Genomic DNA, 144,179 nt, shown 5'->3' with positions numbered 1-144,179 from the left:
AACTCACCCGAGATTCCCAGGAGTCTCCCAGGTTTCAGGTCCCTTTTACCCAGCTACCGGCTCACTACTATTCGTGACAATGTGATGTCACTCATTGCAGTGAATATTAATGAGGAGGTTGGTGGGAAATCCTCTATTGATGTAAAGTATAATCAGAATATGTAACCAGAGTATGTAAGGTATGTTACGCTACTGACTGAAACACAATCTCAATTAGTTTCAATCGTTTCTTTTCTTATGCCAACCTGTAATAGTATTATAGTGCCCTACATAATGAATTGGTATAAGGAGAACATCTTTTAAGGGAAGGGGATGATGAGATGCAAAAAGCTTGCACATGTCCCAGTGCAAGGTGTACTGTGTGTGTTCTCATTTATAAACTATTAAACAGTAAAATGTATATGTGTATATTTTAGAGTCAGACCACAAGATGGCAATGTAAACCATGAAACAGCGCGGGTGTGTCTCAGCCTTATGCTGATTCAATATATCCTAAACCCTCTTTTCTTATTTTTTAGTCAATTGTATAAACCCCACTTGTGTGTGCAAACCAAGCATGTGATGAAATAATGTCCTAATCCCTATTTGTTGTGTATATAATAGCATTAAGTATAGTGGTGTGTCTGCGTTATTGGTTTACTTTGATCATTTATGGTTTTATGGTTTACAGTTTTATCCCCTGAAAGTTTAAACAACATTAAAAGCCAAAATAAATACAAAGTATTCAACGTGATGGGAAGACAAATGAAGAAATACTTACTACTTACTGTCTGCTATCCCACACCGTCTGAATGGACTGTTATGTTACAGTGTGTTTTGTACATTGTCTTGGTGATGCAATCTCTGAAGGGGTGGAGTTGTTACACAACCATGTTTAAAGTGTCACATTTCATTCTCCATATCAAGGCTTTGTGTACAGTTAGGAGACACTCCCTTTGTCCTAACTTTAGCTAGGTTTTAGTGTATTGGGAAGAGGATTGTTGATAGTGGGCTTTTTCTATAGTGTTTTTCATTGAGTGTTTTTTGCTGTTCACTTATTAATCTTTAGAGAAAAAGCGTGTGATTTTGCAGCTAAATTTGACATGTTGCCTTTTTGAAGAACTCCGCTTTTCCGAAGCTGTATTTTTATGCAATGTATGGATAAAATTTGCTTCTGCTGTGTTTCCTAAGCAGACAGAACTATTAATTATGATGATAACCTATTTTCCCAGCAGATCTTTAGTTCCAACAGCAGCACAATAGTGGGGTATTTCTGCCCCTGTGTGCTGGTACAGCAGAATGGACTTTTTCTACAAATAGTTAAATTAAAGAATCTCCCCCTCACTAATATAAGGAATGATGTATCCCCCAACTGTGTGATTATAAAGACAAATACATAAGACAAATATATATATTTGTCTTATGTATTTGTATAGTTGTGCTGCTACTGGGACTAAAGGAAAACATATTAACATCATAATCAATGCTTCCCTTATGTCCCTCCAGCACAATGGAGCATATTACTGTGTGAAGAGTCCACTATGGGGTATCATACTGTGTAAAGCGTCCACTATGGGGCATAATACTGTGTACAGGGGCCACTATGGGACATAATATTGTGTGCAGGGGCCACTATGGGGCATAATACTGTGTGTGCAGGGGCAACTATGGAGCATAATACTGTGTGCAGGGGCCACAATGGGGGATAATACTGTGTGCAGGGTACACTATGGGGCATAATAGTCTGTACAGGGGCTACTATGGGGAATAATATTGTATGTGCAGGGGCCACTATGGGGCATAATACTGTGTTTGCAGTGGCCACTATAAGGCATAATAGTGTGTACAGGGGCCACTATGGGGCATAATACTGTGTGCAGGGGCCACTATGGGGCAAAATAGTGTATGTGCAGTGGACATAATACTGTGTGTGCAGGGGCCACTATAGGGCATAATAATGTGTGTGCGCAGGGGCCACTGAGGGACATAATACTATGTGTGTTCAGGGGCCACTATGGGGCATAATACTGTGTGCGCAGGGGCAACTATGGAGCACAATACTGTACGCAGGGGCCACAGTGGGACATTATACTCTATGTGGAGGGACCACGGTGGGACATTATACTGCGTTTTAGGGGCCACAGTGGGACATTATACTGTGTGGACAGGCCACTATGAGACATTATACTGTTTGAAGGGGCCGCTATGGAACATTATACTGTCTGGAGGCCACTTTGGGACATTATACTGTGTGGGGTCCAGGAAGGGGGGGGGCCTCAAGTCAAAAGTTTGCTGTGGGGCCCAGTCTTTGCTAGTTATGCCATTGCTCTGAACCCCGAGTATTTAATCTATAATGATTTACAAAAGTTAAATGTGAAGAGGCAAAGGCACATATTTGTTCCAAACAAATAGAATTACTTTCCGCCCAAGATGTTGACACAGATCTGGTTTAATATGCTCTAACAAATTCAGGAGGTTGCAAGTCCTGAACTGTAAAAGCTAATATGATGGTCTATTTATCAAGACAGGGAAGACTTAGACATCTAAGCCCCTTGCAGATGACCGTGTGCAAGGTCAATGTGCTATCTGGGTTATACTCAGATAGCACACTGACCCATTAAATTCTGTGGGCCTGTGCACATGACTGTGATTTTCATGGTCCTGTGCACGGGTTGACAGTCCAGGCCACAATATATGTCCGATTTATGCCACAATATATGTCACAATATATGTCCGATTTTGCGGCCATTCTTCTGCGGCTCATATTCATTGAATGAATGAGGCCGCTGAAGCATGGCTGGCGCACGGTCAGCACACAGATGACATCCGTGCAGCATCCGTGAACTGGCAGAGACATTCAATAATGGGTCGTCATGTGCAACCTGACTTAACCTTTAGTTTTTCCCTGAGATTTTCTGCTTGTCTAAAGGGTAGAGATCTCTCAAGATAAACCCTTAGGGTAAGTTCACACGGTGTTTTTTTGGTCAGGGTTTTGGCAGAAATCTGCCTCCAAACCCTGAACTAAAAAACGCCTCACCATTCAAAGAGTACAAAATGCTTCTGAGTCTTTTATGCTAGCGTTTTTTTCCACTAGCGGCAAAAAAAAAGCGAGATGTTCATTCTTTTTTGAAGCCTGAGTGTTTTTCGGCTCACGGCTTCAATGCAAGTCAATGTTTTTCCTGCTCTCGGTTTTTTGGCCAGAAACCTGATGCGGAACCTGAAGCGTAATCAGGAAAAACCTGATCAGGAAACATTACAGCCTGATGCTATGCAACATTGCAGGTATTATTTAAATAGCTCGCATTGCCTCTGATGAACCGGCTTTTGTCTGGTGAAACGGACCGTCAGGCCGAGCTTTTAATCTACCAATGTGCTGACAATTGAGCGTGTGTGAGGTGGAGGGTTCTAAATAGGAGGGAGTGATAACTCCATGCCCTGCTAGTGTGTATTAGGTCCTAATATCGGCTCAGCCCGATTATATGCATGCCTGTCCTCTAGCATGTGGGGGTTGTGGGTGATTCATGGAACCAAATAACAAAAAAACAGTTAGACCAGTAACCCAGCCTAAGGCTAGTGAGTCTATGTCAGGTGGATTTTATAGGTCGAACATTAAGGCCTTTTCCTGAGAGACTTACATATTTAGGACGTTATTACCACTCCATTCCACCTTGTAATATCTCCTACTATTGGTGGTAGTCAAACGGTACCACTTTTTGGGGGGCTTTTAAAATTACTAATAAAGGTCAAGTTTTAGTGCATTTCATTTCTGGTTTGTTAGTTTTCTAATTAGCGCAAATATTTTTTGCATTCATATTTACTTGTTGGTCAACTTCTGGATAGCCCTATTTCTGTGTGAACGCCCAAAAGACTCTTGACGGAGAAACCATTTCACTGGAATGGTGAGTCTTTGACTCAATTGATCCGCTATCACATTCAGCAATCGCTTGATATACATGGCAGATAGAAGAGTTATATTCTTTTCTGCCCAACTCAAGATCTTTCCCACTTCGCTGAGAAGAGGTTGAGATAGAATTTCTCTCTGTTTGTGCAAATACATAACTTTCATGTTGTCTGACGACATTCTTACTACTTTTCCTTTTAGCTGATCAGAGAAGTGCAGGATTGCCAACCGTACAGCTCAGAGCTCTCTCCAGTTTGATGACATCTTATAGGTATCCTAAAACTCCAGGACAGGAATCTCATCTAGGTGGGCTCCCCAACCTGAGAGTGATGCGTCCATTGTCAACAGGGACCATAAGAGTTTGACCATGAACTTTCCGTCTTTTAGTTTAATCCACCATTTGAGGGCTAGACTGGCTTCTTGAGGGAGAATCTTTTGTCTGGACCATGGGGATTGAGATTCCAGGCCATAAGTACCTCCCTCTGGAGGGGCGAAGATGCCATAGTACCCTTGGAACGACATTTACAGCTGTGGGCATTAGCCCCAAAGCGTTGATACCTGTCCTGATGGTGACTGGATGGGGGATCGACAAAAACTTTGTGGTTGCTGTAATCCTCTCCCTTCTGGTGGGTGGAAATCGAGATTTTATTTTTAATCTTAATCGAGATTAGACTGGAATCGATTATGAACACAAGAAACTGTTTCTGGTTTGCTGGAGTTGTATGGGACTTTTCCAAATTTACTATCCAACCTTGATGATGGAAGAAGTTGATGGTAGTATTTAAATGCTGCTATAGGCTTTGTCTGTAGGCTTTTACCAGCTAATCGTCAAAATAAGGCACAATGGAGATCCCCTGGACTCTGACAGCTAAGGCTTCTGAGAATAGCACCTTAGTGAAGACAAAGGGAGCTAACAATACGATGAAGAGGTGTTAAGTCTTGTCAAAATGTCTTTGCCTATTCTGTTGGCATAAGCACTCTTAAGTTCTTCATCAAATCCTGCACATAATCTTTAACCCATATTGCTACATCCTATTAATATTATAAATGTGAAAGTTTGTGAGTTTGGATGTTTGTGGGTTTGTGTGTTCGGATGTTTGTTAGTCAATCACGCAAAACCCGCTTGACCGATTTGGCTGAAATTTTCCACAAACATAGTTAATACACCCCATTGCGCAATAGGCTACTTTTCGTCACAATAGCGCACATACGTTTTTCCCAGGACCCCCACAAACCCCAAACTCACACCATCATCTCTGCAATCTCACACACTTTGGACCATAGCAAGCCACAAAATTCATATTGCCCTCTGCAGCCTCGCCCCTAACCCCACACAATCTCATATACATATACTTTACCACTTTACCCCTCAACTTACCGATACTCCAGGAGGCTCTCTTTAACGCTCCGGAGCAGCCATGTTTGCCGACCCCCATCGCTCTGACAATCCACGACACCGCCCACCCATGTCAATACCCCTAGGCGGTCTAATAAATGCAAAAAAAAAGTTTAAAAAAAGTAAAAAAAAACATTAAAAACAAAAAAAAGGATTAAAAATTCAAATCACCCCCCTTTCCCTAGAACACATATAAAAGTAGTTAAAAACTGTGAAACACATACATGTTAGGTATCCGCGCGTCCTAAATCGCCCGCTCTACAAAGCTATACAAATATTTTTCCTTTTCGGTAAACGCCGTAGCGGGAAAAATGGTCAAAAGTGCCAAACCGCCGTTTTTTCACTGTTTTGATTCTGATAAAAATTTGAATAAAAAGTGATCAAAGCAATAACATTTCCTGAAAATGGTAGAACTACAAAGTACACCCGACCCCGCAAAAAAAGACGCCCTATACATCCCCGTACATGCACGTATAAAAAAGTTACGGCTGTCGGAATATGGCGACTTTTCAAAAAAAAATTTTTTAACAGTTTTGGATTTGTTTTTAAGGGGTCAAAATGTAAATAAAACCATATAAATTTGGTATCCCCGGAATCGTAACGAAACACAGAATACAGGGGACATTTCATTTTGGTTGCACAGTGAACGCCGTAAAACCAAAGCCCGTAAGAAAGTCGCAGAAATGCATTTTTTCTTGAAATCCACCCCATTTTGAATTTTTTCCCTGCTTCCCAGTACATTATATAGAATAAATAATGGCGGCATCAGGAAGAAAAATCTGTCCCAGGAAAAATTAAGACCTCATATGGCTCTGGGAGCGGAGAAATAAAAAAGTTATGGGGTTTAGAAGGAGGGGAGTCAAAAACGAAAATCAAAAAATGCCATCGGTGGGAAAGGGTTAACTTCAAATACCTCTGTCCCAAAGTCACTATGTAAAGTTTCTCACAACACCGTATATATAGCAGCTCTAATACAAAGTAACTGCAACACAAAAGTCTCACGTATTCTCTGAATTACAGCAACAACAAGATACAAAGTTACATTTCATATCCCTTACCTTATACACAGTACGAAAACCCTACCCACGCCTGTATACACCCACTGCTACAATCACCGCAGACGAAGTCGCGGGTAACAGCTAGTCTCTTATAATAGGCTCACCAGAAGGTTCCTTAGGGTGACAATGATGGCAAGGGAGTGTCACAATTCCTGCAGAAAAGATACTTGCACTTAAATGGAGATTTACATCTAAACGAATCGCTATCTAGACATCTAGTAAAAAATAATAAAATTTAAACCAGATTCATAAACAACGAGGCAGGAAATAAAAGAGTTAAATATTTACCAGAGTAAAAGAACCCTAAGGGCTCGTTCACACGTGAACAAAGGGGAGGATTTTGACAGCGGATTTCGCTTCAAAATCCGCCCCTTTACAATGGTGGTCTATGCAGACCACCGGGCTTCTTTTTTCCGCTAGCGGCAGGCTGCTGCTAGCGGAGAAAAGAAGCGACATGTCCTATCTTCAGGCAGAAACCGCGGCGTGCTGGACTGCGGCTTCCGCCTAGCGGCAGCACCCTCCTATGTCGGCTCATTCATTTGAGCCGACATAGGAGGGGAAAGCCACAACCACGATGGTCATGGCAGGTGGGTTTTGACCAGAGAGAGACGCGGCTCGCCACGGCTCTCTCTGTGTCAAAACCCGCGCGGGACTGCCAACGTGTGAACTAACCCTAAAAAGAATAAAATATTTACCTTGGATGAAGACATGAAAAATAGCGTCTGAACAACTTAAGGAAACAACAAAACTTTCCGCAAAGTTGGATGCTTTAAGCAATAAGGCAAAGTAACAATAGAGTCAAGGTAACCAACTGGCTCTCTGAAGACAAAGAGGCAGAGCAACAGGATACTTTAAAAAAAAAATATTTAGAAGTATTTCATTAAAATTCACCTATACCAAGGTAATTTTAGTCTTCACTGTATTCAGAATAGATTGTGACAGATCTGGAAAGGACCCTATCATGTATCAAACAAAACTAGAGCAGAGAAAAAGGTCCCTATAGAATAGATGAATCCCTATGTGGGAAAAATAAAACTTAAAATTTCTTATAAATAACTATTAAAAAATGCCCCAGACGTATGTGATGCTTAGTTAGAAACCTAGTGGTTCTCGTGTGAAAAAACAATAAGAATAGTCAATGGACTATATAACAGAGAGGACCCACATAAATGCTGTGGGATAAAGACACCCTTGAGGAAGCCTGATACATATAAAGTTTCTTAGAGGCTCCTCACAATGGTGGAATCAGTACAAAAAAAAATCAACTGCATGTGAGATATCCACCAACAAAGAGATTAGGTTGCTATTGTAAAACAACCCCCTTATGAGAGGGAACTAAGCAAGTAAATGTAGATAAATCAGCAGTACCCAATAGAGGGTCTACCCCTGACATAAGGTGAACACTCAAACAAATAAGAGTGTCACCAAAACCTAATTCAAAGTAGAAAAGGAGTGACCCTATGGGGAGATTACTAATGGCGCCCTGTTTAATAAAAGTGCAAAAACGGCCCAACGCATTTCCCCCACTTAAAGGTTCATCAGGGGAAAGTGAGGCAGAGTGTACTGCTCTGATGGAGGTTTAGAACAGCACTGACCATCAGTTTTGTTAGCACTTTTATTAGACAGGGCGCCATTAGTAATTTTCCTTATGGTCTCCCCTTTTCTACTTTGAATTGACTATTCTTATAGTTTTTTTCACACGAGCACCACTTTTCTCATAGTTCTGGGGCTTTTTTTTAATAGTTATTTATTATAAATGTTAAGCTTTATTTCTCTTACATAGGGATTCATCTATAGAAGGGGTGCACACACTTTTTCAGCATGTGAGCTACTTTATAACATGCCCAAGTCCAAAGATCTACTACCCACTTCTTGTGGGCGGGGCCGGGGTGGGCCTGTGGGTGGGGCGTGTCTGTGGGCAGGTGTGGGCGGGGCCGGCGCAGAGCGTGAGAGCAGGAGACAGCGGCATTCTGTGGCCTCCCAGGGATCCCAGCTGTCTGCTTGTTCCAGCGCAGGCTGAGAGCTATCTCTGGACACTGGCAGGCTGGGGCTGCAGCAGCCCCGCCTGCCAGTGTCTGGAGATGACTCTCAGCCAGCGCTGTGAACAAGCAGCACCCCGGCTCCCTCCATCCCTAAGAGCGAGGAGCGCGTCATCCCCCGGAGCTGCTGCTGCCCGGTCTGCAAGTGTCCGGAGTGCTTGTTCACAACGCAGGCTGAGAGTCGACTCTCAGCCTGCACTGTGAACAAGCAGACATCGGGGATCCCTGGCTGCATGCCCCGATCGACCCATACGTCCATTGCAATCGACCGGTAGATCGCGATCGACATATTGGGCACCCCTGATCTATAGGAACCTTTTTCTCTGTTCTAGTTTAATTTTAGGCTCCAGGACCAAAATATTCCTCAGACTGAGGGAGAAAAAACTTCACTGATACTGAGTGGAGAAGAGTCTCACGTGGCTGATTGATCCGCTCCACTTCTCCCCTTCCTTTAGGAGCTACAGAGGGGAACCTGCTTTATGTCAGGAGCCCTAGCAACCAGAGACAACATAGGTTTAATAAATGAAGAATATCAGTGGAGAAAAATTCATCAAAAATGTAAAAAAAAAAAAACCCACTGAGGAAAAAGCACTGCTTTTTCTGCAGCTTTTTTAGCTGTGTTTTGAATCCATTGTTTCTAGATCTGCATGTGAAGTTGTTTGTGTGACATGTATTTTTGAATGTCAATGGATGTCATGACGTTCATGCATGTCAATTTTATCAAATGTTTTCCCTAAAGATATAATAGTAATTAAAAAAAAAAAAGAGAAAAAACTGGCAAAAAAGCAATGAAAAACACTGCACAAAAACATTTGCATTTTTGCAGTTTTTTTAAACTGCGGTTCTCTCCTTGGGCCTTAGCGCAGTGAAAATTGAAAATATTTACTGCCGTATGATGGCATCACATGGCGAGCATTAAGACACCAGTAGGTACATTAATAAGCCCAGAAAGATCCTCATGTAACTCCACATTATTCATCTGCCTGTAGGGTATATTTTTTACTTTTTGTAGAAGTCCAAACTAATTTTATGTACTGTTTGAGTTTATTAGATAAATATCATAATAAAATATCATTGTAATCATCTACAAAACATACAATTTCACTTATTTTTTTGTCACTATTAGAGATGAGCGAACAGTGTTCTATCGAACTCATGTTCGATCGGATATTAGACTGTTCGGCATGTTCAAATCGAATCGAACACCGCGTGGTAAAGTGCGCCATTACTCAATTCCCCTCCCACCTTCCCTGGCGCCTTTTTTGCTCCAATAACAGCGCAGGGTAGGTGGGACAGGAACTACGACACCGGTGACGTTGAAAAAAGTAGGCAAAACCCATTGGCTGCCGAAAACATGTGACCTCTAATTTAAAAGAACAGCGACGCCCAGCTTCGCGTCATTCTGAGCTTGCAATTCACCGGGGACGGAGGTTTCCGTCCAGTTAGCTAGGGGTTAGATTCTGGGTAGGCAGGGACAGGCTAGGATAGGAAGGAGAAGACAACCAACAGCTCTTGTAAGAGCTAAATTCCAGGGAGAAGCTTGTCAGTGTAACGTGGCACTGACGGGCTCAATCGCCGCAACCCAGCTTTCCCAGGATCCTGAATGGAATACACTGTCAGTGTATTCCCGTATACCCGATATATACCCCCGATACCCGTTCCAATGGTGTGCCCCCCCACCTTCACCCCAGAAATACCCTGCAAGTCCCCTAGCAATAGAATTGGGGCTATATACACCCACTATTTTTGCTACTGCCATATAGTGCCATTGTCTCACTGGGAATTCAAAGAATATATTGGGGTTACATATCACTTCAATTCCAGGGAGAAGCTTGTCAGTGTAACGTGGCACTGACGGGCTCAATCGCCGCAACCCAGCTTTCCCAGGATCCTGAATGGAACACACTGACAGTGTATTCCCGTATACCCCATATATACACCCCAAATCCCCGTTCCAACGGTGTGCCCCCCCACCTTCACCTCAGAAATACCCTGCAAGTCCCCTAGCAATAGAATTGGGGCTATATACACCCACAATTTTTGCTACTGGTATATAGTGCCATTGTCTGACTGGGAATTCAAAGAATATATGGGGGTTACGTGCACCCACAATTTTTGCTACTGGTATATAGTGCCATTGTCTCACTGGGAATTCAAAGAATATATTGGGGTTACGTGCACCCACAATTTTTGCTACTGGTATATAGTGCCATTGTCTCACTGGGAATTCAAAGAATATATTGGGGTTATGTGTACCCACAATTTTTGCTACTGGTATATAGTGCCAATGTCTGACTGGTAATTCAAAGAATATATTGGGGTTACGTGCACCCACAATTTTTGCTACTGCTATATAGTGCCAGTTTCTGACTGGTAATTCAAAGAATATATTGGGGTTACGTGCACCCACAATTTTTGCTACTGGTATATAGTGCCATTGTCTCACTGGGAATTCAAAGAATATATGGGGGTTACGTGCACCCACAATTTTTGCTACTGGTATATAGTGCCATTGTCTCACTGGGAATTCAAAGAATATTTTGGGGTTATGTGCACCCACAATTTTTGCTACTGCTATATAGTGCCAGTTTCTGACTGGTAATTCAAAGAATATATTGGGGTTACGTGCACCCACAATTTTTGCTACTGGTATATAGTGCCATTGTCTCACTGGGAATTCAAAGAATATATGGGGGTTACGTGCACCTACAATTTTTGCTACTGGTATATAGTGCCATTGTCTGACTGGGAATTCAAAGAATATATGGGGGTTATGTGCACCCACAATTTTTGCTACTGGTATATAGTGCCATTGTCTCACTGGGAATTCAAAGAATATATTGGGGTTATGTGCACCCACAATTTTTGCTACTGCTATATAGTGCCAGTTTCTGACTGGTAATTCAAAGAATATATTGGGGTTACGTGCACCCACAATTTTTGCTACTGGTATAAAGTGCCATTGTCTCACTGGGAATTCAAAGAATATATTGGGGTTATGTGCACCCACAATTTTTGCTACTGGTATATAGTGCCATTGTCTGACTGGGAATTCAAAGAATATATTGGGGTTATGTGCACCCACAATTTTTGCTACTGGTATATAGTGCCATTGTCTGACTGGGAATTCAAAGAATATATTGGGGTTATGTGCACCCACAATTTTTGCTACTGCTATATAGTGCCAGTTTCTGACTGGTAATTCAAAGAATATATTGGGGTTACGTGCACCCACAATTTTTGCTACTGGTATATAGTGCCATTGTCTCACTGGGAATTCAAAGAATATATTGGGGTTATGTGTACCCACAATTTTTGCTACTGGTATATAGTGCCATTGTCTCACTGGGAATTCAAAGAATATATTGGGGTTATGTGTACCCACAATTTTTGCTACTGGTATATAGTGCCATTGTCTGACTGGTAATTCAAAGAATATATTGGGGTTACGTGCACCCACAATTTTTGCTACTGCTATATAGTGCCAGTTTCTGACTGGTAATTCAAAGAATATATTGGGGTTACGTGCACCCACAATTTTTGCTACTGCTATATAGTGCCAGTTTCTGACTGGTAATTCAAAGAATATATTGGGGTTACGTGCACCCACAATTTTTGCTACTGGTATATAGTGCCATTGTCTGACTGGGAATTCAAAGAATATATGGGGGTTACGTGCACCCACAATTTTTGCTACTGGTATATAGTGCCATTGTCTGACTGGGAATTCAAAGAATATATTGGGGTTATGTGCACCCACAATTTTTGCTACTGCTATATAGTGCCATTGTCTCACTGGGAATTCAAAGAATATATTGGGGTTACGTGCACTCACAATTTTTGCTACTGGTATATAGTGCCATTGTCTCACTGGGAATTCAAAGAATATATTGGGGTTATGTGTACCCACAATTTTTGCTACTGGTATATAGTGCCATTGTCTCACTGGGAATTCAAAGAATATATTGGGGTTATGTGTACCCACAATTTTTGCTACTGGTATATAGTGCCATTGTCTGACTGGTAATTCAAAGAATATATTGGGGTTACGTGCACCCACAATTTTTGCTACTGCTATATAGTGCCAGTTTCTGACTGGTAATTCAAAGAATATATTGGGGTTACGTGCACCCACAATTTTTGCTACTGGTATATAGTGCCATTGTCTGACTGGGAATTCAAAGAATATATGGGGGTTACGTGCACCCACAATTTTTGCTACTGGTATATAGTGCCATTGTCTGACTGGGAATTCAAAGAATATATTGGGGTTATGTGCACCCACAATTTTTGCTACTGCTATATAGTGCCAGTTTCTGACTGGTAATTCAAAGAATATATTGGGGTTACGTGCACCCACAATTTTTGCTACTGGTATATAGTGCCATTGTCTCACTGGGAATTCAAAGAATATATGGGGGTTACGTGCACCTACAATTTTTGCTACTGGTATATAGTGCCATTGTCTGACTGGGAATTCAAAGAATATATGGGGGTTACGTGCACCCACAATTTTTGCTACTGGTATATAGTGCCATTGTCTCACTGGGAATTCAAAGAATATATTGGGGTTATGTGCACCCACAATTTTTGCTACTGCTATATAGTGCCAGTTTCTGACTGGTAATTCAAAGAATATATTGGGGTTACGTGCACCCACAATTTTTGCTACTGGTATAAAGTGCCATTGTCTCACTGGGAATTCAAAGAATATATTGGGGTTATGTGCACCCACAATTTTTGCTACTGGTATATAGTGCCATTGTCTGACTGGGAATTCAAAGAATATATTGGGGTTATGTGCACCCACAATTTTTGCTACTGGTATATAGTGCCATTGTCTGACTGGGAATTCAAAGAATATATTGGGGTTATGTGCACCCACAATTTTTGCTACTGCTATATAGTGCCAGTTTCTGACTGGTAATTCAAAGAATATATTGGGGTTACGTGCACCCACAATTTTTGCTACTGGTATATAGTGCCATTGTCTCACTGGGAATTCAAAGAATATATTGGGGTTATGTGTACCCACAATTTTTGCTACTGGTATATAGTGCCATTGTCTCACTGGGAATTCAAAGAATATATTGGGGTTATGTGTACCCACAATTTTTGCTACTGGTATATAGTGCCATTGTCTGACTGGTAATTCAAAGAATATATTGGGGTTACGTGCACCCACAATTTTTGCTACTGCTATATAGTGCCAGTTTCTGACTGGTAATTCAAAGAATATATTGGGGTTACGTGCACCCACAATTTTTGCTACTGCTATATAGTGCCAGTTTCTGACTGGTAATTCAAAGAATATATTGGGGTTACGTGCACCCACAATTTTTGCTACTGGTATATAGTGCCATTGTCTGACTGGGAATTCAAAGAATATATGGGGGTTACGTGCACCCACAATTTTTGCTACTGGTATATAGTGCCATTGTCTGACTGGGAATTCAAAGAATATATTGGGGTTATGTGCACCCACAATTTTTGCTACTGCTATATAGTGCCATTGTCTCACTGGGAATTCAAAGAATATATTGGGGTTACGTGCACTCACAATTTTTGCTACTGGTATATAGTGCCATTGTCTCACTGGGAATTCAAAGAATATATTGGGGTTATGTGTACCCACAATTTTTGCTACTGGTATATAGTGCCATTGTCTCACTGGGAATTCAAAGAATATATTGGGGTTATGTGTACCCACAATTTTTGCTACTGGTATATAGTGCCATTGTCTGACTGGTAATTCAAAGAATATATTGGGGTTACGTGCACCCACAATTTTTGCTACTGCTATATAGTGCCAGTTTCTGACTGGTAATTCAAAGAATATATTGGGGTTACGTGCACCCACAATTTTTGCTACTGGTATATAGTGCCATTGTCTGACTGGGAATTCAAAGAATATATGGGGGTTACGTGCACCCACAATTTTTGCTACTGGTATATAGTGCCATTGTCTGACTGGGAATTCAAAGAATATATTGGGGTTATGTGCACCCACAATTTTTGCTACTGCTATATAGTGCCAGTTTCTGACTGGTAATTCAAAGAATATATTGGGGTTACGTGCACCCACAATTTTTGCTACTGGTATATAGTGCCATTGTCTCACTGGGAATTCAAAGAATATATGGGGGTTACGTGCACCTACAATTTTTGCTACTGGTATATAGTGCCATTGTCTGACTGGGAATTCAAAGAATATATGGGGGTTACGTGCACCCACAATTTTTGCTACTGGTATATAGTGCCATTGTCTCACTGGGAATTCAAAGAATATATTGGGGTTATGTGCACCCACAATTTTTGCTACTGCTATATAGTGCCAGTTTCTGACTGGTAATTCAAAGAATATATTGGGGTTACGTGCACCCACAATTTTTGCTACTGGTATATAGTGCCATTGTCTCACTGGGAATTCAAAGAATATATTGGGGTTATGTGCACACACAATTTTTGCTACTGGTATATAGTGCCATTGTCTGACTGGGAATTCAAAGAATATATTGGGGTTACGTGCACCCACAATTTTGGCTACTGGTATATAGTGCCATTGTCTCACTGGGAATTCAAAGAATATATGGGGGTTACGTGCACCTACAATTTTTGCTACTGGTATATAGTGCCATTGTCTCACTGGGAAATCAAAGAATATATTGGGGTTATGTGCACCCACAATTATTGCTACTGCTATATAGTGCCAGTTTCTGACTGGTAATTCAAAGAATATATTGGGGTTACGTGCACCCACAATTTTTGCTACTGGTATATAGTGCCATTGTCTCACTGGGAATTCAAAGAATATATTGGGGTTATGTGCACCCACAATTTTTGCTACTGGTATATAGTGCCATTGTCTGACTGGGAATTCAAAGAATATATTGGGGTTATGTGCACCCACAATTTTTGCTACTGGTATATAGTGCCATTGTCTGACTGGGAATTCAAAGAATATATTGGGGTTATGTGCACCCACAATTTTTGCTACTGCTATATAGTGCCAGTTTCTGACTGGTAATTCAAAGAATATTTTGGGGTTACGTGCACCCACAATTTTTGCTACTGGTATATAGTGCCATTGTCTCACTGGGAATTCAAAGAATATATTGGGGTTACGTGCACTCACAATTTTTGCTACTGGTATATAGTGCCATTGTCTCACTGGGAATTCAAAGAATATATTGGGGTTATGTGTACCCACAATTTTTGCTACTGGTATATAGTGCCATTGTCTCACTGGGAATTCAAAGAATATATTGGGGTTATGTGTACCCACAATTTTTGCTACTGGTATATAGTGCCATTGTCTGACTGGTAATTCAAAGAATATATTGGGGTTACGTGCACCCACAATTTTTGCTACTGCTATATAGTGCCAGTTTCTGACTGGTAATTCAAAGAATATATTGGGGTTACGTGCACCCACAATTTTTGCTACTGGTATATAGTGCCATTGTCTCACTGGGAATTCAAAGAATATATGGGGGTTACGTGCACCCACAATTTTTGCTACTGGTATATAGTGCCATTGTCTGACTGGGAATTCAAAGAATATATTGGGGTTATGTGCACCCACAATTTTTGCTACTGCTATATAGTGCCAGTTTCTGACTGGTAATTCAAAGAATATATTGGGGTTACGTGCACCCACAATTTTTGCTACTGGTATATAGTGCCATTGTCTCACTGGGAATTCAAAGAATATATGGGGGTTACGTGCACCTACAATTTTTGCTACTGGTATATAGTGCCATTGTCTGACTGGGAATTCAAAGAATATATGGGGGTTACGTGCACCCACAATTTTTGCTACTGGTATATAGTGCCATTGTCTCACTGGGAATTCAAAGAATATATTGGGGTTATGTGCACCCACAATTTTTGCTACTGCTATATAGTGCCAGTTTCTGACTGGTAATTCAAAGAATATATTGGGGTTACGTGCACCCACAATTTTTGCTACTGGTATATAGTGCCATTGTCTCACTGGGAATTCAAAGAATATATTGGGGTTATGTGCACCCACAATTTTTGCTACTGGTATATAGTGCCATTGTCTGACTGGGAATTCAAAGAATATATTGGGGTTATGTGCACCCACAATTTTTGCTACTGCTATATAGTGCCAGTTTCTGACTGGTAATTCAAAGAATATATTGGGGTTACGTGCACCCACAATTTTTGCTACTGGTATATAGTGCCATTGTCTCACTGGGAATTCAAAGAATATATGGGGGTTACGTGCACCCACAATTTTTGCTACTGGTATATAGTGCCATTGTCTGACTGGGAATTCAAAGAATATATTGGGGTTATGTGCACCCACAATTATTGCTACTGCTATATAGTGCCAGTTTCTGACTGGTAATTCAAACAATATATTGGGGTTACGTGCACCCACAATTTTTGCTCCTGGTATATAGTGCCATTGTCTCACTGGGAATTCAAAGAATATATGGGGGTTACGTGCACCTACAATTTTTGCTACTGGTATATAGTGCCATTGTCTGACTGGGAATTCAAAGAATATATGGGGGTTACGTGCACCCACAATTTTTGCTACTGGTATATAGTGCCATTGTCTCACTGGGAATTCAAAGAATATATTGGGGTTATGTGCACCCACAATTTTTGCTACTGCTATATAGTGCCAGTTTCTGACTGGTAATTCAAAGAATATATTGGGGTTACGTGCACCCACAATTTTTGCTACTGGTATATAGTGCCATTGTCTCACTGGGAATTCAAAGAATATATTGGGGTTATGTGCACCCACAATTTTTGCTACTGGTATATAGTGCCATTGTCTGACTGGGAATTCAAAGAATATATTGGGGTTATGTGCACCCACAATTTTTGCTACTGCTATATAGTGCCATTGTCTCACTGGGAATTCAAAGAATATATTGGGGTTACGTGCACTCACAATTTTTGCTACTGGTATATAGTGCCATTGTCTGACTGGGAATTCAAAGAATATATGGGGGTTACGTGCACCCACAATTTTTGCTACTGGTATATAGTGCCATTGTCTGACTGGGAATTCAAAGAATATATTGGGGTTATGTGCACCCACAATTTTTGCTACTGGTATATAGTGCCATTGTCTGACTGGGAATTCAAAGAATATATTGGGGTTATGTGCACCCACAATTTTTGCTACTGCTATATAGTGCCATTGTCTCACTGGGAATTCAAAGAATATATTGGGGTTACGTGCACTCACAATTTTTGCTACTGGTATATAGTGCCATTGTCTCACTGGGAACTCAAAGAATATATTGCAGTTATGTGTACCCACAATTTTTGCTACTGGTATATAGTGCCATTGTCTCACTGGGAATTCAAAGAATATATTGGGGTTATGTGTACCCACAATTTTTGCTACTGGTATATAGTGCCATTGTCTGACTGGTAATTCAAAGAATATATTGGGGTTACGTGCACCCACAATTTTTGCTACTGCTATATAGTGCCAGTTTCTGACTGGTAATTCAAAGAATATATTGGGGTTACGTGCACCCACAATTTTTGCTACTGGTATATAGTGCCATTGTCTCACTGGGAATTCAAAGAATATATGGGGGTTACGTGCACCCACAATTTTTGCTACTGGTATATAGTACCATTGTCTGACTGGGAATTCAAAGAATATATTGGGGTTACGTGCACCCACAATTTTTGCTACTGCTATATAGTGCCAGTTTCTGACTGGTAATTCAAAGAATATATTGGGGTTACGTGCACCCACAATTTTTGCTACTGGTATATAGTGCCATTGTCTCACTGGGAATTCAAAGAATATATGGGGGTTACGTGCACCTACAATTATTGCTACTGGTATATAGTGCCATTCTCTGACTGGGAATTCAAAGAATATATGGGGGTTACGTGCACCCACAATTTTTGCTACTGGTATATAGTGCCATTGTCTCACTGGGAATTCAAAGAATATATTGGGGTTATGTGCACCCACAATTTTTGCTACTGGTATATTGTGCCATTGTCTGACTGGGAATTCAAAGAATATATGGGGGTTACGTGCACCCACAATTTTTGCTACTGGTATATAGTGCCATTGTCTGACTGGGAATTCAAAGAAAATATTGGGGTTATGTGCACCCACAATTTTTGCTACTGGTATATAGTGCCATTGTCTGACTGGGAATTCAAAGAATATATTGGGGTTATGTGCACCCACAATTTTTGCTACTGCTATATAGTGCCAGTTTCTGACTGGTAATTCAAAGAATATATTGGGGTTACGTGCACCCACAATTTTTGCTACTGGTATATAGTGCCATTGTCTCACTGGGAATTCAAAGAATATATTGGGGTTACGTGCACTCACAATTTTTGCTACTGGTATATAGTGCCATTGTCTCACTGGGAATTCAAAGAATATATTGGGGTTATGTGTACCCACAATTTTTGCTACTGGTATATAGTGCCATTGTCTCACTGGGAATTCAAAGAATATATTGGGGTTATGTGTACCCACAATTTTTGCTACTGGTATATAGTGCCATTGTCTGACTGGTAATTCAAAGAATATATTGGGGTTACGTGCATCCACAATTTTTGCTACTGCTATATAGTGCCAGTTTCTGACTGGTAATTCAAAGAATATATTGGGGTTACGTGCACCCACAATTTTTGCTTCTGGTATATAGTGCCATTGTCTCACTGGGAATTCAAAGAATATATGGGGGTTACGTGCACCCACAATTTTTGCTACTGGTATATAGTGCCATTGTCTGACTGGGAATTCAAAGAATATATTGGGGTTATGTGCACCCACAATTTTTGCTACTGCTATATAGTGCCAGTTTCTGACTGGTAATTCAAAGAATATATTGGGGTTACGTGCACCCACAATTTTTGCTACTGGTATATAGTGCCATTGTCTCACTGGGAATTCAAAGAATATATGGGGGTTACGTGCACTCACAATTTTTGCTACTGGTATATAGTGCCATTGTCTCACTGGTAATTCAAAGAATATATGGGGGTTACGTGCACCCACAATTTTTGCTACTGGTATATAGTGCCATTGTCTCACTGGGAATTCAAAGAATATATTGGGGTTATGTGCACCCACAATTTTTGCTACTGCTATATAGTGCCAGTTTCTGACTGGTAATTCAAAGAATATATTGGGGTTACGTGCACCCACAATTTTTGCTACTGGTATATAGTGCCATTGTCTCACTGGGAATTCAAAGAATATATTGGGGCTATGTGCACCCACAATTTTTGCTACTGGTATATAGTGCCATTGTCTGACTGGGAATTCAAAGAATATATTGGGGTTACGTGCACCCACAATTTTTGCTACTGCTATATAGTGCCAGTTTCTGACTGGTAATTCAAAGAATATATTGGGGTTACGTGCACCCACAATTTTTGCTACTAATATATAGTGCCATTGTCTCACTGGGAATTCAAAGAATATATGGGGGTTACGTGCACCCACAATTTTTGCTACTGGTATATAGTGCCATTGTCTGACTGGGAATTCAAAAAATATATTGGGGTTATGTGCACCCACAATTTTTGCTACTGCTATATAGTTCCAGTTTCTGACTGGTAATTCAAAGAATGTATTGGGGTTACGTGCACCCACAATTTTTGCTACTGGTATATAGTGCCATTGTCTCACTGGGAATTCAAAGAATATATGGGGGTTACGTGCACCTACAATTTTTGCTACTGGTATATAGTGCCATTTTCTGACTGGGAATTCAAAGAATATATGGGGGTTACGTGCACCCACAATTTTTGCTACTGGTATATAGTGCCATTGTCTCACTGGGAATTCAAAGAATATATTGGGGTTATGTGCACCCACAATTTTTGCTACTGCTATATAGTGCCAGTTTCTGACTGGTAATTCAAAGAATATATTGGGGTTACGTGCACCCACAATTTTTGCTACTGGTATATAGTGCCATTGTCTCACTGGGAATTCAAAGAATATATTGGGGTTATGTGCACCCACAATTTTTGCTACTGGTATATAGTGCCATTGTCTGACTGGGAATTCAAAGAATATATTGGGGTTACATGCACCCACAATTTTTGCTACTGGTATATAGTGCCATTGTCTGACTGGGAATTCAAAGAATATATTGGGGTTATGTGCACCCACAATTTTTGCTACTGGTATATAATGCCATTGTCTGACTGGGAATTCAAAGAATATATTGGGGTTATGTGCACCCACAATTCTTGCTACTGCTATATAGTGCCAGTTTCTGACTGGTAATTCAAAGAATATATTGGGGTTATGTGCACCCACAATTCTTGCTACTGCTATATAGTGCCAGTTTCTGACTGGTAATTCAAAGAATATATTGGGGTTATGTGCACCCACAATTTTTGCTACTGGTATATAGTGCCATTGTCTCACTGGGAATTCAAAGAATATATTGGGGTTACGTGCACTCACAATTTTTGCTACTGGTATATAGTGCCATTGTCTCACTGGGAATTCAAAGAATATATTGGGGTTATGTGTACCCACAATTTTTGCTACTGGTATATAGTGCCATTGTCTCACTGGGAATTCAAAGAATATATTGGGGTTATGTGTACCCACAATTTTTGCTACTGGTATATAGTGCCATTGTCTCACTGGGAATTCAAAGAATATATTGGGGTTACGTGCACCCACAATTTTTGCTTCTGGTATATAGTGCCATTGTCTCACTGGGAATTCAAAGAATATATGGGGGTTACGTGCACCCACAATTTTTGCTACTGGTATATAGTGCCATTGTCTGACTGGGAATTGAAAGAATATATTGGGGTTATGTGCACCCACAATTTTTGCTACTGCTATATAGTGCCAGTTTCTGACTGGTAATTCAAAGAATATATTGGGGTTACGTGCACCCACAATTTTTGCTACTGGTATATAGTGCCATTGTCTCACTGGGAATTCAAAGAATATATGGGGGTTACGTGCACCTACAATTTTTGCTACTGGTATATAGTGCCATTGACTGACTGGGAATTCAAAGAATATATGGGGGTTACGTGCACCCACAATTTTTGCTACTGGTATATAGTGCCATTGTCTCACTGGGAATTCAAAGAATATATTGGGGTTATGTGCACCCACAATTTTTGCTACTGCTATATAGTTCCAGTTTCTGACTGGTAATTCAAAGAATATATTGGGGTTACGTGCACCCACAATTTTTGCTACTGGTATATAGTGCCATTGTCTCACTGGGAATTCAAAGAATATATTGGGGTTATGTGCACCCACAATTTTTGCTACTGGTATATATTGCCATTGTCTGACTGGGAATTTAAAGAATATATTGGGGTTATGTGCACCCACAATTTTTGCTACTGCTATATAGTGCCAGTTTCTGACTGGTAATTCAAAGAATATATTGGGGTTACGTGCACCCACAATTTTTGCTACTGGTATATAGTGCCATTGTCTCACTGGGAATTCAAAGAATATATGGGGGTTACTTGCACCTACAATTTTTGCTACTAGTATATAGTGCCATTGTCTGACTGGGAATTCAAAGAATATATGGGGGTTACGTGCACCCACAATTTTTGCTACTGGTATATAGTGCCATTGTCTCACTGGGAATTCAAAGAATATATTGGGGTTATGTGCACCCACAATTTTTGCTACTGCTATATAGTGCCAGTTTCTGACTGGTAATTCAAAGAATATATTGGGGTTACGTGCACCCACAATTTTTGCTACTGGTATATAGTGCCATTGTCTCACTGGGAATTCAAAGAATATATTGGGGTTATGTGCACCCACAATTTTTGCTACTGGTATATAGTGCCATTGTCTGACTGGGAATTCAAAGAATATATGGGGGTTACGTGCACCCACAATTTTTGCTACTGGTATATAGTGCCATTGTCTGACTGGGAATTCAAAGAATATATTGGGGTTATGTGCACCCACAATTTTTGCTACTGGTATATAGTGCCATTGTCTGACTGGGAATTCAAAGAATATATTGGGGTTATGTGCACCCACAATTTTTGCTACTGCTATATAGTGCCATTGTCTCACTGGGAATTCAAAGAATATATTGGGGTTACGTGCACTCACAATTTTTGCTACTGGTATATAGTGCCATTGTCTCACTGGGAATTCAAAGAATATATTGGGGTTATGTGTACCCACAATTTTTGCTACTGGTATATAGTGCCATTGTCTCACTGGGAATTCAAAGAATATATTGGGGTTATGTGTACCCACAATTTTTGCTACTGGTATATAGTGCCATTGTCTGACTGGTAATTCAAAGAATATATTGGGGTTACGTGCACCCACAATTTTTGCTACTGCTATATAGTGCCAGTTTCTGACTGGTAATTCAAAGAATATATTGGGGTTACGTGCACCCACAATTTTTGCTACTGGTATATAGTGCCATTGTCTCACTGGGAATTCAAAGAATATATGGGGGTTACGTGCACCCACAATTTTTGCTACTGGTATATAGTGCCATTGTCTGACTGGGAATTCAAAGAATATATTGGGGTTATGTGCACCCACAATTTTTGCTACTGCTATATAGTGCCAGTTTCTGACTGGTAATTCAAAGAATATATTGGGGTTACGTGCACCCACAATTTTTGCTACTGGTATATAGTGCCATTGTCTCACTGGGAATTCAAAGAATATATGGGGGTTACGTGCACCTACAATTTTTGCTACTGGTATATAGTGCCATTGTCTGACTGGGAATTCAAAGAATATATGGGGGTTACGTGCACCCACAATTTTTGCTACTGATATATAGTGCCATTGTCTCACTGGGAATTCAAAGAATATATTGGGGTTATGTGCACCCACAATTTTTGCTACTGCTATATAGTGCCAGTTTCTGACTGGTAATTCAAAGAATATATTGGGGTTATGTGTACCCACAATTTTTGCTACTGGTATATAGTGCCATTGTCTGACTGGTAATTCAAAGAATATATTGGGGTTACGTGCACCCACAATTTTTGCTACTGCTATATAGTGCCAGTTTCTGACTGGTAATTCAAAGAATATATTGGGGTTACGTGCACCCACAATTTTTGCTACTGGTATATAGTTCCATTGTCTCACTGGGAATTCAAAGAATATATGGGGGTTACGTGCACCCACAATTTTTGCTACTGGTATATAGTGCCATTGTCTGACTGGGAATTCAAAGAATATATTGGGGTTATGTGCACCCACAATTTTTGCTACTGGTATATAGTGCCATTGTCTGACTGGGAATTCAAAGAATATATTGGGGTTATGTGCACCCACAATTTTTGCTACTGCTATATAGTGCCATTGTCTCACTGGGAATTCAAAGAATATATTGGGGTTACATGCACTCACAATTTTTGCTACTGGTATATAGTGCCGTTGTCTCACTGGGAATTCAAAGAATATATTGGGGTTATGTGTACCCACAATTTTTGCTACTGGTATATAGTGCCATTGTCTCACTGGGAATTCAAAGAATATATTGGGGTTATGTGTACCCACAATTTTTGCTACTGGTATATAGTGCCATTGTCTGACTGGTAATTCAAAGAATATATTGGGGTTACGTGCACCCACAATTTTTGCTACTGCTATATAGTGCCAGTTTCTGACTGGTAATTCAAAGAATATATTGGGGTTACGTGCACCCACAATTTTTGCTACTGGTATATAGTGCCATTGTTTCACTGGGAATTCAAAGAATATATGGGGGTTACGTGCACCCACAATTTTTGCTACTGGTATATAGTGCCATTGTCTGACTGGGAATTCAAAGAATATATTGGGGTTATGTGCACCCACAATTTTTGCTACTGGTATATAGTGCCATTGTCTCACTGGGAATTCAAAGAATATATGGGGGTTACGTGCACCTACAATTTTTGCTACTGCTATATAGTGCCAGTTTCTGACTGGTAATTCAAAGAATATATTGGGGTTACGTGCACCCACAATTTTTGCTTCTGGTATATAGTGCCATTGTCTCACTGGGAATTCAAAGAATATATGGGGGTTACATGCACCCACAATTTTTGCTACTGGTATATAGTGCCATTGTCTGACTGGGAATTCAAAGAATATATTGGGGTTATGTGCACCCACAATTTTTGCTACTGCTATATAGTGCCAGTTTCTGACTGGTAATTCAAAGAATATATTGGGGTTACGTGCACCCACAATTTTTGCTACTGGTATATAGTGCCATTGTCTCACTGGGAATTCAAAGAATATATGGGGGTTACGTGCACTCACAATTCTTGCTACTGGTATATAGTGCCATTGTCTCACTGGGAATTCAAAGCATATATGGGGGTTACGTGCACCCACAATTTTTGCTACTGGTATATAGTGCCATTGTCTCACTGGGAATTCAAAGAATATATTGGGGTTATGTGCACCCACAATTTTTGCTACTGCTATATAGTGCCAGTTTCTGACTGGTAATTCAAAGAATATATTGGGGTTATGTGCACCCACAATTTTTGCTACTGCTATATAGTGCCATTGTCTCACTGGGAATTCAAAGAATATATTGGGGTTACGTGCACTCACAATTTTTGCTACTGGTATATAGTGCCATTGTCTCACTGGGAATTCAAAGAATATATTGGGGTTATGTGTACCCACAATTTTTGCTACTGGTATATAGTGCCATTGTCTCACTGGGAATTCAAAGAATATATTGGGGTTATGTGTACCCACAATTTTTGCTACTGGTATATAGTGCCATTGTCTGACTGGTAATTCAAAGAATATATTGGGGTTACGTGCACCCACAATTTTTGCTACTGCTATATAGTGCCAGTTTCTGACTGGTAATTCAAAGAATATATTGGGGTTACGTGCACCCACAATTTTTGCTACTGGTATATAGTGCCATTGTCTCACTGGGAATTCAAAGAATATATGGGGGTTACGTGCACCCACAATTTTTACTACTGGTATATAGTGCCATTGTCTGACTGGGAATTCAAAGAATATATTGGGGTTATGTGCACCCACAATTTTTGCTACTGCTATATAGTGCCAGTTTCTGACTGGTAATTCAAAGAATATATTGGGGTTACGTGCACCCACAATTTTTGCTACTGGTATATAGTGCCATTGTCTCACTGGGAATTCAAAGAATATATGGGGGTTACGTGCACCTACAATTTTTGCTACTGGTATATAGTGCCATTGTCTGACTGGGAATTCAAAGAATATATGGGGGTTACGTGCACCCACAATTTTTGCTACTGATATATAGTGCCATTGTCTCACTGGGAATTCAAAGAATATATTGGGGTTATGTGCACCCACAATTTTTGCTACTGCTATATAGTGCCAGTTTCTGACTGGTAATTCAAAGAATATATTGGGGTTATGTGTACCCACAATTTTTGCTACTGGTATATAGTGCCATTGTCTGACTGGTAATTCAAAGAATATATTGGGGTTACGTGCACCCACAATTTTTGCTACTGCTATATAGTGCCAGTTTCTGACTGGTAATTCAAAGAATATATTGGGGTTACGTGCACCCACAATTTTTGCTACTGGTATATAGTGCCATTGTCTCACTGGGAATTCAAAGAATATATTGGGGCTATGTGCACCCACAATTTTTGCTACTGGTATATAGTGCCATTGTCTGACTGGGAATTCAAAGAATATATTGGGGTTACGTGCACCCACAATTTTTGCTACTGCTATATAGTGCCAGTTTCTGACTGGTAATTCAAAGAATATATTGGGGTTACGTGCACCCACAATTTTTGCTACTGGTATATAGTGCCATTGTCTCACTGGGAATTCAAAGAATATATGGGGGTTACGTGCACCCACAATTTTTGCTACTGGTATATAGTGCCATTGTCTGACTGGGAATTCAAAGAATATATTGGGGTTATGTGCACCCACAATTTTTGCTACTGCTATATAGTGCCAGTTTCTGACTGGTAATTTAAAGAATATATTGGGGTTACGTGCACCCACAATTTTTGCTACTGGTATATAGTGCCATTGTCTCACTGGGAATTCAAAGAATATATGGGGGTTACGTGCACCTACAATTTTTGCTACTGGTATATAGTGCCATTGTCTGACTGGGAATTCAAAGAATATATGGGGGTTACGTGCACCCACAATTTTTGCTACTGGTATATAGTGCCATTGTCTCACTGGGAATTCAAAGAATATATTGGGGTTATGTGCACCCACAATTTTTGCTACTGCTATATAGTGCCAGTTTCTGACTGGTAATTCAAAGAATATATTGGGGTTACGTGCACCCACAATTTTTGCTACTGGTATATAGTGCCATTGTCTCACTGGGAATTCAAAGAATATATTGGGGTTATGTGCACCCACAATTTTTGCTACTGGTATATAGTGCCATTGTCTCACTGGGAATTCAAAGAATATATGGGGGTTACGTGTACCTACAATTTTTGCTACTGGTATATAGTGCCATTGTCTGACTGGGAATTCAAAGAATATATGGGGGTTACGTGCACCCACAATTTTTGCTACTGGTATATAGTGCCATTGTCTCACTGGGAATTCAAAGAATATATTGGGGTTATGTGCACCCACAATTTTTGCTACTGCTATATAGTGCCAGTTTCTGACTGGTAATTCAAAGAATATATTGGGGTTACGTGCACCCACAATTTTTGCTACTGGTATATAGTGCCATTGTCTCACTGGGAATTCAAAGAATATATTGGGGTTATGTGCACCCACAATTTTTGCTACTGGTATATAGTGCCATTGTCTGACTGGGAATTCAAAGAATATATTGGGGTTACGTGCACCCACAATTTTTGCTACTGGTATATAGTGCCATTGTCTGACTGGGAATTCAAAGAATATATTGGGGTTATGTGCACCCACAATTTTTGCTACTGGTATATAGTGCCATTGTCTGACTGGGAATTCAAAGAATATATTGGGGTTATGTGCACCCACAATTTTTGCTACTGCTATATAGTGCCAGTTTCTGACTGGTAATTCAAAGAATATATTGGGGTTACGTGCACCCACAATTTTTGCTACTGGTATATAGTGCCATTGTCTCACTGGGAATTCAAAGAATATATTGGGGTTACGTGCACTCACAATTTTTGCTACTGGTATATAGTGCCTTTGTCTCACTGGGAATTCAAAGAATATATTGGGGTTATGTGTACCCACAATTTTTGCTACTGGTATATAGTGCCATTGTCTCACTGGGAATTCAAAGAATATATTGGGGTTATGTGTACCCACAATTTTTGCTACTGGTATATAGTGCCATTGTCTGACTGGTAATTCAAAGAATATATTGGGGTTACATGCACCCACAATTTTTGCTACTGCTATATAGTGCCAGTTTCTGACTGGTAATTCAAAGAATATATTGGGGTTACGTGCACCCACAATTTTTGCTTCTGGTATATAGTGCCATTGTCTCACTGGGAATTCAAAGAATATATGGGGGTTACGTGCACCCACAATTTTTGCTACTGGTATATAGTGCCATTGTCTGACTGGGAATTCAAAGAATATATTGGGGTTATGTGCACCCACAATTTTTGCTACTGCTATATAGTGCCAGTTTCTGACTGGTAATTCAAAGAACATATTGGGGTTACGTGCACCCACAATTTTTGCTACTGGTATATAGTGCCATTGTCTCACTGGGAATTCAAAGAATATATGGGGGTTACGTGCACCTACAATTTTTGCTACTGGTATATAGTGCCATTGTCTGACTGGGAATTCAAAGAATATATGGGGGTTACGTGCACCCACAATTTTTGCTACTGGTATATAGTGCCATTGTCTCACTGGGAATTCAAAGAATATATTGGGGTTATGTGCACCCACAATTTTTGCTACTGCTATATAGTGCCAGTTTCTGACTGGTAATTCAAAGAATATATTGGGGTTACGTGCACCCACAATTTTTGCTACTGGTATATAGTGCCATTGTCTCACTGGGAATTCAAAGAATATATTGGGGTTATGTGCACCCACAATTTTTGCTACTGGTATATATTGCCATTGTCTGACTGGGAATTTAAAGAATATATTGGGGTTATGTGCACCCACAATTTTTGCTACTGCTATATAGTGCCAGTTTCTGACTGGTAATTCAAAGAATATATTGGGGTTACGTGCACCCACAATTTTTGCTACTGGTATATAGTGCCATTGTCTCACTGGGAATTCAAAGAATATATGGGGGTTACTTGCACCTACAATTTTTGCTACTAGTATATAGTGCCATTGTCTGACTGGGAATTCAAAGAATATATGGGGGTTACGTGCACCCACAATTTTTGCTACTGGTATATAGTGCCATTGTCTCACTGGGAATTCAAAGAATCTATTGGGGTTATGTGCACCCACAATTTTTGCTACTGCTATATAGTGCCATTGTCTCACTGGGAATTCAAAGAATATATTGGGGTTACGTGCACTCACAATTTTTGCTACTGGTATATAGTGCCATTGTCTCACTGGGAATTCAAAGAATATATTGGGGTTATGTGTACCCACAATTTTTGCTACTGGTATATAGTGCCATTGTCTCACTGGGAATTCAAAGAATATATTGGGGTTATGTGTACCCACAATTTTTGCTACTGGTATATAGTGCCATTGTCTGACTGGTAATTCAAAGAATATATTGGGGTTACGTGCACCCACAATTTTTGCTACTGCTATATAGTGCCAGTTTCTGACTGGTAATTCAAAGAATATATTGGGGTTACGTGCACCCACAATTTTTGCTACTGGTATATAGTGCCATTGTCTCACTGGGAATTCAAAGAATATATGGGGGTTACGTGCACCCACAATTTTTGCTACTGGTATATAGTGCCATTGTCTGACTGGGAATTCAAAGAATATATTGGGGTTATGTGCACCCACAATTTTTGCTACTGCTATATAGTGCCAGTTTCTGACTGGTAATTCAAAGAATATATTGGGGTTACGTGCACCCACAATTTTTGCTACTGGTATATAGTGCCATTGTCTCACTGGGAATTCAAAGAATATATGGGGGTTACGTGCACCTACAATTTTTGCTACTGGTATATAGTGCCATTGTCTGACTGGGAATTCAAAGAATATATGGGGGTTACGTGCACCCACAATTTTTGCTACTGATATATAGTGCCATTGTCTCACTGGGAATTCAAAGAATATATTGGGGTTATGTGCACCCACAATTTTTGCTACTGCTATATAGTGCCAGTTTCTGACTGGTAATTCAAAGAATATATTGGGGTTATGTGTACCCACAATTTTTGCTACTGGTATATAGTGCCATTGTCTGACTGGTAATTCAAAGAATATATTGGGGTTACGTGCACCCACAATTTTTGCTACTGCTATATAGTGCCAGTTTCTGACTGGTAATTCAAAGAATATATTGGGGTTACGTGCACCCACAATTTTTGCTACTGGTATATAGTGCCATTGTCTCACTGGGAATTCAAAGAATATATGGGGGTTACGTGCACCCACAATTTTTGCTACTGGTATATAGTGCCATTGTCTGACTGGGAATTCAAAGAATATATTGGGGTTATGTGCACCCACAATTTTTGCTACTGGTATATAGTGCCATTGTCTGACTGGGAATTCAAAGAATATATTGGGGTTATGTGCACCCACAATTTTTGCTACTGCTATATAGTGCCATTGTCTCACTGGGAATTCAAAGAATATATTGGGGTTACGTGCACTCACAATTTTTGCTACTGGTATATAGTGCCATTGTCTCACTGGGAATTCAAAGAATATATTGGGGTTATGTGTACCCACAATTTTTGCTACTGGTATATAGTGCCATTGTCTCACTGGGAATTCAAAGAATATATTGGGGTTATGTGTACCCACAATTTTTGCTACTGGTATATAGTGCCATTGTCTGACTGGTAATTCAAAGAATATATTGGGGTTACGTGCACCCACAATTTTTGCTACTGCTATATAGTGCCAGTTTCTGACTGGTAATTCAAAGAATATATTGGGGTTACGTGCACCCACAATTTTTGCTACTGGTATATAGTGCCATTGTCTCACTGGGAATTCAAAGAATATATGGGGGTTACGTGCACCCACAATTTTTGCTACTGGTATATAGTGCCATTGTCTGACTGGGAATTCAAAGAATATATTGGGGTTATGTGCACCCACAATTTTTGCTACTGGTATATAGTGCCATTGTCTCACTGGGAATTCAAAGAATATATGGGGGTTACGTGCACCTACAATTTTTGCTACTGGTATATAGTGCCATTGTCTGACTGGGAATTCAAAGAATATATGGGGGTTACGTGCACCCACAATTTTTGCTACTGGTATATAGTGCCATTGTCTGACTGGGAATTCAAAGAATATATTGGGGTTACGTGCACCCACAATTTTTGCTACTGGTATATAGTGCCATTGTCTCACTGGGAATTCAAAGAATATATGGGGGTTACGTGCACCTACAATTTTTGCTACTGGTATATAGTGCCATTGTCTGACTGGGAATTCAAAGAATATATGGGGGTTACGTGCACCCACAATTTTTGCTACTGGGATATAGTGCCATTGTCTCACTGGGAATTCAAAGAATATATTGGGGTTATGTGCACCCACAATTTTTGCTACTGCTATATAGTGCCAGTTTCTGACTGGTAATTCAAAGAATATATTGGGGTTATGTGTACCCACAATTTTTGCTACTGGTATATAGTGCCATTGTCTGACTGGTAATTCAAAGAATATATTGGGGTTACGTGCACCCACAATTTTTGCTACTGCTATATAGTGCCAGTTTCTGACTGGTAATTCAAAGAATATATTGGGGTTACGTGCACCCACAATTTTTACTACTGGTATATAGTGCCATTGTCTCACTGGGAATTCAAAGAATATATGGGGGTTACGTGCACCCACAATTTTTGCTACTGGTATATAGTGCCATTGTCTGACTGGGAATTCAAAGAATATATTGGGGTTATGTGCACCCACAATTTTTGCTACTGCTATATAGTGCCAGTTTCTGACTGGTAATTCAAAGAATATATTGGGGTTACGTGCACCCACAATTTTTGCTACTGGTATATAGTGCCATTGTCTCACTGGTAATTCAAAGAATATATGGGGGTTACGTGCACCTACAATTTTTGCTACTGGTATATAGTGCCATTGTCTGACTGGGAATTCAAAGAATATATGGGGGTTACGTGCACCCACAATTTTTGCTACTGGTATATAGTGCCATTGTCTCACTGGGAATTCAAAGAATATATTGGGGTTATGTGCACCCACAATTTTTGCTACTGCTATATAGTGCCAGTTTCTGACTGGTAATTCAAAGAATATATTGGGGTTACGTGCACCCACAATTTTTGCTACTGGTATATAGTGCCATTGTCTCACTGGGAATTCAAAGAATATATTGGGGTTATGAGCACCCACAATTTTTGCTACTGGTATATAGTGCCATTGTATGACTGGGAATTCAAAGAATATATTGGGGTTATGTGCACCCACAATTTTTGCTACTGCTATATAGTGCCATTGTCTCACTGGGAATTCAAAGAATATATTGGGGTTACGTGCACTCACAATTTTTGCTACTGGTATATAGTGCCATTGTCTGACTGGGAATTCAAAGAATATATGGGGGTTACGTGCACCTACAATTTTTGCTACTGGTATATAGTGCCATTGTCTGACTGGGAATTCAAAGAATATATTGGGGTTACGTGCACCCACAATTTTTGCTACTGGTATATAGTGCCATTGTCTGACTGGGAATTCAAAGAATATATTGGGGTTATGTGCACCCACAATTTTTGCTACTGCTATATAGTGCCATTGTCTCACTGGGAATTCAAAGAATATATTGGGGTTACGTGCACTCACAATTTTTGCTACTGGTATATAGTGCCATTGTCTCACTGGGAATTCAAAGAATATATTGGGGTTATGTGTACCCACAATTTTTGCTACTGGTATATAGTGCCATTGTCTCACTGGGAATTCAAAGAATATATTGGGGTTATGTGTACCCACAATTTTTGCTACTGGTATATAGTGCCATTGTCTGACTGGTAATTCAAAGAATATATTGGGGTTACGTGCACCCACAATTTTTGCTACTGCTATATAGTGCTAGTTTCTGACTGGTAATTCAAAGAATATATTGGGGTTACGTGCACCCACAATTTTTGCTACTGGTATATAGTGCCATTGTCTCACTGGGAATTCAAAGAATATATTGGGGTTATGTGCACCCACAATTTTTGCTACTGCTATATAGTGCCAGTTTCTGACTGGTAATTCAAAGAATATATTGGGGTTACGTGCACCCACAATTTTTGCTACTGGTATATAGTGCCATTGTCTCACTGGGAATTCAAAGAATATATTGGGGTTATGTGCACCCACAATTTTTGCTACTGGTATATAGTGCCATTGTCTGACTGGGAATTCAAAGAATATATGGGGGTTACGTGCGCCCACAATTTTTGCTACTGGTATATAGTGCCATTGTCTGACTGGGAATTTAAAGAATATATTGGGGTTATGTGCACCCACAATTTTTGCTACTGGTATATAGTGCCATTGTCTGACTGGGAATTCAAAGAATATATTGGGGTTATGTGCACCCACAATTTTTGCTACTGCTATATAGTGCCAGTTTCTGTCTGGTAATTCAAAGAATATATTGGGGTTACGTGCACCCACAATTTTGGCTACTGGTATATAGTGCCATTGTCTCACTGGGAATTCAAAGAATATATGGGGGTTACGTGCACCTACAATTTTTGCTACCGGTATATAGTGCCATTGTCTGACTGGGAATTCAAAGAATATATGGGGGTTACGTGCACCCACAATTTTTGCTACTGGTATATAGTGCCATTGTCTCACTGGGAATTCAAAGAATATATTGGGGTTATGTGCACCCACAATTTTTGCTACTGGTATATAGTGCCATTGTCTGACTGGGAATTCAAAGAATATATGGGGGTTACGTGCACCCACAATTTTTGCTACTGGTATATAGTGCCATTGTCTGACTGGGAATTCAAAGAATATATTGGGGTTATGTGCACCCACAATTTTTGCTACTGGTATATAATGCCATTGTCTGACTGGGAATTCAAAGAATATATTGGGGTTATGTGCACCCACAATTTTTGCTACTGCTATATAGTGCCATTGTCTCACTGGGAATTCAAAGAATATATTGGGGTTACGTGCACTCACAATTTTTGCTACTGGTATATAGTGCCATTTTCTCACTGGGAATTCAAAGAATATATTGGGGTTATGTGTACCCACAATTTTTGCTACTGGTATATAGCGCCATTGTCTCACTGGGAATTCAAAGAATATATTGGGGTTATGTGTACCCACAATTTTTGCTACTGGTATATAGTGCCATTGTCTGACTGGTAATTCAAAGAATATATTGGGGTTACGTGCACCCACAATTTTTGCTACTGCTATATAGTGCCAGTTTCTGACTGGTAATTCAAAGAATATATTGGGGTTACGTGCACCCACAATTTTTGCTACTGGTATATAGTGCCATTGTCTCACTGGGAATTCAAAGAATATATTGGGGTTATGTGCACCCACAATTTTTGCTACTGGTATATAGTGCCATTGTCTGACTGGGAATTCAAAGAATATATTGGGGTTACGTGCACCCACAATTTTTGCTACTGGTATATAGTGCCATTGTCTGACTGGGAATTCAAAGAATATATTGGGGTTATGTGCACCCACAATTTTTGCTACTGGTATATAGTGCCATTGTCTGACTGGGAATTCAAAGAATATATTGGGGTTATGTGCACCCACAATTCTTGCTACTGCTATATAGTGCCAGTTTCTGACTGGTAATTCAAAGAATATATTGGGGTTACGTGCACCCACAATGTTTGCTACTGGTATATAGTGCCATTGTCTCACTGGGAATTCAAAGAATATATTGGGGTTACGTGCACTCACAATTTTTGCTACTGGTATATAGTGCCATTGTCTCACTGGGAATTCAAAGAATATATTGGGGTTACATGCACCCACAATTTTTGCTACTGCTATATAGTGCCAGTTTCTGACTGGTAATTCAAAGAATATATTGGGGTTACGTGCACCCACAATTTTTGCTACTGGTATATAGTGCCATTGTCTCACTGGGAATTCAAAGAATATATGGGGGTTACGTGCACCTACAATTTTTGCTACTGGTATATAGTGCCATTGACTGACTTGGAATTCAAAGAATATATGGGGGTTACGTGCACCCACAATTTTTGCTACTGGTATATAGTGCCATTGTCTCACTGGGAATTCAAAGAATATATTGGGGTTATGTGCACCCACAATTTTTGCTACTGCTATATAGTGCCAGTTTCTGACTGGTAATTCAAAGAATATATTGGGGTTACGTGCACCCACAATTTTTGCTACTGGTATATAGTGCCATTGTCTCACTGGGAATTCAAAGAATATATTGGGGTTATGTGCACCCACAATTTTTGCTACTGGTATATATTGCCATTGTCTGACTGGGAATTTAAAGAATATATTGGGGTTATGTGCACCCACAATTTTTGCTACTGCTATATAGTGCCAGTTTCTGACTGGTAATTCAAAGAATATATTGGGGTTACGTGCACCCACAATTTTTGCTACTGCTATATAGTGCCAGTTTCTGACTGGTAATTCAAAGAATATATTGGGGTTACGTGCACCCACAATTTTTGCTACTGGTATATAGTGCCATTGTCTCACTGGGAATTCAAAGAATATATGGGGGTTACTTGCACCTACAATTTTTGCTACTAGTATATAGTGCCATTGTCTGACTGGGAATTCAAAGAATATATGGGGGTTACGTGCACCCACAATTTTTGCTACTGGTATATAGTGCCATTGTCTCACTGGGAATTCAAAGAATATATTGGGGTTATGTGCACCCACAATTTTTGCTACTGCTATATAGTGCCAGTTTCTGACTGGTAATTCAAAGAATATATTGGGGTTACGTGCACCCACAATTTTTGCTACTGGTATATAGTGCCATTGTCTCACTGGGAATTCAAAGAATATATTGGGGTTATGTGCACCCACAATTTTTGCTACTGGTATATAGTGCCATTGTCTGACTGGGAATTCAAAGAATATATGGGGGTTACGTGCACCCACAATTTTTGCTACTGGTATATAGTGCCATTGTCTGACTGGGAATTCAAAGAATATATTGGGGTTACGTGCACCCACAATTTTTGCTACTGGTATATAGTGCCATTGTCTGACTGGGAATTCAAAGAATATATTGGGGTTATGTGCACCCACAATTTTTGCTACTGCTATATAGTACCATTGTCTCAATGGGAATTCAAAGAATATATTGGGGTTACGTGCACTCACAATTTTTGCTACTGGTATATAGTGCCATTGTCTCACTGGGAATTCAAAGAATATATTGGGGTTATGTGTACCCACAATTTTTGCTACTGGTATATAGTGCCATTGTCTGACTGGTAATTCAAAGAATATATTGGGGTTACGTGCACCCACAATTTTTGCTACTGCTATATAGTGCCAGTTTCTGACTGGTAATTCAAAGAATATATTGGGGTTACGTGCACCCACAATTTTTGCTACTGGTATATAGTGCCATTGTCTCACTGGGAATTCAAAGAATATATGGGGGTTACGTGCACCCACAATTTTTGCTACTGGTATATAGTGCCATTGTCTGACTGGGAATTCAAAGAATATATTGGGGTTATGTGCACCCACAATTTTTGCTACTGCTATATAGTGCCAGTTTCTGACTGGTAATTCAAAGAATATATTGGGGTTACGTGCACCCACAATTTTTACTACTGGTATATAGTGCCATTGTCTCACTGGAAATTCAAAGAATATATGGGGGTTACGTGCACCTACAATTTTTGCTACTGGTATATAGTGCCATTGTCTGATTGGGAATTCAAAGAATATATGGGGGTTACGTGCACCCACAATTTTTGCTACTGATATATAGTGCCATTGTCTCACTGGGAATTCAAAGAATATATTGGGGTTATGTGCACCCACAATTTTTGCTACTGCTATATAGTGCCAGTTTCTGACTGGTAATTCAAAGAATATATTGGGGTTATGTGTACCCACAATTTTTGCTACTGGTATATAGTGCCATTGTCTGACTGGTAATTCAAAGAATATATTGGGGTTACGTGCACCCACAATTTTTGCTACTGCTATATAGTGCCAGTTTCTGACTGGTAATTCAAAGAATATATTGGGGTTACGTGCACCCACAATTTTTGCTACTGGTATATAGTGCCATTGTCTCACTGGGAAATCAAAGAATATATGGGGGTTACGTGCACCCACAATTTTTGCTACTGGTATATAGTGCCATTGTCTGACTGGGAATTCAAAGAATATATTGGGGTTATGTGCACCCACAATTTTTGCTACTGGTATATAGTGCCATTGTCTGACTGGGAATTCAAAGAATATATTGGGGTTATGTGCACCCACAATTTTTGCTACTGCTATATAGTGCCATTGTCTCACTGGGAATTCAAAGAATATATTGGGGTTACGTGCACTCACAATTTTTGCTACTGGTATATAGTGCCATTGTCTCACTGGGAATTCAAAGAATATATTGGGGTTATGTGTACCCACAATTTTTGCTACTGGTATATAGTGCCATCGTCTCACTGGTAATTCAAAGAATATATTGGGGTTATGTGTACCCACAATTTTTGCTACTGGTATATAGTGCCATTGTCTGACTGGTAATTCAAAGAATATATTGGGGTTACGTGCACCCACAATTTTTGCTACTGCTATATAGTGCCAGTTTCTGACTGGTAATTCAAAGAATATATTGGGGTTACGTGCACCCACAATTTTTGCTACTGGTATATAGTGCCATTGTCTCACTGGGAATTCAAAGAATATATGGGGTTTACGTGCACCCACAATTTTTGCTACTGGTATATAGTGCCATTGTCTGACTGGGAATTCAAAGAATATATTGGGGTTATGTGCACCCACAATTTTTGCTACTGGTATATAGTGCCATTGTCTCACTGGGAATTCAAAGAATATATGGGGGTTACGTGCACCTACAATTTTTGCTACTGGTATATAGTGCCATTGTCTGACTGGGAATTCAAAGAATATATGGGGGTTACGTGCACCCACAATTTTTGCTACTGGTATATAGTGCCATTGTCTGACTGGGAATTCAAAGAATATATTGGGGTTACGTGCACCCACAATTTTTGCTACTGGTATATAGTGCCATTGTCTCACTGGGAATTCAAAGAATATATGGGGGTTACGTGCACCTACAATTTTTGCTACTGGTATATAGTGCCATTGTCTGACTGGGAATTCAAAGAATATATGGGGGTTACGTGCACCCACAATTTTTGCTACTGGTATATAGTGCCATTGTCTCACTGGGAATTCAAAGAATATATTGGGGTTATGTGTACCCACAATTTTTGCTACTGGTATATAGTGCCATTGTCTGACTGGTAATTCAAAGAATATATTGGGGTTACGTGCACCCACAATTTTTGCTACTGCTATATAGTGCCAGTTTCTGACTGGTAATTCAAAGAATATATTGGGGTTACGTGCACCCACAATTTTTGCTACTGGTATATAGTGCCATTGTCTCACTGGGAATTCAAAGAATATATGGGGGTTACGTGCACCCACAATTTTTGCTACTGGTATATAGTGCCATTGTCTGACTGGGAATTCAAAGAATATATTGGGGTTATGTGCACCCACAATTTTTGCTACTGGTATATAGTGCCATTGTCTCACTGGGAATTCAAAGAATATATGGGGGTTACGTGCACCTACAATTTTTGCTACTGGTATATAGTGCCATTGTCTGACTGGGAATTCAAAGAATATATGGGGGTTACGTGCACCCACAATTTTTCCTACTGGTATATAGTGCCATTGTCTGACTGGGAATTCAAAGAATATATTGGGGTTACGTGCACCCACAATTTTTGCTACTGGTATATAGTGCCATTGTCTCACTGGTAATTCAAAGAATATATGGGGGTTACGTGCACCTACAATTTTTGCTACTGGTATATAGTGCCATTGTCTGACTGGGAATTCAAAGAATATATGGGGGTTACGTGCACCCACAATTTTTGCTACTGGTATATAGTGCCATTGTCTCACTGGGAATTCAAAGAATATATTGGGGTTATGTGCACCCACAATTTTTGCTACTGCTATATAGTGCCAGTTTCTGACTGGTAATTCAAAGAATATATTGGGGTTACGTGCACCCACAATTTTTGCTACTGGTATATAGTGCCATTGTCTCACTGGGAATTCAAAGAATATATTGGGGTTATGAGCACCCACAATTTTTGCTACTGGTATATAGTGCCATTGTATGACTGGGAATTCAAAGAATATATTGGGGTTATGTGCACCCACAATTTTTGCTACTGCTATATAGTGCCATTGTCTCACTGGGAATTCAAAGAATATATTGGGGTTACGTGCACTCACAATTTTTGCTACTGGTATATAGTGCCATTGTCTGACTGGGAATTCAAAGAATATATGGGGGTTACGTGCACCTACAATTTTTGCTACTGGTATATAGTGCCATTGTCTGACTGGGAATTCAAAGAATATATTGGGGTTACGTGCACCCACAATTTTTGCTACTGGTATATAGTGCCATTGTCTGACTGGGAATTCAAAGAATATATTGGGGTTATGTGCACCCACAATTTTTGCTACTGCTATATAGTGCCATTGTCTCACTGGGAATTCAAAGAATATATTGGGGTTACGTGCACTCACAATTTTTGCTACTGGTATATAGTGCCATTGTCTCACTGGGAATTCAAAGAATATATTGGGGTTATGTGTACCCACAATTTTTGCTACTGGTATATAGTGCCATTGTCTCACTGGGAATTCAAAGAATATATTGGGGTTATGTGTACCCACAATTTTTGCTACTGGTATATAGTGCCATTGTCTGACTGGTAATTCAAAGAATATATTGGGGTTACGTGCACCCACAATTTTTGCTACTGCTATATAGTGCTAGTTTCTGACTGGTAATTCAAAGAATATATTGGGGTTACGTGCACCCACAATTTTTGCTACTGGTATATAGTGCCATTGTCTCACTGGGAATTCAAAGAATATATTGGGGTTATGTGCACCCACAATTTTTGCTACTGCTATATAGTGCCAGTTTCTGACTGGTAATTCAAAGAATATATTGGGGTTACGTGCACCCACAATTTTTGCTACTGGTATATAGTGCCATTGTCTCACTGGGAATTCAAAGAATATATTGGGGTTATGTGCACCCACAATTTTTGCTACTGGTATATAGTGCCATTGTCTGACTGGGAATTCAAAGAATATATGGGGGTTACGTGCGCCCACAATTTTTGCTACTGGTATATAGTGCCATTGTCTGACTGGGAATTTAAAGAATATATTGGGGTTATGTGCACCCACAATTTTTGCTACTGGTATATAGTGCCATTGTCTGACTGGGAATTCAAAGAATATATTGGGGTTATGTGCACCCACAATTTTTGCTACTGCTATATAGTGCCAGTTTCTGTCTGGTAATTCAAAGAATATATTGGGGTTACGTGCACCCACAATTTTGGCTACTGGTATATAGTGCCATTGTCTCACTGGGAATTCAAAGAATATATGGGGGTTACGTGCACCTACAATTTTTGCTACCGGTATATAGTGCCATTGTCTGACTGGGAATTCAAAGAATATATGGGGGTTACGTGCACCCACAATTTTTGCTACTGGTATATAGTGCCATTGTCTCACTGGGAATTCAAAGAATATATTGGGGTTATGTGCACCCACAATTTTTGCTACTGGTATATAGTGCCATTGTCTGACTGGGAATTCAAAGAATATATGGGGGTTACGTGCACCCACAATTTTTGCTACTGGTATATAGTGCCATTGTCTGACTGGGAATTCAAAGAATATATTGGGGTTATGTGCACCCACAATTTTTGCTACTGGTATATAATGCCATTGTCTGACTGGGAATTCAAAGAATATATTGGGGTTATGTGCACCCACAATTTTTGCTACTGCTATATAGTGCCATTGTCTCACTGGGAATTCAAAGAATATATTGGGGTTACGTGCACTCACAATTTTTGCTACTGGTATATAGTGCCATTTTCTCACTGGGAATTCAAAGAATATATTGGGGTTATGTGTACCCACAATTTTTGCTACTGGTATATAGCGCCATTGTCTCACTGGGAATTCAAAGAATATATTGGGGTTATGTGTACCCACAATTTTTGCTACTGGTATATAGTGCCATTGTCTGACTGGTAATTCAAAGAATATATTGGGGTTACGTGCACCCACAATTTTTGCTACTGCTATATAGTGCCAGTTTCTGACTGGTAATTCAAAGAATATATTGGGGTTACGTGCACCCACAATTTTTGCTACTGGTATATAGTGCCATTGTCTCACTGGGAATTCAAAGAATATATTGGGGTTATGTGCACCCACAATTTTTGCTACTGGTATATAGTGCCATTGTCTGACTGGGAATTCAAAGAATATATTGGGGTTACGTGCACCCACAATTTTTGCTACTGGTATATAGTGCCATTGTCTGACTGGGAATTCAAAGAATATATTGGGGTTATGTGCACCCACAATTTTTGCTACTGGTATATAGTGCCATTGTCTGACTGGGAATTCAAAGAATATATTGGGGTTATGTGCACCCACAATTCTTGCTACTGCTATATAGTGCCAGTTTCTGACTGGTAATTCAAAGAATATATTGGGGTTACGTGCACCCACAATGTTTGCTACTGGTATATAGTGCCATTGTCTCACTGGGAATTCAAAGAATATATTGGGGTTACGTGCACTCACAATTTTTGCTACTGGTATATAGTGCCATTGTCTCACTGGGAATTCAAAGAATATATTGGGGTTACATGCACCCACAATTTTTGCTACTGCTATATAGTGCCAGTTTCTGACTGGTAATTCAAAGAATATATTGGGGTTACGTGCACCCACAATTTTTGCTACTGGTATATAGTGCCATTGTCTCACTGGGAATTCAAAGAATATATGGGGGTTACGTGCACCTACAATTTTTGCTACTGGTATATAGTGCCATTGACTGACTGGGAATTCAAAGAATATATGGGGGTTACGTGCACCCACAATTTTTGCTACTGGTATATAGTGCCATTGTCTCACTGGGAATTCAAAGAATATATTGGGGTTATGTGCACCCACAATTTTTGCTACTGCTATATAGTGCCAGTTTCTGACTGGTAATTCAAAGAATATATTGGGGTTACGTGCACCCACAATTTTTGCTACTGGTATATAGTGCCATTGTCTCACTGGGAATTCAAAGAATATATTGGGGTTATGTGCACCCACAATTTTTGCTACTGGTATATATTGCCATTGTCTGACTGGGAATTTAAAGAATATATTGGGGTTATGTGCACCCACAATTTTTGCTACTGCTATATAGTGCCAGTTTCTGACTGGTAATTCAAAGAATATATTGGGGTTACGTGCACCCACAATTTTTGCTACTGCTATATAGTGCCAGTTTCTGACTGGTAATTCAAAGAATATATTGGGGTTACGTGCACCCACAATTTTTGCTACTGGTATATAGTGCCATTGTCTCACTGGGAATTCAAAGAATATATGGGGGTTACTTGCACCTACAATTTTTGCTACTAGTATATAGTGCCATTGTCTGACTGGGAATTCAAAGAATATATGGGGGTTACGTGCACCCACAATTTTTGCTACTGGTATATAGTGCCATTGTCTCACTGGGAATTCAAAGAATATATTGGGGTTATGTGCACCCACAATTTTTGCTACTGCTATATAGTGCCAGTTTCTGACTGGTAATTCAAAGAATATATTGGGGTTACGTGCACCCACAATTTTTGCTACTGGTATATAGTGCCATTGTCTCACTGGGAATTCAAAGAATATATTGGGGTTATGTGCACCCACAATTTTTGCTACTGGTATATAGTGCCATTGTCTGACTGGGAATTCAAAGAATATATGGGGGTTACGTGCACCCACAATTTTTGCTACTGGTATATAGTGCCATTGTCTGACTGGGAATTCAAAGAATATATTGGGGTTACGTGCACCCACAATTTTTGCTACTGGTATATAGTGCCATTGTCTGACTGGGAATTCAAAGAATATATTGGGGTTATGTGCACCCACAATTTTTGCTACTGCTATATAGTACCATTGTCTCAATGGGAATTCAAAGAATATATTGGGGTTACGTGCACTCACAATTTTTGCTACTGGTATATAGTGCCATTGTCTCACTGGGAATTCAAAGAATATATTGGGGTTATGTGTACCCACAATTTTTGCTACTGGTATATAGTGCCATTGTCTGACTGGTAATTCAAAGAATATATTGGGGTTACGTGCACCCACAATTTTTGCTACTGCTATATAGTGCCAGTTTCTGACTGGTAATTCAAAGAATATATTGGGGTTACGTGCACCCACAATTTTTGCTACTGGTATATAGTGCCATTGTCTCACTGGGAATTCAAAGAATATATGGGGGTTACGTGCACCCACAATTTTTGCTACTGGTATATAGTGCCATTGTCTGACTGGGAATTCAAAGAATATATTGGGGTTATGTGCACCCACAATTTTTGCTACTGCTATATAGTGCCAGTTTCTGACTGGTAATTCAAAGAATATATTGGGGTTACGTGCACCCACAATTTTTACTACTGGTATATAGTGCCATTGTCTCACTGGAAATTCAAAGAATATATGGGGGTTACGTGCACCTACAATTTTTGCTACTGGTATATAGTGCCATTGTCTGACTGGGAATTCAAAGAATATATGGGGGTTACGTGCACCCACAATTTTTGCTACTGATATATAGTGCCATTGTCTCACTGGGAATTCAAAGAATATATTGGGGTTATGTGCACCCACAATTTTTGCTACTGCTATATAGTGCCAGTTTCTGACTGGTAATTCAAAGAATATATTGGGGTTATGTGTACCCACAATTTTTGCTACTGGTATATAGTGCCATTGTCTGACTGGTAATTCAAAGAATATATTGGGGTTACGTGCACCCACAATTTTTGCTACTGCTATATAGTGCCAGTTTCTGACTGGTAATTCAAAGAATATATTGGGGTTACGTGCACCCACAATTTTTGCTACTGGTATATAGTGCCATTGTCTCACTGGGAAATCAAAGAATATATGGGGGTTACGTGCACCCACAATTTTTGCTACTGGTATATAGTGCCATTGTCTGACTGGGAATTCAAAGAATATATTGGGGTTATGTGCACCCACAATTTTTGCTACTGGTATATAGTGCCATTGTCTGACTGGGAATTCAAAGAATATATTGGGGTTATGTGCACCCACAATTTTTGCTACTGCTATATAGTGCCATTGTCTCACTGGGAATTCAAAGAATATATTGGGGTTACGTGCACTCACAATTTTTGCTACTGGTATATAGTGCCATTGTCTCACTGGGAATTCAAAGAATATATTGGGGTTATGTGTACCCACAATTTTTGCTACTGGTATATAGTGCCATCGTCTCACTGGTAATTCAAAGAATATATTGGGGTTATGTGTACCCACAATTTTTGCTACTGGTATATAGTGCCATTGTCTGACTGGTAATTCAAAGAATATATTGGGGTTACGTGCACCCACAATTTTTGCTACTGCTATATAGTGCCAGTTTCTGACTGGTAATTCAAAGAATATATTGGGGTTACGTGCACCCACAATTTTTGCTACTGGTATATAGTGCCATTGTCTCACTGGGAATTCAAAGAATATATGGGGTTTACGTGCACCCACAATTTTTGCTACTGGTATATAGTGCCATTGTCTGACTGGGAATTCAAAGAATATATTGGGGTTATGTGCACCCACAATTTTTGCTACTGGTATATAGTGCCATTGTCTCACTGGGAATTCAAAGAATATATGGGGGTTACGTGCACCTACAATTTTTGCTACTGGTATATAGTGCCATTGTCTGACTGGGAATTCAAAGAATATATGGGGGTTACGTGCACCCACAATTTTTGCTACTGGTATATAGTGCCATTGTCTGACTGGGAATTCAAAGAATATATTGGGGTTACGTGCACCCACAATTTTTGCTACTGGTATATAGTGCCATTGTCTCACTGGGAATTCAAAGAATATATGGGGGTTACGTGCACCTACAATTTTTGCTACTGGTATATAGTGCCATTGTCTGACTGGGAATTCAAAGAATATATGGGGGTTACGTGCACCCACAATTTTTGCTACTGGTATATAGTGCCATTGTCTCACTGGGAATTCAAAGAATATATTGGGGTTATGTGTACCCACAATTTTTGCTACTGGTATATAGTGCCATTGTCTGACTGGTAATTCAAAGAATATATTGGGGTTACGTGCACCCACAATTTTTGCTACTGCTATATAGTGCCAGTTTCTGACTGGTAATTCAAAGAATATATTGGGGTTACGTGCACCCACAATTTTTGCTACTGGTATATAGTGCCATTGTCTCACTGGGAATTCAAAGAATATATGGGGGTTACGTGCACCCACAATTTTTGCTACTGGTATAAAGTGCCATTGTCTGACTGGGAATTCAAAGAATATATTGGGGTTATGTGCACCCACAATTTTTGCTACTGGTATATAGTGCCATTGTCTCACTGGGAATTCAAAGAATATATGGGGGTTACGTGCACCTACAATTTTTGCTACTGGTATATAGTGCCATTGTCTGACTGGGAATTCAAAGAATATATGGGGGTTACGTGCACCCACAATTTTTCCTACTGGTATATAGTGCCATTGTCTGACTGGGAATTCAAAGAATATATTGGGGTTACGTGCACCCACAATTTTTGCTACTGGTATATAGTGCCATTGTCTCACTGGGAATTCAAAGAATATATGGGGGTTACGTGCACCTACAATTTTTGCTACTGGTATATAGTGCCATTGTCTGACTGGGAATTCAAAGAATATATGGGGGTTACGTGCACCCACAATTTTTGCTACTGGTATATAGTGCCATTGTCTCACTGGGAATTCAAAGAATATATTGGGGTTATGTGCACCCACAATTTTTGCTACTGCTATATAGTGCCAGTTTCTGACTGGTAATTCAAAGAATATATTGGGGTTATGTGTACCCACAATTTTTGCTACTGGTATATAGTGCCATTGTCTGACTGGTAATTTAAAGAATATATTGGGGTTACGTGCACCCACAATTTTTGCTACTGCTATATAGTGCCAGTTTCTGACTGGTAATTCAAAGAATATATTGGGGTTACGTGCACCCACAATTTTTACTACTGGTATATAGTGCCATTGTCTCACTGGGAATTCAAAGAATATATGGGGGTTACGTGCACCCACAATTTTTGCTACTGGTATATAGTGCCATTGTCTGACTGGGAATTCAAAGAATATATTGGGGTTATGTGCACCCACAATTTTTGCTACTGCTATATAGTGCCAGTTTCTGACTGGTAATTCAAAGAATATATTGGGGTTACGTGCACCCACAATTTTTGCTACTGGTATATAGTGCCATTGTCTCACTGGTAATTCAAAGAATATATGGGGGTTACGTGCACCTACAATTTTTGCTACTGGTATATAGTGCCATTGTCTGACTGGGAATTCAAAGAATATATGGGGGTTACGTGCACCCACAATTTTTGCTACTGGTATATAGTGCCATTGTCTCACTGGGAATTCAAAGAATATATTGGGGTTATGTGCACCCACAATTTTTGCTACTGCTATATAGTGCCAGTTTCTGACTGGTAATTCAAAGAATATATTGGGGTTACGTGCACCCACAATTTTTGCTACTGGTATATAGTGCCATTGTCTCACTGGGAATTCAAAGAATATATTGGGGTTATGTGCACCCACAATTTTTGCTACTGGTATATAGTGCCATTGTATGACTGGGAATTCAAAGAATATATTGGGGTTATGTGCACCCACAATTTTTGCTACTGCTATATAGTGCCATTGTCTCACTGGGAATTCAAAGAATATATTGGGGTTACGTGCACTCACAATTTTTGCTACTGGTATATAGTGCCATTGTCTGACTGGGAATTCAAAGAATATATGGGGGTTACGTGCACCTACAATTTTTGCTACTGGTATATAGTGCCATTGTCTGACTGGGAATTCAAAGAATATATTGGGGTTACGTGCACCCACAATTTTTGCTACTGGTATATAGTGCCATTGTCTGACTGGGAATTCAAAGAATATATTGGGGTTATGTGCACCCACAATTTTTGCTACTGCTATATAGTGCCATTGTCTCACTGGGAATTCAAAGAATATATTGGGGTTACATGCACTCACAATTTTTGCTACTGGTATATAGTGCCATTGTCTCACTGGGAATTCAAAGAATATATTGGGGTTATGTGTACCCACAATTTTTGCTACTGGTATATAGTGCCATTGTCTCACTGGGAATTCAAAAAATATATTGGGGTTATGTGTACCCACAATTTTTGCTACTGGTATATAGTGCCATTGTCTGACTGGTAATTCAAAGAATATATTGGGGTTACGTGCACCCACAATTTTTGCTACTGCTATATAGTGCTAGTTTCTGACTGGTAATTCAAAGAATATATTGGGGTTACGTGCACCCACAATTTTTGCTACTGGTATATAGTGCCATTGTCTCACTGGGAATTCAAAGAATATATTGGGGTTATGTGCACCCACAATTTTTGCTACTGCTATATAGTGCCAGTTTCTGACTGGTAATTCAAAGAATATATTGGGGTTACGTGCACCCACAATTTTTGCTACTGGTATATAGTGCCATTGTCTCACTGGGAATTCAAAGAATATATTGGGGTTATGTGCACCCACAATTTTTGCTACTGGTATATAGTGCCATTGTCTGACTGGGAATTCAAAGAATATATGGGGGTTACGTGCACCCACAATTTTTGCTACTGGTATATAGTGCCATTGTCTGACTGGGAATTTAAAGAATATATTGGGGTTATGTGCACCCACAATTTTTGCTACTGGTATATAGTGCCATTGTCTGACTGGGAATTCAAAGAATATATTGGGGTTATGTGCACCCACAATTTTTGCTACTGCTATATAGTGCCAGTTTCTGTCTGGTAATTCAAAGAATATATTGGGGTTACGTGCACCCACAACTTTGGCTACTGGTATATAGTGCCATTGTCTCACTGGGAATTCAAAGAATATATAGGGGTTACGTGCACCTACAATTTTTGCTACTGGTATATAGTGCCATTGTCTGACTGGGAATTCAAAGAATATATGGGGGTTACGTGCACCCACAATTTTTGCTACTGGTATATAGTGCCATTGTCTCACTGGGAATTCAAAGAATATATTGGGGTTATGTGCACCCACAATTTTTGCTACTGGTATATAGTGCCATTGTCTGACTGGGAATTCAAAGAATATATGGGGGTTACGTGCACCCACAATTTTTGCTACTGGTATATAGTGCCATTGTCTGACTGGGAATTCAAAGAATATATTGGGGTTATGTGCACCCACAATTTTTGCTACTGGTATATAATGCCATTGTCTGACTGGGAATTCAAAGAATATATTGGGGTTATGTGCACCCACAATTTTTGCTACTGCTATATAGTGCCATTGTCTCACTGGGAATTCAAAGAATATATTGGGGTTACGTGCACTCACAATTTTTGCTACTGGTATATAGCGCCATTTTCTCACTGGGAATTCAAAGAATATATTGGGGTTATGTGTACCCACAATTTTTGCTACTGGTATATAGCGCCATTGTCTCACTGGGAATTCAAAGAATATATTGGGGTTATGTGTACCCACAATTTTTGCTACTGGTATATAGTGCCATTGTCTGACTGGTAATTCAAAGAATATATTGGGGTTACGTGCACCCACAATTTTTGCTACTGCTATATAGTGCCAGTTTCTGACTGGTAATTCAAAGAATATATTGGGGTTACGTGCACCCACAATTTTTGCTACTGGTATATAGTGCCATTGTCTCACTGGGAATTCAAAGAATATATGGGGGTTACGTGCACCCACAATTTTTGCTACTGGTATATAGTGCCATTGTCTGACTGGGAATTCAAAGAATATATTGGGGTTATGTGCACCCACAATTTTTGCTACTGCTATATAGTGCCAGTTTCTGACTGGTAATTCAAAGAATATATTGGGGTTACGTGCACCCACAATTTTTGCTACTGGTATATAGTGCCATTGTCTCACTGGGAATTCAAAGAATATATGGGGGTTACGTGCACCTACAATTTTTGCTACTGGTATATAGTGCCATTGTCTGACTGGGAATTCAAAGAATATATGGGGTTTACGTGCACCCACAATTTTTGCTACTGGTATATAGTGCCATTGTCTCACTGGGAATTCAAAGAATATATTGGGGTTATGTGCACCCACAATTTTTGCTACTGCTATATAGTGCCAGTTTCTGACTGGTAATTCAAAGAATATATTGGGGTTACGTGCACCCAAAATTTTTGCTACTGGTATATAGTGCCATTGTCTCACTGGGAATTCAAAGAATATATTGGGGTTATGTGCACCCACAATTTTTGCTACTGGTATATAGTGCCATTGTCTGACTGGGAATTCAAAGAATATATTGGGGTTATGTGCACCCACAATTTTTGCTACTGCTATATAGTGCCATTGTCTCACTGGGAATTCAAAGAATATATTGGAGTTACGTGCACTCACAATTTTTGCTACTGGTATATAGTGCCATTGTCTGACTGGGAATTCAAAGAATATATGGGGGTTACGTGCACCCACAATTTTTGCTACTGGTATATAGTGCCATTGTCTGACTGGGAATTCAAAGAATATATTGGGGTTATGTGCACCCACAATTTTTGCTACTGGTATATAGTGCCATTTTCTGACTGGGAATTCAAAGAATATATTGGGGTTATGTGCACCCACAATTTTTGCTACTGCTATATAGTGCCATTGTCTCACTGGGAATTCAAAGAATATATTGGGGTTACGTGCACTCACAATTTTTGCTACTGGTATATAGTGCCATTGTCTCACTGGGAATTCAAAGAATATATATTGCAGTTATGTGTACCCACAATTTTTGCTACTGGTATATAGTGCCATTGTCTCACTGGGAATTCAAAGAATATATTGGGGTTATGTGTACCCACAATTTTTGCTACTGGTATATAGTGCCATTGTCTGACTGGTAATTCAAAGAATATATTGGGGTTACGTGCACCCACAATTTTTGCTATTGCTATATAGTGCCAGTTTCTGACTGGTAATTCAAAGTATATATTGGGGTTACGTGCACCCACAATTTTTGCTACTGGTATATAGTGCCATTGTCTCACTGGGAATTCAAAGAATATATGGGGGTTACGTGCACCCACAATTTTTGCTACTGGTATATAGTGCCATTGTCTGACTGGGAATTCAAAGAATATATTGGGGTTATGTGCACCCACAATTTTTGCTACTGCTATATAGTGCCAGTTTCTGACTGGTAATTCAAAGAATATATTGGGGTTACGTGCACCCACAATTTTTGCTACTGGTATATAGTGCCATTGTCTCACTGGGAATTCAAAGAATATATTGGGGTTATGTGCACCCACAATTTTTGCTACTGGTATATAGTGCCATTGTCTCACTGGGAATTCAAAGAATATATGGGGGTTACGTGCACCCACAATTTTTGCTACTGGTATATAGTGCCATTGTCTGACTGGGAATTCAAAGAATATATTGGGGTTATGTGCACCCACAATTTTTGCTACTGCTATATAGTGCCAGTTTCTGACTGGTAATTCAAAGAATATATTGGGGTTACGTGCACCCACAATTTTTGCTACTGGTATATAGTGCCATTGTCTCACTGGGAATTCAAAGAATATATTGGGGTTACGTGCACTCACAATTTTTGCTACTGGTATATAGTGCCATTGTCTCACTGGGAATTCAAAGAATATATTGGGGTTATGTGTACCCACAATTTTTGCTACTGGTATATAGTGCCATTGTCTCACTGGGAATTCAAAGAATATATTGGGGTTATGTGCACCCACAATTTTTGCTACTGGTATATAGTGCCATTGTCTGACTGGGAATTCAAAGAATATATTGGGGTTATGTGCACCCACAATTTTTGCTACTGCTATATAGTGCCAGTTTCTGACTGGTAATTCAAAGAATATATTGGGGTTACGTGCACCCACAATTTTTGCTACTGGTATATAGTGCCATTGTCTCACTGGGAATTCAAAGAATATATGGGGGTTACGTGCACCTACAATTTTTGCTACTGGTATATAGTGCCATTGTCTGACTGGGAATTCAAAGAATATATGGGGGTTACGTGCACCCACAATTTTTGCTACTGGTATATAGTGTGATTGTCTCACTGTGAATTCAAAGAATATATTGGGGTTATGTGCACCCATAATTTTTGCTACTGCTATATAGTGCCAGTTTCTGACTGGTAATTCAAAGAATATATTGGGGTTACGTGCACCCACAATTTTTGCTACTGGTATATAGTGCCATTGTCTCACTGGGAATTCAAAGAATATATTGGGGTTATGTGCACCCACAATTTTTGCTACTGGTATATAGTGCCATTGTCTGACTGGGAATTCAAAGAATATATTGGGGTTACGTGCACCCACAATTTTTGCTACTGGTATATAGTGCCATTGTCTGACTGGGAATTCAAAGAATATATTGGGGTTATGTGCACCCACAATTTTTGCTACTGGTATATAGTGCCATTGTCTGACTGGGAATTCAAAGAATATATTGGGGTTATGTGCACCCACAATTTTTGCTACTGCTATATAGTGCCAGTTTCTGACTGGTAATTCAAAGAATATATTGGGGTTACGTGCACCCACAATTTTTGCTACTGGTATATAGTGCCATTGTCTCACTGGGAATTCAAAGAATATATTGGGGTTACGTGCACTCACAATTTTTGCTACTGGTATATAGTGCCATTGTCTCACTGGGAATTCAAAGAATATATTGGGGTTATGTGTACCCACAATTTTTGCTACTGGTATATAGTGCCATTGTCTCACTGGGAATTCAAAGAATATATTGGGGTTATGTGTACTCACAATTTTTGCTACTGGTATATAGTGCCATTGTCTGACTGGTAATTCAAAGAATATATTGGGGTTATGTGCACCCACAATTTTTGCTACTGGTATATAGTGCCATTGTCTGACTGGGAATTCAAAGAATATATGGGGGTTACGTGCACCCACAATTTTTGCTACTGGTATATATTGCCATTGTCTCACTGGGAATTCAAAGAATATATTGGGGTTATGTGCACCCACAATTTTTGCTACTGGTATATAGTGCCATTGTCTGACTGGGAATTCAAAGAATATATGGGGGTTATGTGCACCCACAATTTTTGCTACTGGTATATAGTGCCATTGTCTCACTGGGAATTCAAAGAATATATGGGGGTTACGTGCACCCACAATTTTTTCTACTGGTATATAGTGCCATTGTCTGACTGGGAATTCAAAGAATATATTGGGGTTATGTGCACCCACAATTTTTGCTACTGGTGTATAGTGCCATTGTCTCACTGGGAATTCAAAGAATATATTGGGGTTATGTGCACCCACATTTTTTGCTACTGCTATATAGTGCCAGTTTCTGACTGGTAATTCAAAGAATAGATTGGGGTTACGTGCACCCACAATTTTTGCTACTGGTATATAGTGCCATTGTCTCACTGGGAATTCAAAGAATATATGGGGGTTACGTGCACCTACAATTTTTGCTACTGGTATATAGTGCCATTGTCTGACTGGGAATTCAAAGAATATATGGGGGTTACGTGCACCCACAATTTTTGCTACTGGTATATAGTGCCATTGTCTCACTGGGAATTCAAAGAATATATTGGGGTTATGTGCACCCACAATTTTTGCTACTGCTATATAGTGCCATTGTCTGACTGGGAATTCAAAGAATATATTGGGGTTATGTGCACCCACAATTTTTGCTACTGGTATATAGTGCCATTGTCTGACTGGGAATTCAAAGAATATATTGGGGTTATGTGCACCCACAATTTTTGCTACTGCTATATAGTGCCATTGTCTCACTGGGAATTCAAAGAATATATTGGGGTTACGTGCACTCACAATTTTTGCTACTGGTATATAGTGCCATTGTCTCACTGGGAATTCAAAGAATATATTGGGGTTATGTGTACCCACAATTTTTGCTACTGGTATATAGTGCCATTGTCTCACTGGGAATTCAAAAATATATTGGGGTTATGTGTACCCACAATTTTTGCTACTGGTATATAGTGCCATTGTCTGACTGGTAATTCAAAGAATATATTGGGGTTACGTGCACCCACAATTTTTGCTACTGCTATATAGTGCCAGTTTCTGACTGGTAATTCAAAGAATATATTGGGGTTACGTGCACCCACAATTTTTGCTACTGGTATATAGTGCCATTGTCTCACTGGGAATTCAAAGAATATATGGGGGTTACGTGCACCCACAATTTTTGCTACTGGTATATAGTGCCATTGTCTGACTGGGAATTCAAAGAATATATTGGGGTTATGTGCACCCACAATTTTTGCTACTTGTATATAGTGCCATTGTCTGACTGGGAATTCAAAGAATATATGGGGGTTACGTGCACCCACAATTTTTGCTACTGGTATATAGTGCCATTGTCTGACTGGGAATTTAAAGAATATATTGGGGTTATGTGCACCCACAATTTTTGCTACTGGTATATAGTGCCATTGTCTGACTGGGAATTCAAAGAATATATTGGGGTTATGTGCACCCACAATTTTTGCTACTGCTATATAGTGCCAGTTTCTGACTGGTAATTCAAAGAATATGTTGGGGTTACGTGCACCCACAATTTTTGCTACTGGTATATAGTGCCATTGTCTCACTGGGAATTCAAAGAATATATTGGGGTTATGTGCACCCACAATTTTTGCTACTGCTATATAGTGCCAGTTTCTGACTGGTAATTCAAAGAATATATTGGGGTTACGTGCACCCACAATTTTTGCTACTGGTATATAGTGCCATTGTCTCACTGGGAATTCAAAGAATATATGGGGGTTACGTGCACCCACAATTTTTGCTACTGGTATATTGCCATTGTCTGACTGGGAATTCAAAGAATATATGGGGGTTACGTGCACCCACAATTTTTGCTACTGGTATATAGTGCCATTGTCTCACTGGGAATTCAAAGAATATATGGGGGTTATGTGCACCCACAATTTTTGCTACTGCTATATAGTGCCAGTTTCTGACTGGGAATTCAAAGTATATATGGGGGTTACGTGCACCCACAATTTTTGCTACTGGTATATAGTGCCATTGTCTCACTGGGAATTCAAAGAATATATTGGGGTTATGTGCACCCACAATTTTTGCAACTGGTATATAGTGCCATTGTCTGACTGGGAATTCAAAGAATATATGGGGGTTACGTGCACCCACAATTTTTGCTACTGGTATATAGTGCCATTGTCTCACTGGGAATTCAAAGAATATATGGGGGTTACGTGCACCCACAATTTTTGCTACTGGTATATAGTGCCATTGTCTGACTGGGAATTCAAAGAATATATTGGGGTTATGTGCACCCACAATTTTTGCTACTGGTATATAGTGCCATTGTCTGACTGGGAATTCAAAGAATATATGGGGGTTACGTGCACCCACAATTTTTGCTACTGGTATATAGTGCCATTGTCTCACTGGGAATTCAAAGAATATATTGGGGTTATGTGAACCCACAATTTTTGCTACTGGTATATAGTGCCATTGTCTGACTGGGAATTCAAAGAATATATTGGGGTTATGTGCACCCACAATTTTTGCTACTGCTATATAGTGCCATTGTCTGACTGGGAATTCAAAAAATATATTGGGGTTACGTGCACCCACTATTTTTGCTACTGGTATATAGTGCCAGTTTCTGAGTGGAAATTCCCCAAATAATTTGGGGATTCATTCACCCTACATCTCAGGCTCTTGCCATATTCACCCAGGTTGTCAGTGCTGCACCAGCTCGTTCCCAGACAGCTCGTCCCGAAAAACACGTTACCTATATAGAGGATTTGGACAATGAAGACAACATGTTCTAAATCTAATGTCTGCACCTTCTCCAGAATTAAAATAAAGGCAGCATTTAACTTTCAAATAGCACTGCACAAAGGAAGATCTTATCAGCTTGTCTCATGACATGCTACTGAAAAGTGTCATTTGTGTATCTTAATGTAAATATAGTTGTATAAGCTTTTTGGGTTTTAGGCACTGCCAAGTTATTTATTACCACCCGCTCCCTTATAATGATGATGACGCCAAAGTCACTGTGGGTGTTCAGAGATCACAGCTTTGGTTGACATTTGTCTTGCTCTCTGTCGGTACCAGCTGTCTTTTTGGATACCGTAAAGTTATGTTGACTTTATTAACAGCTATAGAAGCTTTAGCCAGGTTGTGACGGTGTGTAACCCTAACAACACTAAGTGGGATACACATTAATAGTCAGTCTATGTACGCTAAACGTATCACTGAAGTAATTTTTTTTCCCTCTCCCCTAATATAAGAAAGGAACAGACATTAGACCTAGACCGGGGTTCGAGGCTTGTAAAAATCCAGTATTATTTGTTCTTCATGATGTGAAATATGTGTTGAAAAGCAACCCAAGATGAAGTCAGCCATGTGTGCCAGTGTGTTACTTGGCATGCCTTTGCTGGCCCCAACTGTAAGGGTCACTCTCCATTTCCTCCATTTTCCACTCCCCTTCACACCATTTGTGGTGAAGCAATGGGATGCACTGAAGTGCACCCTCTAGCCTCGTGTGGGACAGGGACATCAGATGCCACTCCAACCCCCTCGTCTTCCTCCGCCAGCCAATGGTGCGAAGATGAGAGGAGTGTGCTCTGAATGTTTTCTGCCTAGCAGAGGCTAGTTCTCACTTACGAAAATGGCCCCACTTTGACCTGTATATCAGGCACAATGGTGTAGGTTTCAAAGAAACATGGCACCAACAAGTTGGAAAACGTGGGCCATGCGTGGACCGTGTTTGAGTCTGGCAAGCTCCAGATCTGCTACCAGGTTCCAGGCATTATCACAGGCACAAAAATGCCAGGCCCCAGGTGTAGCAGGGAAAAAAAAATGCCATCTCAGCCAGGATGGCATCCCTGACCTCGGAGGCACTGTGCTGTCTGTTCCCCAAGCTGATCAGTTTCAGCACGGCCTGCTGACATCTCCCCACGCCAGTGTTACAGTGTTTTCCGCTAGTAGCTGGGGTGGAGGTTGCAGCATCGTAGGGTTTCAGTCTACTCCTGCCATGAATTTTGGCCTGGGAGAGGAGATAGGCCACCCCAGTTTGCACCGGGGACCAGACTCCACCACATTCACCCTGCCTGTCATTAAAGATAAGCACTGCAGCATCCCTGACCACAGGCGCTTGTCCATGTGTCAGTGGTCAAGTGGACCTTGCAGCAAAGCGCAGAGCTCTGGGCCCGACTGATGTTATGGGACACATGAAGGCGCAAGGCAGGGACAGCACACCAAGAGAAGTAGTAACGGCTAGGCCCAGCATAGGGAGGTGCCCCAGCTGCCATCTGCTGACGGAAGGCCTGGGTCTCCAGAAGCATAAACAAACACCAACATCTCCAGGGCCAGCAGTTTATCGATGAGGCTGTTAAAGGCTTGGGCATGGGGGTGGGTTGTGTTGTACTTCTGCCTGCAATGAAAAGCTTGGGAAATGTGGAGTGGTTGGGAAGAGGCGCATGATGGTGCAGGCCAAAAGGGCGCATGAGGGTGAACTCCCCAATGTGTCAGAGATAGGTGTGTAGGTGTCCTTGCATCATATACTTGCACCATATTTGGCTTTGGAAGTTAATTTTGTGCCAAAAAGTGGTTAAGACAGCGATCCCTCAGCTACTCCCATTACACTGTCTAGTGAAATTACCATCTTTGGAAGTGGACCAGCACTTGTAAGATCCCAAAGGAAGCAGGAAAGAGATGTGCAGTGCAGAAAAAAAGATGAGAAAATAAGTGTAGGCTGTAGAGCACAGAGGGATTGGAGAGGACAGAGCTGGTGTCGGCCAGGTATTCCCACAACATGCGCCTATACTTGTCCCTCCTGGTGACACTAGGCCCCTGAGTGGCAGTAATTTGTCCAGGGGGGCCATTAACGTGTTCCAGACCTAGGAATAAGTCTTCCAACAGGGTAGAGTTTTGCATGCCTTTGCTTCTACCCACTGTTTTTGCTGCTTAGCTTCCCTCCACATCTACACTGCTTTCACCCCTAAACATCACCCCAATTTATGCCTTTGCTTCTACCCTGTTTTTTTTGTTGAATTAGCTTCCCTCCACAGCTACACTGCTTTAGCCCCTAAACATCACCCCAGTTTATGCCTTTGCTTCTACCCTGTTTTTTTTGTTGAATTAGCTTCCCTCCACATCTACACTGCTTTAGCCCCTAAACATCACCCCAGTTTATGCCTTTGCTTCTACCCTGTTTTTTTTGTTGAATTAGCTTCCCTCCACATCTACACTGCTTTAGCCCCTAAACATCACCCCAGTTTATGCCTTTGCTTCTACCCTGTTTTTTTTTGTTGAATTAGCTTCCCTCCACATCTACACTGCTTTAGCCCCTAAACATCACCCCAGTTTATGCCTTTGCTTCTACCCAGGTTTTTTGTTGATTTAGCTTCCCTCTACATCTACACTGCTTTAGCCCCTAGACATCACCCCTGTCCATGTGGGGTTGGTGGCCTCATCATCCACCAACTCCTCTTCCAATTGCGCACTGGCCCCTTACTGCAAACCGCACATGACCACAGCTTGCCCTGATGGCAACTGTGTCTCATGATCCCCACTTAGGTCCAGACAAGTCGGTGGCGGGTCCAAAACCCCAAAATTGGAAGGAAATGGCGGATGCTGCAGTATTTCTAACACCTGTTCCTTGTGCTCAGGCCTGGTCTGTGTTGTACCCTGCACCCTGCTTAACGCAGCTGCCATATCCGAAGTTGTGCTGAGCGCATGCTAATGTTTCGTGTCCAGTGCAATGGATGGGATGGGATTTCACATAAGTCTGCCACCCATGGCCACTCATGGTTGAGCAACTGAGGGAGTTGACTTTGACGAACCCGAGGGTTTTGGAGTTGGAACTACATCAAAGGTCTGTGCTGCTCACACACTCTGCTCAACACATGATATGTTTAGTGCCAGCAGTGTGGAGACGTCGCACAACAGCCGTTGTTCCAGCAGGTACAGGCGTTGTAGGAGTGCATAGAGGCTAGCAGCGGCAACTATAGACTTTAAAAACTATCCGCACAAGCGCCACACTTTCACCAGTAGCTCAGGAACATTGGGGTACCTTTTTCAAAAGATTAGCAGCAATGAGTTAAAAACGTGGCCCAGGCATGGAATATGTTGCAGGCTGCCAAGCTACAGAGCCGATCCCAGGTTACGGCCATTATCACACATGACAACATGCCTGGGCCCAGGTGCAGTGGCAAAAACCACATTGCCGTCTCATCGAGGATGGCATGACTCACTTTGTAGGCAGTGTGCTGTCTGGCCCCCAAGCTGATGAGCTTCAGCACGGCCCACTGACGTCTCCCCACACCAGTGTTGCAGCGTTTCCAGCTCGTAGCTGGGGTCAATTTAACAGCGGAGGAGGGTGGTGTTTCAGCCCTCCTCCCAGAAATGTTGTGTGGGGAGACAAGTCAGTCCACCACATTTTGCGACCCGGTCCATGCCTCAAGTACATTCAACCACTGTGCCAAGATTGAAAGGTAGCGTCCCTGTCCGTATGCACTTGTCCATTCGTAGCTGGTCACGTGGATCTTTTGGGCAAAGCGCTGAACTTAGGGACCGCCTCATGTTTGGGGAAAAGTGCTGGTGTGGACGGCACAGTGAGGTGGCGCAGTAGCCAGCAGGCCCAAAAAGGGCAGAGTGTCCACAAGCTGGGACCCCAACATCTCCTGGGCCAGAATTTTTGAGATGAGGCCGTTGAAGCCTTGGGCATGTGGGTGGGTTGTGCTGTACTTTAGCCTGGAATGAAAGGCCTGGGAGATGGGGAGTCGCATTACAAAGTGTGTAAACCACACTCAGTTTGTCCTCGACCTATACATTTAGAAATGATCTCCCCCAGCGAGGAACGTGGCCTCAATGGGGGAATTTTTCTAAGGAAGCTAGAAAAGAGGGCATCTTGGGCCTTGCTGGCTCAGGTCTAGCTTCTGTCATGCAGCTGTCTTCTGCCTCTGGACATCCCTTTGCCTCTAGCCACCTTTTTCCCTGCTTAGCTTGCCTCCACATCCACACTGCTTTTGCCCCTAGACATCACCCCAGTCCATGCCTTAGCTTGTACCCCCAGTTTTTGCTGCTTAGCTTGCCTCCACATCCACACTGCATTTGCCCCTAGACATCACCCCAGTCCATGCCTTAGCTTGTACCCCCAGTTTTCCCTGCTTAGCTTGCCTCCACATCCACACTGCTTTTGCCCCTAGACATCACCCCAGTCCATGCCTTAGCTTGTACCCCCAGTTTTTCCTGCTTAGCTTGCCTCCACATCCACACTGCTTTTGCCCCTAGACATCACCCCAGTCCATGCCTTAGCTTGTACCCCCAGTTTTTCCTGCTTAGCTTGCCTCCACATCCACACTGCTTTTGCCCCTAGACATCACCCCAGTCCATGCCTTAGCTTGTACCCCCAGTTTTTCCTGCTTAGCTTGCCTCCACATCCACACTGCTTTTGCCCCTAGACATCACCCCAGTCCATGCCTTAGCTTGTACCCCCAGTTTTTCCTGCTTAGCTTGCCTCCACATCCACACTGCTTTTGCCCCTAGACATCATCCCTATCCATGCCTCTGCCCCTAGCCATAACTCTGCCACCCCTGGAAACTCATGGTGCAGAAACTTTGGGAGCTGACTTTGAGGAACCCTTGGGTTTTGTAGATGGAACTCCATCAAAGGTCTGTGCAGCTCACACACCCTGCTCAAGATATGGTATTGTAGGGTTTCAGCGTGTGTGAATGACGGACAACAGCCTGTGTTTGGACAGATGTAGGCCTTGCTAGAGTGTTTTTAGGCTAGCAGCGACTCCTGTGCACTTGCAAAAGTGGGCGCACAAGCACCGCATTTTCAACAGTAGCTTCGGTACATTTGGGTATGTTTTCAAAAAACTTTGCACCACTAGGTTAGACGTGGGCCAAACATGGAACGTGTTGGAGGCTGGCAAGCTCCAGAGCCGCTACCAGGTTCCAGCCATTATCACAGGCGTAAAAATGCCAGGCCCCAGGTGTAGCAGGGAAAAAAAAATGCCATCTCAGCCAGGATGGCATCCCTGACCTCGGAGGCACTGTGCTGTCTGTCCCCCAAGCTGATGAGCTTCAGCACCGCCTGCTGACGTCTCCCCACACCAGTGTTTTAGCGTTTGCCGCTAGTAGCTGGGGTGGAGGTTGCAGCATCGTAGGGTTTCAGTCTACTCCTGCCATGAATTTTGGCCTGGGAGAGGAGATAGGGTACCTCAGTTTGCACCCCGGGACCAGACTCCACCACATTCACCCTGCCTGTCCTTAAAGATAAGCAGCATCCCTGACCACAGGCGCTTGTCCAAGTGTCGGTGGTCAAGTGGACCTTGCAGCAAAGCGCGGAACTAAGGGCCCACCTGATGTTGAGTGACACGTGCTGGTGCAAGGCGGGGACGCCACACCGGGAGAAGTTGTGACGGCTAGGGACGGCATAGTGAGGTGCCACAGTTGCCATCAGGTCCGGGAAGGCGGGAGTTTCAACAAGCCGGAACGCCAACCTCTCCTGGGCCAGCAGTTTAGCGATGTTGGCGTTCTAGGCTTGCGTGGGTGGGTGGTTAGCGGTGTATTTCTGCCGGCGCTCCAATGTCTGAGAGATAGTGGGTTGTTGTAAAGAAGCGCCTGATGGTGCCTTTGATGGTGCAGGAGAAGGAGATAAGACAGAAACAGGGGAGGATGAGGGAGAAGTCAACAAAGTGGCGGAGGCAGATGAAGTGATGTCCTGGCTCGTCCTCTGGAGTGCATCGCTAGCACTGTGAGCAGAGGCAGTGGCATGAACGGCGGGCGACGTTTGTCCTGCCGTTGCTGCCTGCCACTGATTCCATTGCTTGGATTCCAAATGACGGTGCATTGAAGTGGTGGACAGGTTGCTCTTCTCAGGGCCCCTACTTGATTTCGAGAGGCAAATTGTGTAGACGACACTATATCTGTCCTCGGCGCATTCCTTGAAAAAACTCTACACCTTCAAGAAACGTGCCCTCGATGGGGGAGTTTTTCTGGGCTGGGTACAAAAGGGAACATCTTCGGACATTCCGGGTCTGGCCTGGCTTCGGCAAAGCAGCTGACCTCTGCCTCTGGACATGTCTCTGCCTCTAGCTACCCTTTTTGGTGCTGCACCTGCCTCAACATCCACACTACTTTCCCAGCTTGACATCCGCCTTGTCCAGGTGGGGTCGGTGTCCTCGTCGTCCACCACCTCCTCTTCCAACTCCTGTCTCGCCTCCTCCTCCTGCACAATGCGCATGTCAACTGGCTGCCCTGACAGCAACTGCGTCTCATCGTCGTCGATGAGGGTGGGTTGCTGGTCATCCGCCACCAAATCGACCGGAGATGGAATGGAGGAGACTCTAGTGTTTGAGCATCTGGACACAGATACTCGTCTGTTAGGTCCGTGGAATCGCGAAATGGAGGGGCAGGTTGCGGTACAGTCAAAGGAAGGGAGAACAGCTCTGGGGAGCAGGGACAGTTGGGGTTATTGTTCTGGGAAGATTGGGAATTTTGGGTGGAAGGAGGACAAGACTGTTGGGTAAGAGGAGGTAGAGGCTGACTGGCTGGTGGACAATGTGCTTTAAGCGTTATCCGACAGCCATTGCAAGACCTGTTCCTGGTTCTCGGGCCTACTAATCTTTGTACCATTCAGCCTAGTTAATGTGGAACTTTTGTGCAAAGCGCAGAACTTAGGGCCCGCCTGATGTTAAGGGACACACGCTGGTACAAGGCTCAACTCACCCTAAGTGCCAAAAACACTGCTGGTGCAAGGCTCTACTCATGCCAAGGGCCTCAATCTCTGCTGGTAGCTCAGCTTAAGGTCCTGTAACTTTGTTTGGAAGGGCTCATGTTAAGTGCTAGAAAAGTGAATTTTGGAAGGTCTTACCACATCACACACACACACACACACACACACACACACACACTCAAAATGACAGTTAAGGGTGAGGGCTTTTGGAATTCCCATTGCCTATTCCATTTGTGGTTGTCATGGGGAACGTGATTTAAAGGGGTGGTTGTTACTGTTTGTTGAGCTTAAATTGGGGTTTGTGTCCATCCATTTTGGGAGTAAAGAAGGTTTCCAGGTATTTTCCCACTTTGATAGAGGTTTTTTTGAGTGTGTAAAGTGTGTAGTTGTTAGGCTGTGATGTTGGGGTAATAGAGGGTCTTTGGTGTGTTAGATGCCCCCAGACATGCTTCCCCTGCTGTCCCAGTGTCATTCCAGAGGTGTTGGCATCATTTCCTGGGGTGTCATAGTGGACTTGGTGACCCTCCAGACACGGATTTGGGTTTCCCCCTTAACGAGTATCTGTTCCCCATAGACTATAATGGGGTTCGAAACCCGTTCGAACACACGAACATTGAGCGGCTGTTCGAATCGAATTTCGAACCTCGAACATTTTAGTGTTCGCTCATCTCTAGTCACTATGCATTTAAATCTAGTGTGTATGCCTGTGGATGTGCACTTTGTGCCTAATTAATTAATTAATTCTTAGCGATTAGTGTAGGAATTACAAATGAAAACACTACGAAACAATACATTCAATATATCCAAAAACAAAAACTACAACTTTTTACAATCACACTTTATTAGAAAATTCATAAACAAATTGTTGTTATAGTGGAATATAGATATATATGATATAGGTGTAAAGCTGTGAAATTTGAAAATGTCTTTCTTACGCTGTAACAGAGATTTACATAATGTGGTTTCTCTGGTGAAAAGTAAAATAAACCTTATTTTATTTATTTTCATATAACAGACTAAGGCCTGGTTCACATCTGCGTTCGGTATTCCATTCAGGGAGCCGCTTGGGGACCCCCCGAATGGAATACTGAACGCATTGACAAGCGGTGAGCTTATGAAAGTACACAATGGGGTCCGTGCGTTTTCCACGCGGTGTCCGCACGAGTCATGTGGAGATGAAAGTAGTTCGGGGAGTGCTTTTCTCTCTGCATGTTCTGTGCAGACACTGCGTAGAAAAAACATGGACCCCATTACAGTCTATGGTGTCTGTGTTCTTTCATAAGCTCACCGCTTGTCAATGCGTTCGGTATTCCGTTCGGTATTCCGTTACTATAACTGACACCCAAAGCTTTGCGGACAAAAAAAGAGCACCAAATGATTTTATGATGACCAGTTCAGTTGTATGGCAAGTAATCTGAATGTTGTGGCCATAATATCAATTCTATATATTGCTATATTATGGCCATGTGAAAGTAGCTAGGGACCTTTCAAACACCAATGCAAAGCACTCGTATATAAAAGCCAAAATCAATCCATTATTCCTTATGTCTATGTACCATCCACTCCTTTTTTTAGCTTTCAAACACTAATATAAAACAACGATGTGTAAATAATACTTGCATTACAGGAAACTGTACACACTATAGGAAGAAAAAAAATATATAGCTACACTGTTTATATAAACGTTTCCCCATAGAACTTAAAATAACTCAAGTCCTTAAAGGGGTTGTATGGGATAACCATAAAACCCTACACTAATCTAAACACCCTTATTTATTAGTTCCTGCTTAACCCAGGAAGAAGTGCGGCGTTGCCTTCAAAACACTAAAATAGAGAAATCGCCCAGTCCAGGTGGAATACACCCCCGAGTTCTAAGGGAATTAAAGGGGCTCTATCAGCTAAATCATGCTGATAGAGCCCCACATATGCGTGCATAGCCTTTAAAAAGGCTATTCAGGCACCGTAAAAGTTATATTAAACTACCCCCCCGTTTTAAAATAATAACTTAAAAAAGAATGTTCTCTACTTACGGGACGTGCACCCTGGATGGGCATCTGAGTGTGTCTTCATCTTCTTCCCCGCCTCTTCTTCCTCTGACGTCTTCGGGTCCCGTCCTTCTCCGGCGCTTGCTCGCGGACACTGATAAAAAAAAAAATAGCCCGGGCGCATGCACAGTAGCACGCGGCTTCTACTACAGCTACTGCGCATGCGCCCGGGCTATTTTTTTTTTTATCAGTGTCCGCGAGCAAGCGCCGGAGAAGGACGGGACCCGAAGACGTCAGAGGAAGAAGAGGCGGGGAAGAAGATGAAGACACACCCAGATGCCCGCCCAGGGTGCACGTTCCGTAAGTAGATCATATTCTTTTTTAAGTTATTATTTTAAAACGGGGGGGTAGTTTAATATAACATTACCGATGCCTGAATAGTCTTTTTAAAGGCTATGCACGCATATGTGGGGCTCTATCAGCATGATTTTGCTGATAGAGCCCCTTTAAGCATGGTCATAGATAGACCCTTGTATCTAATATTTAAGGATTCAGTAATGACTGGGTCTGTTCCACAGGATTGGCGAATAGCAAATGTGGTGCCAATTTTCAAAAAGGGGTCTAAAAGTGAACCTGGGAACTATAGGCCAGTAAGTTTAACTTCTGTGGTGGGAAAGATATTTGAGGGCTTTCTAAGAGATGCCATACTGGAGTATCTCACTGTTCATAATCTTATAACACCCATTCAGCATGGGTTTATGAGGAATCGGTCCTGTCAGACTAATCTGATCATTTTCTATGAAGAGGTCAGTTCAAGACTGAACATGGGTAATGCAGTGGATGTGTTGTATTTGGACATGTGTAATGAAGTAAAAGTGTTGTATCTGGACATGGATAATGCAGAGGATGTGGTGTATCTGGACATGGGTAATGCAGAGGACGTGGTGTATCTGGACATGGGTAATGCAGAGGACGTGGTGTATCTGTACATGGGTAATGCAGAGGACGTGGTGTATCTGGACATGGGTAATGCAGAGGACGTGGTGTATCTGTACATGGGTAATGCAGAGGACGTGGTGTATCTGGACATGGGTAATGCAGAGGACGTGGTGTATCTGGACATGGGTAATGCAGTAGACGTGTTGTATCTGGTCATGGGTAATGCAGAGGACGTGGTGTATCTGGACATGGGTAATGCAGTAGACGTGTTGTATCTGGACATGGGTAGTGCAGTAGACGTGTTGTATCTGGACATGGGTAATGCAGTAGACGTGTTGTATCTGGACATGGGTAATGCAGTGGACGTGTTGTATCTGGACGTTTCAAAGACTTTTGGTACTGTACCACATAAAAGGTTGGTATGCAAAATGAGAATGTTAGGACTGGGGGAAAACATATGCAGTTGGGTTCACAACTGGCTCACTGATAGGAAACAGAGGTTAATGGTAAATATTCAGACTGGGTCACAGTCACCAGTGGGGTGCCACAGGGGTTAGTATTGAGTCCTCTCCTGTTTAATATCTTTATTAATAACCTGGTAGAGGGTTTATAAAGCCAGGTGTCCATATTTGTAGATGATACTAAACATTGTAAGGCAATCAATAATGAGGAGGATAGTAGAATATTACAGGGGGATCTAAGGAAACTGGAAGCATGGGTGGAGACTTGGGAAATGAAGTTCAATGTAGACAAAGGTAAGGCTATGCATTTTGGTTGAAGAAATTAAATCTATGATTATGTACTTAATAGTAAATTACTGGGTAAGACTGCCAAAGACTTAAAGAATTTGGTGGACAGCAAGCTTACCTTTAGTGACCAGTGTCAGGCAGCTGCTGCCAAGGCAAATAAAATTATGGGATGCATCAAAAGAGGTCTAGATTCTCATGACAAGTACATAGTTATGCCTCTATACAAATCACTGGTACGGCCACACTTAGAATATTGTGCGCAATTTTGGGCCCCAGTTTACAAGAAAGACATAACTGAACTAGAAAGAGTGCAGAGAAGGGCAACCAAGATTATTAGGGGAATGGGTGGACTGGAGTACAATGATAGATTGATAAACTTGGGGTTATTTAGTTTAGAGAAAAGAAGTCTACAGGGAGATCTAATAACAATGTACAAATACATGAAAGAACAATACCAAGGTGAAGAAAAAAAAAAAAAAAAAAAAAAAAAAAACGAACAATACAAAGAACGTTCTAAGGATATTTTTACTCCTAGGCCAGTGACAGTGACAAGGGGACATCCTCTACGTCTGGAGGAGAGAAAGTTTCACCAGCAACATAGACGGAGATTCTATACAGTAAGAACAGCGAGGCTCGTGAGCTCTCTGCCTCAGAGAAGTGGCGATGGTGGATTCATTGAGCAAGTTCAAAGAGGGCCTGGATGTCTTTCTCGAGCAGAAAGATATTACAGATTATGGTTCTAGATTTTGTTAAGGACAAGTTAATACAGGGTTTTTAATTATTGCTAGACTGAAGTCAGGAAAGAATTTTTTCCCCTGACAGGGGGCAAATGGCATAAAACTCATGTTTTTTTGTTTTTTTTTGCCTTCCTCTGGATCAAAACTATGATGTATCATTGTCTTCATCCAACCTCATCTACTATGTAACTATGTCATTTATGCCACCATGTAACATATAATCAGACCAAGTCTAGAGATAATTGCAGTTTTCCAGCGAAAAATATTAAACAAGTAAGAAATATAACTAAAAGAAAAAGAACTAAAACAGTAATATAATGCTTGAAATTATTAGAAAATTATAATAAAAGCAACATCATATTTTTGTCTTAAGAGACATTAAGTATTAATGGATATGCCTTGCTTTGGGGATTTATCTCCTAGGTCCCACTAATCCATTTTGGTGGCACTTCTGAACATAGTGCTGAACTGTACATCTTGTATTCTGTTTATCCTCGATATTACACGTTGTGGAAGAAAGCTGGAAAAAAAATAGAAGTTAGAATTCTACTATGAAGCAAAGGTAATTTAGCCACCCCTTTGTACACTCAATCCCAATAAGTAGAGGTATGCAAATAAATTGTGGTGCAAAAATGCAAAGGTTCAAGCAAGAGGGGGACAGTTATCTATGTTGACCATTCTATTGAATTTTGGAATCTGGATCACAGCCATTGTTATACTATTAATTATTTTCTTACTTGTCAAACTTCAGGAGTTATCTATGGTGCCACATGCCCCTGTGGGCTTATTTATATTGGCCTCACCTCCAGCGAACTATGCTGACTAATACGTGAACACGTACTTTAATGCCAAGAATGCACCGGATGTTTAGAATCATATAACTATTCCCAAGGTTGTTAAATGATAGTGACCCTTCTCAGTTTCGCATTCGAGCTATTGATTGGGTGAGAATGGGTCAATGGGGGGATGGGTGCGGTTAACTGGAAACGTATATTGGCCCAAAAAGAGTGCCATTAGATTTATACTCTACACTACAACTCCACATGGTTTATACAAGACCATCAGTTATGTCCCTTTTCTATAATAAGTTTTGCCTATAGACTATTATTCTTATCATTTCATCATTACTGATCTGTCATTGTTACTGTATATTGTCTATAGGGTTTTAATTATGTTTTTATTGTGTCCATCCTATTTTCTATTTTTCTCTTTCTTATATAGTTAGTAATTCAATTTCTGATGAGTCGGTTGGGATTCTATTTTCCGGCTGTGGTTATTTATACTACATGCAACAAAAATAATAATAATAATAATAATAATAATAATAATAATAATAATAAAATATAAATATATATACAGTAAAGTAATTATATTGATATATTGTAATTATTTGATCCCTTGCTGATTTTGTAAGTTTGCCCACTGACAAAGACATGAACAGTCTATAATATTAAGGGTAGGTTAATTTTAACAGTGAGAGATAGAATATCAAAAGTAAAATCCAGAAAATCACATTGTATAAATTTTATACATTTCTTTGCATTTTGCATAGAGAAATAAGTATTTGATCCCTCTGGCAAACAAGACCTAATACTTGGTGGTAAAACCCTTGTTGGCGCGCACAGCAGTCAGATCTTTTTTGTAGTTGATGATGAGGTTTGCGCACATGTCAGGAGGAATTTAGGTCCTCTCCTCATTGCAGATCATCTCTAAATCATTAAGATTTTGAGGCTGTCACTTTTCAACTCGGAGCTTCAGCTCCCTCCCTAAGTTTTCTATGGGATTAAGGTCTGTAGACTGGCTAGGCCACTCCATGACCTTAATGTGCTTCTTTTTGAGCCCCTACTTTGTTGCCTTGGCTGTATGTTTTGGGTCATTGTCCTGCTGGAAGACACAGCCACAACCCATTTTTAATGTCCTGGTGGAGGGAAGGAGGTTGTCTCATAGGATTCTCTGGTACATGGCTCCATCCATTCTCCCATTGATGCAGTGAAGTAGTCCTGTGCCCTTAGCAGAGAAACACCCCAAAACATAATGTTTGTACCTCCATGCCTGACAGTGGGGACGGCGTTCTTTCTGTCATAGGCAGCATTTCTCTTCCTCCAAACACACCGAGTCGAGAATGCCAAAGAGCTCAATTTATGTCTCATCTGACCACAGCACTTTCTCCCAATAACTCTGAGAATCATCCACATTAGTTTTTCCACCAAGTATTAAAGGGCTTGTCCACTTTCAGACCAATATTGAGAGACACATGTTATGGTTTGTATAATAAAAAGTTGTACAATTTTCCAATATACTTTCTTTATCAATTCCTCACGGTTTTCTAGATCTCTGCTTGTTATCATTCATTCTGTTACTTCTAGTGGATTAAAGTCTGACCATGATCATGTGATGTACGGTTCATGGTCATGTGATGAGCACACAGGTGCCGCTCGTTACAGTCACAACCCAGTAATCAGACATCTGCCTGGTAACGAGCAGCACCTGTGTGCTCATCACATGACCATGGACCATAAATCACATGACCATGGACCGTAAATCACATGACCATGGTCAGACTTTTATCCTATAGAAGTAACAGAATGAATGACAGCAAGAAGAGATCTAGAAAACCGTGAGGAATTGATACAGAAAGTATATTGGAAAATTGTATATCTTTTTATTGTCTAAACATTTGTCTCTTGTCTCATGTTGGTCTGGTTGTGGACAACCCCTTTAAGTCTTGTTTGGCAGAGGGATCAAATACTTATTTCTCTATGCAAAATGGCAATACATTTATACAACATACACAATGTGATTTTCTGGATTTTATTTTTGATATTCTATCTCTCACTGTTAAAATTAACCTACCTTTAAAATTATAGACTGTTCAAGTCTTTGTCCGTGTTTTTTGCTGATTTTATATGTTTCACCCTGGTGACAGACTCCCTTTTAAGTAGAGTTGATATTGAAAAAAAATAATTACTTTGCCAGTATTAAGTAAGTTTTCACAGATGAAGGGACAAGGATCATCTTCTTATTAGTTAAGATGCCATCCACAAACGTTTTTGCAACGTACTCAGGTTTTAGAACAGGCCATATTCTAAAAAAAAAAGAAAAAGAATAAAGAGTGTAATAACTAAGTCATGCAAAAATATGAACATAGAAGCATGTTTTTTTAATTATTTTAATAAAAAGTTACATTTGCACAATATCTTGGAGTTAATATTCAGAAGTTGGATAACTCCTTTATAGTAGTGCTAAATATTCCCTGCTGACTTTGCTTGGCTTTGTTTCACTTGCTGCTCCTTGTATCGCTGTTATTTACATGCAGTGAATCTAGGATCAAACTACATTTCCCATGTTTCCTCGCCATGACCTCACTCTCTGTGTACCACTTCCTTCTCCACTCTCCCCACCAATGAAATCACAGATAATAAATCTACCCCACATCCAGGTCACATGATGCTGTAATGTTTCTTTGCTATTCACAGTGGGTGGGGTGTGAGTGATACAAGGAACAGCTTAGGTATGTAATAAGACGTGTAAACTGTTAATGACTGAGAAGATATATAGGAATAATTTCTAATTACCGCCACCTTTTTCCCTGAAAATTATTATTATACAGAAAATTATAAAGTTTTGCAATTGTTACCTTTTTTAATTTAATGTCAAACTGTGACTTCTATACTCCCAATATGCCTTCTTTAATTTTTTTTCGGACATTATAAGGCTTACAAGTCAAATAACATTTTTCCAAATTTTCAAGAACATTTTTAGAACAAGGGAGTTAAAGGGGAAAACGCATCTCTCAATTTGTTACGCAATTTCGTCCAATTTCTGCTGTTTTGGCAAACGGTTGGGGACAATAGCTGGGGAATGGAGTTAGACTTTTAGAAGGCAGCATCGTTTCGAGTGTCATGAGGCAGTGCCAATGCGGTGGAGAGTATCAAGAAGTGATTTAATTTTGGAAACTGCATCCCTCAAAGGGTAAAGTGATCATTTTGACCATAGAGATGCTTTCCAAAAAGAAATACGCAGTAAATGGTACAAAATGAAAATTGTAATTTTTTCCAAATATCTGGTATTTTAGTCCCCAATATGTCATGCCCAACTTGTGGCCCTGTGTAAAATCAGAAAACAATGCACAATAAATGGAGAGCTAACTTATTAACCAGCCTACATGCAGCCCTATTATTTTGCCTGGAAATACTACAGGGCTCAGATTTGAGAAGGTACCATATGTATTTGAAGCCTAATTTAGACTGTATTGGCAAAAATTGTTGAGACTTTTAGTAGGTGGGACACCTAGTGTGGCCACATTTGATATTGACTATTGAATCCTACATGCAAACACGCTACATAGAGGGGGCCATAATATCTTCTAAGAGCTCACACGTGCCCGAGCATTATGGCACCAGTTCTTGCCTGTGTTCTGCCAGCAGTGTATCACTGAACACTTCCCAGCAGACAGAACAGAGCCCCTATAAAGCCTTACTCCTCAATGGGAAAGAGATGTACATCTATGAGAGCAGCTACTCTCTCCATTTCATCACAATCTCCCTGGTGGCCTTCCATCTGAATACTGCTGTGCCTGCCTGATACCTCCCTGGACATGAAAACACAAGACTGAGCCATAGAAAAGATAAGTGTCCGCTTTATCCTTCTCTGCTTTCCTTTAGCCATGCTCCTCAGTATTATTTTTTTCCTGCCACTTCCATTAGGGGGCGTTCACACTACCGTTGGTGTCCGATTGCAGTGTCCGTTGCTACTGTCCGTTCAAGATTTTAGCAACGGACACTAGCTGTGTCCGTTACAATTTCCATTCATTTCAATGGGATTTCATCTGTTGTCAGTTTGTGTCCGTTTGTGTCCTTAAGGGTCCGTTAACAACCATGTCCGTTTTTTCAAGCGGACAGAGAAATCACACATGCAGGATTTTTTTGTCCGTTTGAAAAAACGGACAGAAAGTGTCCGTTTTTTATTTAACATTCAGGTCTATGGGCAACGGACATATAACGGACAGTAACTGATAGCCATCAGTTACAGTCCGTTATTTTCTGTCCGTTTATTTTCTGCACATGCTCAGAAAGCATAAACAGCAAAAAAGAAAAAACGGACAGTATAAAAAACGGACACCAACTGATGCTAACTGATACTAATGTGTCCGGTTTTTTTTTAACTGATCCATTAAATGGATCAGTTAAAAAAACGGACACATTAACATCAGTTAGCATCAGTTAGTGTCCGTTAATGTCCGTTATGATAGGTGTCCGTTTTTTTTCTTTTAAACGGAAACCTTCATAACGGACAACAACGGTAGTGTGAACGCCCCCTTACTCATACTGCTCACCTAGTGATTTGATGTTGGAGTCTCCTATGGTTCACTAGCTCCCTATCACAGGTCTCATACAGTCTGGACTTGCTTAGTCATCAGTATATCATATATATTATCACTAGTCCTCTACCCAGGCTCAAAGGGTATGTTACTGCCATCTAGCGGTCTTTACTAGAGATGAGCGAACAGTGTTCTATCGAACTCATGTTCGATCGGATATTAGGCTGTTCGGCATGTTCGAATCGAATCGAACACCGCGTGGTAAAGTGCGCCATTACTCGATTCCCCTCCCACCTTCCCTGGCGCCTTTTTTGCTCCAATAACAGCGCTGGGTAGGTGGGACAGGAACTACGACACCGGTGACGTTGAAAAAAGTAGGCAAAACCCATTGGCTGCCGAAAACATGTGACCTCTAATTTAAAAGAACAGCGACGCCCAGCTTCGCGTCATTCTGAGCTTGCAATTCACCGAGGACGGAGGTTTCCGTCCAGCTAGCTAGGGCTTAGATTCTGGGTAGGCAGGGACAGGCTAGGATAGGAAGGAGAAGACAACCAACAGCTCTTGTAAGAGCTAAATTCCAGGGAGAAGCTTGTCAGTGTAACGTGGCACTGACGGGCTCAATCGCCGCAACCCAGCTTTCCCAGGATCCTGAATGGAATACACTGTCAGTGTATTCCCGTATACCCGATATATACCCCGATACCCGTTCCAACGGTGTGCCCCCCCACCTTCACCCCAGAAATACCCTGCAAGTCCCCTAGCAATAGAATTGGGGCTATATACACCCACAATTTTTACTACTGGTATACAGTGCCATTGTCTGACTGGGAATTCAAAGAATATATTGGGAATACAAATACCCTCATTTCTTGCTACTGCCATATAGTGCCAGTTTCTGACTGGTAATTCAAAGAATATATTGGGGTTACGTGCACCCACAATTTTTACTACTGGTATACAGTGCCATTGTCTGACTGGGAATTCAAAGAATATATTGGGAATACAAATACCCTCATTTCTTGCTACTGCCATATAGTGCCAGTGTCTGACTGGGAATTCAAAGAATATATTGGGGTTACGTGCACCCACAATTTTTACTACTGGTATACAGTGCCATTGTCTGACTGGGAATTCAAAGAGTATATTGGGAATACAAATACCCTCATTTCTTGCTACTGCCATATAGTGCCAGTTTCTGACTGGGAATTCAAAGAATATATTGGGGTTACGTGCACCCACAATTTTTACTACTGGTATACAGTGCCATTGTCTGACTGGGAATTCAAAGAATATATTGGGGTTATAAATACCCTCATTTCTTGCTACTGCCATATAGTGCCAGTTTCTGACTGGGAATTCAAAGAATATATTGGGGTTACGTGCACCCACAATTTTTACTACTGGTATACAGTGCCATTGTCTGACTGGGAATTCAAAGAGTATATTGGGAATACAAATACCCTCATTTCTTGCTACTGCCATATAGTGCCAGTTTCTGACTGGGAATTCAAAGAATATATTGGGGTTACGTGCACCCACAATTTTTACTACTGGTATACAGTGCCATTGTCTGACTGGGAATTCAAAGAGTATATTGGGAATACAAATACCCTCATTTCTTGCTACTGCCATATAGTGCCAGTTTCTGACTGGGAATTCAAAGAATATATTGGGGTTACGTGCACCCACAATTTTTACTACTGGTATACAGTGCCATTGTCTGACTGGGAATTCAAAGAATATATTGGGGTTATAAATACCCTCATTTCTTGCTACTGCCATATAGTGCCAGTTTCTGACTGGGAATTCAAAGAATATATTGGGGTTACGTGCACCCACAATTTTTACTACTGGTATACAGTGCCATTGTCTGACTGGGAATTCAAAGAATATATTGGGGTTATAAATACCCTCATTTCTTGCTACTGCCATATAGTGCCAGTTTCTGACTGGTAATTCAAAGAATATATTGGGGTTACGTGCACCCACAATTTTTACTACTGGTATACAGTGCCATTGTCTGACTGGGAATTCAAAGAGTATATTGGGAATACAAATACCCTCATTTCTTGCTACTGCCATATAGTGCCAGTGTCTGACTGGGAATTCAAAGAATATATTGGGGTTACGTGCACCCACAATTTTTACTACTGGTATACAGTGCCATTGTCTGACTGGGAATTCAAAGAGTATATTGGGAATACAAATACCCTCATTTCTTGCTACTGCCATATAGTGCCAGTTTCTGACTGGGAATTCAAAGAATATATTGGGGTTACGTGCACCCACAATTTTTACTACTGGTATACAGTGCCATTGTCTGACTGGGAATTCAAAGAGTATATTGGGAATACAAATACCCTCATTTCTTGCTACTGCCATATAGTGCCAGTTTCTGACTGGGAATTCAAAGAATATATTGGGGTTACGTGCACCCACAATTTTTACTACTGGTATACAGTGCCATTGTCTGACTGGGAATTCAAAGAATATATTGGGGTTATAAATACCCTCATTTCTTGCTACTGCCATATAGTGCCAGTTTCTGACTGGGAATTCAAAGAATATATTGGGGTTACGTGCACCCACAATTTTTACTACTGGTATACAGTGCCATTGTCTGACTGGGAATTCAAAGAATATATTGGGGTTATAAATACCCTCATTTCTTGCTACTGCCATATAGTGCCAGTTTCTGACTGGTAATTCAAAGAATATATTGGGGTTACGTGCACCCACAATTTTTACTACTGGTATACAGTGCCATTGTCTGACTGGGAATTCAAAGAGTATATTGGGAATACAAATACCCTCATTTCTTGCTACTGCCATATAGTGCCAGTGTCTGACTGGGAATTCAAAGAATATATTGGGGTTACGTGCACCCACAATTTTTACTACTGGTATACAGTGCCATTGTCTGACTGGGAATTCAAAGAGTATATTGGGAATACAAATACCCTCATTTCTTGCTACTGCCATATAGTGCCAGTTTCTGACTGGGAATTCAAAGAATATATTGGGGTTACGTGCACCCACAATTTTTACTACTGGTATACAGTGCCATTGTCTGACTGGGAATTCAAAGAGTATATTGGGAATACAAATACCCTCATTTCTTGCTACTGCCATATAGTGCCAGTGTCTGACTGGGAATTCAAAGAATATATTGGGGTTACGTGCACCCACAATTTTTACTACTGGTATACAGTGCCAATTTCTAACTAGGAATTCAAAATGCGCAAGGCTCCCGGAAAGGGACGTGGACGAGGCCGTGGGCGAGGTCGGGGGAATGGTTCTGGGGAGCAAGGTAGCAGTGAAGCCACAGGGCGTCCCGTGCCTACTCCTGTGGGGCAGCAAGCATTGCGCCACTCCACAGTGCCAGGGTTGCTTGCCACATTAACTAAACTGCAGGGTACAAACCTTAGTAGGCCCGAGAACCAGGAACAGGTCTTGCAATGGCTGTCAGAGAACGCTTACAGCACATTGTCCAGCAGCCAGTCAGACTCTGCCTCCTCTCCTCCTATTACCCAACAGTCTTGTCTTCCTTCCTCCCAAAATTCCGAAGCTTTACAGAACAATAACCCAAACTGTCCCTGCTCCCCAGAGCTGTTCTCCGCTCCTTTCATTGTCCCTCAACCTGCCTCTCCACGTCACGATTCCACGAACCTAACAGAGGAGCATCTGTATCCAGATGCTCAAACACTAGAGTCTCCTCCATCTCCGTTCGATTTGGTGGTGGATGACCAGCAACCCACCCTCATCGACGATGATGTGACGCAGTTGCCGTCAGGGCATCCAGTTGACCGGCGCATTGTGCGGGAGGAGGAGATGAGACAGGAGTTGGAAGAGGAAGTGGTGGATGATGAGGACACTGACCCGACCTGGACAGGGGGGATGTCAAGCGGGGAAAGTAGTGTGGATGTTGAGGCAGGTGCAGCACCAAAAAGGGTAGCTAGAGGCAGAGGCAGAGGTCAGCAGCTTAGGCGAAGCCAGGCCACACCCGGAATCTCCCAAGATGTTCCAGTTCGTACCCAGCCCCGAAAAACTCCCACCTCGAGGGCACGTTTCTCGAAGGTGTGGAGTTTTTTCAAGGAATGCGCCGAGGACAGATATAGTGTTGTCTGCACAATTTGCCTCTCGAAATTGATTAGGGGCTCTGAGAAGAGCAACCTGTCCACCACTTCAATGCGCCGTCATTTGGAATCCAAGCACTGGAATCAGTGGCAGGCAGCAACGGCAGGACAAAGGCCGACTGCCGTTCACGCCACTGCCACTGCCTCTGCCTCTGCCTCTGCCACTGCCACTGCTGACTGTGCTGGCGATGCACTCCAGAGGACGAGCCAGGACACCACTTCATCTGCCTCCGCCACTTTGTTGACTTCTACCTCATCCTCCCCTGGTCCTGTCTTATCTCCTTCTCCTGCACCATCAAAGGCACCATCAGGCGTTTCTTTACAACAACCCACCATCTCTCAGACATTGGAGCGGCGGCAGAAATACACTGCTAACCACCCACACGCGCAAGCCTTGAACGCCAACATCGCTAAACTGCTGGCCCAGGAGATGTTGGCGTTCCGGCTTGTTGAAACTCCCGCCTTCCTGGACCTGATGGCAACTGCGGCACCTCGCTATGCCGTCCCTAGCCGTCACTACTTCTCCCGGTGTGCCGTCCCCGCCTTGCACCAGCACGTGTCACTCAACATCAGGCGGGCCCTTAGTTCCGCGCTTTGCACAAAGGTCCACTTGACCACCGACGCGTGGACAAGTGCATGCGGACAGGGACGCTACATTTCACTGACGGCACACTGGGTGAATGTAGTTGAGGCTGGGACTGCTTCCCAAACTGGCCCGGTGTACCTCGTCTCCCCGCCTAACATTCCTGGCAGGGACACGAGAAGAACACCCCCCTCCTCCTCCTCCTCCTCTACCGCCTCCTCCTCCGCCACCGCCTCCTCCTCCGCCACCGCCTCCTCCTCCGCTGTTAGATTGACCCCAGCTACGAGTTGGAAACGTTGCAGCACTGGCGTTGGTAGACGTCAGCAGGCTGTGCTGAAGCTGATCAGCTTGGGGGACAGACAGCACACTGCCTCCGAGGTGAGGGATGCCCTCCTCGATGAGACGGCAATATGGTTTGAGCCGCTGCACCTGGGCCCAGGCATGGTCGTTTGTGATAACGGCCGGAACCTGGTAGCAGCTCTGGAGCTTGCCGGACTCCAACATGTTCCATGCCTGGCCCACGTCTTCAACCTAGTGGTGCAACGTTTCCTAAAGAGCTACCCCAATGTTCCAGAGCTACTGGTGAAAGTGCGGCGCATGTGCGCCCACTTTCGCAAGTCGACAGTAGCCGCTGCTAGCTTAAAATCTCTCCAGCAACGCCTGCATGTGCCACAACACCGGCTTTTGTGCGACGTCCCCACACGCTGGAACTCAACGTTTCAGATGTTGAATAGAGTGGTTGAGCAGCAGAGACCTTTGATGGAATACCAGCTACAAAACCCTAGGGTGCCACAAAGTCAGCTGCCTCAGTTTCACATCCATGAGTGGCCATGGATGAGAGACCTTTGTGACATCCTACGGGTCTTTGAGGAGTCCACAAGGAGGGTGAGCTCTGAGGATGCGATGGTGAGCCTTACAATCCCGCTCTTGTGTGTTCTGAGAGAATCCCTGATTGACATCAGGGATAACTCAGATCACACAGAGGAGTTAGGGATAGCATCCGATCCGTCACAGCTGGAGAGTAGGTCCACACATCTGTCCGCTTCACTGCGTTTAATGGAGGAGGAGGAGGAGGAGGAGGAGGAAGAAGAGTTGTCCGATGATGTGATGGTGATACAGGAGGCTTCCGGGCAACTTCGAATCGTCCCATTGTTGCAGCGCGGATGGGTAGACATGGAGGATGAGGAGGAAATGGAGATTGAACTTTCCGGTGGGGCCAGAGGAGTCATGCCAACTAACACTGTGGCAGACATGGCTGAGTTCATGTTGGGGTGCTTTACAACCGACAAGCGTATTGTCAAAATCATGGAGGACAACCAGTACTGGATCTTTGCTATCCTTGACCCCCGGTATAAAAACAACATCTCGTCTTTTATTCCGGTAGAGGGGAGGGCCAATCGCATCAATGCTTGCCACAGGCAATTGGTGCAGAATATGATGGAGATGTTTCCAGCATGTGACGTTGGCGGCAGGGAGGGCAGTTCCTCCAGTAGGCAACCAAGTTCTCACCGGTCCACACAAACGAGGGGCACACTGTCTAAGGTCTGGGACACCTTGATGGCACCCCCTCGCCAAAGTGCCGCCACGGAGGGTCCTAGTGTCACCAGGCGTGAGAAGTATAGGCGCATGTTGCGGGAATACCTTTCCGACCACAGCCCTGTCCTCTCCGACCCCTCTGCGCCCTACACGTATTGGGTGTCGAAGTTGGACCTGTGGCTTGAACTTGCCCTATATGCCTTGGAGGTGCTGTCCTGTCCTGCCGCCAGCGTCCTATCTGAGAGGGTGTTCAGTGCAGCCGGTGGCATCATCACTGACAAGCGCACCCGTCTGTCAGCTGAGAGTGCCGACCGGCTCACTTTGATAAAAATGAACCACCACTGGGTAGAGCCGTCATTTTTGTGCCCACCTGTGTAAAGCACCCCAACATGAAACTCCATGTCTGTACTCAACCTCTCCAATTCCTCCGCATCCTCATACTCATCCACCATAAGCGTTGCACAATTCTGCTAATACTAGGCTCCCTCCACCCTGATTTCCCCCAACTCTGCTGGTTAGAGGCTCCCTCCACCATGAATTTGCCCAAACTGGGCTGTTTAGAGGCTCCCTCCACCATGAATTGGTCCAAACTGGGTTTTTTAGAGGCTCCCTCCACCATGAATTTGCCCAAACTGGGCTGTTTAGAGGCTCCCTCCACCATGAATTGGTCCAAACTGGGCTGGTTAGAGGCTCCCTCCACCATGAATTTCCCAAAACTTGGCTGTTTAGAGGCTCCCTCCACCATTAATTGGTCCAAACTGGGCTGGTTAGAGGCTCCCTCCACCATGAATTTGCCCAAACTGGGCTGTTTAGAGGCTCCCTCCACCATTAATTGGTCCAAACTGGGCTGGTTAGAGGCTCCCTCCACCATGAATTTGCCCAAACTGGGCTGTTTAGAGGCTCCCTCCACCATGAATTGGTCCAAACTGGGGTGGTTAGAGGCTCCCTCCACCATGAATTGGTCCAAACTGGGGTGGTTAGAGGCTCCCTCCACCATTAATTGGTCCAAACTGGGCTGGTTAGAGGCTCCCTCCACAATTAATTGGTCCAAACTGGGCTAATTAGAGGCTCCCTCCACCATGAATTGGTCCAAACTGGGTTTTTTAGAGGCTCCCTCCACCATGAATTTGCCCAAACTGGGCTGTTTAGAGGCTCCCTCCACCATGAATTGGTCCAAACTGGGCTGGTTAGAGGCTCCCTCCACCATGAATTGGTCCAAACTGGGGTGGTTAGAGGCTCCCTCCACCATTAATTGGTCCAAACTGGGCTGGTTAGAGGCTCCCTCCACCATTAATTGGTCCAAACTGGGCTGGTTAGAGGCTCCCTCCACCATGAATTTGCCCAAACTGGGGTGGTTAGAGGCTCCCTCCACCATTAATTGGTCCAAACTGGGCTGGTTAGAGGCTCCCTCCACAATTAATTGGTCCAAACTGGGCTAATTAGAGGCTCCCTCCACCATGAATTGGTCCAAACTGGGTTTTTTAGAGGCTCCCTCCACCATGAATTTGCCCAAACTGGGCTGTTTAGAGGCTCCCTCCACCATGAATTGGTCCAAACTGGGCTGGTTAGAGGCTCCCTCCACCATGAATTTCCCAAAACTTGGCTGTTTAGAGGCTCCCTCCACCATTAATTGGTCCAAACTGGGCTGGTTAGAGGCTCCCTCCACCATTAATTGGTCCAAACTGGGCTGGTTAGAGGCTCCCTCCACCATTAATTGGTCCAAACTGGGCTGGTTAGAGGCTCCCTCCACCATGAATTTCCCAAAACTTGGCTGTTTAGAGGCTCCCTCCACCATTAATTGGTCCAAACTGGGCTGGTTAGAGGCTCCCTCCACCATGAATTTGCCCAAACTGGGCTGTTTAGAGGCTCCCTCCACCATGAATTGGTCCAAACTGGGTTTTTTAGAGGCTCCCTCCACCATTAATTGGTCCAAACTGGGCTGGTTAGAGGCTCCCTCCACAATTAATTGGTCCAAACTGGGCTAATTAGAGGCTCCCTCCACCATGAATTGGTCCAAACTGGGTTTTTTAGAGGCTCCCTCCACCATGAATTTGCCCAAACTGGGCTGTTTAGAGGCTCCCTCCACCATGAATTGGTCCAAACTGGGCTGGTTAGAGGCTCCCTCCACCATGAATTGGTCCAAACTGGGGTGGTTAGAGGCTCCCTCCACCATTAATTGGTCCAAACTGGGCTGGTTAGAGGCTCCCTCCACCATTAATTGGTCCAAACTGGGCTGGTTAGAGGCTCCCTCCACCATGAATTTGCCCAAACTGGGGTGGTTAGAGGCTCCCTCCACCATTAATTGGTCCAAACTGGGCTGGTTAGAGGCTCCCTCCACAATTAATTGGTCCAAACTGGGCTAATTAGAGGCTCCCTCCACCATGAATTGGTCCAAACTGGGTTTTTTAGAGGCTCCCTCCACCATGAATTTGCCCAAACTGGGCTGTTTAGAGGCTCCCTCCACCATGAATTGGTCCAAACTGGGCTGGTTAGAGGCTCCCTCCACCATGAATTTCCCAAAACTTGGCTGTTTAGAGGCTCCCTCCACCATGAATTTGCCCAAACTGGGCTGTTTAGAGGCTCCCTCCACCATTAATTGGTCCAAACTGGGCTGGTTAGAGGCTCCCTCCACCATGAATTTGCCCAAACTGGGGTGGTTAGAGGCTCCCTCCACCATTAATTGGTCCAAACTGGGCTGGTTAGAGGCTCCCTCCACCATGAATTTCCCAAAACTTGGCTGTTTAGAGGCTCCCTCCACCATTAATTGGTCCAAACTGGGCTGGTTAGAGGCTCCCTCCACCATGAATTTGCCCAAACTGGGCTGTTTAGAGGCTCCCTCCACCATTAATTGGTCCAAACTGGGCTGGTTAGAGGCTCCCTCCACCATGAATTTGCCCAAACTGGGCTGTTTAGAGGCTCCCTCCACCATGAATTGGTCCAAACTGGGGTGGTTAGAGGCTCCCTCCACCATGAATTGGTCCAAACTGGGGTGGTTAGAGGCTCCCTCCACCATTAATTGGTCCAAACTGGGCTGGTTAGAGGCTCCCTCCACAATTAATTGGTCCAAACTGGGCTAATTAGAGGCTCCCTCCACCATGAATTGGTCCAAACTGGGTTTTTTAGAGGCTCCCTCCACCATTAATTGGTCCAAACTGGGCTGGTTAGAGGCTCCCTCCACAATTAATTGGTCCAAACTGGGCTAATTAGAGGCTCCCTCCACCATGAATTGGTCCAAACTGGGTTTTTTAGAGGCTCCCTCCACCATGAATTTGCCCAAACTGGGCTGTTTAGAGGCTCCCTCCACCATTAATTGGTCCAAACTTGGCTGTTTAGAGGCTCCCTCCACCATGAATTTGCCCAAACTGGGCTGTTTAGAGGCTCCCTCCACCATTAATTGGTCCAAACTGGGCTGGTTAGAGGCTCCCTCCACCATGAATTTGCCCAAACTGGGGTGGTTAGAGGCTCCCTCCACTATTAATTGGTCCAAACTGGGCTGGTTAGAGGCTCCCTCCACCATTAATTGGTCCAAACTGGGCTGGTTAGAGGCTCCCTCCACCATGAATTTGCCCAAACTGGGCTGTTTAGAGGCTCCCTCCACCATGAATTGGTCCAAACTGGGCTGGTTAGAGGCTCCCTCCACCATGAATTTCCCAAAACTTGGCTGTTTAGAGGCTCCCTCCACCATTAATTGGTCCAAACTGGGCTGGTTAGAGGCTCCCTCCACCATGAATTGGTCCAAACTGGGGTTTTTAGAGGCTCCCTCCACCATGAATTGGTCCAAACTGGGGTTTTTAGAGTCTCCCTCCACCATGAATTGGTCCAAACTGGGGTTTTTAGAGTCTCCCTCCACCATGAATTGGTCCAAACTGGGGTTTTTAGAGGCTCCCTCCACCATGAATTTGCCCAAACTCTGCTGGTTAGAGGCTCAATCCACCCTGATTTTCAAAACAAATGTTGGTGCCAACCTCAACTTACTACAAGGGCCAAATTCACTGCTGGTGACAAGCTCTCCTCACTGCAAGTGCCAAATACACATGTTTCAAGGTGTTTTCCTACTGTCAGAGAGGTGGTATTGAGTGTGTAAAGTGTGTAGTTGTTAGGCTGTGATGTTGGGGTAATAGAGGGTCTTTGGTGTGTTAGATGCCCCCAGACATGCTTCCCCTGCTGTCCCAGTGTCATTCCAGAGGTGTTGGCATCATTTCCTGGGGTGTCATAGTGGACTTGGTGACCCTCCAGACACGGATTTGGGTTTCCCCCTTAACGAGTATCTGTTCCCCATAGACTATAATGGGGTTCGAAACCCGTTCGAACACACGAACATTGAGCGGCTGTTCGAATCGAATTTCGAACCTCGAACATTTTAGTGTTCGCTCATCTCTAGTCTTTACTTGAAACAATATATACCAATAGCTTATTCTCATATAACACTTACTTTTTTCTCCAACTGGGACTCTACTCTTGATTTCTTTGGGGATGTCCCCGTTCTGCTACCTCTCATGATGTAGCCTTAAAGAGGACCTTTCATCACTTGGGGCACATGCGGTTTTATATACTGCTAGAAAGCTGACAGTGTGCTGAATTCAGAGCACTGTCGGCTTTCACAATCTGTACCCCAGGTGAAGAGTTATCAGTGCCGATACCGTAGCTCTTCACCGTCAGAAGGGTGTTCCTGACAGTCAGTCAGGAATGATCTTCCTCACAGCAGCGTCTATAGTGTTTTACTGTGAGAGGGGGAGGAACGCCTCCCCCAGTATTCGTCTATGGACGAGCACTATCAGGAGGGGTGGGAGGGGTTCCTCCCTGCTCTCACAGTACAGCGTTATAGACGCTGCTGTGAGAAAGGGTGTTCCTGACTGACTGTCAGGAACGCCCTTCTGACAGTGAAGAGCTACGGTACCGGCACCGATAGCTCTTCACCTGGGGCACAGATCGAGAAAGCCGACAGTGCGCTGTGGTAAAACCGCATGTGCCCCAAGTGATGAAAGGTCCTCTTTAACTATTGCCCCGCACAAGGTCCAAGGTACTAGGGAGTCACAGCCCACCCTTACCTCCTCTCCCAGAATTTATTATATTGCTACATTAGTTCATCACTAGTGGAGAATCAATCTCCCCCAGGGTTCTCCAACACCTAGTCCTACCATGAAGGGCACCTTTGATCCAACTGAAATTGGCCAAAGAGATATCATACAATCTGATCCCACTTTTTGATCAGGGACTGGAGATATTACATGTCTATAAATACAGCCTTCTCCCAACTTAGAGGCATGACACAAAGAGTGGGACAACCCATAAACCTGGACGCCTCAGTGCAAAATCTCTATCATGGCATTACAGGCAACTACGACTTATTTTACAACCACTATTAAGCAATTCCTGAGTCAATCAAGGGGGAACACCTTATGCCCTGGGATTGACCTTCCCCAATAATCCCCCTTTCATCAAAACTGAACATGAACTATACCTAAGTTTCTTCATTATGCTGTAAAAGAGAAAATACTACAAGCCTAATAGACAACATATGGTGACTACAGTGGCATAACTACAGGGGTAGCAGGGGTAGTGGCTGCCACATGGCCCGGGACATTAGGGGCCCAGCGACAGCCACTACCGCTGCATTTTTTTCCTTTTCTTAATAGGCTGTTAGTGGCTGGAGTTACTCCAGCCAGTAATGGGCCCTATTTACTTACCGATCCTGGCAGTGGTTGGGATCGGTAAGTGACGCCGCAGGCCCCACAAACATCGTTATTATACTCTGGAGTCTTTTCAGACCCCCGAGTATAATGATCGGAGGTCCAGGAGAGGTAAGGTAACCTAACAAACACGGTTACTTACCTCTCCGGGCAGGTTTAGGCCTACTTCTGTGACTCTCCTTGACGTCACATGACCAGGGCCTGCGTCTAGGGTCATGTGACGTCCCGGGAAGATGGCGGACACTACCAGGGACTGCAGCGGAGCCGGAGATAGGTGAATAACAGTGCTTTTTATATTGGTACCCCCCTTCGGTCTCCCATTATTATACTCTGGGGTCTGAAGAGACCCCAGAGTAAAATAATTGTTCATGGGTGTCCACAGTGGGGCATAATAATGTGTGTAGGGGCCACTATGGGGCATGATACTGTGTGTAGGGGTCACTATAGGACATAATACTGTGTGCAGGGACAACTATGGGGTATAATACTGTGTGCAGGGGCCACCATGGGGCATAATACTGTGTACAGTGGCCATTATGGTGCATAATAGTGTGTACAGGGGCCACTATGGGGCATAATAGTATGTGCAGGGGCCACTATGGGGCATAATAGAGAGCGCAGGAATAGGACAGGGGTTTGGGCAGGGTCTAAGGCAGGCGTCGGTCGGGGGGGGGGGGGGCTATGTCAAAAGTTCGCCACAGGGCCCCGCCGTTCCTAGCTACGCCACTGGGTGACTACATACCAACATAAAATTCTCATCAGTTTTTCTTCAGGCACTGTTCAGTGGGAGAATACGCTCCATTTGCAAACATCTCATTGACACTGACACCAGGTTCCGATTGCCCTAACTGGCCAAACTCAAGGTTATGGAAAATGGATGTCCAGTGATCTATACAGATCAGGGAAAATCCAATACTTTGCTCTACAGTGCAAGCATGGCATCAGGAGCGAAAATTTTATAAATTCTCCATAATTTTTTTTGTCTCCCTGTTACGCATGATCCCTCCTGTTTTTAGAGGAAGACCATGTGGGATATATTGTCTTTTAAAACAGCATGCTGGGATTGAATTTGATTTAACTTTATTTTCTTTTACTCTATACATTGACTATTATTTTCTTGTCATGACATGACTCTTCATTTGAACATCATGTATGTTCTTGCGCTGTTTATATGTTTATAATTTCAATAAAAACAATATTAATTAAAAAAAAATTTGCTGCTTTCTTCCAGGAAAAATCTCTCCAAAGTTCTTGTCACTAGATGTCTCCCTTCTACTTAATTTGCTATTTGCTCCATGTTACTAGGGAAGCCCCATCCATAGAAACTAAAGGTGTAAGCCGACTTTAAAGTGAGTGGAAGGAGGAAGGACTGTTTTGTCTTCACACAGTGAATAAATAGGAGAATGCTTGGTTTTCCTCATAACACATTTGCAAACTGCTTTCCCTGTGCACTGGATTAAACATTCTGCACATTTCACACTAGGTTCAGACTATCAATTAGGACTCCGTTCTTCGAATCCACCGAAAAATGGAAACCCTATCTATTTAACAAGCAATTACCCATGGGCCCCATAGACTGTAATGGAGGATTATGTAGATAATCTGTTTTCCCATAGTCCAAACAGCAGCACAACAGATGGGGTATTCCTGCCCCTGCGTGCAATCAGGACAGGTGGAACTTTTACTCAATCAAAGAACCTCCCCTATAAGAGGTCACCAGACCTCCCCCTCCTCGTGTTAGTTCTAAAGTAGAGATTTCCAAACCCTTCAAAAAATTAACAAGCCAAACATACAGGGAGGGAGCTTTGTGCTGCTGTTTGGACTATGGGAAAACAGATTATCTACATAATCCTCCATTCCCCATACGTCCAACACAGCAGCACAACAGATGGGGAGGTAGCAAGAAATCCCCCCCTAGGGTGGGACTCCCTGACAAACTGATGTCAATACCGAGCGACCGAAGGCAGCCGCCTCCGCGCTAAAATCGTCCAACCTATCATGTCTCACAAAAGTTAAGTGAGAACTCCAGGTCGCTGCCGCACAAATCTGGTCCAGGGAGATGGAATATCTCTCCCCACATGTCGTGGCAACTGCACAACTAGAATGTGCCCTTAAAACTCGGGCGGAAGTAGGCCCTGAGTACTGAATGCTTGAGAGATGGCCTCCTTGATCCATCTCGCCAATGTTGCCTTCAAGGCTCTACACCCCTTGTATTTTCTGAAAAGACTTACCAGAAAGGTTTTCTGGGTCGACGGGACTTTTTGGAATAAATCCCGGGAGATATCTTAATTGTACCCTGTCTGGAAGAATAGTAAATACGGCTCAGAGGCTGCTAAAGCCTGCAGTTCTCCAGTACGCTTAGCTGATGTGACGGCTAAGAGGAATTCCACTTTGCAGAAGAGGAACTTTAGTCCTATGTCTTGTAGTGGTTCAAAGGGGGGCCCACAGAGCCCCTGCAGTACCATAGCTAAATCCCATTGGGGGATTAGGACTTGGATTGCGGGTCGGAGCCACCGGCCCCTCTTAAGGATTAACTTACCAACGAATCTTGAGACAATCTTATCCCTAATACGGCTGAAAGGGCAGCTACATGCACTTTTAATGTCACCGGGGTGAGGGCTTTCTCCAGCCCGCTTTACCAAAACTCCAATACCGTCTCCATAACTGGTATTGCACGTTGATTCTCTGTGCACCATTGCTGGTAAATTCTGCCAATCCTCATGTAGCTTCTATTCATAGAATCTGCCCTTGAGCAGGCCAGTGTTGTCCGCATGGCCTGTGACAATCCCCCATGTCCGTATAGGGTGCGGTCAACCTCCAGGCTGTCAGGTTGAACCTCTTCAGGTCCTGGCATAGCCACTTGTTTCGGGTTACCAGGTTGTGAAGAAGTGGAAGCCTCCAGTAATTCCCTCGACTCATCTGTATGAGGTGGGTAAATCATGCCCTTTTTGGCCAGAACGGTATGATGGCAATCACCCATACCTGGTCTTGACTGATCTTGGCCAATACCTTCGAAACCATGGGAAGTGGAGGGAAGATGTATGCCAGCCTGAACCTCCAAGGTATTGATAGGGCATCTACTGCCAAGGGGTTGTCCTCCTGGTAGAGGGAACAGACCCTCTCCACCTTGGCATTGTACTGGGTGGCCATCAGATCCACCTCGGGGAGACCCCTCATCCGAGTCAACTGACGAAAGACCTCCTGGTTGAGGGACCACTCGCCCGACACTGCTTCTCCCCTGCTGAGCTGGTCTGCCAGCACATTCAGATGTCCCCTTATGTGCACCGCACTGAGGTGGCTTAGATTTTCCTCAGCCCAGGAAAAAAATCTGATCTGTTAGCTTGAAGAGGGAGGGGACCTCATCCCTCCCTGCTTGTTCAGGTAGAGGACCACCGTGACGTTGTCCGTCCTGACTCTGACCGCCTTGCCGCGTAGATCCTGGGTGAAGTATAGCAGGGTTCAATACACTGCGCAGACTCGCGCCAATTCGATGACTGAGCAGTCTCCAGTCGGCTCCATGTCCCTTGTGCCAGGGTCTCCCCCCCGATGCGCTCCCCAGCCATGGAAGGAGGCATCCGTTGTCAACAGGGTCCAGTCGGGCTGGACCGTGGACATCCCGTCCTTCAATAGGGACCACCATTGCAGTGATCGACGGGTACTGATGGACAACTGGATAGGCTTCTTCAGCCCTGAGGGGCTGCGGCTCCAAACCTTGAGGATCTCGCTCTGTAGTGGACGCATATGCTCTAGTGCCCATGGAACTGCATCTGCAGCTACTGACATTAAACCTAGGACCTTCATTGAGGTTCTTACCCGAACCTCCCGCGTATCCGCCAGATGTTGCAACGCCCGACAAATCTACTCCTTCTGACTGTGAGGGAGAGATATCTCCATCCTCTGAGAGTCCACAATGAACCCAAGAACTGGATTCTGGTGGTGGGGACGACTGCCGAGTTTTGACCATTGATCAGCCCGCCTAACTCTTCTAGGAAGGCGATAGTGATCCTTAGGTGGGCCGCGAGAACCTCTGTTGAGTGGGCCTTTAACAGCCAATCGTCTAGGTACGGTATGATGAATATACCTTGGAGCCGAAGAGCTGCAACGACCGGGGCCACGACCTTTGTAAAGGTGTGGGGGGGGCGAGGATATTCCGAACGGAAGAGCTGTGAACTGCAGATGACACAGAGTACCGTTCAGCACAACCCCGATCCTCAAGAACCTTCTGTGTGGCGGAAATATCGGGACGTGTAAATATGCGTCCCTTAAATCTAGGGTGACAAACCTGTCTCCTCGGTGCAGAAAAGGTGTCACTGACCTGATAGTTCCCTTCCGGAAACGGGTCTTGAGGACGTATTGGTTGAGAAATCTTAAATCGACCACCATTCTCTGACTCCCGATGTTTTGGGTCCCAAAAACACTGGAGAGTAAAATCCGGTCGATTGCTCTGCCAGGCACTGGCTCTAGAGCGCCTTTGTCCAGGTATCCCTGAACAGCGTTCTCCAGAAGGATCTGCTTTTGAACACAAAACGCGGGTTTACACAAATTTGTCGGGTGGGTGAGATGTGAACTTTATTTTGTAGCTCGAATACACGAGTTGGAGGCCCCATGGGTCCTGAATGTGATGGCTCCATGCCGCCGAGAAGTGGGAAAGTCGACCTTCCACTGGCAAAGCGGATACAAGGGGAGGGGGGAGTAGACGTCAGAAGGTAGTTTCTCCTTCTCAGGCTCTCGGATGGTGTGTCAATTTATACCTCCATAATGGTATCCAGCTCTTTCCAAAAGAGCCTGCCCGGCTCAAACGGAAGTGCGCACAAGTTGTATTTGGAAGTACTATCTGCCCTCCAGGGCTTCATCCACAGGGGGCGTTTTGCGGCCGTGGCTAATGAGATAGCCTTCGCCGCAATCTTCACTTGATACAAACCTGCTTCTGCCAAATAATCCACTGCTACGGAGGTGGAGGATAGGAACGCCAGAAGATCATCACAGGGAACACCTGTATAGATATCTCTACACAGAGTAGATCTATTACCTCGCAGGAACTGAACGACTTCTCCTGTTGAACTCCCACGGAGGCCTGCGCAGATGCTGCAGTATAAATTCGGTGCAGGGAACCCTCTGCACGCCTGTATATCGCCTCCTGGAGATTTGAGCCATCTTCTGATGGCACTAACGTGCGCCTCGATAATTTAGAGACAGCCATATCGACTCCTGGGGGACGACCCCAATGATCAAATTTGTAGTGACGCCGACACAGTAGGCGTTAGTCAGGCAGCCCACAGGCAGATGGCACAGATGGAGAAGGCAGATCTAGCCTTCGGGTAGAGTACGAACAGTATAGAACTCTAGACCCGGTGCACTTAACATAAAAGTCTGTTTCCTTACAGACAGCAACACGAAAAAAAAAACTCCCCCTTTTTTTTTTTTTTTTTTTTTTTTTTTTTAAAGGGACTTGTTCACTCACAAAAGTAGTCTTGGTGCACCTTAGCTTACCTCACCAGAGCTGTGGGAGTTGCTGGATAACTCACTGCCATCTCATAGGCTGCAGTTCCCATTAGCTGCGCTTTAGGGCAGCGGGAAGACCCGGCCAGATAGGTGCGGTAAAGCCATAACAATCGCACAGGGAATCGCAATAGACATGCACAACTATGCACTAAGCATAAAGGGAGCAGAAGCTGACACACAAATTCCATGCCTGTGAACTGTAACACAGCCAGGCACCTACAGGCCACAGTAATAGACATAAGTGCTCACACTATGCACTAAGCATGAAGGGAGCAAAGGCTCCACCCAAATTCCATGCCTGACTGTAACACAGACAGGCCATTGCAATAGAAATGAGTGCTCACACTATGCACCAAGCATGAAGGGAAGCAGGGCTCTCACACAAATTCCATGCCTGCCTGTAACACAGATAGGTATATACACACCACTGCAATAGACATAAGTGCTACACTATGCACTATGCATGAATGGAGCAAAGGCTCCACCCAAATTCCATGCCTGACTGTAACACAGACAGGCCATTGCAATAGAAATGAGTGCTCACACTATGCACTAAGCATGAAGGGAAGCAAGGCTCCCACACAAATTCCATGCCAGACTGTAACACAGACAGGTAAATACAGGCTACTGCAATAGACATAAGTGCTACACTATGCACTAAGCATGAAGGGAAGCAAGGCTCCACACAAATTCCATGCCTGACTGTAACACAGACAGGCCATTGCAATAGAAATAAGTGCTCACACTATGCACTAAGCATGAAGGGAAGCAAGGCTCCCACAAAAATTCCATGCCTGACTGTAACACAGACAGGTACATACAGGCCATTGCAATAGACATACAATCGACATAATAGAGTGCCCATAGCAAAAAGTATCAGTGCTTTTAGTTTTCAGAAAACACAGAGGAAAGCTAGGACTCAGCTTACCTTATTGGGCAGTGAATGAGCTGTGCACAGCTGAACCATCAGACATCCTGCAAAGCAGGTAAGACAAAACCTAAATCTTTCTCTCAGAAGGAAAGAAAGAGAAGGAAAGAAAGGGAAAGAAGAAGGAGCTAACAGCCACCTTCTTCAGATCCCGGAGGAGGCCACAGGCCTCCTCACCACCTGTCCCTGTCCGCAGGACAGAAAAAAACACGAGGAGGGGGAGGTCTGGTGACCTCTTATAGGGGAGGTTCTTTGATTGAGTAAAAGTTCCACCTGTCCTGATTGCACGCAGGGGCAGGAATACCCCATCTGTTGTGCTGCTGTGTTGGACGTATGGGGAATGGGGTTTGCCAGGTTGTCTTGACCGAAATCTGATCCCAGGTCTACATGTTCATAATGTTTGAGCATACCGGTGACTCACAGCTTTTTCGGTACTATTCCGTTATCGGGCCAGCAGCAGCGCAGTTCAGCAGCAGCTTTCGGGACAGCAGTTCAGCAGCGGGAATTACAATGACATCCGAGGACTGCTGGCCCGATGCTTGTGCCCAGTAACCAGTACATCGATGACCCCCCTCCCCCATCCTTCTCCTCCTGCCAGTGCTGCCCCCCAGCTCTCCTTACATCTTCCCCGTACCCTCTCCCCGCCACACGACTAGGCCTCACCTCAGCGCTAGTACCGAGACCGAAAGGAAAGACACCGGGGCTCAATCCAGGCCCTGACAAGAAACACGCCGACTATAGGAACGGTGAGCTACAGCGAGCCGGAGGGACAAACTTTCTGCAGCGTCCGGCGGCTATCTAGTAGCATTCATTGCTCAAGATTTACGGTGAGGCCTATTACAGGGAGAGGGTACGGGGCAGATGTAAGAAGAGCTGGGGGGCAGCACTGGAAGGAAGAGGAGGATGAGGGCATCGATCGATGTACTGCCTACTACACACAAGCACGGCCTCTATCATCGGGCCAGCATCGGCTTAGTCATGTGGCGGGGAGAGGGTACGGGGTAGATGTAAGGAGAGCTGGGGGGCAGCACTGGAAGGAGGAGGAGATGGAGGGGGGGTCATTGATGTACTGGCTACTGGGCACAAGCATCGGGCCAGCAGTCCTCGGATGTCATTGTAATTCCCGCTGCTGAACTGAACTGCTGTCCCGAAAGCTGGTGCTGAAATGCGCTGCTGCTGGCCCGATAACGGAATAGTACCGCTTTTTCTTCAACTCTACCCACAAGTGTTTGATTGGCTTGAGGTCAGGGGACTGTGGGGGCCAATCCAGCAACCCCTACTTCATTGTCATTGAACTAGATTTGACATACGCTTACGCTTTGGTTTGTTGTCCTTTTCAAACCAATACCCTTGAGTATACGAAGTAACTTGTCTTGTAAGATACTCACATATAGCTTTGCATGGAGACCATTATTGATCCTGGTGAAGTATCTATGCCTTTGGCTCTGAAAACATTTTTACTCTTTTGTTTCACAGACAGCAAGCTGCTTTCCTGACTTTGCTCAGAGATTGTTCTTTTCCTGTATCAGGGATCTTTTTTAGCCACACCATGTCTGCATGTGTTTGGCCTATATTTGCGGGTCACTGTTCCTGGATCTCCTATAATATGTTCACTCTGGCTTTTCTCAGCTATTTGTGTGCTACTGTACTTATTCCTGGCAGAATTACATGTATACAAACCACTTTTAGTTATAATGGATAAAGGAGAGGAGCAGACTGCATCAGAGACAAATGTAAAATGTGTTGCAGCCATAATGCGGATATTGGCAACAAAAGAACTGATTGAACATCATGTATGAAGGCTTATACAGCCATAGAACAGACAGCCCAGCAAGTACCTTTAAAAATACCTGACTGTACTGTTTCTTGTTATTGCTATGCTGGCTATGATTCTGTTAATTGTTTGGTTTTGCTTATATTGTATACAATGTCACTCTCTGTTGTTTTGCTGCAAGCAATGGCGTAACTACCGTGGTAGCAGTGGTAGCAGCTACCACAGGGCCCGGGACATTAGGGGGCCTGGTGACAGCCGCTACCACTGCGTTTTTTTTTTTTTTTTTTTAATAGGCCGTTACGAGCCCTATTTGCCCCACGAACACTATCATTATACTCGGGGGTCTTTGCAGACCCCCGAGTGTAATGAACGGAGGCCCGGGAGAGGTAAGAAACATAAAAAAACACTGTTACTTACCTCTCCACGATCCGGGCAGGCCTCAGGCCTAGTTGTCTGACGTCACATGAACCCGGCCAGCGTCCCGGGTCATGTGACGTCATTGAAGAAGGACGACAGCGGAGGTCGACAGCGTAGGAGGTGTCTCCAATTATTATACTCTGGGGTGTCCAAGGCCCGAAGATTCAAAGACATAGACTTTGATGGGGCCAAGATCCAGCTGTACCAAGATCTTTTGCTGATTACTCTTCAGAAATGGAGACATCTCAGACCCCTGCTTCAACTCCTTTGAGATAGTCAGATCCCATACTGCTGGGGCTTCCCCTTTGCCTTGACAGCTAGGCACGACGGTCGCTCTTCCACACTCAGAGTCTACGTGCACCTTGAGCCCTTCTGTTCTACACTGGACATTCCTTTACCGGATTTGCCCACCTGGGAGCTCCGAGCTCCGCCTCCACCTCCTCCTCAAGCCTGGACTGTCCAGAAACCCAAGAGGTGCCAACTACCTTCGCCTAATACTGCCCCCAGGAGGCCAAGAATGGACCCTCCTCTTCCCTGAAGGAATTATTCGCCCAGCTTTTTTCTTCCACCCCCTGCTGTTGAACTACTGTTTTTGATTTTGCCTATGTTTTCATCTTTTTTGCTCCTTATTGGTCCCATGACTTTTTGACTGTTGTTTTCCTTATTGCAGGTGTGGTAGGCTTGCACCTCCCTGTACACACCTTTCTTTTTTGACTCGCCTACTGGTGGCTCTCTCATGTCTCTCCCTGCTCCCACACCTAGGGGGGCTGAGTCCAGCTGTGGGCCTATGGTGTGGGCCCACGTAGTGTTTTGCCAACACTTACATGGACGTTGATTCTTTGCACCTGGTCAGGGGATTTAGCCCTGACTGGTTACTATGGTTTACCTGTGTATTTTGTTTGCTTGTTGACTCCTTGCGATGTTAAAAATTTTCAATAAAAATTACAGTTAAATAAAAAAAACCTTTCCATTAAAAGTCACCTGTTTAACTGATGAGGAAGTGCGGCGCTGCTTCCAGAATACTAAAATTGCTGGGTCCAGATGGCATACATCCCCGAATTCTAAGGGAATTATGTATGGAGATAAACAGACCCTTATAGCTAATATTTAAGTAATGCTCCACATAACAATTGTGGTGCTAATATTCAAAAAGGGGTGTAAAGGTGAGCCTGAAACTATAGGCCAGTGAGTTTCACCTCTGTGGTAGGTAAGATATTTGAAGGCTTTCTAAGGGCTAGTTCACACGTGGGCAAAGGGGAGTTTTTTGACAGCGGATTTCGCTTCAAAATCAGCCCCTTTACAATGGAGCCCTATGTGAACAGCTAGCTTTTTTTTTCCGCTAGCTTTTTTTTCCACTAGCTTTTTTTTTCTGCTAGTTATTTTTCAGCTAGCAGAAAAAAGAAGCGACATGACCTTTCTTCAGGCGTTTTCCGCCTGAAGAAAGCAATAGAAGTGAATGGGAGGCAAAAACAGCGCAGGTTTTTTTCAGCGCGGTTTTTTTGCAAAAAACCGCTAGCTGTTTTTTTTGCAAAAAACCGCGCGGAAAAAACCGCTAGCATTTTTTTTTAGCCCATTCACTTCTATGGGAGGGGAAAACAGCCTGGCTTTTTTTGGAAGCGGTTTTTACAAAAAAAAGCTCCAAAAAAAGCCTGGCAATGTCAAAAAAAAGCTTCCTAATTAGGAAGCGGTTTTTTTCAGGACCAAAATAAGCCAGGAGGTTTTTACGTGTGAACTAGCCCTAAGAGATGGTACCCTGGAATATGTCAATGTAAATAATCTTATAACACCAAATCAGCATGGTTTTATGAGGAATCGGTCCTGTCAAACTAATCTGATCAGCTTCATGAGGAGGTCAGTTCAAGACTGGACATGGGTAATGCAGTAAATGTAGTATATGTGGACTTTTCAAAGGCTTTTGATACTGTACCACATAAACGATTGGAGAAAACATGTATTTGGGTTCACAACTGGTTCACTGATAGGAAACAGAGGGTACTTATTAATGGTAAATATTCAGACTGGGCCACAGTCACCAGTGGGGTGCCACAAGGTCAGTATTGAGTCCTCTCCTGTTTAATATCTTTATTAATGACCTGGTAGAGGGTTTACAGAGCAGGGTGTCCATATTTGCAGATGATACTCTGTAAGGTAATCAAAAATGAGGAGGATAGTAGAATATTACATGGAATCTAAAGGCCCGTTCACACGGCACAGAGGGGGCGGATTATGGCGCGGAATCCACATCATAATCCGCCTCCTCACAATTGTGGTGTATGGAGACCGCTAGCGTTTGTTTTTCCGCTACCGTTTTTTTGCTGCTAGTGGAAAAAAGAAGGGACATGACCTTTCCTAAGGCGGATTCAACCTCAGGAAGTCAATAGAAGTGAATGGGAGGCGGAAACCGCGTCGCGGTTTTTTAAGGTCCACTCACTGTCTGGCAAGGAAAAACCGCCTGGCGTTTTCTGAAGCGGTTTTTACAAAAAATTGCTCAAAAAAACACCTTAAGTTTCAAATTTTCCGGACCAAATTACGCCACACGTTATTCATATGAGAACTAAGCCTAAGGAAGCTGGAAGCATGGGTGGAGAATTAGCAAATGACGTTTAATGTACTGTAGACAAATGTAAGATTATGCATTTTGGTCGAAGAAATAAAATCTATGATTATGTACTTAATATTATATTACTGGGTAAGACTGCCAATGAAAAAGGCTTGGGGATTTGGGTGGACAGCAAGCTTACCTTTATTGACCAGTGCTAGGCAGCTGCTGCCAAGGCAAATAAAATTATGGGGTGCATCAAAAGAGGTCTAGATTCTCATGACAAGGACATAGTTATGCCTCTATACAAATCACTGGTACAGCCACACTTAGATTATTGTGCACAATAGTAGGGTGTCCATATTTGCAGATGATACTAAACTCTGTAAGGTCATAAAAAACAAGAAGGATAGGAGAATATTGTAGGGGGATCTAAGGAAGCTAGAAGCATGGGCATGCAGAGCCCAAATCGTGAAGATTGTATCATTGCCTTCCTCCCTAAACCCTGTCCTGTCACACCCAGTCACAGCCAAATTGACCCAGTCAAGTTTTATAGACATAGCAAAACTCACTGGAAGCCACAGGAACAGCAAAGAATAGATGTGGAATTAATGTAGTTCATTTGTCAATGCTGTTCCTGTTATTCCATAGTCTTCTATGGGAGTTACAGAAGTAGAGTAGCTTGTTCTGTAAAAGTTGACCACATGTAGCGGTCCGGATAGCGTGTGACGGGACATGGTGACCATTGTACAGATCAATGTTGATAACCTGTGGGGCATGTCCTGTGGAAATCTTATAACATCAGATGTCTGTGGTGAGACAACTTCTTTAATGTAATTATAAAATGTCACAATTTATAAAAATAAAGTGCATACAGTATGTAAGTAGAATAATAAGTTATAAAGATAAAAAGTGTATTGTTCTTACCTAGTGCTTGGATTTTTGACAAATCCAGTGTTTATAAAAACGGGACATAGGCAAGACGTCTTTATGCCATCTTTTCCAAGACTTTCAAGCTCTACAGTCATACTCTCATGAAATCCAACTGCACCAAATTTGCTAGCACTGCATAATGATAGTTAAATATATTAAACTATACATGGAGATAGTGAGACGATTAGATTAAACGTGCTTTAGAGGCCTATCACATTGTAAATCCAATATCTGGCTTTAGTTTTAATATGTGTCTACATTTACATTGTCACTAAAGGAACCCTAAGTACTCAGTACTTGAAAGTTTGTGTACCCTTGAGAATTTCTGCCTAAATTTATATCAGATTTTCATACAAATACTAAAAGTAGATTATCCCCTTTCCGCTACGGGCATTTTTTGATTTTCATTTTTTGGTTTTGACTTCCCCCCTTTATTTCTTTGCTCTCAGAGCCATAAGAGGTCTTAATGTTTGCGGGACAAATGTTCTTCATGATGCTACCATTAATTATTCTGCACAATGTACTTGGAAGCTGGAAAAAAATTCAGAATGGGGGGATTTGAAGAAAAAGTGCATTTGTGCGATTTTCTTACAGGATTTGTTTTTACGGCTTTCACTGTGCAGCAAAAATGACATGTCACCTATAATCTATGTTTCAGTACGATTCCAAATGTATATGGTTTTATTTACATTTTAACCCCTTAACAAAAATCCAAAACTGTGCCAATTTTTTTTTTTTCTAAAAGTCGCCATCTTCTGACACCCAGATGTATGGGGAATGTATAGGGCGTCTTTTTTTGTGGGGCTGGGTGTACTTTTTAGTTATACCATTTTGGGGAATTGCTATTGCTTTGATCACTTTTTATTAAAATTTTTATCAGAGTCAAAACAGTGAAAAAAACGGCCTTTTAGCACTTTTGACTTTTTTTTTCCCTCTACGACGTTTACCGTATAGGAAAAATATGTTTATAGATTTGCAGAGTGGGCGTTTACAGACACAGGGATACCTAATATGTGGGTGTGTCACAGTATTTCAGTACTTTTATACGTGTTCTAGGGAAAGGGGGGTGATTTGAATTTTTAATACTTTTTAATTTTTTTTACTTTTTTTTGCTTTTGTTAGACCCCCTAGGTATCTTGAACCCCAGGGGGTCTGATCACTAATGCAATGCATTACAATGCTAATCCATTGCAAAAAAATCATCATTTCTTTTGCAGGCTACTCTATGTAGCCTGCATAAGAAAAGCATTGCAGACAGGCCGGGAAGCCTTTACAAAGCTCCCGGCTGTCATTCCAACGTGACGTCGGCCCTGGAGCTTTCTGCAGAGGCCGACGATCACCGGCAAAATGGCGGTGCCCACGTGCCACCAGGAAAATGGTGCCTTGGTCAGCTTTGACCGAGGTGCCAGAAGGGATAATGCCCGCGATCAGTGCGGGCACTGACTGTGGGCATTAGTGCATGGTGTCTGCTGAATGAAACAGCCAGGCGGCCACCATAGTTAAACACCTGGCTTGTTGGAAAGGAAACACCTGGATGTCAGGAAGGGGTTAAGAGAACGAATTCAAACAAATGTAGTCAAAATGTTAGACTTGGTTAGTTATTTATAGGAGAAAATGATCCAATATCACTGGTCCATGAACGACAAACGTAACTTAATCTTTACTTTCAGTATTCTGTGGCAAGAGTTGCATCTAAACCATCTTGGAGGAATTCTAGACTATTCCTCCATACAAAACAGCTTCACATCTTATATTTTGGTGGGTTTCCTGACATAAACTTCTCACTTCAGGTCCTTTCACAATGTTTCTTTTGGATTAAAGTCAGAACTTTGAATTTGAATTTTGTGCAAAAGGCCATTGTCTTGCTGCATGATCCACGTTATAATGAGATTTAGCTCTTGGACAGCTCTTCTGACATTTTTCTTTAGAATTCTGTGGTATAATTCAAAATCATTGTTCCATCCATGTTGGCAATGCAACCATGGCCCAGATGTTGCAAAGTAGGCCTAAACTGTGATGCCACTACCATGTTTCACAGATGAGGTTTTTATGCTGGGATGCAATGTTTTCCTTTTTCCAGGAATTTCTTTTTTTAAAACAAAAAGCTTAGGCCTGGTTCACATCTGCGTCGTTAATCCTTTCAGGGAGTCCACATGGGGACCCCCCGATCAGACTACAGAACACATTGGCAAGTGGGCAATGAAAGCACACAGACCCCATAGACTACAATTGGGTATGTGTGCTTTCCGCACGTTTTCCGCAGGGAACATGCGGACAGAAAAGTAGTTCACGATCTTTCCTGTCCGCAGGACTCATGCGGACACTGCGTGGAGTGCACACGGACCTCATTATAGTCTATAATGTAACCTTTTCCATCTTGAAAAGCATCAACAACTTTTCTTCTGGGGTCCTAAGAAATATCTTTTGTTCGTGACATGATACATTTACAAAAACGTGCTCAGACTTTGATAGATATCTGTTCTTTACATAATTCAGGTCACTCACTCACACCTTGTTGTTATCCGTTAATTGAAAATGCTGGACTCCAATATCAACTTCAATTATCTGTTAATCTTAAAGCTTTACATACTTTTGCCACTCATAGATATGTGATATTCAATCATTTTCTGTAATAAATAAATGACAAAGTCTAATATATTTGACTCCTTTGTTTAATTTAGGTCTCTTTATCCAAGTTCAGGACTTGTTTGAAAATCTGATGTAGTTGTGGGTCAAATGTATGTACAGTCATGGCCAAAAGTTTCGAGAATGATACAAATATTAATTTTTACAAAGTCTACTGCTTCAGTTGTTCTAATGGCAATTTGCATATACTCCAGAATGTTATAAAGAGTGATCAGCTTAACAGCAATTACTTGCAAAGTCAATATTTTCCTAGAAAATTAACTTTATCCCCCAAAACACATTTCAACATCATTGCAGCCCTGCCTTAAAAGGACCAGCTAACATTGTTTCAGTGATTTCTCCATTAACACAGGTGTGGGTGTTGATGAGGACAGGGCTGGAGATCAATCTGTCATGATTAAGTAAGAATGACACCACTGGACACTTTAAAAGGAGGCTGGTGCTTGGCATCATGTTTCTCTTCTCATGGTTATCTCTAAAGAAACACGTGCAGTCATCATTGCACTGCACAAAAATGGCCTAACAGGGAAGAGTATCGCAGCTAGAAAGATTGCACCTCAGTCAACAATCTATCGCATCATCAAGAACTTCAAGGAGAGAGGTTCCATTGTTGGCAAAAAGGCTCCAGGGCGCCCAAGAAAGACCAGCAAGCGCCAGGACGATCTCTTAAAAGTGTTTCAGCTGCGGGATCGGGCTACCAGCAGTGCAGAGCTTGCTCAGGAATGGCAGCAGGAAGGTGTGAGTGCATCTGCACGCACTGTGAGGTGGAAACTCTTGGAGCAAGGCTTGGTCTCAAGGAGGGCAACAAAGAAGCCACTTCTCTCCAGAAAAAACATCAGGGACAGACTGATATTCTGCAAAAGGTACAGGGAGTGGACTGCTGAGGACTGGGGTAAAGTCATTTTCTCTGATGAATCCCCTTTTCGATTGTTTGGGACATCTGGAAAACAGCTTATTTGGAGAAGACGAGGTGAGCGCTACCACCAGTCTTGTCTCATGCCAACTGTAAAGCATCCTGAAACCATTCATGTGTGGGGTTGCTTCTCAGCCAAGGGAATCGGCTCTCTCACAGTCTTGCCTAAAAACACAGCCATGAATAAAGAATGGTACCAGAATGTTCTTCAAGATCAACTTCTCCCAACTGTCCAAGAGCAGTTTGGCAATCAACAATGCCTTTTCCAGCATGATGGAGCACCTTGCCATAAAGCAAAGGTGATAACTAAATGGCTCAGGGAACAAAACATAGAGATTTTGGGTCCATGGCCTGGAAACTCCCCAGATCTTAATCCCATTGAGAACTTGTGGTCAATCATCAAGAGACGGGTGGACAAACAAAAACCTACAAATTCTGACAAAATGCAAGCATTGATTGTGCAAGAATGGACTGCTATCAGTCAGGATTTGGTCCAGAAGTTGATTGAGAGCATGACAGGGAGAATTGCAGAGGTCCTGAAGAAGAAGGGTCAACACTGCAAATATTGACTTGCTGTATTAACTCATTCTAACTGTCAATATAAGCTTTTGTTACTCATAATATGATTGCAATTATATTTCTGTATGTGCTAAAAACATCTGACAAACACACATAAAAACCAGAGGGCAGCAGATCATGTGAAAATATCATATTTGTGTCATTCTCAAAACTTTTGGCCATGACTGTACAAACAAATGACATTCTCAAGTGTTCACATGTGACCTCTAATTTAAAAGAACAGCGCCGCCCAGGTTCGCGTCATTCTGAGCTTGCAATTCACCGAGGACGGAGGTTTCCGTCCAGCTAGCTAGGGCTTAGATTCTGGGTAGGCAGGGACAGGCTAGGATAGGAAGGAGAAGACAACCACAACAGCTCTTGTAAGAGCTAAATTCCAGGGAGAAGCTTGTCAGTGTAACGTGGCACTGACGGGCTCAATCGCCGCAACCCAGCTTTCCCAGGATCCTGAATGGAATACACTGTCAGTGTATTCCCGTATACCCGATATATACCCCCGATACCCGTTCCAACGGTGTGCCCCCCCACCTTCACCCCAGAAATACCCTGCAAGTCCCCTAGCAATAGAATTGGGGCTATATACACCCACTATTTTTGCTACTGCCATATAGTGCCATTGTCTCACTGGGAATTCAAAGAATATATTGGGCTTACATATAACTTCAATTCCAGGGAGAAGCTTGTCAGTGTAACGTGGCACTGACGGGCTCAATCGCCGCAACCCAGCTTTCCCAGGATCCTGAATGGAACACACTGACAGTATATTCCCGTATACCCCATATATACACCCCAAATCACCGTTCCAACGGTGTGCCCCCCCACCTTCACCTCAGAAATACCCTGCAAGTCCCCTAGCAATAGAATTGGGGCTATATACACCCACAATTTTTGCTACTGGTATATAGTGCCATTGTCTGACTGGGAATTCAAAGAATATATTGGGGTTACGTGCACCCACAATTTTTACTACTGGTATATAGTGCCATTGTCTGACTGGGAATTCAAAGAATATATTGGGGTTATAAATACCCTCATTTCTTGCTACTGGTATATAGTGCCATTGTCTCACTGGGAATTCAAAGAATATATTGGGGTTACGTGCACCCACAATTTTTACTACTGGTATACAGTGCCATTGTCTGACTGGGAATTCAAAGAATATATTGGGGTTATAAATACCCTCATTTCTTGCTACTGGTATATAGTGCCATTGTCTGACTGGGAATTCAAAGAATATATTGGGGTTACGTGCACCCACAATTTTTACTACTGGTATACAGTGCCAGTTTCTGACTGGGAATTCAAAGAATATATTGGGGTTACAAATACCCTCATTTCTTGCTACTGCCATATAGTGCCAGTTTCTGACTGGTAATTCAAAGAATATATTGGGGTTACGTGCACCCACAATTTTTACTACTGGTATACAGTGCCAGTTTCTGACTGGTAATTCAAAGAATATATTGGGGTTACGTGCACCCACAATTTTTACTACTGGTATACAGTGCCATTGTCTGACTGGGAATTCAAAGAATATATTGGGGTTACGTGCACCCACAATTTTTACTACTGGTATATAGTGCCATTGTCTGACTGGGAATTCAAAGAATATATTGGGGTTACGTGCACCCACAATTTTTACTACTGGTATACAGTGCCAGTTTCTGACTGGGAATTCAAAGAATATATTGGGGTTACAAATACCCTCATTTCTTGCTACTGCCATATAGTGCCAGTTTCTGACTGGTAATTCAAAGAATATATTGGGGTTACGTGCACCCACAATTTTTACTACTGGTATACAGTGCCAGTTTCTGACTGGGAATTCAAAGAATATATTGGGGTTACAAATACCCTCATTTCTTGCTACTGCCATATAGTGCCAGTTTCTGACTGGTAATTCAAAGAATATATTGGGGTTACGTGCACCCACAATTTTTACTACTGGTATACAGTGCCATTGTCTGACTGGGAATTCAAAGACTATATTGGGGTTATAAATACCCTCATTTCTTGCTACTGCCATATAGTGCCAGTTTCTGACTGGGAATTCAAAGAATATATTGGGGTTACGTGCACCCACAATTTTTACTACTGGTATACAGTGCCATTGTCTGACTGGGAATTCAAAGAATATATTGGGGTTATAAATACCCTCATTTCTTGCTACTGGTATATAGTGCCATTGTCTTACTGGGAATTCAAAGAATATATTGGGGTTACGTGCACCCACAATTTTTACTACTGGTATACAGTGCCATTGTCTGACTGGGAATTCAAAGAATATATTGGGGTTATAAATACCCTCATTTCTTGCTACTGGTATATAGTGCCATTGTCTGACTGGGAATTCAAAGAATATATTGGGGTTACGTGCACCCACAATTTTTACTACTGGTATACAGTGCCAGTTTCTGACTGGGAATTCAAAGAATATATTGGGGTTACGTGCACCCACAATTTTTACTACTGGTATATAGTGCCATTGTCTGACTGGGAATTCAAAGAATATATTGGGGTTACGTGCACCCACAATTTTTACTACTGGTATACAGTGCCAGTTTCTGACTGGGAATTCAAAGAATATATTGGGGTTACAAATACCCTCATTTCTTGCTACTGCCATATAGTGCCAGTTTCTGACTGGTAATTCAAAGAATATATTGGGGTTACGTGCACCCACAATTTTTACTACTGGTATACAGTGCCAGTTTCTGACTGGGAATTCAAAGAATATATTGGGGTTACAAATACCCTCATTTCTTGCTACTGCCATATAGTGCCAGTTTCTGACTGGTAATTCAAAGAATATATTGGGGTTACGTGCACCCACAATTTTTACTACTGGTATACAGTGCCAGTTTCTGACTGGGAATTCAAAGAATATATTGGGGTTACAAATACCCTCATTTCTTGCTACTGCCATATAGTGCCAGTTTCTGACTGGTAATTCAAAGAATATATTGGGGTTACGTGCACCCACAATTTTTACTACTGGTATACAGTGCCAGTTTCTGACTGGGAATTCAAAGAATATATTGGGGTTACAAATACCCTCATTTCTTGCTACTGCCATATAGTGCCAGTTTCTGACTGGTAATTCAAAGAATATATTGGGGTTACGTGCACCCACAATTTTTACTACTGGTATACAGTGCCATTGTCTGACTGGGAATTCAAAGAATATATTGGGGTTATAAATACCCTCATTTCTTGCTACTGCCATATAGTGCCAGTTTCTGACTGGGAATTCAAAGAATATATTGGGGTTACGTGCACCCACAATTTTTACTACTGGTATACAGTGCCATTGTCTGACTGGGAATTCAAAGAATATATTGGGGTTATAAATACCCTCATTTCTTGCTACTGGTATATAGTGCCATTGTCTGACTGGGAATTCAAAGAATATATTGGGGTTACGTGCACCCACAATTTTTACTACTGGTATACAGTGCCAGTTTCTGACTGGGAATTCAAAGAATATATTGGGGTTACGTGCACCCACAATTTTTACTACTGGTATATAGTGCCATTGTCTGACTGGGAATTCAAGGAATATATTGGGGTTACGTGCACCCACAATTTTTACTACTGGTATACAGTGCCAGTTTCTGACTGGGAATTCAAAGAATATATTGGGGTTACAAATACCCTCATTTCTTGCTACTGCCATATAGTGCCAGTTTCTGACTGGTAATTCAAAGAATATATTGGGGTTACGTGCACCCACAATTTTTACTACTGGTATACAGTGCCAGTTTCTGACTGGGAATTCAAAGAATATATTGGGGTTACAAATACCCTCATTTCTTGCTACTGCCATATAGTGCCAGTTTCTGACTGGTAATTCAAAGAATATATTGGGGTTACGTGCACCCACAATTTTTACTACTGGTATACAGTGCCATTGTCTGACTGGGAATTCAAAGAATATATTGGGGTTATAAATACCCTCATTTCTTGCTACTGGTATATAGTGCCATTGTCTGACTGGGAATTCAAAGAATATATTGGGATTACGTGCATCCACAATTTTTACTACTGGTATACAGTGCCAGTTTCTGACTGGGAATTCAAAGAATATATTGGGGTTACGTGCACCCACAATTTTTACTACTGGTATATAGTGCCATTGTCTGACTGGGAATTCAAGGAATATATTGGGGTTACGTGCACCCACAATTTTTACTACTGGTATACAGTGCCAGTTTCTGACTGGGAATTCAAAGAATATATTGGGGTTACAAATACCCTCATTTCTTGCTACTGCCATATAGTGCCAGTTTCTGACTGGTAATTCAAAGAATATATTGGGGTTACGTGCACCCACAATTTTTACTACTGGTATACAGTGCCAGTTTCTGACTGGGAATTCAAAGAATATATTGGGGTTACAAATACCCTCATTTCTTGCTACTGCCATATAGTGCCAGTTTCTGACTGGTAATTCAAAGAATATATTGGGGTTACGTGCACCCACAATTTTTACTACTGGTATACAGTGCCATTGTCTGACTGGGAATTCAAAGAATATATTGGGGTTATAAATACCCTCATTTCTTGCTACTGGTATATAGTGCCATTGTCTGACTGGGAATTCAAAGAATATATTGGGGTTACGTGCACCCACAATTTTTACTACTGGTATACAGTGCCAGTTTCTGACTGGTAATTCAAAGAATATATTGGGGTTACGTGCACCCACAATTTTTACTACTGGTATATAGTGCCCTTGTCTGACTGGGAATTCAAAGAATATATTGGGGTTACGTGCACCCACAATTTTTGCTACTGGTATATAGTGCCAATTTCTAACTGGGAATTAAAAATGCGCAAGGCTCCCGGAAAGGGACGTGGACGAGGCCGTGGGCGAGGTCGGGGGAATGGTTCTGGAGAGCAAGGTAGCAGTGAAGCCACAGGGCGTCCCGTGCCTACTCCTGTGGGGCAGCAAGCATTGCGCCACTCCACAGTGCCAGGGTTGCTTGCCACATTAACTAAACTGCAGGGTACAAAAATTAGTAGGCCCGAGAACCAGGAACAGGTCTTGCAATGGCTGTCAGAGAACGCTTACAGCACATTGTCCAGCAGCCAGTCAGACTCTGCCTCCTCTCCTCCTATTACCCAACAGTCTTGTCCTCCTTCCTCCCAAAATTCCCAAGCTTCACAGAACAATAACCCCAACTGTCCCTGCTCCCCAGAGCTGTTCTCCGCTCCTTTCATTGTCCCTCAACCTGCCTCTCCACGTCACGATTCCACGAACCTAACAGAGGAGCATCTGTGTCCAGATGCTCAAACACTAGAGTCTCCTCCATCTCCGTTCGATTTGGTGGTGGATGACCAGCAACCCACCCTCATCGACGATGATGTGACGCAGTTGCCGTCAGGGCATCCAGTTGACCGGCGCATTGTGCGGGAGGAGGAGATGAGACAGGAGTTGGAAGAGGAAGTGGTGGATGATGAGGACACTGACCCGACCTGGACAGGGGGGATGTCAAGCGGGGAAAGTAGTGTGGATGTTGAGGCAAGTGCAGCACCAAAAAGGGTAGCTAGAGGCAGAGGCAGAGGTCAGCAGCTTAGGCGAAGCCAGGCCACACCCGGAATCTCCCAAGATGTTCCAGTTCGTACCCAGCCCCGAAAAACTCCCACCTCGAGGGCACGTTTCTCGAAGGTGTGGAGTTTTTTCAAGGAATGCGCCGAGGACAGATATAGTGTTGTCTGCACAATTTGCCTCTCGAAATTGATTAGGGGCTCTGAGAAGAGCAACCTGTCCACCACTTCAATGCGCCGTCATTTGGAATCCAAGCACTGGAATCAGTGGCAGGCAGCAACGGCAGGACAAAGGCCGCCTGCCGTTCACGCCACTGCCACTGCCTCTGCCACTGCCTCTGCCTCTGCCACTGCTGACTGTGCTGGCGATGCACTCCAGAGGACGAGCCAGGACACCACTTCATCTGCCTCCGCCACTTTATTGACTTCTCCCTCATCCTCCCCTGTTCCTGTCTTATCTCCTTCTCCTGCACCATCAAAGGCACCATCAGGCGCTTCTTTACAACAACCCACCATCTCTCAGACATTGGAGCGGCGGCAGAAATACACTGCTAACCACCCACACGCGCAAGCCTTGAACGCCAACATCGCTAAACTGCTGGCCCAGGAGATGTTGGCGTTCCGGCTTGTTGAAACTCCCGCCTTCCTGGACCTGATGGCAACTGCGGCACCTCGCTATGCCGTCCCTAGCCGTCACTACTTCTCCCGGTGTGCCGTCCCCGCCTTGCACCAGCACGTGTCACTCAACATCAGGCGGGCCCTTAGTTCCGCGCTTTGCACAAAGGTCCACTTGACCACCGACGCGTGGACAAGTGCATGCGGACAGGGACGCTACATTTCACTGACGGCACACTGGGTGAATGTAGTTGAGGCTGGGACTGCTTCCCAAACTGGCCCGGTGTACCTCGTCTCCCCGCCTAACATTCCTGGCAGGGACACGAGAAGAACACCCCCCTCCTCCTCCTCCTCTACCGCCTCCTCCTCCGCCACCGCCTCCTCCTCCGCCACCGCCTCCTCCTCCGCTGTTAGATTGACCCCAGCTACGAGTTGGAAACGTTGCAGCACTGGCGTTGGTAGACGTCAGCAGGCTGTGCTGAAGCTGATCAGCTTGGGGGACAGACAGCACACTGCCTCCGAGGTGAGGGATGCCCTCCTCGATGAGACGGCAATATGGTTTGAGCCGCTGCACCTGGGCCCAGGCATGGTCGTTTGTGATAACGGCCGGAACCTGGTAGCAGCTCTGGAGCTTGCCGGACTCCAACATGTTCCATGCCTGGCCCACGTCTTCAACCTAGTGGTGCAACGTTTCCTAAAGAGCTACCCCAATGTTCCAGAGCTACTGGTGAAAGTGCGGCGCATGTGCGCCCACTTTCGCAAGTCGACAGTAACCGCTGCTAGCTTAAAATCTCTCCAGCAACGCCTGCATGTGCCACAACACCGGCTTTTGTGCGACGTCCCCACACGCTGGAACTCAACGTTTCAGATGTTGAATAGAGTGGTTGAGCAGCAGAGACCTTTGATGGAATACCAGCTACAAAACCCTAGGGTGCCACTAAGTCAGCTGCCTCAGTTTCACATCCATGAGTGGCCATGGATGAGAGACCTTTGTGACATCCTACGGGTCTTTGAGGAGTCCACAAGGAGGGTGAGCTCTGAGGATGCGATGGTGAGCCTTACAATCCCGCTCTTGTGTGTTCTGAGAGAATCCCTGATTGACATCAGGGATAACTCAGATCACACAGAGGAGTTAGGGATAGCATCCGATCCGTCACAGCTGGAGAGTAGGTCCACACATCTGTCCGCTTCACTGCGTTTAATGGAGGAGGAGGAGGAAGAAGAGTTGTCCGATGATGTGATGGTGATACAGGAGGCTTCCGGGCAACTTCGAATCGTCCCATTGTTGCAGCGCGGATGGGTAGACATGGAGGATGAGGAGGAAATGGAGATTGAACTTTCCGGTGGGGCCAGAGGAGTCATGCCAACTAACACTGTGGCAGACATGGCTGAGTTCATGTTGGGGTGCTTTACAACCGACAAGCGTATTGTCAAAATCATGGAGGACAACCAGTACTGGATCTTTGCTATCCTTGACCCCCGGTATAAAAACAACATCTCGTCTTTTATTCCGGTAGAGGGGAGGGCCAATCGCATCAATGCTTGCCACAGGCAATTGGTGCAGAATATGATGGAGATGTTTCCAGCATGTGACGTTGGCGGCAGGGAGGGCAGTTCCTCCAGTAGGCAACCAAGTTCTCACCGGTCCACACAAACGAGGGGCACACTGTCTAAGGTCTGGGACACCTTGATGGCACCCCCTCGCCAAAGTGCCGCCACGGAGGGTCCTAGTGTCACCAGGCGTGAGAAGTATAGGCGCATGTTGCGGGAATACCTTTCCGACCACAGCCCTGTCCTCTCCGACCCCTCTGCGCCCTACACGTATTGGGTGTCGAAGTTGGACCTGTGGCTTGAACTTGCCCTATATGCCTTGGAGGTGCTGTCCTGTCCTGCCGCCAGCGTCCTATCTGAGAGGGTGTTCAGTGCAGCCGGTGGCATCATCACTGACAAGCGCACCCGTCTGTCAGCTGAGAGTGCCGACCGGCTCACTTTGATAAAAATGAACCACCACTGGGTAGAGCCGTCATTTTTGTGCCCACCTGTGTAAAGCACCCCAACATGAAACTCCATGTCTGTACTCAACCTCTCCAATTCCTCCGCATCCTCATACTCATCCACCATAAGCGTTGCACAATTCTGCTAATACTAGGCTCCCTCCACCCTGATTTCCCCCAACTCTGCTGGTTAGAGGCTCCCTCCACCCTGCTTTCCCACAACTCTGCTGGTTAGAGGCTCCCTCCACCCTGATTTCGACCAACTCTGCTGGTTAGAGGCTCCCTCCACCATGAATTGGTCCAAACTGGGCTGTTTAGCGGCTCCCTCCACCATGAATTGGTCCAAACTGGGGTTTTTAGAGGCTCCCTCCACCATGAATTGGTCCAAACTGGGCTGTTTAGAGGCTCCCTCCACCATGAATTGGTCCAAACTGGGGTTTTTAGAGGCTCTCTCCACCATGAATTGGTCCAAACTGGGCTGTTTAGAGGCTCCCTCCATCATGAATTGGTCCAAACTGGGGTTTTTAGAGGCTCCCTCCACCATGAATTGGTCCAAACTGGGGTTTTTAGAGGCTCCCTCCACCATGAATTGGTCCAAACTGGGCTGTTTAGAGGCTCCCTCCACCATGAATTGGTCCAAACTGGGGTTTTTAGAGGCTCCCTCCACCATGAATTTGCCCAAACTGGCCTGTTTAGAGGCTCCCTCCACCATGAATTGGTCCAAACTGGGGTTTTTAAAGGCTCTCTCCACCATGAATTGGTCCAAACTGGGCTGTTTAGAGGCTCCCTCCATCATGAATTGGTCCAAACTGGGGTTTTTAGAGGCTCCCTCCACCATGAATTGGTCCAAACTGGGCTGTTTAGAGGCTCCCTCCACCATGAATTGGTCCAAACTGGGGTTTTTAGAGGCTCCCTCCACCATGAATTGGTCCAAACTGGGCTGTTTAGAGGCTCCCTCCACCATGAATTGGTCCAAACTGGGGTTTTTAGAGGCTCCCTCCACCATGAATTGGTCCAAACTGGGCTGTTTAGAGGCTCCCTCCACCATGAATTGGTCCAAACTGGGGTTTTTAGAGGCTCCCTCCACCATGAATTGGTCCAAACTGGGGTTTTTAGAGGCTCCCTCCACCATGAATTGGTCCAAACTGGGGTTTTTAGAGGCTCCCTCCACCATGAATTGGTCCAAACTGGGCTGTTTAGAGGCTCCCTCCACCATGAATTGGTCCAAACTGGGGTTTTTAGAGGCTCCCTCCACCATGAATTGGTCCAAACTGGGGTTTTTAGAGGCTCCCTCCACCATGAATTGGTCCAAACTGGGCTGTTTAGAGGCTCCCTCCACCATGAATTGGTCCAAACTGGGGTTTTTAGAGGCTCCCTCCACCATGAATTGGTCCAAACTGGGCTGTTTAGAGGCTCCCTCCACCATGAATTGGTCCAAACTGGGGTTTTTAGAGGCTCCCTCCACCATGAATTGGTCCAAACTGGGGTTTTTAGAGGCTCCCTCCACCATGAATTGGTCCAAACTGGGGTTTTTAGAGGCTCCCTCCACCATGAATTGGTCCAAACTGGGCTGTTTAGAGGCTCCCTCCACCATGAATTGGTCCAAACTGGGGTTTTTAGAGGCTCCCTCCACCATGAATTGGTCCAAACTGGGGTTTTTAGAGGCTCCCTCCACCATGAATTGGTCCAAACTGGGCTGTTTAGAGGCTCCCTCCACCATGAATTGGTCCAAACTGGGGTTTTTAGAGGCTCCCTCCACCATGAATTGGTCCAAACTGGGGTTTTTAGAGGCTCCCTCCACCATGAATTGGTCCAAACTGGGGTTTTTAGAGGCTCCCTCCACCATGAATTGGTCCAATCTGGGCTGTTTAGAGGCTCCCTCCACCATGAATTGGTCCAAACTGGGGTTTTTAGAGGCTCCCTCCACCATGTATTGGTCCAAACTGGGCTGTTTAGAGGCTCCCTCCACCATGAATTTGCCCAAACTGGGCTGTTTAGAGGCTCCCTCCATCATGAATTGGTCCAAACTGGGGTTTTTAGAGGCTCCCTCCACCATGAATTGGTCCAAACTGGGGTTTTTAGAGGCTCCCTCCACCATGAATTGGTCCAAACTGGGGTTTTTAGAGGCTCCCTCCACCATGAATTTGCCCAAACTGGGCTGTTTAGAGGCTCCCTCCACCATGAATTTGCCCAAACTGGGCTGTTTAGAGGCTCCCTCCACCATGAATTGGTCCAAACTGGGGTTTTTAGAGGCTCCCTCCACCATGAATTGGTCCAAACTGGGGGTTTTTAGAGGCTCCCTCCACCATGAATTTGCCCAAACTGGGCTGTTTAGAGGCTCCCTCCACCATGAATTGGTCCAAACTGGGGTTTTTAGAGGCTCCCTCCACCATGAATTGGTCCAAACTGGGGTTTTTAGAGGCTCCCTCCACCATGAATTGGTCCAAACTGGGGTTTTTAGAGGCTCCCTCCACCATGAATTTGCCCAAACTGAGCTGTTTAGAGGCTCCCTCCACCATGAATTGGTCCAAACTGGGGTTTTTAGAGGCTCCCTCCACCATGAATTGGTCCAAACTGGGGGTTTTTAGAGGCTCCCTCCACCATGAATTTGCCCAAACTGGGCTGTTTAGAGGCTCCCTCCACCATGAATTGGTCCAAACTGGGGTTTTTAGAGGCTCCCTCCACCATGAATTGGTCCAAACTGGGCTGGTTAGAGGCTCCCTCCACCATGAATTTGCCCAAACTGGGCTGTTTAGAGGCTCCCTCCACCATGAATTGGTCCAAACGGGGGTTTTTAGAGGCTCCCTCCACCATGAATTTGCCCAAACTGGGCTGGTTAGAGGCTCCCTCCACCATGAATTTGCCGAAACTGGGCTGTTTAGAGGCTCCCTCCACCATGAATTGGTCCAAACTGGGCTGTTTAGAGGCTCCCTCCACCATGAATTGGTCCAAACTGGGTTTTTTAGAGGCTCCCTCCACCATGAATTGGTCCAAACTGGGGTTTTTAGAGGCTCCCTCCACCATGAATTGGTCCAAACTGGGGTTTTTAGAGGCTCCCTCCACCATGAATTTGCCCAAACTCTGCTGGTTAGAGGCTCAATCCACCCTGATTTTCAAAACAAATGTTGGTGCCAACCTCAACTTACTACAAGGGCCAAATTCACTGCTGGTGACAAGCTCTCCTCACTGCAAGTGCCAAATACACATGTTTCAAGGTGTTTTCCTACTGTCAGAGAGGTGGTATTGAGTGTGTAAAGTGTGTAGTTGTTAGGCTGTGATGTTGGGGTAATAGAGGGTCTTTGGTGTGTTAGATGCCCCCAGACATGCTTCCCCTGCTGTCCCAGTGTCATTCCAGAGGTGTTGGCATCATTTCCTGGGTTGTCTTAGTGGACTTGGTGACCCTCCAGACACGGATTTGGGTTTCCCCCTTAATGAGTATCTGTTCCCCATAGACTATAATGGGGTTCGAAACTCGTTCGAACACACGAACATTGAGCGGCTGTTCTAATCGAATTTCGAACCTCGAACATTTTAGTGTTCGCTCATCTCTATTCACAAACTTTCAAACATCAGTGTACTTCATGTCTCCGAGTTAGAAGGAGACTAAGGGCTCGTTCACATCTGCGCCCGTACTCCGTTTTCAGGTTTCCGTCTTCTGCATGCAGAAGACAGAAACTTGTCATGCTGAGTCCGGCTGTGAGTGCCAGTGAGCGTTTTATGCGCTCCGCGGCAAAACCAGTTTTTTAAAACCGGACACAGAATACTGCATGTCTGACTCTGTGTCCGGTTTAAAAGAACCGTTTTTGCCGTGGAGAGCATAAAACGCTCAGCGGTGCACAGGGCAGGACACTTTTCAAGGCCATTCAAATGAATGGGCTTGAAACATGCCGGCAGGTTTCCGTCTCCTGCCCCTGTTTTGCACAGGAAACGGAAACTGAAACGTGTTATGGATCTAAAAAATTAAAGATGAAACTTACCAATAATCTACCAGATATGTTAAGCCAAGATGACCACATACAGAAGCCACTGTAGCTATGTGACCTCGATTTTTTTTCATCATTGCAGGCAAGAAAGATTTGGTAATCTTGAAAACAAGGACATATATATTAATAAGCATGTACATGCATGCAGTGCAAGAAAGCAAAAATAAACAGCAGTTGATAAATGTTATGTCACTTCTAATTTGGGCTCTGTACACTGTACAAATAACAGCATCAATGAGGGATGCTGGGTGTTGGGATCCCACCAATCCGAGCCCAAGGGGGTCGTTGGTGAGCATTTTATAATATTCTTTATTAAAAGGGTATTCCCACGTCGCATACTCACCAGTCTTCACTGCTGTAAAATCTTCTTTCTTCCTGGTTTCTTGCGTCATTTGGTGGGCGGGGTTTCATATGCAACCTGCCATTTAGCTCCGCTCCCAAATTAATGTGTAGCTCCGCCCACCGCATAGCGTGATCCTATGGGGCGGCTGAAGGGCCTGTGATGTCATCAAAGGTCCTCAAACAACACTATATGCACAATATTGGACTATGAAGTACAGGCAGGAGCAACTCTATTCTGTGTTACATACAGAGACTGCCTGTCTCTGCCATAATGAACACAATTGAATTAGCTAACCTGATAACTGGGAGAACAGAAGACGTTCAGAAATGAAAGCAGCTCCTCTCCCCTATCTGAGAGCAGGAAGGTCACGTGGTGTAGACACAGGAATAGCTAGATACACAGGCTCGCTCCCGTGCACTTAGCCCCTCCTCCCTCCCCCCTGACAGCAGGCAGATACATCACTTGACTTTTGAGCAGATAAGTCAAGGGCTGTGTCAACAATGAATTGAATGAAGTAAGATAGTGGACAAACAAAGCAGTTTTGCTGAAGCAGTGTATTTAGGAAAAGTCTTACATCCACATTAACAAGCAGTATAGATAGGATCCTTGTGATGGGACAACCCCTTTAACCTACCGTATTTTTTGGACTATAAGACGCAGGTTTTAGAGGAGGAAAATAGGGGAAAAAAATTTTGAAGCAAAAAATGGTAAAATATTTAATATATGGGAGTTGTAGTTTTGCAACAGCTGCAAGGCCACATTGACAGGTGACCCTGCAGCTGTACGGGGACGCATAGAGTGTTTTTTTTTGTGGGGCCAGAAGTACTTTTTAGTTATACCATTTTGGGGAATATCTATTGCTTAGATCACCTTGCATTGAAAAAAAAACCAGTGGTTTATGACATATGATTTTCTACTTTTATATATATATATTCTAGGGACAGGAGGTGATTTAGAACTTTTATTTATTTTATATTTTTATTATATATTTTTAAAGCTTTTTTTTTTTTACTACTTTATTCCCCCCCGGGGGCTTGAGCCAGCGGTCACTTGATTGCAAGTCCCATAGACGGCAATACAACTGTATTGCCGTCTATGGGACATTCTGTCTATTAGTATTACGGCTGGTCATAGACTCAGCCGCAATACTAATATATAGCAGTGACAGGCCCGGGAGCCTCATTAGGCTCCCGGCTCTCACCCGAACAGGTCGGCTCCTGCGATATCGCCGCGCAGGAGCCGGCCTGCAACTTTACAGGTACGGGGCCGGTGGGGACCAGCCCCGGGGGAGAAGGGGCCACCGATACTGACCCGGCATCCGCTGTACTAGAGAGGTGGATGCCGGCACGGGATAGACGCCGGGGCCTGAGACATCGCTGTGCTCCTCTGCCCTGCATGAAGCCAGCGGCGGGGGGACGGAGGAGCGGAATAGCATCACTCCTCCCGCCGCTGGCTTCATGCAGGGCAGAGGAGCGCAGCGATGTCTCAGGCCCCGGCACCTGTGCCGGCGTCTATCCCTTGCCGGTATTCGCCTCTCTATTACGGCGGGTGCCAGGCGCCACATTCAGACTATAAGACGCACCCTTCTTTTCCCCCCAAATTTTGGGGAAAAAAAGTGCGTCTTATAGTCCGAAAGTCTTTAAAGCGTTCACTAACAAAACTGTAACAATTGCCAGGGAGAGCACCTCCCATACACAATGTATTTATTTTTGATCTTCCATCTCCATATTTCAACAGCCATAAATTTTTATTTTTCCATTGAAGTAGCCATATGGGGACTTGCTTTTTGTGTGACAAGTTGTATTTTAGGTGGTACTATTTCAAGGTACATATGATGTTTGTTTAGTTTTTATTATTTTGCGGGACTGCATGATAAAAACTGCAGTTCTGATATTTTACATGTTTTTTCTTTTATGGTTTCACTTTGCGGCAAAAATTTTAAAAAATAAAAATAAAATAAAATTGTTAGGGTCACTATATTCTGAGATTTTTTTTTTTTTTGTTGTTGCTAAAGCTGTGTGAATACTTGTTTTATTAGGCAAGGTGGCATGCAATTTTTATTGGTTCAATATATAATTTTTCACTTTTTATTCCTTGTCTGATGGGAGATGAGGAGCATGGAAAACATCAATTCTCACATTAACATTATATCTTAATGGTTTAGACTTTTAGGGATGTGATCATATCAATGATCTTAATTTTTTGCTTAGAACTTAAAGGGCCTAATAGGCATATATACATGAAAGGCTGGAGGCTATAGTTAGGCCATCCTTGGCTGCCCTGACAACTAGAGATGAGCGAGTAGTGTTCGATCGAATACTACGGTATTCGAAATACTCGTACTCGAACACTACTAGCTGTTCGAAGTTTAATGTTCGATGGAGAACCAGCGTTGATTGGCAGAATGCTATACATTCTGCCAATCAACGCTGGTTCTTCTCTTACCTTTAGAAGTCTTCTCCGTGCAGCGTCCCCGCGGCGTCTTCCGGCTGGAATTCACTCTGCATAGGCATCCGGCCAAGGCAGAGCTGACTGCGCATGCAGTATGAATAAAAATGGACTTATTCTGAAACCACTGAGGCAATTTACATACTAAAGGTAGGTGTGGAATAGCCTTTCTAAAGGCTATGCAAGGCTGTGATTAGTTAAAAATGACTTTTCCCAATGATACAGTGGGGCAAAAAAGTATTTAGTCAGTCACCAATAGTGCAAGTTCCACCACTTAAAAAGATGAGAGGCGTCTGTAATTTACATCATAGGTAGACCTTAACTATGAGAGACAAAATGATAAAACAAATCCAGAAAATCACATTGTCTGATTTTGTAAGAATTTTTTTTGCAAATTATGGTGGAAAATAAGTATTTGGTCACCTACAAACAATCAAGATTTCTGGCTCTCACAGACCTGTAACTTCTTCTTTAAAGGGGCTCTATCAGCAAAATCCTGCAGATAGAGCCCCACATATGCGTGCATAGCCTTTAAAAAGGCTATTCAGGCACCGTAAATGTTAAATGAAACTACCCCCCGGTTTTAAAATAATAACTTAAAAAAGAATATGATCTACTTACGGAACGTGCACCCTGGGCGGGCATTCAGGGTGTGTCTTCATCTTCTTCCCCGCCTCTTCTTCCTCTGACGTCTTCGGGTCCCGTCCTCCTCCAGCGCTTGCTTGCGGACACTGATAAAAAAAAAATAGCCTGGGTGCATGCGCAGTAGCCGTAGTAGAAGTCGCGTGCTACTGCGCATGCGCCCAGGCTATTTTTTTTTTATCAGTGTCCGCGAGCAAGCGCCGGAGGAGGACGGGACCCGAAGACGTCAGAGGAAGAAGAGGCGGGGAAGAAGAAGACGGCGCACCCTGAATGCCCGCCCAGGGTGCACGTTCCATAAGTAGAGAACATTCTTTTTTAAGTTATTATTTTAAAACGGGGGGGGGGGGGGGGTAGTTTGATTTAACTTTTACAGTGCCTGAATAGCCTTTTTAAAGGCTATGCACGCATATGCGGGGCTCTATCAGCATGATTTTGCTGATTGAGCCCCTTTAAGAGTCTCCTCTTTCCTTCACTCATTACCTGTAGTAATGGCACCTGTTTAAACTTGTTATCAGTATAAAAAGACACCTGTGCACACCCTTAAACAGTCAGACTCCAAACTCCACTATGGTGAAGACCAAAGAGCTGTCAAAGGACACCAGAAACAAAATTGTAGCCCTGCACCAGGCTGGGAAGACTGAATCTGCAATAGGCAACCAGCTTGGATTGAAGAAATCAACTGTGGGAGCAATAATTAGAAAATGCAAGACATACAAGACCACTGATAATCTCCCTCGATCTGGGGCTCCATGCAAAATCTCACCCCGTGGGGTCAAAATGATCACAAGAACGGTGAGCAAAAATCCCAGGACCACGCGGGGGGACCTAGTGAATGAACTGCAGAGAGCTGGGACCAATGTAACAAAGCCTACCATCAGTAACACACTACGCCGCCAGGGACTCAGATCCTGCAGTGCCAGACGTGTCCCACTGCTTAAGCCAGTACATGTCCGGGCCCGTCTGAAGTTTGCTAGAGAGCATTTGGATGATCCAGAAGAGTATTGGGAGAATGTCCTATGGTCTGATGAAACCAAACTGGAACTGTTTGGTAGAAACACAACTTTTCGTGTTTGGAGGAAAAAGAATACTGAGTTGCATCCATCAAACACCATACCTACTGTAAAGCATGGGGGTGGAAACATCATGCTTTGGGGCTGTTTCTCTGGAAAGGGGCCAGGACGACTGATCCGGGTACATGAAAGAATGAATGGGGCCATGTATCGTGAGATTTTGAGAGCAAACCTCCTTCCATCAGCAAGGGAATTGAAGATGAAACGTGGCTGGGTCTTTCAACATGACAATGATCCAAAGCACACCGCCAGGGCAACGAAGGAGTGGCTTTGTAAGAAGCATTTCAAGGTCCTGGAGTGGCCTAGCCAGTCTCCAGATCTCAACCCTATAGAAAACCTTTGGAGGGAGTTGAAAGTCCGTGTTGCCAAGCGACAGCCCCAAAACATCACTGCTCTAGAGGAGATCTGCATGGAGGAATGGGCAAACATACCAACAACAGTGTGTGCCAACCTTGTGAAGACTTACAGAAAACGTTTGACCTCTGTCATTGCCAACAAAGGATATATAACAAAGTATTGAGATGAAATTTTGTTACTGACCAAATACTTATTTTCCACCATAATTTGCAAATAAATTCTTACAAAATCAGACAATGTGATTTTCTGGATTTGTTTTCTCATTTTGCCTCTCATAGTTGAGGTCTACCTATGATGTAAATTACAGACGCCTCTCATCTTTTTAAGTGGTGGAACTTGCACTATTGGTGACTGACTAAATACTTTTTTGCCCCACTGTAGAGCCCCTTTAAAGCCATAAACAGCTTAGGCCGCAGTGACTTGAGGGAACTGTTAATGCCCTAAACTCCTTGCTAACCTCTCAGTTCAGCAATAATAAATATATTCTCCATACCCAGGATCCAGCATAAAACAATTGGAGTCCAAACCTTCTCTCTTGTAGCCACCGCTCTCTGGAACTCATTGCCCATACTGGAGATTCTGAACACACAAATCAAGACACAAACTGAACTTGCTCAGGTTGCGCTATATTTTCCTGTCTGTCACTGGCATACTGTCAGGAGCATACACTTGTTGTGGATGTTGAAACACTAGGCGATGAACAAAATAAAGGCAGAGTATAACTGTTATTCTTCCACATGTCAAAGATACAATACTGACCCAGAAATGAGAAAGAATGTTCACTTCAAATGTCTTCTCAATTTGATGATCTTCTAGGTTCAAAAATTCTACACCAAACACTACTCCTGCATTATTTATCAGGATATCCACATCTCCAATGGTTGTTTTCACCTAATATCCAGATAAAGAGATTATTTTTTTTATGACCACATGATAACAGAACTGTATTTTCATCTACTAAAGATAGATACCAACCTTCTCAGCGGCAGCATAAATCTCATTCTTCTTACTGCAGTCTACTACATAAGTGAAAGCTTTAGCTCCGAGTTTCCTGCATTGTTCTGCCGTTTCTTCTATACCATCCTGCAAAATGATGTTATCATATACAATTATGGGTGGAGTTAAAATAATAAAACTAGACTGATTCATGTAGGGTTTTTCTGTCCGCTTGAAAAGTCGGACATCTTTACATGCGGACAGTGAAGGAAGGGCACGGAGTGCAAAAGAACGCACCCGATGGCCATTTAAATAAATGACAAGTGTCACGGACACAGCTAATGTCCGCTCCTAATGTCCGTGCCAGATTTTAAGCGGACACTAGGAGCGGACACTACCTGTCGGACACAGACGGTAGTGTGAACGCCCCCTAACTTACACAAATGAATTTGAGACTGTTTTTTGAAACACATTGTACTTCATGTTAGTGGTAAACACTAATCAATATTATTGTATTTATTTATATAAAATAGGAAATATTTTGGCGCTGTGGTTCCGAAAAGCGCACTTTATACCATATCTGGTGGGAGTGCACCATTTTTAGGCCCTTCTGGGATGCCATCTTCGCCTTTTATGCTACGGTGTGTGGTCACTCCATTGTGGTGACTCCTGAACTGACCCTTCTTTCAGTTATCCCTGGCAGTATCTCAGTAGAATTTCTACAGGAGCTCCTGTATCATACATGTAGGAATAAACTGCAGTTTCGGTACCCAGCAGGGCACAGATATGAAGGAGCACTATGTGGCTTTTGAAGGGCAGAGTTAGATGTTTGGTATCTGAATGCCATGTTTGCAACGACTCTAATGTACCAGAAAATTAAGGTACCATCTTGGCAGGTTCAACCATCTAGCAACCCGGGGTCACTGGCCTGATCCTGGGATGTAGAAAATACATAACGGCATCCCCCAATCTCGCCATGGGGGGATGCCGATGGGGGTTAGCTACATGGCAGAACCCCTTGAAGGCCGCAGTCATGTTTTACTGTGGCCTCCGCGGGTTTAATGGAGCAGGATATCAGCATTCGGTTACTATTAACACCCGCTCTTGTAGCCAGCCCATGACGTACTATTACGTCCATTTGCGCCAAGTAGCAGGTGCCCAGGATGCAATAGTATGACATGTGTCACTAAGGGCTTAATTTCCCAAAATTCATTGCATTTATTTTTAATTCAGATTTTTTTAAATAGTTTTTTTTTCTTCCAGTTTTACACCTAGCAGACTTCTCTGCTCTGGGAGAAATGAAGCTGGACATAGGTAGGATACTGCAATAATATAGTTTACACGACTGGCTAAGTAGGGCTCACAATCTAGAGGTTTTTGAAGCGTTTTTTTTGGGGGGGCCAAACCGCTAGCGGTTTTTCTGCCTCGCATTGACTCCCGTTGGTTTATGCAGGTGGAATCCGCCTGAAGAAAGGTCGTGTCGCTTATTTTTTCCGCTAGCTGAAAAAAAACACTAGCGGAAAAATGATCGCTAGCAGTTTACATAGGACTCTATTGTGAGGCGGATTCCGCGTCAAAATCCGCGCCATTTTACTCCGTATGAACTAGCTCTAAGATGCCTGACATATCTCCATCAACAGTATAGTAAAAAGTTTATAGGTGTCAGAATACAGTAAACCTAGGGAAAAAAGTTCATTTTCAAAAAGTGATGTTTTATTTGTGAAGCCGGTAAAACTTGATAAAAGCAATGTAAATGTAGAGCAGCATGGTGGTTCAGTGAATAGCATTAAAACCTTGCATGGCTGGAGTTTTAGGTTCAAATACAACATCTGCAAGGAGTTTGTATGTTTTTCCTGTATCTGCATGGATTTCTTCCCACACTCCGAAGACATACTGATAGAGAATGTAGATTGGGAGCTCTATATGAGACAGTAATTGACAACTTTTGTAAAGTACTGTGGAATATGACTGTGCTTTATAAGTAAGCTAAATAAATAAATTTGGTACTATTGTAATGACTCAGATAAAGTTACCATGTATTTTTTAATACAGAGTGAACACCATAAAAACAAAATGCCAAAAATTTGATAGAATTGTGATTTTTTTTCACATGGCCACACAAAAAAATGTTCATAAAAACTAGACAAAACATTATATGTACCCTAAAATGGTGCCAAAGAGTAAGCCCGCACATAGCTATGTCTACAGAAAAATAAAAAAGTTATGAAGTTTGGAAGGTAGAGAAAGAAAATATGAAAATGTCAGCGCACATTAACATCCTTAAAGCATTACCAATATGTCCATGTGAAGCTGGCCTAATTCACTTATGTGTCATTGCATTCCAGGAATCACTTTTTTTTTATACTATCTTCATATCTTAATGAGGCTTTTGTGTTATTCTAGTTTTCATTAACCAATTGATGACATTCACCATGTAAGATAAATTAGATCATAGCATGTGGTTTTAGGCTTGCAACAATGCCAAATAAGTGCATATTCTCATTCCAAAACAATGGAATTTTCAATTTCTTTTATATACATTGTGAGAAGGCGAAAGGTAAAAGTACTGGAGTCCCTTTAAATTTCTTATTTATGTGTAGTCCATTGTAGGAAAAGGATTGAGCCCCAGGTGTGGGTCCTGAAGCTCGTTACTGGCCCATAAAACGTTGCAGATCCTGCACTTCAGGGCAGTTCCTGGGAGGAGAGGAAGTGGCTGGGTCTGTCCTGTAACCCTGAGTCTGGTGAGAACCAATTTGTGCTTGTGTTTTTCGTGTGGCTGGTATTAAGCCACACATATAGTTAGGTTATTACTTCTGTTTAGTTAGTTGCTCGGACGTGCAGGAATTTGTTTTATTTTTGCCTGAAGTTAAAGCTGTATTTTGTTTTGCTTATTTGTGCTTGAAATGAAGATTTATTTATGTTTCCTGTTTTTTGTAAATAAACCAGTTTGCTACATATTTTGTGTCCCTGTCTTGACTCTTTGGGTCCACACCATGTATTGAAATTCTACTAGAAGGCTTCAACATGTAATTACATATAGAAAAAGAGATGTGTTATCTGTGATGTTTATTTACATACTTCTAAATGTAACATAACAAGGCTAGTGAACAGCTAAGTGCACCACTACTTACAGTACTAGTTAAAAATAAATGGCAACTGCAGCGATAAGATACCGGTAAATAAATATTGTGAATGCAGAGTTCTCTCTCAGAGTTCTCTGTGTGTTTCTTTGGCCTTTGCTGACAATGCAAAACGTACATATCAGTTGAAGTTTAACAGAACATTTCAATCCAGTTATTTTGCAACAATACATATCTAATTTCCCAATCCTATTCAGGAATGTAAGGCAGCAGAGGCTCAAAATGTTCTGGCTAAAGTTTAATAAACATTAGAATAAGACAGCATTAAAGCTAAAGCCCCAAATAGTTAGATACATAAAAAAAGCTCTGTGGGAAAAACGTTGGAGGTTTTTCCTGCAGCGCTATTCACGGAAATTCCAAAAAGCTTTTCTCTGCAGATTTTCTGCTTCAATTATACCAAAAGGGAAACAGTCGACATTTCATTAGGCATAATTGATATGCTGCGTTTTCCAAAAACACGATGGTTTTGGAAATTACAGCATATTTTTCTGCAATGTGTGAATAGGTTTCACCAAACCACAATGTTTACACCATGTGGGGTTCTGGCTTAAAGGGGTTACCAGAGACATATGGATAATGAATACACATGTGAATGGGAGCAGAACTGCAGCTTCTGTTGCCAACAATACAGTGTGCGGATCCAGAAGCTGAATGAAGTCATATAGTTCTTGATTGCAGCCCTTACGGAAATGTTCAGTCACCCCAGAACACTTTTGTGATATACCCTTACCTCATTTGCATAGGAAGACAAAGCTTTTTGCTAAAATTAAGCAGCCATGCCACAAACAAATAATAGCACTGTGCTCCAGGTCTGAGCATTGTAAGGTACTGTGGCTGGTTTAATAATGTTCTTGGTACAATAAAATATAGCAAAAATGAATATCCTCTATTGGCACAAATACTAACTATTAAAACCACTTTAAAACATATATAAATAATTCATGGACATTAGTGAATAATAATGAATAATAAATGGTACCAACCATTGCAAGCTATATAAGGCTATAAATCTTCACAGGGTACACAATAAACTAATGTGAGGTGCACTATTCAGCCATAATCCCCTAAAGCTATCCTTAATATAATAATACTGCAAAACATGTGGCCCATCTGTTAGGGAATAGCCAGATGATAATTCCTCAGAAGCTGCTGGCGAACCCTGGGGGAAGGGGCACAAGGGACAGTGAGCGCTAAGCTGAAGCCCCCAACTGACCCTTCCTATTGCCAGGCCCTATCCTACGTAATAGGCGGCAACCACGAAGACAGTCCCTTCCTGTATAAGTGATACACAAAACGCAGACAAGATGAACAACAACAAAGGGAGGTCAGCTAGCCAGGGTTCGGTAACAGTCGAGCGATGCAGTGCCAAATCGGAGTCCAAAAGAATAGTCAGTAGGGAAAGTCAGAGGTCAAGGATTAGAATACAAGAAATTTAACAGCACGAGAAACCAGCAAGCACGAGGCAATAACAGGCACCAGTGTGAATGTGAGCAAAGACTAAATAGGGGAGGAAGAACCTGCCCTGGACCTGACAGGAAGGCAGGCTGTCAATCACAGGCAAGACAAAATCTAACCACTGAATGGACAGAGGCAACTAGGGCAGAAGACGGGTGTGGTGCAAATACAATTACAGAACTAGAGCTGTGTTCACACAGTGCAACTAAAAACTTCAAGCAAATTATCAAACTGCACCCGCCTCCCGTGCCGCAGCATGCGAGCAGAGGGTGGCTCAGAGACCCAACAGGCAGAGATGTTACACCATCTTAATAAAAAAAAAAAAAAAAAAACATGAGTGAAATGGATCATAAACAGATCGTATGTCAAACTCTGAGGATATGGCTCCAACATACAGCTTTGCCTCCTGTCTCTTCTCCTCACTTCAACAAGCTGGTAGACGGGCTTTGACTGTTTGATGAACAGGACACTACAATGTATCGCAATAGACATAGACATTGCCTTTATGATGAGAGATTATTTATTATCATTACTAGAAATCTAATATAAATGCAGATTAAATAGTAAATGTATATTACTTTACACAGGTTTGTGTAGAACACTTACCATGCTTCTAGAGAAAGATCTCAGTGTTATCTTGTGTTTACATAAAGAGATAACAGACAGGGCTTTATCATCAAACTGCAATTAGCTGAACTGATTGCCCTGCCTGCAGAGATGTAGAAAACAGAAAGAGCTCTTAGAGAGCTCACATCATCTGTCCTGCTAATCCGATACAGGCTGTGCAACATAGAAACAATGGGAGGAATAATATAACATAGTAGGAAAACCTAGCTGTATTTCTAAAGCAATGCATTTAGGAAAAGTCTTGAATTTACATAATCTAGCAGTAGAGATAGGATCCTGAAGTGCAATGGATTTAACAGAAGGGAAATGTCTAAGAGCTTCCTATATATTTTCCATTCCTTTTCAGGCCACTTATGGCTTTAGCTTACAGTAAATTCTACAGCAAAATCTGCAACAAAAAAAAAACACTGCATTTCCACAACATGGGGCCTTAGTCTTAATTTGAAGGAGTGCGTTTTGCTGCCATTAACCCTTAGCATCCAACACAGCACGATGAGTAGGAGAACATCCATGAGAGGTAAACACTAGCAGTGAAATGGTTACATGACGCTGCATTGTAATCTAACCATTTTTCTGCTGGTTTCTACTCCTAATGTCTGTTTTTTGACTACTGCGCTGTGTTAAATGCCAAAGTTAACAGTAGGGTTCATGCTGCCAAGATGGTATCAGTGAAGTCTTGCAGGAGCTTGAAGCATGAAGGGAGGTGTGGAGAGGCACAGTCAGGGAAAGGAAGAAAGCTCTGCTACAGTCTGCACTACAGAGGCAGGAGCACAATACAACAAATAAGACTGTATAAAAGCTGCCATCTGCCTTGGACAGAACTTTTGCAGGACTTTCCATGGCTTTTGAACAGACAGAGCACTGTCAGCTTGTGATAGCAAAAACATGTTATTGCATTATACCCGTCCCTACTTAGGCACACAGAAACTACTGTATCTCACTGCCTGTATACAAAAGCGCTTTGATCTTAACATGGAGCTCCTGGTCCCCAGTGCAAAATCTGTAATGGAAATTTTATTTAAGCCAAACAAACCACAACCTTCCAAGCGGGGCCCCCTCCAAGAGAGGTACATGGGTGTGCAGGCTGTTTGTGAATAAGAGGGTGACATGGGGTGCAGGGTGTGTATAAGCAAGAGGGGAAATGGGGGTGCAAGCTCTGTGCGAGCAAGAGGGTACTCTGGAGGGGGGAACCCACCATTCCACCACACTCTTGCTCAACCACAGCCTGCATCCCCATTCCCCCCGGTCACCCTCTTTGCACACACACAGCCTACACCACCATTCCCTCATCTTGCTCACATAGGGCAGAATGGGGGTGCAGAATGTGAGTAGGAGGGGTACATAGGTGTGCAGGCTGTATGTGAGAAAGGAAGGAATGGGGGTGCAGACTTTCTTACACACAGCCTGCACACCCATGTACCCCTCTTCCTCACAGCCTATAACCCATTCCCCCCATTGTACACTGACCTGTACAATCCGGGTAGCTCCGCCCACAAAAGATACTGCGTCTATGTTAGTAGATTAAAGGACCTTTGATAACGTCATGATGACATCATGTCTCAGGTCCTTCAATCTACTAGTATAGATGCCGGCACAGGGCCTGGGGACTGTGGGCAGGAGGTAGAAGTTTCTGCTGCTCACTGTCACTATGCAAGTGCCGGGAGGCAGCAGGGGCCTGGACAGCAGGCGGCCTCTGCTTGGGTGCAGTAGTAAAGGCAGAAATTGCTGACTTTACTACTGTTAAAAGATGGACTGTGGAGGAGGCAGCTCCTCTCCATCTTCATGCAGCCCCCGGTGCTGTAGTAAATAGGGCTCGTTACGTGCTGGAGTTACACCAGCAGGTAACGACCTATTTAAAAAAAATAAAAATCTGCAGTGGTATCAGCTGTCACTGAGCCCCCTAGTATCCCAGGCCCTGTGGCAGCTGCCTCCGCTGCTACCACGGTAGTTACGTCCCTGCCCCCAACCACACTCCTGTATTCAGATGGTTATGAGACATTCATTATATCACATATATATGGCTGTAAGTGTGGGAACCCCTGAAATGTTTCCAGAAAATGAAGTATCTCTCCAAGAAAATTATTGCAATCACACATTTTGTTATAGACATATTATTTATTTCGTTTTGTGTGTATTGGAACAACACAATAAAACAGAGAAAAAAAAGGCAAATTGGACATAATTTCACACAAAACTCCAAAAATGGGCTGGACAAAATTGTTGACAGCTTTTCAAAATGGTGGGTAAATAACTTTGTTAGAAGCATATGATGATTGTTTAAGCTCACCTATGGCAAATAACAAGTGTGGGCAAAATAAAAATCACACCGGACCAAAAGAAAAGAAATTTACTTAGTATTTGCATTGTGTGTATGTGTGTGCCACACTAAGCATGTAGAACAGAAAGAGGAGACAACTGTCTGCAGAAAATTGTGGAAAAATATTGTTGTTTAACCCCTTCCCGACATGCGCTGTAATAGTACGGCGCATGTCGGGTCTGTAACTATGGCGACCGCCCGGGAGCCGGGCGGCCGCCATAGCCGCCTGGTGTCTACTGCTTTAAGCAGTAGACAACCGGCTCTAATGCCTCTGATCGGTCCCCAGACTGATCGGAGGCATTAACCCCTCCGGCGCCACGGTCAAAGGCGCCGGAGGCGCCATTTTCCCGGCGGCGCATGGGTGCCGCCATTTTGCCCGGGATCGCCGGCTCCTGGAGCATGCTCCAGGGCCGATGTCATGTTGCCATGACAGCCGGGAGCCTGTACAAGGCTCCCAGGCTTGCCTGCAAATTCTCTCTTTTGCAGGCTGGTCTATGCAGCCTGCAAAAGAGAGGATAATTTTTTGCAATGCATTGCAATGCATTAGCATTGTAATGCATTGCATTAGTGATCAGACCCCCTGGGGTTCAACACCCCTAGGGGGTCTAATAAATGCAAAAAAAAAATTAAATTTAAAAAAAATATATATATAAAAAAATATAAAAAGTATTAAAAGTTCAAATCACCCCCCTTTCCCTAGAACACATATAAAAGTAGTTAAAAACTGTGAAACATATACATGTTAGGTATCCCCGCATCCGAAATCGCCAGCTCTACAAATCTATAAAAATATTTTTCCTGTTCAGTAAACGCCGTAGCGGGAAAAATAGTCAAGAGTGCCAAACCGCTGTTTTTTCACGGTTTTGATTCTGATAAAAATTTGAATAAAAAGTGATCAAAGCAATAACTGTTCCCGAAAATGGTAGAACTAAAAAGTACATCCAGCCCCGCAAAAAAAGACGCCCTATGCATCCCCGTAGACTTACGTATAAAAAAGTTACGGCTGTCGGAATATGGCGACTTTTAGAAAAAAAATTTTTTAACACAGTTTTGGATTTTTTTTAAGGGGTCAAAATGTAAATAAAACCATATAAATTTGGTATCCCTGGAACCGTACCGAAACACAGAATATAGGGGACATGTCATTTTGGCTGCACAGTGAACGCCGTAAAACCAAAGCCCGTAAGAAATTTGCAGAAATGCATTTTTTCTTCAAATCCACCCCATTCTGAATTTTTTTCCTGCTTCCCAGTACATTATATAGAATAATTAATGGTGGCATCATAAAGAAAAATTTGTCCCGCAAAAATTAAGACCTCATATGGCTCTGGGAGCGGAGAAATAAAAAAGTTATGGGGTTTAGAAGGAGGGGAGTCAAAAACGAAAAACGAAAATCAAAAAATGCCATCGGCGGGAAGGGGTTAAAGGGATTCTACGACTAAACCAACATTTTTTCTAACTACCATGTCGGAATAGCCTTAAGAAAGGCTATTCGTCGCTTACCTTTAGACGTGGTCTCTGCGGCGCCGTTCCTTAGAAATACCGGTTTTAACCGGTGTGCAAATGAGTTCTCCGCAGCAATAACGGCGGGCCCCAGCGCTCAAATGGCGATGGGGGTGTTCCCACTGCTGCCCGAGAGCTCTTTCCAGGAACGCCTCCATCTTCAGCTGCAACCCCATCTCTTCTATCTTCCGTCTCGGTCCAACTTCCGACGCTTGCACAGTACGCTCCTGTATTGAACTACAAGAGCAAGAACGGCCTCCCAAAAATGGCCGCCGTTTCAGCGCTGGGGCCCGCCCTCATTGCTGCAGAGAACTCATTTGCATACTGGTTAAAACCGGTATTTCTAAGGAACGGCACCGCAGAGACCACATCTAAAGGTAACAAACGAATAGCCTTTCTTTAGGCTATTCCGACGTGGTAATTAGAAAAAATGTTGATTTAGTGGTAGAATCCCTTTAAAACATACCTCAAATTATATAACCACTTTCACAAATGAAGACTACAGGTGAAAATTTGAGACTTTGTTATACATCTTATTAAAGAATTATCTTTCCTTCTCTATTTATCAGTCTGACTTCCATTTTACATAGAGGTCTATGGAGAGAGGAAGGGAACAAAAAGCTGGAAAAGGTACATAAATAAATACAGCTGCTAAACTCTGTTTCCATGTGAGTGAGATAACGTTTTGACACTACCACTACACAGAATAAGGTAATTAATAATTTATAAGCCTCTTCCTTTCTCTCCCCTCTCCATAGACTCCTGTGTGTGAGGTATGTATGAGGACAAATTTTATTCACTCTGAATGAAAATAATTTGGAGGGGTGCAGCCAGATGAAGAGAAGGAAACATAATAAGATATATTACCAAATGTCTTGTGTTCACGTGTACAGGCTTCTCTATGCCATGTGTAATGGAAATATCAGCATTTTGCAATGTGTTAGCATTGCATTGGATTAATGATCAGACCGCTAGGGGGTCTAATAAATACTGTAAAAAATTTTTTTTTAAAGTAATTAAAGATTCAAATCACCCCTTTTCCCTAGCACACATATTAAAATAAGAAAATAAAGTAAAACACATACACATTAGGTGTCCAGGTGTCTGAAAACCCTGGTCTATAAACTTATACTTTTTTTTTTTCCCGTATGGTGAAATGATAGCAGGAAAAAAAAATTAAAAGAGACGAACTAACGTTTATTTGCAGCAATAACCACTCCCCAAAATAGGATTATTAAAAAGTATGCCCCACATTTGAGGACTCCAAGAACTTAAATAGAACTATATAAATTTGGTATCCCCAGAATTGTACCAACCAATAGAATACATGTGCACAGTGAATGTTGTAAAAACAAAGCCCTGTAAGAAAGTTGCACAAATGCACTTTTTCTTTTTCTCCAAGTCCATCCTATTCTGAATTGTATTCCAGCTTGCCAGTACATAACTATTAATACCATTACAAAGTACAATTATTACGTTCTCATATGGCTCTGTGATTGGAAAAATAAAACACTTATGGGGTTTGGAAGGTGGGGAGTCAAAAACAAAAATTTAAAAATTTCTGCAGTGGGAAGGGGTTAGCCATTTATTTGAGAAAATAATAATTTTTTAAAAAATAGGCACAAACATTTGTGACATATTTGCTGAAAAAGTGATAAATGTTAGGTTGCTGGGGTCTAATCACTAAAACCAGTGTCCTTCCAGAAGCAGCAATTGTGAACCAAGCCTGCATATATGGTTCCACTTCATTTATAATGGAAGTGACTGGAATAGCCTTTAGACATTCACTTAATTAACAGTCTCACATGTCAATATATATAACATAACACTATGTGATATATATTGCAAAAAGCTGCTCATTTTTAGGCACACGTACGGTTACAAACCTTAGCCAAACAAATTCTCAAAACCTGTTGCTACCCTAGACATGTGCTTGTCAATTGGTTTAGCCACCCTTGTCCTTTATAATGTCAGTGCCTATGTCGGGAGCAGGAGGGGATCACAAGCTCTAACTACTATATATTATTGTACATCCAACACCTCAGCAAATTTGGCTGTTTCTGTACTTCTCATAGAAGTAAATAGAAGTTATGGAAACAGCAGAGCCTGCTATATTGTTGCTGTCACTGCTATTATGGAAACAGCATACACTGATGGGCAATATATGACTGATATTGTAGATACATATATGCTTACACACTTACACAGACAATGTTCTTGCAGTAAACTCAATGTTATCTTTGTGTTTACATAGAGATAACAAATACTTTAGAGTGAGTTAGGTTTACAGTACTGTATAGTGGCTGGCATTTATGATCCCTACTTGCGATCCCCCATTTTAAAAAATTGAGGCTTGCAGGAAGGGGGGGGGGGGGGGGCTCTGTAGAGCTGCCATCTTGCACATGATTGTGTCTTCAGACATGTTGGCAATTGTTCAATTGTTGCATCCGTACCTGGACATGTCCAGCCAAAAGGAGAGGTAAAGAAGGACACATTTGAGCAGTGTATGTTACCAATGAAGGATAACAACACAACATAATTCACTCAAAAACCAATATAGGCTAAGGGTCAGTTCACACGTGAAAACCGCCTAGCTTATTTGTGCGAGGTAAAAAACCTCGAGGAGTTTTTTTGACGCTGTTTTTTGCATTCCACGCGGTTTTTGACGAGGTTTTTGATGCGGTTTTCGCTAGCGGTTTTCGCTAGGGTTTTTTTTTCCTATATGTGCTATAGAAACTGCAGGCGAAAACCGCGCGTTTTTTTGCAAAAAACCGCGCGGTTTTGTGTGCAAAAAACCGCGCGGTTTTTTACCGCGCGGTTTTCGCCTCCCATTCACTTCTATGCAATTCTTCAGGCGTTTTCCGCCTGAAGAAAGGTCATGTCGCTTCTTCAGGCGGAAAACGCTAGGAGGAAAAAAAAAGCTAGTGGTCTACATAGACCACCATGTTAAAGGAGAGGTTTTTGAAGCGAATTCCGCTGTCAAAAACCTCCCCTTTGCCCACGTGTGAACTAGCCCTAAGGTCAAGTTGCAAAAACGCAGTGGAAAAAAAATGCTGTGTTTTACAGTACCAGTAAAGTGAGATTTTGTTTAATCACATCCACCCATGGCAGAAAAACTCAGCACATTCATTTTAGCTGTGGAATCGTGTTTATACACTAGTTGTCCCAGCTGTTCACAACATATTTATGCAGGTTATGACAAAGAGTAGAAGACAGTACATATGTGATTGATGACGTATAGAAATAAATTAAGCATGAATATAGTTACCTTGTTGATATCCCATAAGACAAGAATACTCTGCAACTTGGCAAATTCAAGGGCAGTTAATCGTCCAATACCATGACCAGATCCAGTGATCAAGACAATTTCTCCACTAACAGATTTCCTCTTCACTGGTATAAACAACTTAATAAGCCCCTCCAAATAAGAGTAGATTGCAATGAAGAAAAGCGCAATATATTCTAGTATGATGCTCATGTTTCGTCTTGAAGTCTAAACCCACAAATGTCCACATCAGGTTTTCAGCTGCACTTAAAACTGTACGGCTCCGAGTGAGTAAACTTGTGATGATGCCAAAATGTTAGGGCAGCTATGCACACTGTGTACTACAATGAGTCAACATGAACTGAAATAAGCAAACCTTATTTGCACTTAGCAAATTCTTTGGCACAGCTTTAGAATCAAATGAAAACACATTGCTAAAACTACACGATTGCAAACGTCTTTATTAATTTGAAATTACCAAAATGTATTGTTATAGTGAATGACAGCAAGCTGAGATCTAGAAAACTGAGTGTAACTGATACCCCATGCGTAGGAAAAGCTGCTTTTTTTGGCTGCGGATTATGCTGCAGTTTTTGAGCCAAAGCCGGAGAAGGGAGACGTGTAAGAGCCTTCTTCATATTTCTTATTCCTTTTGTAGCCTCTCCTGGATTAGGCTCAGAAAAGTAGCAAACTGAAACAAAAAAGCAGCTTTTTCAAATTAGGGACCTTAGTCTAATGCTTAGGCCCCACATATTGAACCCCAGCCAAAAAAAAACCCACAGCAAATTTGGGGATTTTTTCTGGATCTTTATACATCTCAAATGAATTGTTCTGGCAATGGAGATTGATAGCTAATTGAAAGATACAGATCTTACCGTTTTGTCAGACATCCAATGAGACAGCTTGCAGGCCCTGTTGCTGAATGTGCGTTACAATTATAAAATTATGTTTTTATTTACTTATTTGAGTAGGGCGGGCTTCCCCTTCTATAGATGAGACATTTATTATATTGATTGCAATAAAGGATAAGGATCAAATGTGGATTTTCATTGTTCTATTTCACTTTTGAATTCATATTTAAATACATTTGCAAAATTCTTGGCTACCAGGAGTGGCTGTAGTTAGAGAAAAAAAAAGCGTTCACTCCAGCATGTCCATAATAGAATAAAATTTTACTTTTACTCAAAAGGTTAAAAACATCTACAAAAACATGGATCCAAACATGAAAAAAACAACAAAGATACAGCTTACGCGTTTCGGGCGTTAGGAAAACGATCCCTTAGTCATAGTTTAGTGGCTGTAGTTACTTCTATACCGAATCCTGATCAGTTTATCTTTCTCCCTGGTAGGTCTATATCTGGAAATCTAAGCAGGGCTTTCACCAATATTCAGTTTGATAAATAAAAATTGACACAAGAATCTTCTTTCTTTTTTTTAATGTAGATTGTGAGCCCCACATAGAGCTCACAATGTACATTTTTCCCTATCAGTATGTCTTTTTTGGAATATGGGATGGAAATCCATGCAAACACGGGGAAAACATATAAACTCCTTGCAGATGTTTTTTTGCCCTTGGCGGGATTTGAACACCAGGACTCCAGCGCTGCAAGGCTGCAGTGCTAACCACTGAGCCACCGTGTGGCCCCCAGAATCTTCTTTCTTTGGATACAGTCAAGTCTTTTAATACAGTGATGTTTGCTTTGTCTTATGTCTCCTCCATATTCTGTCTCCCATATCACCTGGCAGGGATGTCCACTTTCTCTGCTTTTATTTATTTTAATAATTGAAGCCTTGGCTGCTAAGATAAGATCTAGTCCATTAATTTGAGGCTTCTCAACTGGTAGGCTTGAGGAGATTTTTCTATATGCAGATGACATGCTGTCATTTTTGAGCGATATCTCAAATGACATCACTATATATGAGTAACTTGGTCTATATGTTATAAGTGTATGGTCATGGATTATGGCGCAATCCTTTGCAACTAACTCATCGTACTCATCTAAACTGTTACGTAAGCTATATAATGGTGCATGATGGGCTTCTAAAAGGAGATTGGATCATCAAGGAAGCTTGGAAATTACTCCTCTATGATTAAATATTTTATAATATTCATAATGTATTATACTGGGGTATGTTGGGTTTTACAACAAGTTTCACATTTATTTGTTGGAGATGATATTAACGTGGTTTCTGCTTTGCAAACTGAATTGGTTTCCCAGGGGAAGCTTGGTTATTATAGACAACTGTTTCATGCTTGGAAATCTATTGGGGAATCTGTGTTCAAGTATAAACTCTATTTTATGCTAAAGCCCCAAATTGCTGAAGCTCAGCTTTTTTTTTTTTGTTGCAGATTTTGTTGCGGTTTCTTGAGTCATAAGTGGATGGAGGTAGAAATATAAGAACTTCCTTTATATTTCCCATTCCTTTTATAGCCATTCTTGGCTTTGGCTCAAAAAAACTACAACAAAAAAGCTGCAATTCTGCAATGTGGGGGCCTCAGCCTTATAGTTGATTTATTGTTAAAAAAAGCACTTTCTAAAGAGCATATCTCCCTCTGATATAAACCCTTGTGTGTATTTTAAAAGCTTTTGGTTGAACTTTCAATTGTTGACAAACGGGTAAGAGAAATGGGGCTTATTTCTCAGGCACAGTGGAATTATAGTTACAGTAATTTTCAGATTTTGTTAATTAATGCTTCACACTGATCTTCACAATTTATGGTGATCAATAGACTTCACTATATACTTAAGAAATTGATGAAGTTTAGAACCAGATATATTCCCTAAATGTGGAGATTGTGAATGTGATTTAATTCATCTATGTGCCCAGACTACATTTATATTGGATGCAGGTTTTAAATTGCTACAAATTAATATTTCCCCTATTTTCTGATGACTCTATACTTTAGAATTTTGCTAGGAGATTCTACAATGATTACTAATTACTATAATAAAATACAATAAAATGTGTTATGTATAATAAAATACAGATACAATCTAATTTACAATTACTGATGACCTGAGTGGAGGTTCTTAAAAATGGTAATCACCTAACCAAGTACTTGCTTTAAGGCTAGAGAGTTATGTTTATGAAAAATCTTATTATGTGGGTGAATCATGTCCTAGACTATTGTTAATGGGTTTATTTATTTTTTCCAGTCGCTCTTTAACCTGCGTGGTTGTTAAGGGGAGGGTAATGGCGACTTTTTTGTAATGTTATATGTTTGGATTTAATAAAAATAAGGAAAAATAACAGAAATAACAAAAGCTTACCATAAATATTCTAGGCCTACAAATAATTTTAATACTCTAAAAACATACCATACAAAAGAATTAATCATCAACCTTATGCATACACAAAATCCTAGACCAGTCTCAGTGAGGGTGTTAAACTTAAGAACAGGGGGCGTAACTACTATAGAGGCAGCGGAGGCGGCTGCCACAGAGCCCGGGCCATTAGGGGGCCCGGTGACAGCCGCTACCGCTGCAGTTTTTTTTTTTTTTTTTTAAATAGGCCGTTACGGCCCCTATTAACTTGCCGATCCTGGCTGGACCGGGATCGGCAAGTGACACCGCGGGCCCCACAAATGCTATCATTACACTCGGGGGGTCTTTGCAGACCCCCGAGTATAATGATCGGCGGATCGGGAGAGGTATGGGAACGTAACAAACAGTGTTACGTACCTCTCCATGATCCTGCCAGGCCTCCTTCCTGACATCTCTGACGTCACATGAACCCGGCCTGCGTCCCGAGTCATGTGACGTCTGACGTCATTTCAGAAGGACGCTAGCGGAGAAGACAGCGTGGGAGCCAGGGACAGGTAAGAAACAGTAATTTTTTATGTTTTTATTCCCCCGGGTCTCCGATTATTATACTCTGGGTTCTGAAAAGACCCCAGAGTATAATAATTGTTTATGGGTGTCCACTATGGGGTATAATACTGTGTGCAGGGGACACTGTTGGGGATGATACTGTGTGCAGGGGCCACTATGGGGGATAATACTGTGTGCAGGGGCCAGTAATGGACATAATACTGTGTGCAGGGGCCAGTAAGGGACATAATACTGTCTGCAGGGGACACTAATGGACATAATACTGTGTGCAGGGGCCACTATGGGACATAATACTATGTGCAGGGACCACTATGGAACATAATACTGTGTGCAGGGCTTACTAAGGGACATAATAGAGTGCGGAGGAGTGGTCGGTCAAGGTCTTCGACGTTGGTGTCGGTTGGGAAGGGGAGGGCCCCATGTCAAAAGTTCGCCCCGTATGGGCCCCGCCATTCCTAGTTACGCCACTGCTTAAGAATCTAAACCAACAGCAATAGCAAGCACTGAGAGAGCTTAATGTTTGGCAGGATACCAAAATCAAACCCACAGGCCAGGAGGGCGCCATCTCAGAGATTAAAAACGGGGTTAAAAAACCTTATAGATGAACTCCATCGACAACTAGCAGATTCTGCAACCTATATAAAACTGAGTGAAAACTCAATACCAAATATTATCCAAAATAGTACAGGGTAACTATTTGATCAATAGCACTACTGATAAGAGTTCTACATATATACAGTTACACCAGGATTCTATACATTACCTAAAATTCATTCTACCATTGCCTCCACTCACTATAGGATACTATAGCGCTGTTGGGATGGTTCCCTAATTAGGGATGGCAACAAAGCTGAGGGGGGCTCAGGGGTAGCAGTTTAAAGATGAACATTCAGTCTCACAAGCAAACAGGTTTCTTATAAAAACAGAATTCTCAGGAGTAGAGCAGCAGTCAAATATAACAAGCATATTGGAAACAGTGTCAGAGGTTCTACAAGGCACTATGAGTAGTTTAATAGTCATGTCATTGCTGACAGACTCTCTTTAAACAGTACTAAACAAGTCTTGAATTGTGGAAAATAAATTAATGTTTGCTGTGACCTCCTTTGCTTTCAAAACAGATTGAATAATTTTAGGTACATTTGCAGACAGTTTTTGAAGGGATATAGCAGGGAGGTTTTTCCAAACATCTTGGAGAACTAGCCACAAATCTTCTGTGGATGTAGGATTGAACAAATCCTTTGTCTCTTCATGTAATCCCAGATCAGAGCTCTACGGAGGCCATATCCTCACCTCCAGGACACCTCCTCCAAAGGTTGGTCACACCAAATATTGATTTGATTTAGATTTATCTTTTGTACTTTCACTTAAATTTTGTTAATTGACAAGTAGTAGCTCTCCCCACCATGCAACTGCTGACAAAGAAAAGACTTTATTTACCCCCAATAAAACAACCCATGCCCTATATATTAAGATATGTTAAGGCCTAGCTTTGTCTTGTGCTAGGTTTGTAGTAAATCAGTACATGGATGATATCTGTGCGCTGCCCATGTCTCCACGGACCCATTGATTGCTGCAATGAATCTGGGCCACCAAACACGCAAAGGACCTATCCTAAATTGTGCCCCAACTTCACAATCCCATACACAGACCTGTGATAATGCAAGGAGCCATAGAAAATAATGGGTCAGTGTGCTAACTGTGAAAAGCATGGCTAGTACACTGACAAAGCACACAACTGTGTGCTGCAGTATTAGAGCGGGTACTGGTATCTGTGAAGTTGGTACCTTTGGCCACTACAGAGACCGCATGTACTGGCCCAACAGAACCTTAATTGTTTAATATAAAGAACACCTCCCTAGTCTTAAATTAGCAGGCGGCTAGAGGGTGGCAGACCCTGCTGTTGCATGGACATTGCTGCCATCATAAATATATTCCACAAAGGAGCGTATAACCCCACCACCAAATGCTGCCTTCACAGGATCTGACCACTCTTGACTTCAGCTTCTTATCTGTGCTAACTGGTCTGATGAAAAGGCCAACCTTGTTGGACAGCTGTGAGTGAAGGGGAAGGCCCTGATTTTCTTTGAAGACACCCTGAGGCCACACATTGAGGCAAAATACCCACAGCAGACACACTACAATTTCCAAAACCGTTGTCGTTTTGGAAATCGCAGCATGTCAATTATACCTACAGAAATGATGGCGGTTTCCCCATAGATATAATGGAAGAAGAAAGTCCACAGTGGATACCTCTGTGAAAACTGCTGTGAAAAAAACACTTGTGTAGATGCTGTTGTTACAAGTGCTGATAATCTCACACTGAATGCCATACCTGTAGACGGCTCTACAGCAAGCAAAAAGTTTTTCTTACGACTATGTCTAAGTATTGGAAAACTGCTAAACTTTACTACAACACCTTCTTCTCCTTCTCACAAACTGCCTCGGATTTTTGCATGTCATTTTCTTCTAATACTGGGGACCCATGTTCCTAGATCCCCCTCACCTCCGATGAGATGTAGTTAGAAACAGAGGCTGAGAACATTGCCACTAAGGGCATGACCATTGACAACCAATATGCAAACATCTAAAACCTATTTAAATAAGAGCTCAAATAGAATGTTTCTGATTTCTCAAAGCAGTTACAAGGGCTTGACCAGTGTATCAGTGCAATAGAGACTAAAATTGATGACACAGTGGAGACATCAAATCAAATCAAACAGGCTTTATTGGCACGTCTGAATAGATATTTGGCATTGCCAAAGCTAGTAAAGTGTGGGGGGAGTTGGAGTCGGGGGGGGGGGAGGGAGTGGTGGGTATGGGGGGGTTGATTTGGGGTATAACAGTCCATGGAGTCTCATCTTCCTCTTAGTTGGTGGCCGCTATATGGGGAGGTGGGGAGGGGTAGGTGGTTTGGCGTATAGCAATCCATGGAGTCTCATCTTCCTCTTAGTTGGTGACCGCTTTATGGGGAGGTGGGGTGGGTGGTTTGGGGTATAACAGTCCGTGGGGTCTCATCTTCCTCTTGTTTGGTGACAGCTGGACACGTATTGGGCAGCGATCTCCACAGTGGCCTCTTCTTCTCTCAGTAGGATGTAGAGTTTCTTCTTCTCATCTGCAGATATGAAGTCTGGGATGTGGGCAGAGAGTCTTTGGTAGTAGACGGCCCTCACAGCTGAGTATTTGGTGCAGTGTAGCAGAAAGTGGGTCTCGTCTTCTAGGGCCCCCTGGTCACAGTGCTGGCACAGTCTGTTCTCCCGTGGCTTGTACGTCTGCCTGTGTCGCCCCGTCTCCATCTCCATGTTGTGGGCGCTCAGTCTGTACCGGCTCAGGGTCTGAAAGAAAGCAACGCCTAACATTACAAGAGGACAAGATATGTTTGGATGGTTATCAAACCAAGACTGAACACCTCAAATTTAAAATTGAAGACCTAGGAAATCACTGTATATTGTATTAACTTGAGGCAAGATTCTTACAGCAACAAGATAACTTTCTCTGCTTTCCAGGTTGGAATCAGGACTTCACATGCTTTGCTAATCTAGCAACTCTCTACACTCGAGCGCAGAAAACAATAAGCAATTGCCTAGGTCATGCAGAAGGTACAAATACACCTTAAAGACACAGCCTCATTTTTCAAAACTGACATGGGTCACTTTATATTTCATGTTAGTAGTAAACATTGTTCAATATTTTTTGCAATTACTTATAAAATAAAAATAGTAACTGATGCAAAGTTGGAAAAATTAGAAATATTCAAATACCATCCAAATTTGTCAATAAATATTATCTACTATATCTCTGCTTTTTATTGGCATCATCTTTTAATTGACTTTCAATTAATTTTTTTTACATTAAAAGGCTTAAACTGCATTTTTGGTACGCTACAGGATGCAGATGTGAAGCAACGCTATGTGACTATTGGAGTGCAGGTTTAGATCAGTGGTTCTTAACCGGGATTCGATCGAACCCTAGGCCCTATGCACGGTTCATTTTGGGTAGCAGTAAAAAAACATATACCTATGTCTTGAATTTGGAACAAAATCATAATTGATTTATCACTAAAGAAGGGTTTGGTGAATGTGCATATGAAACTGGTGGGTTCGGTACCTCAAACAAGGTTAAGAACCACTGGTTTAGATGTTTGGTATGTGAAGGGTATGTCATGTTTGCAGTAAAGTGAAATCCCTTAGGAAGTGATCCAATTTTGAAAACTGCACCCCTCAAAGAATTTATCAAGGATTGTAGTGAGCATTAGTTTTCCCAGATATGAATGCATGTTGAAGAGTGAATATTTAAGCTGCATGTATGTATATAGCCATAAGAGGGTTTGTTTATTGTAGGATAATATGCATTCTCTAACATCAACAATTTGGGAGTGTCTATAACATGACAAAAGTTTATTAACTCTTTTTGGGGGTTGAAAAAAATCATCAGTTGTGGCATTGTTTTTAACATTCTATATTCTTTGTCCTATGCTGTACAGCATAAATAATATGATACCTTTATTCCATGGGTCGATTAACTACAGTGATACCAAATTCATTTAGTTTTTTTTCATGTGTTTTGCAGAATTTTGCAGAAGAAAAATCCATTTGGGAAAAATAAATCATTGCCATTTCTTGGGAGGCATAATATTTATATCAAGCTATAGAAAAAGAAAAATAAAGCTGTAGACTCACCAATATGTACGAGTCCCAAGGTATGCACAATCACATAATCCCCGAGTCCTGAGGGGTTGAATTTCGAAGTTGGATGATATAATAAAGTTGATCCGCAATTCCCACGGCTCGTTTTTTCAATAAAATTTAGCTTTTAATGGTTCGTTTTTAAAAATTACATGTATCAGCAGACAAAAAAGGACATACTCCACAAACAGACAAGGACTGAAAAAATATTAAATGCCCATGGCAATAAAAAACGCCAACGCGTTTCGAGGTAGAGACCTCTTAGTCATGGCATAAGTACTACACGAATGTTGCTGTTCCATATATACACCATTATAATGATTGGGATCACCTGTGTAATCCCACGTGACCTTCGTAAAACGTATATGGGGGAATCCTTAACGAAATTTATTTTCTACATAATATTTGAAAAATACAACCCAGATCCATCATATTATCTCACATGTTCAATTCAATATTTATATTTTTATATTAATCGTTATATTTAGCATGTCGCTCTACCATATAACTTTAATAATCAATGAGTAGAGCTTACCTATTCACAGGAAGGGGAGAAAAATATCATATCCATATCTATAACTAGATATATCCCATTTGTCACTCTTGAAAGTTCAAATATCTCTCGATCGCCATTACACAGATGTCCGGACAGGCGAGATGATCCATATCTATCTAATAAGTTCCGGGGCAAAGGTAAACAAATATAGATACCACGTGGGTGACTAAAGACACCTCCCCTAGGGGGTGGGAGGGATACCATGCTCCACTTCTCAATCCAATACCATTTCTCTATATGGGTGAATATACTTATTTTCTCAAAAGAGAAGGAGAGAGGGGAGGAGAACGAAAAAGGAGGAGGGGAAGGGGAGGAGAAACATAAGAACACTAATATATATATGTAAGGTCTGTTCTTATATTGAGACCATTGGGTATTCTTGAATTAAACTTCCAAATATAGAAGGCTTCACGATGTAATAGTCTTTCTTTTAAATTGCCTCCTCTCACAGATGGTTTCACCCATTCTAGCGCACAAAAACGCATCGTCTGCACTGGACCTTGATGTGTTTCGGCAAAATGTCACGAAACTCCAGACATATGCTCTGTTATCTTTTTGCTGCTGTCCCTTATGTGTTCCTGCACCCTCACACTTAATTTTCTGCTAATGCATCCAATGTAGTCTTTATTGCATCCAATACACCGGATGCAATAGATGACTGACATGGAGTTACAATCTAGTTGGGTTTTTATTTGCATGCGGAAATCAGAGGCATAACTAGCAATCTCCTGGGTGACATAAGCTTTACTGCAGATCGTACATCTTGGATTACCACATTTTGAAAAGCCTACTGCAGCTCTTTTATTTTTTGTTGAACAGTCAATACCAGGTAGGTAACTCGGAGCTATAATGTTCCCTATTGTCCTACTCCTCCTTTCTACAAACTGGATCCCTGCCTCTAGGATTTTTTCCGTAGTTTTATCCACAGTTAGAATCGGTAAGTTCTTTTTGATTAACCCTTTGATGGCGTGAAATTGTGGACTATAAGGTGTACTAAATATCAATCTTTCTTTGGTCTTTCCTTCTTTAACCCTATCTTGTAGGCGGTCACTCCTATCTCTACTAGACACTTTTTTGCTTGCCCTTTGTAACATCCAAGTAGGATATTCCCGTGCTTTTAATCTATTTAAAGTTAATTTTTCAATTTCCTCAAATTCCTCTACTCTGCTGCAAGCCCTTTTACTTCTGGTGAGTTCCCCTACTGGAATACCTTTTAAGGTGTGTAAGGGGTGAGAACTGCTGGCTTTAAGAATATTGTTGCCAGCACAGGGTTTTCTATAGAGGGAAGTGTGCACAACCCCCTCCTCCACTGATCCCGTTAACACAATGTCAAGAAAGTTAATAGAATTAACATCATAGGAAAAGGTAAAACTTAAACCATATTGGTTACTGTTGAGATAACCAATGAACTCCGGTATGGGCGCTACATCTCCGACCCACACTATGAGTAGGTCGTCGATATAGCGCCCATACCAGAGAAGGGAGGACAAGTAGGGGTTAACATCAGAAAAAATTTGTTTTTCTTCCCAGAAAGCAAGAAAAAGATGGGCACTCCGCATAGCTGTAGATAAAAGACATCTTGAAATAAAAAGAAGTTATGTTTGAGAAGATATGATGTGACAGAAATTACATATTCACATACTGGCTCTACCAGGTCACTATACTTATAGAGGTGGAATGCCAAAGCATCTAATGCCTCTTGGTGTGGAATATTCGGGTATAATGCGCAGATGTCACATGTCAGCCAGCTGTAATCCTTTTCCCATTTGAAGTTATTAAAACATTTTAAGACCTCTCTACTGTCTTTTATGTACCCTGCTGTTCTTCTAACTAAAGGCTGCAATATGCCGTCTAACCAGCTCCCCAATCTCTCATTAAGCGAATTCCTGCTTGAAATAATCAGACGAACTTATTAGACAGATATGGATCATCTCGCCTGTCCGGACATCTGTGTAATGGCGATCGAGAGATATTTGAACTTTCGAGAGTGACAAATGGGATATATCTAGTTATAGATATGGATATGATATTTTTCTCCCCTTCCTGTGAATAGGTAAGCTCTACTCATTGATTATTAAAGTTATATGGTAGAGCGACATGCTAAATATAACAATTAATATAAAAATATAAATATTGAATTGAACATGTGAGATAATATGATGGATCTGGGTTGTATTTTTCAAATATTATGTAGAAAATAAATTTCATGAAGGATTCTCCCATATACGTTTTACGAAGGTCACGTGGGATTACACAGGGTGATCCCAATCATTATAATGGTGTATATATGGAACAGCAACATTCGTGTAGTACTTATGCCATGACTAAGAGGTCTCTACCTCAAAACGCGTTGGTGTTTTTTATTGCCATGGGCATTTAATATTTTTTCAGTCCTTGTCTGTTTGTGGAGTATGTCTTTTTTTGCCTGCTGATACATGTAATTTTTAAAAACAAACCATTAAAAGCTAAATTTTATTGAAAAAACGAGCCGTGGGAATTGCGGATCAACTTTATTATATCATCCAACTTATAATATTTATATCCCTTTATTGATGGATCTGGTTGACACCATTTTAGTTCATATATGACTTTTTGATCACTTTTTATTTCATATTTTATAGGACAAGATGGCAGTAAATTGTTAATTCTGGTGGTTTTTTTTACCTTTTTGTTATCACGTTCACTGTGATGGTTCAATAATGGTTTAGTTTATTGCACAGTTTATTATGAATGTGGCAATACCAAATGTGTGCTGTTTTCTACAATATTTTGTACTTTTACATTGTTTATGGTAAAAGGGGCATTTTACACAGGGTTATTTATTAAAAAATTTTGTATCTTTTTTTTTTAATCTCAATAGAGGACACGAACCAGCTATTTTCTGATAGCTGGTTTAGTGTATGCATAGGCTGGTTGGCCTAAGAAATTGATCTTGCCAGAGAGGATCACAGACACTGGGCCACAGAACATACCCTGAGCTGCCATAAAATCATCAGAGCTCTATGGTTACTTCTCAGATGCCACGGTCATGATTGATTGCGGCATCTAAGGGGTTAACACCCATGAACAGAGCTCAAGTGTTACAGGCAGGAGCTAGTTGTTTTTCCAGCTGACGTCCATTCAGCGTCTGTCAGGGCAACACTCCGGGTTGCTGCTAGAAAATCAGGGACACGGATAGACCGCCGAGTGGCAAGCTTGACATGTTTGCTTAAGAGAGTGCGTTATCAGTTAAATGAGAGAATCCTACAGTCAGTTCTAAACAATCAAGTTCATAAGTCATATTAAATTATTCTGCTTCATGTGAAGCTATCAATTCCCCCTTATGTAAATCCATTTTCAACAATGTGGCTGGATTCAACAAGTTATAACACTTCTATAAGCAATAAACATTTACACATGTTCAAAGATATTAACGTTCCTTTTTTTGCCCAGTAAACTCCACACCCACAGCTTTATTTCTCCCTTCTGGCTCAGCACACTAGCAAACATAGCCCAGTAAGGCAAAAAAAGTACTAAAAGAAACTAAGTACTGTTGTCTTCAAAGACAATAATAGTTAAGGTATTATTTAAAGTATAAATTCACTCAGACAATCCCATACAAATGAATTTAGTTTTATAGAGCTCCTACACACTCAACACACACTCCAACATACAATTAAATGACATTAGTAAAATAGTCTCAATTAGCGCAGCAGGAAAAATAAATGGGAGAACATAAAATATGGAGACAAAAACTAATCCATATCATGGCCACGTAATCTCCTAATCCATCTGCCACAAATCATTTACTCAGCCAGTCCGACATCTACTCATATCATAGGATTCATTCAGTCACACCCATGTTCTTTTACACTCTCATCATAACAGAAACGAGCATTATAAACAAAAATATATTACAAAACAGATATATGAATTACTTCTAATTCACATAGAGCTGAAACAATGTATTTTCTGCTACAAACATGTACACAAGACTCTAGATTAGGCTTTCTTTTGTTTGATACAGCATGCACTATAGTCTAGCGAAGGTAAATTACAAAATTTATAATTACCAGTCTGGGGAATCTCTTAAAACAGGATTCAAACAAACCTTCCAAAAATCCACAAAGCTCAACATCTTCTTAAACCTTCAATCATTTAGTGACTTAGCTTAAACACTTTCACTTTTCAACATACAGCTACCCATCTTGTCACATCTGGATTGTTGTTTTGGTGCCTACAAGGGGACTTCACATGCCCAATAGAGCACCCATTCCTCTATTCACTTGGTTAGACTAACATCACTAGAGATGAGCGAACACTAAAATGTTCGAGGTTTGAAATTCGAATCGAACAGCCGCTCACTGTTCGTGTGTTCGAACGGGTTTCGAACCCCATTATAGTCTATGGGGAACATATACTCGTTAAGGGGGAAACCCAAATCCGTGTCTGGAGGGTCACCAAGTCCACTATGACACCACAGGAAATGATGCCAACACCTCTGGAATGACACTGGGACAGCAGGGGAAGCATGTCTGGGGGCATCTAACACACCAAAGACCCTCTATTACCCCAACATCACAGCCTAACAACTACACACTTTACACACTCAATACCACCTCTCTGACAGTAGGAAAACACCTTGAAACATGTGTATTTGGCACTTGCAGTGAGGAGAGCTTGTCACCAGCAGTGAATTTGGCCCTTGTAGTAAGTTGAGGTTGGCACCAACATTTGTTTTGAAAATCAGGGTGGATTCAGCCTCTAACCAGCAGAGTTGGGGCAAATTCATGGTGGAGGGAGCCTCTAAAAACCCCAGTTTGGACCAATTCATGGTGGAGGGAGCCTCTAAAAACCCCAGTTTGGACCAATTCATGGTGGAGGGAGCCTCTAAACAGCCCAGTTTGGGCAAATTCATGGTGGAGGGAGCCTTTAAAAACCCCAGTTTGGACCAATTCATGGTGGAGGGAGCCTCTAAACAGCCCAGTTTGGACCAATTCATGGTGGAGGGAGCCTCTAACCAGCCCAGTTTGGGCAAATTCATGGTGGAGGGAGCCTCTAACCAGCCCAGTTTGGGCAAATTCATGGTGGAGGGAGCCTCTAAAAACCCCAGTTTGGACCAATTCATGGTGGAGGGAGCCTCTAAAAACCCCAGATTGGACCAATTCATGGTGGAGGGAGCCTCTAAAAACCCCAGTTTGGACCAATTCATGGTGGAGGGAGCCTCTAAACAGCCCAGTTTGGGCAAATTCATGGTGGAGGGAGCCTCTAAAAACCCC

The 144,179-nt window shown here is 42.5% G+C and overlaps 2 protein-coding genes across 3 annotated transcripts in view; both read right to left on the bottom strand.

The window, feature by feature from the left end:
• Positions 1–828, bottom strand: part of LOC142216352 (flavin reductase (NADPH)-like) — a 25,043-nt gene extending 24,215 nt beyond the window's left edge. The window contains exon 1 of one of the 2 annotated variants that reach the window (XM_075284121.1): positions 761–828. The gene's annotated coding sequence lies outside the window, so the exon portion shown is untranslated. The remainder of the gene's footprint in view (positions 1–760) is intronic. The other variant, XM_075284130.1, reaches the window with a different exon arrangement.
• Positions 829–65,283: 64,455 nt separating this feature from the next.
• LOC142216281 (17-beta-hydroxysteroid dehydrogenase 13-like) lies at positions 65,284–130,103 on the bottom strand. Its single transcript, XM_075284010.1, has 7 exons — positions 129,854–130,103; positions 117,583–117,690; positions 117,367–117,498; positions 111,742–111,848; positions 95,465–95,602; positions 69,081–69,197; positions 65,284–66,632 (listed from the first exon to the last, which is right to left on the bottom strand). The coding sequence occupies exons 1-7, from the start codon at positions 130,061–130,063 to the stop codon at positions 66,542–66,544; spliced, it is 903 nt and encodes a 300-aa protein (XP_075140111.1). The 5' UTR covers positions 130,064–130,103; the 3' UTR covers positions 65,284–66,541.
• Between the last annotated feature and the right edge of the window lie 14,076 nt (positions 130,104–144,179).

This window comes from Leptodactylus fuscus, chromosome 1 (assembly GCF_031893055.1).
Source record: "Leptodactylus fuscus isolate aLepFus1 chromosome 1, aLepFus1.hap2, whole genome shotgun sequence".
Lineage (NCBI taxonomy): Eukaryota > Metazoa > Chordata > Amphibia > Anura > Leptodactylidae > Leptodactylus > Leptodactylus fuscus.
This window is presented reverse-complemented; position numbering and strand designations above follow the sequence as displayed.

Bases quoted from the DNA above. Each gene is read 5' to 3' on its own strand.
- LOC142216281 (XM_075284010.1), bottom strand. From the start codon at position 130,063: ATGAGCATCATACTAGAATATATTGCGCTTTTCTTCATTGCAATCTAC. The intron at 95,603-111,741 runs GTAAGTTTCATC...ATCATTATGCAG, and splicing joins ACATATCTGGTAGATTATTG to TGCTAGCAAATTTGGTGCAG. The intron at 69,198-95,464 runs GTAAGAACAATA...TTTTTTTTTTAG, and splicing joins GTCAAAAATCCAAGCACTAG to AATATGGCCTGTTCTAAAAC.